General features: G+C 41.3%; 3 protein-coding genes and 1 long non-coding RNA gene across 6 annotated transcripts; 3 read left to right on the top strand and 1 right to left on the bottom strand.

Annotated features, from left to right (window-relative positions):
* Nucleotides 1-22,207: 22,207 nt before the first annotated feature.
* LOC117518235 lies at nt 22,208-46,313 on the top strand. Its single transcript, XM_034179672.1, has 4 exons — nt 22,208-22,374; nt 22,457-22,532; nt 23,919-24,290; nt 46,161-46,313. The coding sequence occupies exons 1-4, from the start codon at nt 22,247-22,249 to the stop codon at nt 46,311-46,313; spliced, it is 729 nt and encodes a 242-aa protein (XP_034035563.1). The 5' UTR covers nt 22,208-22,246.
* Nucleotides 46,314-52,160: 5,847 nt separating this feature from the next.
* On the top strand, nt 52,161-54,856 carry LOC117509028. Its single transcript, XR_004560224.1, has 2 exons — nt 52,161-52,302; nt 54,825-54,856. It is a non-coding gene; the product is annotated as an uncharacterized LOC117509028 (long non-coding RNA).
* A 2,307-nt stretch (nt 54,857-57,163) lies between these two features.
* On the top strand, nt 57,164-89,600 carry LOC117509008 (xin actin-binding repeat-containing protein 1-like). Of its 3 annotated transcripts, none has more exons than XM_034168837.1 (5): nt 57,164-57,341; nt 75,967-76,112; nt 78,642-78,689; nt 79,080-82,092; nt 82,198-83,893. In XM_034168837.1, the coding sequence occupies exons 4-5, from the start codon at nt 79,080-79,082 to the stop codon at nt 83,295-83,297; spliced, it is 4,113 nt and encodes a 1,370-aa protein (XP_034024728.1). In that variant the 5' UTR covers nt 57,164-57,341; nt 75,967-76,112; nt 78,642-78,689; the 3' UTR covers nt 83,298-83,893. The 3 variants fall into 3 exon arrangements, 2 of the variants coding, with proteins under 2 accessions (XP_034024728.1, XP_034024722.1); XR_004560223.1 differs by lacking the exons at nt 79,080-82,092; nt 82,198-83,893 and adding exons at nt 83,900-84,030; nt 88,324-89,600 and having other exon boundaries at nt 57,190-57,341; XM_034168831.1 differs by lacking the exon at nt 57,164-57,341 and adding an exon at nt 59,404-59,478 and having other exon boundaries at nt 79,080-83,893.
* A 14,120-nt stretch (nt 89,601-103,720) lies between these two features.
* Nucleotides 103,721-120,042, bottom strand: LOC117519094 (solute carrier family 22 member 13-like). The gene is made up of 3 exons (XM_034180735.1): nt 119,668-120,042; nt 109,085-109,188; nt 103,721-103,886 (listed from the first exon to the last, which is right to left on the bottom strand). The coding sequence occupies exons 1-3, from the start codon at nt 120,040-120,042 to the stop codon at nt 103,721-103,723; spliced, it is 645 nt and encodes a 214-aa protein (XP_034036626.1).
* Between the last annotated feature and the right edge of the window lie 1,854 nt (nt 120,043-121,896).

A 121,896-nucleotide genomic window follows, 5' to 3' on the forward strand; every position in this document is an offset into this window, starting at 1 on the left:
AATATGCACATAGAGACAGACCTGTCAGCTGCTTATCCAGACATTCAATTTTTTTTTCAAAATTACACTTCTGTATCATACAAGCTCATCTTGTTGTTAAATTAAAGCAAGTAAACATTTTAGCATTTCCTTTCACGTCGTATAGGGCAGGGTCTGATTTCAAGAAAAGTCTGAGGACGAATGCACAAACAGAACCCTTTCAGAAAACTGGATTAGGCATAAAAACAAGCAAAAAATAACTGCTGAAAAACAAATTATGCAACCCAAACCACAATGATAAAAATCACCATTGCTATGGGTGTCCTGCCCCAAAAACACCAACAATAAATATCTAAATGTTTAAAGTGACAAATCATCATTACCTCATATTTACGGAACTGATGATGACAAATGATGTATGAGTATACAAGCCTGCTTTCCTCAAAAGACTGTGATTAAAACACAAAAACATCTGGATTATCTCAATGACATGTTTGGCAGCATCACTGAACAGCAGCATGAGTCACACTGACTCACACAGTGTGTGTCTGCGCTTTGCCACTGTGCATCAACATCATGCATCCCAGACTCTTGATCTCATGCATAACTCATAGACATCTGTGATGCAACAACTAAATGATCACGTGTGTGTGTGTGTGTGTGTGTGTGTGTGTGTGTGTGTGTGTGTGTGTGTGTGTGTGTGTGTGTGTGTGTGTTGTTTAATGTCACTGTGCAGTAAACAGCTCATCATATGTGCAATTTCACAATAGGGAGATGAAGGCAAAGCATCAGGCAAAAAAGGAAAGCGCAGAGAAAATTAACTGATCATGGACTTTTTTGGTCATTGGCATTAAATATTTACTACCACGTTACCTGTGGGGATCCACAGGCTCTAGATTGGGTAGTGTTTATAAAAATGGTAGCTGACATTTTTCAAGGGTGGTAATAAATTTTGCAAAGTTTCTATAATGAGTTGGAATGGCGTGTTATTCCAGAATCTACACTCAACAAAAATATAAACGCAACACTTTTGGTTTTGCTCCCATTTTGTATGAGATGAACTCAAAGATCTAAAACTTTTTCCACATACACAATATCACCATTTCCCTCAAATATTGTTCACAAACCAGTCTAAATCTGTGATGGTGAGCACTTCTCCTTTGCTGAGATAATCCATCCCACCTCACAGGTGTGCCGCATCAAGATACTGATTAGACACCATGATTAGTGCACAGGTGTGCCTTAGACTGTCCACAATAAAAGGCCACTCTGAAAGGTGCAGTTTTATCACACAGCACAATGCCACAGATGTCACAAGATTTGAGGGAGCGTGCAGTTGGCATGCTGACAGCAGGAATGTCAACCAGAGCTGTTGCTCGTGTATTGAATGTTCATTTCTCTACCATAAGCCGTCTCCAAAGTTGTTTCAGAGAATTTGGCAGTACATCCAACCAGCCTCACAACCGCAGACCACGTGTAACCACACCAACCCAGGACCTCCACATCCAGCATGTTCACCTCCAAGATCGTCTGAGACCAGCCACTCGGACAGCTGCTGGAACAATCGGTTTGCATAACCAAAGAATTTCTGCACAAACTGTCAGAAACTGTCTCAGGGAAGCTCATCTGCATGCTCGTCGTCCTCATCGGGGTCTCGACCTGACTCCAGTTCGTCGTCGTAACCAACTTGAGTGGGCAAATGCTCACATTTGCTGGCGTTTGGCACGTTGGAGAGGTGTTCTCTTCACGGATGATGCGAAGGAGATGTGTTGCACTGCATGAGGCATATGGTGGTCACACCAGATACTGACTGGTATCCCCGCCCAATAAAACAAAACTGCACCTTTCAGAGTGGCCTTTTATTGTGGGCAGTCTAAGGCACACCTGTGCACTAATCATGGTGTCTAATCAGCATCTTGATATGGCACACCTGTGAGGTGGGATGGATTATCTCAGCAAAGGAGAAGTGCTCACTATCACAGATTTCGACTGGTTTGTGAACAATATTTGAGGGAAATGGTGATATTGTGTATGTGGAAAAAGTTTTAGATCTTTGACTTCATCTCATACAAAATGGGAGCAAAACCAAAAGTGTTGCGTTTATATTTTTGTTGAGTATAGTTAGCAACGTCCATTGTTCATTGCTGTTGGCTAATCAATCAATCAATCAACATTTATTTATAAAGCGCTTTACAGCACCGACTGGTGTCCAAAGTGCTTAATATTAAAAACACAAATTTACAAAAATAAAACACATATAAAATAAAATTTTAAAACATAAAAAAGAACATAAAAATAACAGAACATGTCACCTCCCCTAATATCCGTAGTTTCTCCAAAAATATTAGTCCTATCAACATTCTGTTTTGGCGCCATTCATCCTTGACCCAAAATACATAACCATACCAAACAGCAAATGTCAGCTCTCCCCAGTTTGTCCGTGATCAAAGTTATATGCACGTATGCGTGTATGCAGAGCTTTTTTGTCTTTTCTGCATTTTGCAAAAGTGCTGTTAATTTTACACACACACACACACAGACAGAGACAGTGCCGGCAGTTATCAAAGGCAGTACAGTTTTCACTCATGGTAACGGCAACGTGACACTTGACTAAACTGACTAAACCAACAACTACAAAAACAGAATAAATCAATATCACTAACAACACTGTTAAATTAACATGAACCACAATACAATAACATTTTAGCCCTCGAACACCCATTGTGCATTGCAGCACAATGTCCATTGTTCACGATTGTTAGCTATTATCGCTAATTTCTACAAAAATATTAGTCCCATCAACTTTCCATTTTTGCAGCGTTCATCCTTTACCCAAAATACAAAAGCATACCAAACAGCAAATGTCAGCTGTCTCCAGTTTCTCCGTGATCAAAGCCATACACACGCAAAGATGCATACACACACACACACAGAGGCCACTTGGCTATTATAATATAGATACACTTTTCATGGCTTAAGACAGCTGTTGGGTTGAACATGCATTCTGGCTTCACTTGTGCACCGACATAATTCATTTTGGGGTTGACTTCAGTGGTGGGCATAGTTTAGTTTATCAACTAACATAGGCTGTATACATACTGGAGAAACCCTGCATGACATCACCTGTAGCTATACTATAGAGACCGGGAACAATCAGTATGAAGGCCATGTCTAGCTGATGTCATGCTGCCCCTCTACTCTGACTGGCTGTCACCGTGTGCTTCCCAGCATCCCCCACACAAGTCGGGGGAAGGCTCCACATGATCTAAGATTGCTATGGTTGCTATCATAGACTGTATAGGTTGGTGTGGTAAGGAGTTCAAGGCAGTCTGTTGTTTTGAATATTTTTCCCTTTGGGGGAACTATCTCTTAATTTTTTCCACACAATGCAAATTTTGATTATATTGGCAATGTCATATTATGAATCCCCTATTAAAAGGCTAGTAACTAAATTTATAGTGATGCCAAAGAAAATTATTTTATGATGTTAATCTTAAAAAAAAAAAAAAATGGTGATAGGCACAGCACTTACAAGGTTAGCTGTGCCTACCACTGTTAGTGCAGCAGATAACAGAATATTTACAGAGGAATCATTCAAATGGTGATGCAAGCACCAAAGTGGGCACAAATACTCCTTAAACATTACTCTATTGAAAAAAAAAAACAAAAAAAGAAACTGAGTATCCACTTGAATTTTCAATAGGCGGACAGGAAGGGGTCAATTTAAGAATTACACAGGGGTCAAAATTTAAAAATGTTCCAGTCATATTGAAAGCCATACTACATTATCTTCCTGAACATAAATATTCAAAAAAAGGTGTAGTTTGGACTATCTATGACTGAATGTCATGGAGTTATGGAGTAAAAACAGCTTTAGTTTGTACAGGGGTCAGAAGTTAAAGTTGCTCCAAACATTGTAAAAAGTAATGCAAATTATTGGTTCAGTTAATAGGGTTTTTAAAAATGAATAGTTTGCACCATATGTCATGCTTAGTTACCACGTTACAGGGTAGCATATATCACATGTCATAGAATCCAATGGATGTCAACATTGTTTGACCTTTACCTTGCAGACCAAGCATTTAACACGGTCAAAACTATTCCATTTATTAATCCTAGTAGTTCAACTAATAATTTGCACCTATTTTTTTTTTTTTTTTTTACCAAATTTGAGCAACTTTAACTTCTGACCCCTGTACAAACTTAAATTGACCTTTTGTCACCATTCTTAATGTTTTAACCCCATAACATTCAATCATAGATAATCCAAACTATACGTTTTGGAATATTTATGTTCAGACAAATAATGTGGTCTAGCGTCCAATATGATTGGAACAATTATAAATTTTTACCCCTGCGTAATTTTTCAATTGACCCCCAACTTGGCTGCCTATTGAAAATTCAAGTGGATACTCAGTTTTTTTCAAAAGAGTAATGTGTGCCAATTTTGGTGCTTGGTTCCAGAAATTAATTGTTACAGCTATCTGCTCCACTATGTTTAAATAGACTGATTTTAATTTTCCTAAACAGTAATCCCAAAGTTGCAAAGTGGAGGTTTGCTTTTATATGGACTTTATCGCCCTCTTCTGGATTCCTGGTGATGATGCCACGTGTAAATGAGATAAAAAAAAAAAAAAGATGGATTATCCTCAGAGTTGTTTCTCCGCATTCCACATGTGTCTTTTTAATCTGCAGCTTTTTAAACCTGATGCCAGCCGTTTTAAACATCTGGCTGGTATGTGTAAAGAGGAGACGAGGCCAATAAACGTCTGTGCAGCTTGCAGTGAAATAAAGAGTGTGTTGCATATTCTTTTTCATCTCTGCAGTGCCGCCGAGACAGAGACAGAGACAGAGTTGGGTTTTGAAGGCAGGGATGAGGGTTGCAGACGGAGGAGGGGCAGAGCAGAGACACATAGGGAGGGTGAAACTCTGACTTTGCCCCAGGGGCGTGCTGCTGCTGCCGCCTTTGTCTGAAGACTGATTAACACAAAGTAAGAGTTAAAGCAGCAAAATATGAACTGTGTGCACTGACAAAAGCCTCCACTGTCTCAGACATCCACTGGATTTTACAACATGTAACACAGAGGGGCATTTATTTAAAAAAGGCACTATGGTGATTATGGGTAAAACTGTAAACCAGCAAAATAACCGTATAAAAATACATACAAGATAGGGCCTGGTGTGCAAGTACTTATGCAAAAATGTCCATTTCATCAATGTTAACTGAATGAACTTTCAAGCATCATTTTTTTAAAGTTGGATTTTATGGTGGTGCTTAATTGTTCAAGTTCCATAATAATGAATGTGTCAGAGCAAAGGCAATGATTTAGTGCATCCGGAAAGTATTCAGTGCTCCACTTTTTTACATTTTGTTATGTTACAGCCTTATTCCAAAATGGAGTAAATTATTTTTTTCTCTCAAAATTCTTCTCACAACACCGCATAATGACAAAATGAAAAAAATAGCTTTTTTTTTTTTTGGCAAATGTATTAAAAAAAAACAACAACAACAACAACAAAGAAATTACGTGTACATATTCACAGCCTTTCCTCAATACTGTGTTGATGCACCTTTGGCAGCAATTACATCCTCCAAGTCTTCTTGAATATGATGCCACAAGCTTGGCGCACCTATCTATGGGCGGTTTTGTCCATTGCTCTTTGCAGCACCTCTCAAGCTCCATCAGGTTGGATGGAGCCTTCCCCAGATTTGTGCCTTGAGACAATCCTGTCTCAAAGTTCTACAGACAATCCTGTTGACTTCATGTTTGGTTTGTGCTCTGACATGCACTGTCAACTGTGGGACCTTATATATAGACAGGAGTGTGCCATTCAGAATTATGTCCAATCAAATTAATTTACACCAGGTGGACTCCAGTTAAGCTGTAGAAACATCTCAAGGATGATCAGTGGAAACAGGATGCACCTGAGCTCAATTCTGAGCTTCATAGCAAAGGCTGTGAATACTTAGGTACATGTGATTTCTTAAGTTTTTTTTTTTAATAAATTTGCAAGAATCTCAAAGAGAATTTTCACATTGTCATTATGGGGTATTGTGAGTAGAATTTTGAGGAAAAAAAAATCCATTTTGGAATAAGCCTATAACATAAAACAATGCGGAAAAAGTGAAGTGCTGTAAATACTTTCCGGAAGCACTGTGTATTAAATGGACAAATGTTCCAGGATGCCACCTGTATGTTTTTTTTGGAAGAGTAGGTTTGAAGCGCAAGTGCACATGGCTCTGTGTGTTGCCTCTTGGCATAATATACAAATGTATGTTTATGAGTTCAATGGTATGAATATTTCTTGAGGTGAAACCTGGAATGCTCCATTCACCAACGTGAAGCCGAGGTAAATGGTATGTTCCAGCTTACACTGAATTAAATATTTGTTCAATTGAAAGAATGTAAAAACATTCATTATTTGTTTTATATAACGGCTAAAATAGATCCTTGTCATTTGATATTTTATTCATATATAAACAAAAAAAGGACTTAGATTTTTGTATGCGTCACTGGCCCTTTGATGTCAGCAGTCAAACATGAAGTTTCAATAGGAGTCCAAAATAGTTGTCAGTCACTTGGAAAAACAGCTAGATCATTCAAAAATAATTCTGACAATGTAGTCCATGATGCTGTAAAAAGAAAACTTCAGTCCAGCGAAAAATCACATCATCCTAACTTCATCCTCTTCATCCTAACAGCTTTTCATGCCTCCAGACGGATGCAGTGTATATACATAAATATGTACCATTTTTGACCATTTTTTTTCTAAATTTGCTCCTGTATCCCTTCACATTAACCATTAGTGATCGGGTCGTGGGGGCAACAGCTCCAGCAGAGGACCCCAAAACTTTCCTTTGCCGAACCACATTAACGACCTCTGACTGGAGGATTCCGAGGAGTTCCCTGGCCAGTGTGGAGATATAACCTCACCACGTAGTCCCGGGTCTTTCCCGGGGTCTCCTCCTAGCTGGACATGCCTGGAACACCTCCCTAGGGGAGGCGCCCAGGAGGCATCCTTACCAAATGCCCGAACCACGTCAGCTGGTTCCTTTCAACATGAAGGAGCAGCGGTTCTCCTCTGAGCTCCTCATGAATGACCAAGCTTCTCACCCTATCTCTAAGAGAGACACCAGCCACCCTCCTGAGGAAACCCATTTCTGCTGCTTGTACCTGTGATCTAGTTCTTACAGTCATGACCCAACCCTCATGACCATATGTGAGAGTAGGAAAGAAGATCGAGAGCTTCATGTTGTGGCTCTGCTCCTTTTTCGTCACAACAGTATGGTAAAGCAAAAGCAATACTGTCCCTGCTGCACTGATTCTCCGGTCAATCTCACGCTCCATTGTCCCCTCACTCGTGAACAAGATCCAGAGGCACTTGAACACCCACACTTGGGGCAAGACAGCATTCCCTATTCGGAGTAGGCAATCCATCTGTTTCCTGCTGAAAACCATGGCTTCAGAGTTAGAGATGCTGAGCCTCATCCCAGCCACTTCACACTCAGCTGGCTGCGAACTGACCCAGTGAGTGCTGGAGCTCACAGGCCATTGATGCCAACATGACCACATCATCTGCAAAAAGCAGTGATGAAAGCCCCCCCAACTACACCGTGATATCCTGTCTATGAATATCACAAATAGGATTGGTGACCAGGTGCTGCCCTGGCGGAGCCCAACCCACGAGTCTGACTAACTGCTGAGGCGTTCCATGGCCAGAATGGAACCCGCATCATTCCTCTTCAATCTGAGGTTCTACTATTGCCCCGAACCCTCCTTTCCAGCACCTGGAGTAGACTTTACCGGGGAGGCTGAGTAGTGTGATGCCCCTGTAATTGCACGCACTCTCTGGTCCCCTTTTTAAATATGGGACTACCACCCCAGTTTTCCACTACTTAAGCACTGTTAAAAACCTCCACATAATGTTGAAGAGGCCGAGGGCGCTCTGGTACCATGTACACTTATGAGCATCTTTATGTTCGTACACGGTGTTCGTTATGGACAGTCCATTACTAGCACAGAAGTCCGACAACAATTGGCCGCTCAGGTTCAGATCAGGGAGGCCGTTCTTCCCAATCACACCTCTCCAGGTGTCTCATTTCTCACGTGTGCGTTGAAGAACCCCCGCCAGAAGAATAATGGAGTCCCCCACTGGAGCCCCATGCAGGACTCCAGTCAGGGCCTCCAAGAAGGCCAAATACTTAGGACTGCTGTTCAGTGCATCGGCACAAACAGCAGTCAGAGGTGTACCCCCCCCCACCTTGCAAGCTAAAGGCACAGGAAGGGGACCTTCTTGTCCACTGGGGTAAACTCCAACATAGCGGTGCTCAGCCGGGGACTCATGAGTTTCCTCACAGCTGCCTGGCGCCTCACATCCTGTGTAACTCCAGAGAATAATAATGCCCAACCCTTATCAAAGAGAATGGTCCTGAGGCTGTTGTTGGAGGTGAAGCCAACCAGATCAAAGTGGTAGTGCTCCACCTACCGTACAGGCTCTGGCTTCTTCCCCCACAGAGAGGTGACCTTCCACGCCCCCACAGCTAGCCTCTGCTGCCCCGGTCCGGTCTGTTGAGACCCCCGACTTTCACTGCCACCCATGGGACAGCGCACCAGACCCCAGCGGTTCTCCCTGCGGGTGGTGAGTCCACAGGGTGGAGATGGAAGGTCCACATTGCCTTTTCGGGTGGGTTCTGTGGCAAGCCCGGCCACCAGGTGCTCGCTGACAGGCCCTTCGTCTAGTCCTTGCTCCAGATGGGGGCCCGGGCTTCCTCCAGACTGGGCTGCATTTCTTCTGCCTCATTTTTGAGTCTGAAATCTAATCTAATCTACATCGTCTTTTTTGTCTAAAAAACTGTTACTATGAGTTATGTAACTTGTGATGGTGTTGTCATCATTTCTATAGTCAGTATGGTATTACAAGATTTTTTTTTTGAAGAGGTTTAAAAGTGAAGGGTTTTTATTTATTTATTTATTTACTTATTTTGTACACGTTGAGCAGATAGTTTTTCAGTAGGATTTGCATTAGTAGCTTTTAAATGAGACATACGAATGTGGCTTGCTAATTAGGCTGCAAAATTATGATACGGTATCATTTGCACATTGCAGAGGATGAAAAATATGACTATTGAAAATCCTAGTTAAAAACAGTCTAAAGGCATATGTTTAATCAATGCCTCCAAATACACTGTGGAAAAAAACTGTTTTAAATGTCTGTTTTATGTCTTATCAACAGAAAAATGCTCAACGATTATTCATGCATAAATTGGCTTGTAAACAAAACACATGCTTGAAACAGCTCCTTTTAGACTTCTGTGACATATGCTGTGAAAATCTATCTTTGGACTCCTGCTTTCACTGTGAGACATGCCCACTGTGCCAGGGTGCGCTCTGTGACACACCCACACAGTCTCTGGGAGAATGGACATGCCCCCTCTCCATAAGGAGGGGAAATGAGGTGGTGCAAGCAACTGTTACATTTAAGAATAACTTCTTTATTACAACTCTGTCATATGAAACAAACTGGTGGTCTTATCGTCTGGAAAACAAAGAAACCTAAAAAGCTGTACCTGCTCCACAAGCCCAGGTATGTCCAGGCCACAGATTGTAATATATTACAGATGTATAAGTGGCCTTGTTGGCAGGTATATGGTAAATTCCAGAAGCAAATCAATCTTGCTTTTTCTACTCAGATGCATGGAAACTGAGCAAATTTTAATCCATTTATCCTCTTTATATCCCCTTTATGAGTAATCATACTGACAAACTAAAGGGCATAGATTCATTTTGCCCAAACATCGGAACAGTCAAACTACTGTTGCTGAGTAATGCCTGTAGCCCAGTTTGCAATCAAGAACATGTTAATGACACAATGCTGTCATGAGGCATGAGGTGTGCTGTTTTCAAATAAGAACATCTGTAATCAACCCTGTATGAATATTAGATGTGAGCTCCTATCAATTATTTTTCATTAAAGATAAAGACCATGGATCTTGCCTTGCGAGTCTTTTGTTATTTATTTAATACTATCATGAACATGTACTATCGCAAAGAATAGAATATAATCAGGACATATATACAAAAGCCATATACCAACAAATCCACCACCCATCCCTGGGTAAAAAATTATGCACAAGATGACCTCATGACCCATATAGTAAGGTCAGCTGATACCTAACAAGTGCCTTGGAGTCATTTGTCGGTTGTGTCAAAATTCTGTGTGTCAACCTCAAGTGAAATTGTCTCTAAGAACCCAAATATGATTTTGCACTCATTGACCCAGTGACCTAATTAATATGCAAATCAAGTCACTGTTGCTATAGTGATTATTCGTCCCACTGGGTCTACCCATGTGCCAAGTTTGGTTACACGGCCCAAGGCGCTTGGATGTATAGTGACAAATTGTCAGATGTCTTGGAAATATATTTCTCTAAGTGGTAGAACTGAGGTCTTCTTTTGGTCTTGTCTTGCCTGTGATATAGTAATATTGTGTCGAATCAGCAATAAATGTCATCATAACCTAGAACACCTGTGGCTACTCACTTGCAACTGTCTTGATAAAACTCCAGGCAGGGTTAAATGAATTTTATGGTACCAGCACCCTGCCTTACTATGAAGTGTTACAGGTGGACAGACAGATGGATGGTGCTCTCAAATACAGTGCATCTGTAAAGTATTCACACGATTCACTTTTCCCACATTTTGTTATGTTACAGCCTTATTTCAAAATGGAGTAAATTATTTTTCCCCCTCAATATTTACTCACAACACCCCATAATGACAATATGAAAAGGTTTTTTGAATTTTTTTGTGACAAGTTTTTTTTTTAATATTTCAGCGTAAATCCACAGCTTCCACATAAAAAAAAAATTCAACGTAACAAAATTCTACATGTCTTTTCCCACAACAGTTCCCTTTTTTGAAAGACTAAAAATTGAAATGTTTTCCAGTCGTTGACAAGGCTCATATTTGAGATATTTGAGAAACTCGCAAAACTTGTGAAACTTGTCTGTGAACAGACATACAGGCATACAGTGCTCCACTCTGCCTGCACTCTTCCCAATTGGAGAAGGTTTGACCTCTAGGATTGGCTACGAGTGAAAGATTGTCTCCGCAGAAATATACACACTCTTGGTGGGAACATGTCATTTCACAAAGTGGTTGAATGAAGTCTCTGTGACATTATGTTGCTGATCTATGAAACATGAGGAAGGTTGACTACAATATGGGGGCGTGTCATTGAGGCTCAGAAGGTTAAAAAAATTGACCTTCTCCTTAAGCTGAGCTTACACGCTGCGGGTTTTGGCCCTTTTTCAGCTGATTTTACACTCGTGCAAGAATTTTTTGGATCACGCCGAGTTTCAGCTTAATCGTGCATCCTGCATCATGTAGTATACATGGAGTAACGAGCTACGTTTAACCTCTCACGACCACCTCCTGATCGGCAATCGTATGCTTGGATGAAAATCAAACCTGTTTGATATTCTGGTCGGCCGTTGTGAGGGTATCCCGCTGCTGAAATGCTACAAGCGTCCAACCTCTGGCACTGTACATGTGCAAACACTGATGAGGAATTGGAGAGAGTATAAACAATGATCATCTCTTTGGGAGAGCAGCCTCTGTTTCTTTTTTCCCCCCTTATTCTTCAACTCATGTAAAGTCTTGTATTATTATTATTATTATTATTATTATTATTTGTTAAAACTTTGTCTCCCATCGAGTTTCTGTAAAAATAATAAATGTAAATGAAGTTTGAAAAAAAAAAGCTTCTGTTTATGTTTTGCTTCTGGAAACACGAGTCCGACGTGTGGTTTTTGAACGTACAATGTGATCAGTCAGATCGCATCAGAGCATCGGGTCATACAGTGTGAAAACATAAATCGTGCGCTCTGAACTTTTACACTGTGCAGTTTTGTTGTACAGTTTGAGCTGGAGCCGAGTACAATGATTGAAAATATCGTACAGTGTCTGCCCAGTTTTAAAGAGACAATGTGCACAAAAACAGCTTGTTTCTTAAAGACATGCAAATGCAGATTATTTTATTTATTTATGTATTTATTTAGCCCTGCAACAGACTGGCGTCCTGTCCAGGGTGTACCCCACCTCACGCCCCATGACTGCTGGGCTAGGCTCCAGCCCCCTGTGACCCTTGATTGGAGTTTGCGGTTGAAGATGAGTGAGTGAGTGTATTTATTTGTTTATTGATCTGTTTCTGTAGCTGCTCCTAAATTGTGGAACAACCTTCCTTTTAATATTAGATCTGCGTCTTCTTTAAATGTTTTAAGTCATCAATGAAGGCGCATCTCTTTGCACAGGTCTTCAATACCTAAGCGGAGTTGCACTTTTGTATTAAAATTTTATTGTGTTTGTTAGTGCTTGGATTCCGCATTTTGTGTTCTTGTATTTTTTTACTCTTTTTATTCTGTAGTTGTGACGCACTTTGGGCAGCTTTGGTTGTTGTCATTGTGCTATATAAATAAACCTGACTTGACTAGAGAAGGCCAGGAATTACATTGTGGCGGTACAGGTATGTGAGGGTAGTGCAGGACATGCACAAGGATAGTGTGACTGCAGTGAGATGCGCAGTAGGAATAACAGACTCATTTAAGGATGGTGAGGATGAAGCCACCAGGCAGGAGGAGAAGAGGGAGGCCAAAGAAGAGGTTTATGGATGTGCTGAGGGAGGACATGCAGGTGGTTGGTGTGACAGAGGAAGATACAGAGGACAGGGTGAGATGGACAGGATTGATCTGCTGCTCCTAACGGGAGCAGCTGATATTATATATATATATATATATATATATATATATATATATATATATATATAATGCACATTATGTGACCCCTTTAAAGAAAGTGATACCAACAGCAAATAAATAAATAAATAAATAGCTGTGATTTATAAAATCTAACTTTTCTGCTGGCAATCATCCATTCGTCTCAAGTGGCCTTGAGCAAGATACTAAATCACTACGGCCTCTAGAGGCCGTGTTCTGCAGTCTGAGCCTGCAGGAGAGCGCAACAAGAGAATTATCACATAAATCTCATCCGGTGTTCCAAATGCATTGAAAACACAGTCACACACCAAAGTGTTCAGCATTTTAACACCACACCAGCTAGTAACTGCTGACTGACAACTTACACTTATTGGAAGTGCCACATATGCATGTGGTATATGCTAGATATATATTTGGATTATTTTGTCATATATACGTACCATTGTTGAGAACAGCCAAATTCATGACAAGGCCAATTTGTGTGTGTGCTTCAGTAATATGGGGCAGCTGTGATAATGCAAGCTGTAATCTGTTAATCATCACCCTTTTGGTGGCATTTTCATCCACTGTAAAGCTTCAAAAACTCCCCACTAAAAATGAAAAGCACAACTGCACGGCTATATTTTAAATGCAATATTGTAAATATACAAACCTGCACAACTGAACTGTGCATATCGTCACACCGTGTTGTAAAGGTGTAAGCCTGCAACTCATCAAACTGAGATAATCAAGATCATAAGCGCACATAAAATGTTGTCAAAGTCCAACAGAATTGTTTGCGATGACAATCCTGCATGTTTAATGATCCATCTGGTGTGAGTTACTCTGACGATCTACAAAAAAAAATGTTTGGAGCTTTAAACTGACATTGCAGTGGTAAATACATTTGTCATTAAGGTAAAAGCAGGTTGTTGGATACATTTTGTCTGAACTGACAGATTCAGAATTTCAGATTTACAGCTTCCGTTGACTTTACAACACTGGACAGCATCGTTCCCGTAGACGTGACAACAAGGAAGAAAAAGGACTTTGCTCGCACACACCTCACACCGTGTGAAAGTCTTGTGATGCAGTGGAAGTGTTTTTGATCGTCTCACAGAACGACGCCGACTGGCACAGGTGAGGTCATGCTACATTTTTAAAATCTTTTAAATGCATGTAGTCAGTTAACATTTTCCCTTTTTATTACTGCTTAATTCTACTGAGTCTCTCCGAATTACTGCACATAGCAGCTTAACTGATTTTTGAAGGTGTAGCTGGTGTTACACCTGTGTGCAGGAATGGTTCTTGACCAAATTTAGACCAATGCTGGTGGAGAGACTGAGGGTTGACGAAGGACAAAATGATTTCACTTTGATAAAAATCTGTTCAGGTCCTAGGCAGAGGTGCACATTTTGTTCCAGGGCTCATATCATTGTTTATGTTAGGGCAGCACAGTTAGTGCACTGGCCTCCCAATAAGAAAAGCTCTGGTTAGAGGACACCTGGGTTCCATTCGTCTTGTACATGTGCAGTTTCATCAGGAAGGACAATCGGGGTAAAACGTGTGCCTCATAAGCACACAGAACCATACTGGACCCACTGCAGCAACCACAAGCAAAAGGGGGAGAATTCAAAAGAAATTAGTTCCTGCAATTGGTTAGTGATAAACCAACCAAACACTAATATGATGTCATATCACCTTTCTATTGCTCATATGATTGTAGACCTTGAATCTGTAAAACTCAAGGTCATAACTGATGAACTCTAGCAGCTTGGAGCCAAAAAAAAGAAAAAAAAAGAAAAAAAATGTTATGCTTCTCTCACACATGTAATAAAAATGCAATATTAGTTCATATGACTTTGAGCCTAACCCAGAAAAAGTAGAGCATGGTTCTCCATCTTTTGCATTTTCAGAAATCAACATTTCTCAACATTGAACTCAAAGAGTCAAAACACTCACACATTCTCGAGAAATGCTGGTCTGCCTTTTGTTTATTTGTTTCTTGCCTGATTTTACTATCAAGTGGCCCCAAGTCAGTTCAGCCGCTGGCACCAGCCTTATGCGTAAATGGTAAATAGGGTGCAGTTTATCCTCTCAATTTTTTTTTTCCAAAAATTTGTGATTGCAATGAGGATGACTACAGGGGGTGATTGAGAAGGTTTGAACCTGACCCAATATAAGTCAGACATGGTTTTCCACCTTTTGTATTCTGAGAAACCAACATTCCTCAGGGCCCCTTCACACATAGCACGATTGTAGCCGATTAATGCACGACGGAGGAACTGCATGCCATTTGTGAAAAATCAGAGCTGCCTCTAACGCCTCGTACACCTGTCACCACAACCATTTGCGCACACCTGCAGCAGAGAGACAGAGAGTGCCCTGTGATTACCCATCGGATCCCTCTCTTGGCAGGTGTCGGCCAAATTCCAGGTGCTACACATGAACATCCAACACCACTCATGGAGCACTTAGGAAATGTGTGACCATTCGCGCAGTCAGCATGAAAATAGTGAGCAGGTGACCATTTTCAAGCTGACTGTGAAATTTGTCTAAGTGCCCCCATGACTGTGGTGTTGCCAAGCAACACACATGTGGCGTACTAGAGTGTCGGCTCCCCCCTCAACACATGTGGCATGTGTGGGTATTGCATGTGTGTTGTGCTACCCCACTCCCCCCTACAACACAAGTGATGTGCGTATATTTCATGCGCTCCCTGCTCCCCCCCACAACATGTGGTGTGTGGAGGGGAGCACACTTGCATGAAATGTGGATATGTATGTACAGATGAGGACTGATCAGCCACGTCTAAGCACAGACAGCACGGCAAGCTGCCTCTCAGCTGATCGCCTGCCAGAAACTCACTGACAGCTGGAAATGACAGCTCAGCACACACAAAGGGTCTGTCAGGCTGCAGGTACAATGTGGTTGGACACAAAAGCAGGACTCCAGAACACAGATGTTGGGGCAATAAGAGGCTTTATCTTAAAACGTAGCAGGGATTCGGTACACAGTATGGCAGGCAGCAAGGCAGAGGTACAAACAATTGAGAGGCTGAGGCGTGGTCTAGGTGAGCAGAGGTCAAAACACAGCATGCCAAAGTACAAGGGCTGAGACTAAGACAAAATCCAAAAATACAAAGCGAGGTCAAACATACCAAGTGGTAACAGGACAAGAAACAAAGGCTGGAATATGGATAACAAGATCACAACAAACTGGCACTGGAGTGAGGGAAATGAGGAGCTTAAATAACAGGTGATCTAATCAGTGTAACAAGAGGCAGGTGTAAGAGAAGGTTCTGGAAGGAGGTGTGGTCTAGTGAAGCAAAGAAGAGTGAAGAGAGTCAAGAGGCTTGAGTGAGTGAAAAACAAAGTGGTGCAAAGCAAAAGGAGTAAGTGACAGAAAACCACTGGTGAAAATATAATGTGCCCAAAGACCAACAAAAGGACATGTGTCCAAGATAAAAGGGGAAAACTAGGAAACCGAGTGACAAACCTAGAGAGAGAACAAGAACAATAATATTCTATAACCAAAACTAGAACAGGATTGAGCATGATTGAAGGATACATGCATGAACAAACTCAGACAATAAAATAGAAAAGGCTAACAAAAACTAAAGCAGAACTGAACATGGCTGAAGCATTAAAGTAGCAGCAAAATGCTGATAATAAAATAATAAATCAAACTAAAGGTTGAACAGGAAATAAATGATAACCAGAAAACCATTAATGCAATAAATAACAAAAGATAAACCCTAACAGAAAACAGGACCACTGATAACAGGAACATAACGAGAACCAAGCTAATATTTAAATGACTAAATTACAATCGTGTGAAAAATAAAACATAAAAATCAGTGAAGACCTGGACGGGGAAAAACCCAGACATAAACCCTGGGCCAGGGTGGAATCTGACAGGGTCACATTAAAACAGAGACCACAGACAGGACAGGTATATAAATAAGTACTACAATAACTACATGTACTACTGAGTCAAATCTTTAAAAATCATCGCTTACAGTATCATTTTTATGCAGATGACTGCCAGATTTACCTGTCACTCAAAAAAACTTGCTTCTGCCCCTTTGGCGCCTCTTCTGAATTGTTTGAGTGATGTCAAGGCTTGGTTGGCCCACAACTTTTTAACTCTGAATGAGGCTAAAACAGAGGTAATTTTATTTGGAAATATTGACCCCCTCTTGGACTTGGGCCCTCTTAAACAGTACGTGAAACAGTCTGTCACCAACCTCGGCATCATTATTGACAAACATTTTAAATTGGACAAGCAGGTAAACGCGGTTGTCAAATCTGGATTTTATAATTTGCGTCTTTTATCTAAAGTTAAACCTTTTTTATCTTTTAATGCTTTTGAACAAGTCATGCACGCTTTTGTCTCCTCTCCTTTAGACTACTGTAATGCACTTTTTATCGGCATCAGCCAAAATGCACTTTCTCACTTACAGTTGGTCCAAAATTCTGCTGAGCATCTCTTAACTGGTAGCAGAAAGCAAGAACACAATACTCCGGTTGGCATCTCTTCACTGGCTCCCAGTTCGTTTCAGAGTTGACTTTAAGATTTTATTGTTTGTTTTTAAAGCTTTGAATGGACTAGCCCCAACGTACATTTCGTACCTCATCCAAATTTATCAACCTCCCCATGCTTTGCAGTCCAAGGGCCAGCTCCAGCTTGTGGTGCCTGTGATGAGACTGAAAACCAGGGGGGAGAGGACTTTCTCTGTGGTGGGCCCTCAGCTGTGGAATGATTTGCCCCTTAACATCTAAACAGCCCCCACTGTAGAGTGTTTTAAGTCTCGTCTAAAGACCCATTTTTATGCTTTGGCTTTTAACACCGCGTGAGTGTGTGGTCCTCTCTTTTTCTTTTTCTTTTTTGTACAGCACTTTGGAAACTATGTTTGTGAAATCTGCTATATAAATGAAGGGTGTGGGTATGGGTATACACAATTACATAACAAATAACTAAAAAAAAAAATCACATAACAGAAACAGAGTTACCCTTTGGTCTGTGCGCTGAACGGACAGGGGGCGTGGCTGCCAACAGCAGCATCTCTTGAGATTTCTGGTCCTGGATGCCACAGCTGTAGAACACGTACCGTGTTTAATTTAGAAGATCTTCACTTAGCCTGGAAAAAGAGTCTGTTGCTCTATAAAAAAGCCCTCCATAAAGCTAGGACATCTTACTACTCATCACTTACTGAAGAAAATAAGAACAACCCCAGGTTTCTTTTCAGCACTGTAGCCAGGCTGACAAAGAGTCAGAGCTCTATTGAGCCAAGTATTCCTTTAACTTTAACTAGTAATGACTTCATGACTTTCTTTGCTAATAAAATTTTAACTATTAGAGAAAAAATTACTCATAACCATCCCAAAGACATATCGTTATCTTTGGCTGCTTTCAGTGATGCCGGTATTTGGTTAGACTCTTTCTCTCCGATTGTTCTGTCTGAGTTATTTTCATTAGTTACTTCCTTCAAACCATCAACATGTCTATTAGACACCATTCCTACCAGGCTGCTCAAGGAAGCCCTACCATTAATTAATGCTTTGATCTTAAATATGATCAAGCTATCTTTATTAGTTGGCTATGTACCACAGGCTTTAAAGGTGGCAGTAATTAAACCATTACTTAAAAAGCCATCACTTGACCCAGCTATCTTAGCTAATTATAGGCCAATCTCCAACCTTCCTTTTCTCACAAAAATTCTTGAAAGGGTAGTTGTAAACAGCTAACTGATCATCTGCAGAGGAATGGTCTATTTGAAGAGTTTCAGTCAGGTTTTAGAATTCATCATAGTACAGAAACAGCATTAGTGAAGGTTACAAATGATCTTCTTTTGGCCTCAGACAGTGGACTCATCTCTGTGCTTGTCCAGTTAGACATCAGTGCTGCTTTTGATACTGTTGACCATAAAATTTTATTACAGAGATTAGCGCATGCCATAGGTATTAAAGGCACTGCGCTGCGGTGGTTTGAATCATATTTATCTAATAGATTACAATTTGTTCATGTAAATGGGGAATCTTCTTCACAGACTAAGGTTAATTATGGAGTTCCACAAGGTTCTGTGCTAGGACCAATTTTATTCACTTTATACATGCTTCCCTTAGGCAGTATTATTAGACAGCATTGCTTAAATTTTCATTGTTACGCAGATGACACCCAGCTTTATCTATCCATGAAGCCAGAGGACACACACCAATTAGCTAAACTGCAGGATTGTCTTACAGACATAAAGACATGGATGACCTCTAATTTCCTGCTTTTAAACTCAGATAAAACTGAAGTTATTGTACTTGGCCCCACAAATCTTAGAAACATGGTGTCTAACCAGATCCTTACTCTGGATGGCATTATCCTGACCTCTAGTAATACTATGAGAAATCTTGGAGTCATTTTTGATCAAGATATGTCCTTCAATGTGCATATTAAGCAAATATGTAGGACTGCTTTTTTGCATTTGTGCAATATCTCTAAAATTAGAAAGGTCTTGTCTCAGAGTGATGCTGAAAAACTAATTCATGCATTTATTTCCTCTAGGCTGGACTATTGTAATTCATTATTATCAGGTTGTCCTAAAAGTTCCCTGAAAAGCCTTCAGTTAATTCAAAATGCTGCAGCTAGAGTACTGACAGGGACTAGAAGGAGAGAGCATATTTCACCCATATTGGCCTCTCTTCATTGGCTTCCTGTTAATTCTAGAATAGAATTTAAAATTCTTCTTCTTACTTATAAGGTTTTGAATAATCAGGTCCCATCTTATCTTAGGGACCTCATAGTACCATATCACCCCAATAGAGCGCTTCGCTCTCAGACTGCAGGCTTACTTGTAGTTCCTAGGGTTTTTAAGAGTAGAATGGGAGGCAGAGCCTTCAGCTTTCAGGCTCCTTTCCTGTGGAACCAGCTCCCAATTCGGATCAGGGAGACAGACACCCTCTCTACTTTTAAGATTAGGCTTAAAACTTTCCTTTTTGCTAAAGCTTATAGTTAGGGCTGGATCAGGTGACCCTGAACCATCCCTTAGTTATGCTGCTATAGAGTTAGACTGCTGGGGGGTTCCCATGATGCACTGAGTGTTTCTTTCTCTTTTTGCTCTGTATGCACCACTCAGCATTTAATCATTAGTGATTGATCTCTCCTCTCTTCCACAGCATGTCTTTTTCCTGGTTCTCTCCCTCAGCCCCAACCAGTCCCAGCAGAAGACTGCCCCTCCCTGAGCCTGGTTCTGCTGGAGGTTTCTTCCTGTTAAAAGGGAGTTTTTCCTTCCCACTGTCGCCAAGTGCTTGCTCACAGGGGGTCGTTTTGACCGTTGGGGTTTTTCCGTAATTATTGTATGGCTTTGCCTTACAATATAAAGCGCCTTGGGGCAACTGTTTGTTGTGATTTGGCGCTATATAAATAAAATTGATTTGATTTGATTTGATTTTGAAGCACATGACTTTACAACTGTCCACCATGATGTGTATGTGTGCTTGCTGTTCTCACATGGTAATACATAAAAACATATATTGGTTTTGTGATGGGCTGCAGTAAGTGAGCATACAGCGCGCACACTGACAGGCTGTCCCAGGTGAAACGGACCGTCAGATCATGTAAACACGCTGCAGGAGATCTGAATGTCATGTCACCCATGTGAGCTGTGTTCTACATGACACAGTGTCTGTCCTGCAGCGTGCCACTCACAGGACACGCATGTCAGGCCAGACACGTGTGCGGGGCTGGCTGGACTCGCCGGGCCAGCAGATGTGGACATAATAAGAGCGCACTGCTTCATTCATGTCATGTCATGACTGTACGTCTGTGACCATGGGTCATCTACAGAGGAACAGAAGGTTCATACTTGCATTGTCCGCTCGATAAGAGCGATTTAATAAATTGCGGTGTTTTTTATGGCGTGTGGTTTTATTTTTTTCTCCACAGCAGAGGCGTGATGTGCTGCAATACATTCCAGTTGCTCGCACTGTGTTCGTGCACACACGAGCATGCATGAAACTGTCACCGGTGTATCATGCACACCTGTCCGACCGTGCATCCCTTCCGACAGCAGGTGGAGTGGTTGGTGGTTGCCCGTTTTTTTTTTTGGTTTGAGGATTTTCTTTCGTTTTCTGCATCTTTTGTGTAATATGTGAAGGGACCCTCAACATTGGACCCAGTGAGTTGAAACTTCAAGATCAAGAAATGTTGGATCAGGCACAAAACATTTGACATGGCCAAAACATGAATGATAAAGTGGCTCAATTATGGAAAAAAAAACAGTCTGTATATATACTATTTCTTGCATATATGTGCAAGAAAAAGTATATATACAGACTGTAAATACCCCCCATGTAATATTCAGTTATCTAGAAGAAAAATCAAGTGTTTTATTTTCATCTAATATATTTATGTGAGAGTAGTTTTTAAACATTCGAGAACTTGGGTATATTGATATACCCATAAAAAGTTAAAAAGTCACAGATCCTTGAGAAAAGGTGGACAAATGATCCTGCACCTTTCCCATCACCGAACAGCCTGCAAATCAAGAGTGCAAAAAGGAACCAAAGAAAACCAAAACTTCCAAAAGAAAAACAAAGCAAATGTTGACCTTGATGCTTTAAACGAAATCAAAATGAAACATTCATGATGACGTGACAGTGGGTATGAGTTCGAGCACAGCCAGCCTCTTCCTCATGTCCGCAGTGCTTGCAGGTGCGGGATTTGGTTGTCTTGACAACAGGTGAGAGATGTCTGTCTTCACAACAATAACGTGTGTGCACACGCAGGCCAGCCACAAACGGTTGGAATGTGAGTAAATAGTTAAAGTAGTTGATAAAACATTTTTACCACTATTGTTTCTGTATGACAACATTGCTTTTCGTCCCACACAAGGACGAGTCATCAGCAATACAAGGATGTTCCGTTCAGCTCGTCGGAGCTTTAATTATTGATCTGTTCGTCAACATTCGATATCGTCAACATTCATGCAAGACGTCAGAGTTGGGAGGTTGGACGAAGTTGGACTAGAGTCAAACGGAACACTGACGTTATAGAGGCTACGCAAACGATAAGGAACCGTCAAGACAGAAAGCAAAACGGAATATGGACGAATTAACGTTGTCATCTGGATTCATTCACATTTTTTAACAGTTTGAAATTTCTGACAAAGTGCCAGCTGCAGGAACGAAGCTGAACGAAGGTTAACGATACCTCCGAAAGTCCAGATTTCTTGTTTTGTTTGGGCTGAATTATCCTTCGTTAGTGCCATGTGACCTGGGATTAAAAGATGTGAACACTGTGCCCTTCGTGAAGATTGAAGAAATTTGTTCAGAAAAGGACCAAATAAGATGATTTCAAGAGGCTCCAGCCCCCTCGTGACCCTCAACTGGAGTAAGCGAGTATGGAAAGTGAATGAATGACTAGTGAAAATACAACAAGCCATATCATATCTTTGATTATCCTTAATTACATGCTAGGTGAGAGAGTTACACACATACTGTGTGCTACTGTGACGTAGTTATGGCGTTGAAGAGTAATCTGAGGCAAACCCAGTCACTGAGGAACATCAGCGCATCATGTGACCTGCCCACCTGTACAGAGGATCGGCTGCTGAACTGGAAAGTATCTGTGTCGCAGCTTGTTGCCAGGTAAAAGATACCGTCTTCTCCAGCTTTTAGTGATTACATACATGTTGAGAGACGACTGATTTTGATTTTGAACGTGTGACAGATATCAAAGCACTGTGGAAGTGAACGCGTCCACTCAGGCAACACCGAGGTACGACAGTGAAGTGAAACTAAAGCAGGCAAGTATGAGTGCATGTGTAAGACATAATTCATTTTTATTAACACATCCATTCATAACACACACATAATACATAATAATTTTCCCGGACACATACATACAAGCTTACACATGGAACATACATTTTCAGACATGAATGTACTGTATGTGAGCATAAATATACTTACATAAAGGAAAAATGTATGTGCCATTTTCCCTTCACATGTGTTTTTATTCACTCTCACATACAGTATATTTATTCTCACTCACATTTTCTCTTCACACATACATATTCACTCTCACGTATGGTACATGTATTCTCATTCACATGCAGTACATACATTTCCTTTTGCCCCTGTATACCACTACAATAGAATTTAAATGTAGACGGTAGACAGTTCAATTCCCAGACAGGATGGTGGACACGGAGAAAATCTACACTCAGAGTTGATCGAGAAACACCTGTGCACGGGTTTGTTTAACGTGGGAATGTTGTTGCACTCCGACAAACACACAGTCCTTGACAGATCCTTAGCCTGGTCCAGTGACTGGAAAATCCCAGTTGATCAGATTCTTAGGACCTGCTGTAGCCTTCACAATCCTTGGGTTACAAGCATCACCTCCTCCACCTGATCAGCCATTGAGGACTTCTTATTTCATCACAGCCCCATTAGTTGTCTCATGATCTGAGTTCCTGCTGTGCCTTCATGGTTACCACAGTGGTTACTGGGCAGAAAAGGCCCCCACTGTATTTCACCCCCAACAGGCAATCGTCATGACAGATGAGAGGTTGCAGATGAGAGGTTGGATTTTTGACATTCAGTGGAGTAGTAGATCAGGGATAGGAAGTGAGGTTACCAATATATAGATCTGGATTTGATTCCCGGGGATGTGTCTGTGTCCTAGGACAGGACAATCTGCATCACCACAGTCCACCCAGCTACAAATAGGTACTGTCTTTGGCTGGGGAAGTAACCTGTGGTGAACTGGTGTCCCATCCAGGGGAGGCACAAGGAACCCCTACCAATGGGCAACATGACCAACAGAAAACTATAAGTAAATGGTAGAGTGGAACAAAGGAGTTTCACACAAGGAAAATGAAGTCCCATCAGTTGCTCCCTTGGGGTCACCACAGCATGTTGGTTTGGCACACGTTTTACACCAGATGCCCTTCATGACACAACTCCCCATTATATGGAGAAATGTGGCAGAGGTGGGATTTGAACCAGGAAACCTCCACACTGATACCAAGTGGACTGACCACTTGGCCACCATGCTAGGAGTTTCACACAAGGAAATTGATTAAATCTAAGCTTGAGTCTCCCATGTGCCTATGTGAAAATTCACAGGTTTGTTGTAATCATAAAACAAACAAAAAATAAACAAGCATTTTTATTTTCACTATTAGGCAACATCACTCTCATCACTGCCATATGTGAGCAGTCTGCTGGACAGCAAAGAGAGTCAGCTGCAGTCTCTGATGAGGAGAAATGAGGAAAGAGAAATGTCTCGAGCTTCGACCAACCTGAAGCACAGTAAGTCAGTGGGAAGCCTTCAGAGCGGCTCTGGAACCATTGATGCTCTGAGGGCGCTGTTTGAGTCTAAAGCTGACATACAGCACAAGGTAAAAAACAGTTTCAGATCTGCCAAGACAGCAGACATGATCCCACAATGGATGAATACAGAGGATGAGGTGTTCGACAGCCCCACAGAGATACCCCACATGGAAAACTCCTATCCTTTTCAAGACAGTGATGACAAGGATGTTGTAACAGCTAAGGTAAACAAAAGAACAGTAATTGACAGAAATTCTTTCCCTAATAATATGATCTGATATTTCATATAGATTCATATGATACAACTGAGGTATGATACTTTTTATTATGGAGTGATTCGCTTTGGAGGGATACGATACAATCCAAGACTATTCTTTGTTTAATGTAGACATTCACTTTGCATGACACAGTATAAAAATCAAAAAGGGGCATTGTTTACCTTCCAATACAATACATAATTCATAAAAATTCAGGGACCTTCTTCAGGTTTTTTTCTACTGTGCTGCAGCACACTGGCACTGCCTCTGCTCGTCTTGTGCTCACCACAAGGGGCAGCACCACATGCAGTAGCAGAAAACAAACCCCAGAAGAAACCAGTTGTTGTTAGCATAGCATAAGTAGCAGAGAATAATGTTTCTGAAAGGGTGTAACAGTATTAAGAAACTGTAAACTGAAAGTAATGTGCCAACTGGTACATTTACCTGTTATAATGACCTAGCGCTGCCACACAGTAGGGCTGTTCATGTTATACAGTGAAAAAATTTAAGTTGTGAGATGCTTCGGGCCACATGTTGTTTTTGTTCCACTTGGGGTTTACAGGTGCAGAGCAAATTTGAACTCAATCAGATAAGATTTAGAGGTCCCCCAGAGTGACACATTTTCTTCTCCCTCCGTTGGCAAGACAGCTTCATCCTAACTGGAGAAGACTCTGATGCCATTATTTTTCTTTTACAGGTACATGTGATGGCTTCTAATTGCAAAAAGTGGTGGTTGATTGGTCACTCAGACGAGAATATTATTGGAAGTCATCTCCACTTTTTGCTTGTTGGGGGAAAATTGTTGCTTTGTGGAAGGACCCTAAACAATGTCTGATTACAATAAAATTTGGAACAGATCTTTATTTTATTAGTGGAACAAGAACAACATGTGGCCCAAAACATTTTGCAACATTTGACATTTTGAACAGGTCCACCACCCAGGCACAGTGATTGTTCTGTGACCAGTGTCATGAAAGCCTTGCACTGACCTTTGAACTATTAAGAGCATTTGAGGATGTAGAGGTAGCAGCAAAACAAGCATAATTCAGTCAATTTATAATGTTAAAAACTGAGCCACGGAGTTTGTTCATAATACCTTTAGATTAATTCAGAGGTCCCTGTATTGATGCAGTCGTGTGATGTGCTTTTAAAATCCAATTCATGTTCATAATGGTGAAATGTTACACCCCCAGGAGATACAGTATGTTGACAAGGAAAACAACCTTGAGTTTTAGTGGTTAATGATGATAATCATTTATCAATGCAAAATTGGCATAGATTTCCAACCTTGACACTGAAAGGCCACAGAGGAGGTTAATACGTATAATTGTCCTGTTCATTCATTTGTGTTGTATGACAAACAACATTCTAGAATTACACACAAAACATTAGGTATCTTGCCATGGCAAAATATATTCCTACAATCCTCACCCTCTCACTCATCTTCAACCACTTACTCCAACTGAGGGTTGCTTATCCCAGCAGTCATAGGGTGTCAGGCAGGGTACACTCTGGACAGAGCACCAGTCTGTCACAGGGCCACATATAGACAAACAAACACAGTCACACACACACCTTCCGACAATTTTAAAGTATCCAATCCACATAACCTGCATGTCTTTGGATGTGGGAGGAAGCCGGAGCACCCGGAGAGAACCCACACAAACACGGGGAAAACACGCAAACTCCACACAAAAAGGCCACAGGTGGGAATCGAACCCATGACCCATTTCATTAAGAGATCCATCCATCCATTCATTTTCTTCCGCTTTATCCGGAGTCGGGTCGCAGGGGCAGCAGCTCAAGCAAAGCCGCCCAGACTGTTGTGTGGGCCGCTGAAGAGGAGGTACTGCTGGCCCACCACCACCAGAGGGCGCCGCCGCCCCACAGGAGCAGCCTCGGTAACAGCTGTCACCCATCACCTGAGACAGCTGACGGCAATTATCACTGGGGTATATCAGCAGGACGGCATCTCCACCTCATCGCCGAGATATCGTTCTACCTGGAAGGTAATAATCTCAGCTGACTGCTTGACAGTAACCTTTGTGATTTTTGTGAGTGATTGCAGACTTTTTTCTCCAACGAGAGGTGGAGGTAGCTTCCCTGCCGTACAGGTTGCTGGGTGCAAACGCGCCCACGTTAATTGTGTTCTTGTTCCTCGCCAGCAGTACCAGGTCCGACACGCGGAGGCAGTGGCCACCTGGGAGTTCGGAACTGGCGGCTCCAGTATTCCCGGGGTCCTGTGGCGGAGGGAACCGTGTGGTTCCGGTTCTACTTTGGAGAGGCGTCTCCTATCTTCGAGCCTGCCCACACGACACCTTTGTGAATTGACCTTTGTCCATTGTTGTAATTTGTTGTGTTTGTTGTGCACGTTCGCAACAGTAAAGTGTTGTTATTTGACCTATTCCATTGTCCGTTCATTTGCGCCCCCTGTTGTGGGTCCGTGTTCCTACACTTTCCCAACAGGATATCTCGGCCAGCGTCATGGATCCCGAGGGGCGTCAACCGGCTGTTGAACGGCCAATGGAAGAACAAGGCGCACAGGCGTCCGCAGGAGGGGTAATCGGTGAGTTGCAGCGGATCCTCACTGCTTTCACGACTCGGTTAGACTTGATGGCCGAGCAGAACGCCCTCCTGAACCGCAGGGTGGAGGCTCTCGCCGCGCAGGTGGAAGCGCGCCCTCCGGGCGCCGCTGCGGCTCTCCCTCCCGTAGACCCTGTGCGTGACAGCGACGTTCCACTGGTTGTCCAACGACCCCCCCCCCACCATCCCCTGAAGCATACATAAGCCCCCCAGAGCCGTACGGAGGCTGTGTGGAGACGTGCGCGGATTTCCTTATGCAGTGTTCGCTCGTCTTCGCACAGCGTCCCGTCATGTACGCGACCGACGCTAGCAAAGCAGCTTATGTGATAAATCTGCTTCGTGGTGAGGCACGCGCTTGGGCTACAGCGCTCTGGGAGCAAAGTTCACGGCTCCTTCTGACATATGATGGGTTTGTGAGGGAGCTCAGAACAGTGTTCGATCACCCTAATAGAGGAGAGACCGCTTCAGCCGTGCTGCTGTCAATGAGACAGGGGCGCCGGAGCGCAGCTGCCTATGCAGTCGACTTCCGCATCGCGGCTGCGAGGTCCGGCTGGAATAGCACTGCCCTCCGCGCTGCCTTCGTAAACGGACTGTCATTGGTCCTCAAGGAGCACCTGGTGGCTAAGGACGAACCGCGGGATTTGGATGGGCTTATCGATCTTGTCATACGATTAGGACAATCGGTTAAATGAGCGCCGTCGGGAACGAGACGAAGGGCGTGGCCAGGCACGCGTCGTTCTCTCTCCCTTCCGGTTCCGACCGCGTTCCGCCCTCCCCACGCTCCACGGCCCCTGCGCTCCGTGCGATCACAGCTCCCCTGCTGACGAAGCTATGGACACGAGTAGGGCAACATTTAGGGCACCGGTCACACAAAGGAGGCTGGCCCGCGGAGCGTGTTTTGTTTGTGGCTTCGATTGAGCATCAGGTACGAGGACTGCCCCGAACGGATTTAAACACCAACGCCCGCCCCTAGACACTGGGCTAGGGGGGGGGGGGCGAGACGTTCACGTGGGACACACCACATCGACACACGACTCCCAGTTACAATCCTTTATGCGGATTTAACCCTGAAGGCCCCAGCCCTGGTGGACACGGGCTCAGAAGGGAATTTGCTTGATAGCAAATGGGCAGGGAGATAGGGTTCCCTCTGGTGGCGCTTACCTCGCCTGTGCAGGTACGGGCACTAGATGGCTCCTACTCCCTCCAATCACCCACAAGACACCACCAGTAACTCTGGTGGTGTCGGGGAATCACCGGGAGGAGATCGAGTTTTTTGTAACTCCGGCCACCTCCCGTGTGATTTTAGGTTTTCCCTGGATGTTGAAGCACAATCCCGGATCGATGGCCGTCCGGGGTAGTGGTCCAGTGGAGCGAGACTGCCATCGGGTATGTTTAGGTTCCTCGGTTCCTCCCGGTTCCCAGGCCAGGGAGGAGGTCAGAGCCCCGCCCAATCTAGGGACGGTGCCGGTGCAGTACCATGACCTTGCGGAGGTGTTCAGCAAGGATCTGGCACTCATCCTTCCCCCGCACCGCCCGTATGATTGTGCCATTGATTTGGTTCCAGGCGTTGAGTTCCCGTCCAGCAGGCTGTACAACCTCTCACGACCTGAACGCGAATCAATGGAGACCTACATCCGGGACTCTTTGGCTGCCGGGTTGATCCGGAATTCCACCTCCCCGATGGGTGTGGGTTTCTTTTTTGTGGGGAAAAAGGATGGCGGATTACGTCCATGCATTGATTACAGGGGGCTGAACGAAATCACGGTTCGTAACCGATACCCCTTACCCTGTTGGATTCGGTGTTCACGCCCCTGCATGGAGCCAAGATATTCACCAAGCTTGATCTTAGGAATGCGTATCACCTGGTTCGGATCCGGAAGGGAGACGAGTGGAAGACGGCATTTAACACCCCGTTAGGTCATTTTGAGTACCTGGTCATGCCGTTCGGGTCTTACAAATGCTCCCGCGAACGTTCCAAGCATGGTTAATGATGTCTTGCGGGACGTCCTGCACCGATTCGTCTTCGTATATTTAGACGACATACTCATCTTTTCTCCGGATCCTGAGACCCATGTCGACATGTACGTCAGGTCGCTGCAGCGGTTATTGGAGAACCGGCTGTTTGGTTAAGGGCGGAGAAGTGTGAGTTTCACCGCACTTCTTTGTCCTTCTGGTGTTCATCATCTCCCCAACTCAGTCGCTCCTGATCCGGCCAAGGTTGCAGCGGTGAGAGACTGGCCCCAAACCCCACAAGCCGTAGGAAGCTGCAACAGTACCTCGGCTTTGCGAATTTCTACAGGAGGTTCATTAAGGGCTACCAGCCAGGTTGCTAGCCCCCCTGACAGCCCTGACCTCACCAAAAGTCCCCTTCACCCTGGTCGGATCGTTGCGATGCCGCGTTTCAAGGAGTTGAAACGGCGCTTCTCGTCTGCAACCGTTTCTGGTGCAGCCCGATCCTAGTCGCCAGTTAGTGGTTGAAGTGGATGCCTCGGACTCAGGGATAGGAGCTGTGCTGTCCCAGAGTGGGAAGACCGATAAGGTCCTTCATCCGTGTGCCTATTTTTCCCGCAGGTTGACCCCGGCTGAACGGAACTATGACGTCGGCAACGAGAACTCCTTGCGGTTGAAAGAGGCTCTTGAAGAGTGGAGACACCTGTTGGAGGGAACGTCTGTGCCATTCACGGTTTTCACTGACCACCGGAACCTGGATATATCAGGACCGCCAAGCGGCTGAATCCCAGGCAAGCCCGTGGTCACTGTTTCTCGGCCCGTTTTGACTTCCGCATCACCTACCGGCCCGGGACCAAGAACAGAAGTCGGCTATGCCTGTCCCGGGTACACGAAGACGAGGTCAAAGCGGAGTTGTCGGATCCACCGGAACCCATCATCCCGGGTCCACTATCGTGGCCACCCTCACCTGGGACGTAGAGAGAACCGTCCGGGAGGCCCTGGCACGAAGCCCGGACCCCGGGACTGGACCAAAGAACGACTTACGTCCCACCAGAGGCAAGGGGCTGCAGTCCTGGACTTCTGTCACGGCTCTAAGCTCTCCTGTCACCCAGGGGTGCGAAGAACCGTGGCAGTTGTCCGGCAGCGCTTCTGGTGGGCGTCCCTGGAGGCCGACGTCCGGGACTATATCCAGGCCTGTACCACCTGTGACCTAGGGGCAAGGCCGACCATCGCAAGGCTCCGGGACTGCTACAGCCGCTGCCCGTGCCTCATCGCCCCTGGTCCACATTCGGCCTGGATTTTGTCACGGGCCCTCCCGCCGTCCCAGGGAAACACCGTGATCCTCACGATAGTGGACCGATTCTCCAAGGCGGCCACTTCGTGGCCCTCCCGAAGCTCCCTACGGCCCAGGAGACGGCGGACCTCCTGGTTCCACCACGTCGTCCGCCTGCATGGGATACCATCAGACATCGTCTCCGATCGCGGTCCCCAGTTCTCCTCGATGTCTGGAGGAGCTTTTGCCGGGAACTGGGGGCCACGGTCAGTCTCTCGTCCGGGTATCACCCCCAGACCAACGGGCAAGCAGAGCGGGCCAATCAAGAAATGGAGCAAACACTGCGTTGTGTGACAGCCGCGCACCCGGCGGCCTGGAGTACTCATCTGGCCTGGATCGAGTACGCCCACAACAGTCAAGTGTCATCAGCCAACGGCCTCTCCCCTTTGAGGTGTGTTTGGGGTATCAGCCCCGTTGTTCCGGTGGTTGAGGGGGAGGTCGGTGTGCCCTCGGTCCAGGCCCACCTGCGGAAGTGCCGTCGGGTGTGGCGCGCCGCCGTTTCTGCTTGTTGAAGGCCCGGATGAGGGCGAAGACCCATGCAGACCGGCGGCGGACCCCGGCCCCTACGTATCGCCCCGGGCAGGAAGTGTGGTTGTCCACAAAGGACATCCCCACTACAAGTGGCCTCCCCTAAACTACAGGACAGGTACATAGGACCGTTTAAAATCCTTAAGGTCATCAATCCCGCCGCAGTGAGGCTCAGCTTCCAGCCTCACTGCGGATCCATCCGGTGTTTCATGTGTCGAAGCTCAAGCCCCATCAACCTCGCCCATCTGTACAACCCGGTCCGGCACCACCTCCTGCCCGGATCATCGATGGCGAGCCGGCTTGGACAGTGCGCCGGTTTGTTGGACGTCCGTCGGATGGGCGGGGCTTTCAATATCTGGTGGACTGGGAGGGGTATGGTCCCGAAGAACGCCCTGGGTGAAGAAGAGCTTCATCCTGGACCCCGGCCCTCCTGGCAGACTTCTACCGTCCGCCACCGGACAAGCCCGGTCGGGCGCCAGGAGGCGCCCGTTGAGGGGGGGGTCTGTGTGTGGGCCGCTGAAGAGGAGGTACTGCTGGCCACCACCACCAGAGGGCGCCGCCGCCCCACAGGAGCAGCCTCGGTAACAGCTGTCACCCATCACCTGAGACAGCTGACGGCAATTATCACTGGGGTATATCAGCAGGACGGCATCTCCACCTCATCGCCGAGATATCGTTCTACCTGGAAGGTAATAATCTCAGCTGACTGCTTGACAGTAACCTTTGTGATTTTTGTGAGTGATTGCAGACTTTTTTCTCCAACGAGAGGTGGAGGTAGCTTCCCTGCCGTACAGGTTGCTGGGTGCAAACGCGCCCACGTTAATTGTGTTCTTGTTCCTCGCCAGCAGTACCAGGTCCGACACGCGGAGGCAGTGGCCACCTGGGAGTTCGGAACTTGGCGGCTCCAGTATTCCCGGGGTCCTGTGGCGGAGGGAACCGTGTGGTTCCGGTTCTACTTTGGAGAGGCATCTCCTATCTTCGAGCCTGCCCACACGACACCTTTGTGAATTGACCTTTGTCCATTGTTGTAATTTGTTGTGTTTGTTGTGCACGTTCGCAACAGTAAAGTGTTGTTATTTGACCTATTCCATTGTCCGTTCATTTGCGCCCCCTGTTGTGGGTCCGTGTTCCTACACTTTCCCAACACAGACCTCCCGATCCACACACACCTCCCCCAGCTCCTCCGGCGGAACCCAAGGCGTTCCCAAGCCAGCCGAGAGATGTAATCCTTCCAGCGTGTCCTGGGTCTTCCCCGGGGCCTCCTCCCAATGGGACGTGCCTGGAACACCTCTCCAGTGAGGCGTCCAGGAGGCATCCGGAAAAGATGCCCGAGCCACCTCAACTGACTCCTTTCTGTGGTTCACCACCTGCAGAGGAGGCCATGGGGGTCAGGTGCAGAGAGGATTGGGTGGCGGTCGAGGGCGGGTGGCCCGGCGGCCCGGTCCATGCTCACAGCCCCTGGCTTTTGGGACGTGGAATGTCACCTTCATTAAGAGATCCCAAACAAAATATGAAATCAGTCATGTTGTCTACACATTTAAAGCGTGAACTACTTTTTTGCAGGTCAAAGGACTCTGCGCTGCAGAGCATCTTTTAGGGCCCCTTCACACATAACACAACATTGAGCAAAAGAAGCAGAAACCAGAATAAAATCTGCGAACAAAAAAATGAAATGGGGAACCGCGAAACATTCCACCTGCTATCGGGAGGGACACACGGTCGGAAAGGCATGCATGATACAACAATGATGGTTTCATGCACACTCATGCACGAACACAGTGCAAGCAGCTGGAATGTGTGGCACCACACTGTGCCACTACTGTGGAGAAAAAAATAAAAACCACACACCATAAAAAAACACTGCAATTTATTGAATCTCTCTTAACCAGAGGACAATACAAGTATGAACCTTCTGTTGCTCTGTAGATGACCCATGGTCATAGAAGTACAGTCATGAAATGACATGAATGAAGCAGTGCATGCTTATCATGTCCACATCTGCTGGTCTAGCGTGTTCAGCACAGCCACACCCATGTGTATTGCTTGGTGACGCCACACTCGTGGGGCACTTAGACAGTTTTCATAAACAGCTAGAATGTGGTCAGCTGCTCTCAACTCTCATACCCGGAGCACGAATAGTCCCGCCTTTTCTAAGTGTCCAGCAAGCAGTGTTGGATGACACCTGGAATTTAGCCGACACCTGCAGAGAGGGGGATCGAATGAGCACACCCAGGGCACTTTCGGCTGCCGGTGTGCGTGAATGGTTGTAGCAACAGCTGTACAGGTGCTTGAGGCAGGTCAGATTTTTCACGAGTGACATTTGACTCCTCTTTTGTGCACCATTCTGCCTCAATTGTGTTATGTGTGAAGGGGCCCTTAAACAGGTGGACAACATGGACCAAAAGGCATGTTTTAGACAGTCCTTGACATGAAAGCACATATTTAGCATTTGACCTTACCATTGACCTTCAAAATACCAAAACACGCAACTCAGGCCCAAACTGAGTGCATCCTCTAAAAAAAAACCCTGCTCCAAAACTATTGAGTTACCAAATAGTAGCAGTTTGGCACTGCTCTAACAGTACTTGTCAATTAATTTGGCATTGATAATAAGACGTTTTCACTCACTCACCCATCTTCAACCGCTTACTCCAATTAAGGGTCATGGTGGGGCTGGAGCCTATCCCAGCAGTCACAGGGCATGAGGCGGGGTACACCCTGTATAATTGTAATCAGACAGGTTTTATCTTTGATGCAAAAAGTACTGAAGTCCATAATTTTACAACAATATTTTTGCAACGCTGACAGTTCATTATTTCATGAGTATTGTGTCTCTGTAGGTGGCAATCTGGTCCAGAAAGAGGCAAGAAAACAACAGGGGACACTGATTTTGAAAAACTGCAGCTTCTCAAGTTGGTGAGCACCAAACAACCTTTTCCTTCAACCACTTCAGAAGCATTAATTGTGTGAGAGCCAGTTGTTGAGATAAACTGCTAAGTCAAACATCTCTTCCTTATGAGCATTGCACTTTGATCAAAAACTTTTATTGATTGATAGACCAATAATGATATCTACATTATTATGAATGTCGATAAAGTAGATGGAACACATACACTCACCGGCTACTTTATTAGGTACACCTTGCTACCAGGTTGGACCGTCTTTTGCCTTCAGAACTGCTTTTAAATTCTTTATGGCACAGATTCAACAAGGTGTTTGAAACAGTCCTCAGAGATGTTGGTCCATATTGACATGATAGCATCACGCAGTCGCCTGTTAAATCAGTCAGCCCATTCTCCCTTAACCTTTAACATCAACAAGGCATTTTTGTCCATAAAACTGCTGCTCATTGGATATCTTCTCTTTTTCAGACCATTCTCTGTAAACCCTAGAGATGGCTGTGTGTGAAAATCCCAGTAGATCAGCAGTTTCTGAAATAAAATACAACTTGCATATAATGGATTCAGGTGGAATAGTGAGTTTTTCTGCATCATAATCTAAATCCCCTTTTATCTATAAACCTGTCAAAATCCACCATATCTGCAACTGGCAGCCACTCGAAATGGAAATTATTGTGTCATGTGACATTATATGATAAAAATATGATGACATTGTGGTATTACACACAAATCAACATATGGCAGTCTGTTTGATGATTCATATGTATTTGAGATCATCCTTCATGCTCTCTTTGGTTCAAAGTATTTCAGAAAATGTGAGATTTTTTTTTATTTTAATGTCACAGTCATATCATCACATCCACCAAGGAGGAAAAGTGTTTATCTGTTTTGTTTTTTTACATTTTAAAGATTCAGTAATATTTCATTCATTAAAAAAAAAGATCAATGATATTGGACTTCAGTGTCTTTGGAATAATTTAATGGAATTTTTGAGTCGGACCAGACCATATTCAGCATCCCAGATCAGAACAATATTAGAAATATAGCACCACTGAACTCAAAAAGTTCTAAATGAATCTTGTGAAATTTTATGAGCATATAGACAAATCTTAGGAAACAAGGTGTAATGCTAAATGCAACTGAAAGTAGGTATTTTGGTGGTGGAGAATATGTGGCCATGACAGACGTATGTGCTCTCTATCTGCCTGCCAGTTTGGTGATGGCATCATGACACACACATATGAATAACAGAGGGTATTCTTATTGCTGATTCATATGCACTTGACATCATCCTTGTAGTCCGTGGATTCATATTCATTGGGGAAAGTGTGTTTTTCTTTTTTTTTAATAACTGAATGTGAAACACCATCATTTGGTGACATTATCATATTGTGATGTAAATCGGCAGATGATATTCTCTTTGCTGATTCATATGCACCTGAATTCATGTTTCTACCTCTCTTAGCTTCAAAGTGACTGCAAAAAATGTGATTTTTCAAAAATATTCAAAGACCTTGATTGACGTTGACCTTTGACCACATTAATGTAATGCAAGGAGTTAGCTTACATTTGCAGTGTGAAAGAAATATGCCAAGCAGTTCCTGGATATTCTTACACACACACACATATAATGGACATGGCACTAGCACATGCTCCAAGACCTGACCTGACTTGACCTGAACATGAGATGATAAATTGCTCCACAGCACAAAACCCCACCCAAGCCCCCCAAAAAGCTCCTCAACCACTCCACTGAGTCTCCCATTCAACAGTGTCATTTAGATTGTTGCAATAACCAAAATCACGTGACTGTGAGCACAACATAAAGCCCCCGAAAAACCTGCAGGTCCTTCCACAGTCTCATGACTAAGGTGTGACTGTGTGAACGGTATGAAACAGTGTCAGAAGGGTATCAGATCTGCAAAGAGCTGTGATTGATTGTGACGGGTGCAGGCGCAGCAGGCCACTCCAGAACACGATGAAAATAACTGACGTGCTCTGAAGGCCAAAATAAGCACATGAGGGTGAAAGGGTCAGCTGTCACTGTCTCACTGAATGGGAGACAGAGCGAGGGAGAAAGCAAAGGAAGCAGATGCTCCTTACCACACAGACAACAAGAGTCACACTTAAAAAATAAGGAGGACCTGGAGACCTCTGTGAGTATAGGTATATTGCATTATATTTTTAATAAGCTTTTTTATCTGTATTCTTACCTACAATGTCTATGCAGTTGCACATGAAAACTAATTTCTTTAAAGCACATTTAACCAACTAAAGCGTCAAACATATAATCCGTAAGGATATGATGGTTTCTCTCTGCTTACACATTACTGTGATTCTTGGTCTGTTGTGACTGTTTTTGAGAATTTCAAAGAAACTGAGGCTGACCTACATGTTACCGTTAATATTCTCAAATCTTTCCAATGATGTTTCAGCTCAAACTAAAACTAAACTAGAGCACCACACATGTAGAGCGCAAACCTCCGCCAACACTAGTTTCCAATTCCACATAATTTTACCTTGGAAAACATTTTGAAGGTCAAAGTCCTGTTACAAGTGACTTTTTATAAGCTAAATTAGATGTGATCAAATGTCAGGAGTATGTATGTAGTTCATGTACTTGAATCAAAGTTTTGTTGTGATGTCAGTTTTTTTTCCAACTTTTTTGGTTTCTGAATTCCTTTACAGATAATTAGAACATTAACAATAACATTGGTATCTCTGCTATACACAATTTGTCATTGCTTATTGGCTCTTGGTTTCTGACTGATAACTGGAAGATAGACAAACAGCCATAACAGAAAAAGGAGACTGACTGAGGCACTTTTGATTGAGATAAAATGTAAAATTTACAACAAATGGGCTTTTCAATATTAAATACAAATGTCCAGAACATCCACAATCCGGATCAGATCAGGATCACAGTACCCCACAGTACGTGTGCCAGTGAAGTCAGATATCTGTTCAGCTCCACCACAAGTGTGACATTTATAACTCTAACACAAAGCAGCTGTCAAAGAACTGCATAGAAACATGTTCATATTTCTGATTTAGATGCACTTAAAGCTACAGTATGTAGGATTTAATGGTGTTTATTAGTGGAAATGTTATTCATTGCCCATTGTAGTGCAGCAGATAAGAGAATATTTAGAGCGGAATCCTGCAAATGGTGATAAAAGCATCAAATTCGGCAGAATAGTCCTCAGACAATCCTCTTTTGAAAAAAAACACTTGGCCACTTGAATTTTCAGTTGGCGTTCAGGTAGAGGTCAATTGAAGAATTACACAGGAGTCAAAATTAAAAGATGCTCCACTCATATTGAAACCTATGCCACATATTTGCCTGATCATAAGAATCTAAAAAGGTATGGTTTGGATGGTCTGTAACTGAATCTATGGAGTTATGGGATTAAAACAGCGGAGAATGGTGACAAAGGTCAGTGTCGGTTTGTACAGGGGTCAAAAGTTAAAATTGCTCCAATGATTGTTTCAGTTATCTGCTGCATTAATGTATACTGCCGACTGGTTGGTAGGCAGGTGAACAAGATTAACAATTCTCATTTTGTTGCAAAATGGAAAATCATACATATCTTTATCACTAGAGAAGGCAAGATAGCATGAATCCCCTTCACCAAAGAAGCTAAAACATGAAGGGAACTAAAATCATGACCATTGACAGCATAATGCAATTTGCAACCTCTCCACTAGATTACACTAATCCTACACACTGTAGCTTTAATTAATACACATTTAGTTATGCATTTGAAAAAGTCACATTAGAAGACTAGATGGCTCTCAAGACACATACCTCTCAAAAATGTGATCATTCTTCTGTTCATCTGCCATCAAGAGACTGTAGGTGGGGGTGCTGTTTGACCCTAAATACAAATAATATTGAAATAAATTCAATTCACTTCAACATTATTTATATAGTGGCCAATGTGTCCATTTCAAGGCACGCACACCCCATGAGCAAGGCCACAGTGCACTCATACTGTTATGATTCATGTCTGTGTCTGTCCTTGTCCTCTGTCTCCCTCTGTGACTGTTCCTGGTTCTGTCTTCCTGTTTTATTTGTGATACTGTCTCTCCTCAGCTGATTCCCATTAGTAAATTTTCCTCACCCTCTCCACAATTTGTGATCACCTCTCAGTTTATTTAAGCCATGTGTTCTTCCCATGTCACCTGAATGCTGTGATTCTAGTGTGCCCTAGTGCTGCCTTGTTATTACTGAAAATTGATTTTCCCTTGTGTGTTTTTGAGATTGCCTGTCATTTATTGGATACTGTTGGCAGCAACCATTGATGCTTTTCATGTTTTGACATTAATATCTGCCACCTGCCAATCCACTCATGGAGATGTTGCATGATCTAACCGACTTTCTGTGTGCCAACCTCTGCCAAAACCCTGATTCTGACAATAAAGACTGTGTCTTATTTATTTATTATTTATTTTTGCCAGCCACCTTCTTCTCTGCATTGGCTTCAACCACATTCTCCTTCGTGACACACAGGAGCATAGTGTGACTTATATATGAACAAAAATATAATCGCAACACTTTTGTTTTTGCTCCCATTTTTCATGAGCTGAACTAAAACATTTCTCAATATTGTTCACAATCTGTGTGAGTGAGCACTTCTTTGCTGAGATAATCCATCCCACTTCACACGTGTGGCTTATCGAGATATGATTAGATGGATGATTATTTACTCTGTGTGCCACTTTGTAAAGTTCTAAGTCAGTTGCTACATTGATATTTGCTCCATTTTTGTGTGAATGCATTACAGCACCATACGCCAGGTAATAATACTGCAGCATTTCAGTGGTTTCACTGGATTTGGAGGAAAGGAGATTCTTGAATGAAACATTTTTTAAAATGACAACAAAAAAGATTGTATAGGGAAAGTTCAGTTTCTGTGGGACAAGGCCTTAAAAACACTGGGATGAAATGAAAATAAGTGTGCCATTATTTCCTTGCGGGGTTATGGCTAATCCAGGGGGAGCTTGAGCACCCCCTGAACTGTGCTTGCCTGAAGGGAAGAAATTAAAGTGCATTAAACCAACTGGATAGATACTTACAGTAATCACTACAGGATCTTATGGTTTGCAACACACTGGAGTATAGACTTAAAGAGCCATTGCAAAGATAGGAATGATGCAGGCAGAGGAGATGCTAAAGTAAGAAATGACATTATTTCTTTCATGGTGTCTGAAATTTCATGACAGGTTTCTTCCAGTCATGATATGATACATATACTGTAATATTTACAATACCGTAACAGGCGCTGAGGTACTCAGGCCTGCTAAAATAATTTCTGTGTAAAATAAATTATGTGCAGCAGAAACAGAAGAAAGCAGTTTTCCTACAATCTGTCATGCTGCTTTTATTCCAGAGAAGCGCTTCAATTCGTGTTTTTTGCCAGTGCATCAGTGATTTCTAGTATGAATGAGCACCTGAGAGTTATGTGCACACATGTACGGTCCACCCGGAAAGTATTCACAGTGCATAACTTTTTCTACATTTTGTTATGTTACAGCCTTATTCCAAAATTAATGTTTTGCCTCAAAATTCCACTCACAAAACCCCATAATGACAACATGAAAAGGGTTTTTTTTTTTTGCAAATTTATGAAATTAAAAATTCACACCCTTTGCTCAGTACTTTGTTGATGCACCTTTGGCAGCAATTACTGCCTCAAGTCTTCTTGAATAAATCAATCAATCAATTTTTTTTTATATAGCGCCAAATCACAACAAACAGTTGCCCCAAGGCGCTTTATATTGTAAGGCAAGGCCATACAATAATGATGTAAAACCCCAACGGTCAAAACGACCCCCTGTGAGCAAGCACTTGGCTACAGTGGGAAGGAAAAACTCCCTTTTAACAGGAAGAAACCTCCAGCAGAACCAGGCTCAGGGAGGGGCAGTCTTCTGCTGGGACTGGTTGGGGCTGAGGGAGAGAACCAAGAAAAAGACATGCTGTGGAGGGGAGCAGAGATCGATCACTAATGATTAAATGCAGAGTGGTGCATACAGAGCAAAAGAGAAAGAAACAGTGCTATCATGGGAACCCCCCAGCAGTCTACGTCTATAGCAGCATAACTAAGGGATGGTCAGGGTCACCTGATCCAGCCCTAACTATAAGCTTTAGCAAAAAAAGGAAAGTTTTAAGCCTAATCTTAAAAGTAGAGAGGGTGTCTGTTCTCCCTGATCTGAATTGGGAGCTGGTTCCACAGGAGAGGAGCCTGAAAGCTGAAGGCTCTGCCTCCCATCCTACTCTTACAAACCCTAGGAACTACAAGTAAGCCTGCAGTCTGAGAGCGAAGCGCTCTATTGGGGTGATATGGTACTATCGAGGTCCCTAAGATAAGATGGGACTGTATATTCAAAACCTTATAAGTAAGCAGAAGAATTTTAAATTCTATTCTAGAATATAACAGGAAGCCAATGAAGAGAGGCCAATATGGGTGAGATATGTCTCTCCTTCTAGTCCCCGTCAGCACTCTAGCTGCAGCATTTTGAATTAACTGAAGGCTTTTTAGGGAACTTTTAGGACAACTGATAATAATGAATTACAATAGTCCAGCCTAGAGGAAATAAATGCATGAATTAGTTTTTCAGCATCACTCTGAGACAAGACCTTTCTGATTTTAGAGATATTGCGTAATGCAAAAAAGCAGTCCTACATATTGTTTAATATGCGCTTTGAATGACATATCCTGATCAAAAATGACTCAAGATTTCTCACAGTATTACTAGAGGTCAGGGTAATGCCATCCAGAGTAAGATCTGGTTAGACACCATGTTCTAAGATTTGTGGGGCCAAGTACAATAACTTCAGTTTTATCTGAGTTTAAAAGCAGGAAATTAGAGGTCATCCATGTCTTTATGTCTGTAAGACAATCCTGCAGTTTAGCTAATTGGTGTGTGTCCTCTGGCTTCAGGATAGATAAAGCTGGGTATCATCTGCGTAACAATGAAAATTTAAGCAATACCGTCTAATAATACTGCCTAAGGGACAGCATATATAAAGTGAATAAAATTGGTCCTAGCACAAGAACCTTGTGGAACTCCATAATTAACTTTAGTCTGTGAAGAAGATTCCCAATTTACATGAACAAATTGTAATCTATTAGACAAATATGATTCAAACCACCGCAGCGCAGTGCCTTTAATACCTATGGCATGCTCTAATCTCTGTAATAAAATTTATGGTCAACAGTATCAAAAGCAAGCACTGAGGTCTAACAGAACAAGCACAGAGATGAGTCCACTGTCGAGGCCATAAGAAGATCATTTGTAACCTTCACTAATGCTGTTTCTGTACTATGATGAATTCTAAACCTGACTGAAACTCTTCAAATAGACCATTCCTCTGCAGATGATCAGTTAGCTGTTTTACAACTACCCTTTCAAGAATTTTTGAGAGAGAAAGGAAGGTTGGAGATTGGCCTATAATTAGCTAAGATAGCTGGGTCAAGTGATGGCTTTTAAGTAATGGTTTAATTACTGCCACCTTAAAAGCCTGTGGTACATAGCCAACTAACAAAGATAGATGATCATATTAAGATCGAAGCATTAAATAATGGTAGGGCTTCCTTGAGCAGCCTGGTAGGAATGGGGTCTAATAAACATGTTGATGGTTTGGATGAAGTAACTAATGAAATAACTCAGACAGAACAATCGGAGAGAAAGAGTCTAACCAAATACCGGCATCACTGAAAGCAGCCAAAGATAACGATACGTCTTTGGGATGGTTATGAGTAATTTTTTCTCTAATAGTTAAAATTTGTTAGCAAAGAAAGTCATGACGTCATTACTAGTTAAAGTTAATGGAATACTCAGCTCAATAGAGCTCTGACTCTTTGTCAGCCTGGCTACAGTGCTGAAAAGAAACCTGGGGTTTTTCTTATTTTCTTCAATTAGTGATGAGTAGTAAGATTGTCCTAGCTTTACGGAGGGCTTTTTTTATAGAGCAACAGACTCTTTTTCCAGGCTAAGTGAAGATCTTCTAAATTAGTGAGACGCCATTTCCTCTCCAACTTACGGGTTATCTGCTTTAAGCTACGGTTTGAGAGTTATACCATGGAGTCAGACACTTCTGATTTTAAAGCTCTCTTTTTCAGAGGAGCTACAGCATCCAAAGTTGTCTTCAATGAGGATGTAAAACTATTGACGAGATACTCTATCTCCCTTACAGAGTTTAGGTAGCTACTCTGCACTGTGTTGTTATATGGCATTAGAGACATAAAGAAGGAATCATATCCTTAAACCTAGTTACAGCGCTTTCTGAAAGACTTCTAGTGTAATGAAACTTATTCCCACTGCTGGGTAGTCCATCAGAGTAAATGTTAAATGTTATTAAAAATGATCAGACAGAAGGGAGTTTTCAGGGAATACTGTTAAGTCTTCTATTTCCATACCATAAGTCAGAACAAGATCTAAGATATGATTAAAGTGGTGGGTGGACTCATTTACTTTTTGAGCAAAGCCAACTAGAGTCTAATAATAGATTAAATGCAGTGTTGAGGCTGTCATTCTCAGCATCTGGTGGATGTTAAAATCGCCCACTATAATTATCTTATCTGAGCTAAGCACTAAGTCAGACAAAAGGTCTGAAATTCACAGAGAACCACAGTAACGACCAGGTGACGATAGATAATAACAAATAAACTGTTTTTGGGACTTCCAATTTGGATGGGACAAGACTAAGAGACAAGCTTTCAATGAATTAAAGCTCTGTCGGGTTTGGATTAATTAATCAGCTGGAATGGAAGATTGCGCTAATCCACCGCCCGGCCAGTGCTACGAGCATTCTGACAGTTAGTGTGACTCGGGGGTGTTTGACTCATTAAACTAACATATTCATCCTGCTGTAACCAGGTTTCTGTTATGGCAGAATAAATCAATATGTTGATCAATTATTATATCATTTACCACAGGGACTTAGAAGAAGAAACCTAATGTTTAATAGACCACATTTAACTGTTTTAGTCTGTGGTGCAGTTGAAGGTGCTATATTATTTTTCTTTTTGAATTTTTATGCTTAAATAGATTTTTGCTGGTTATTGGTAGTCTGGGAGCAGGCACCGTCTCTACGGGGATGGGGTAATGAGGGGATGGCAGGGGGAGAGAAGCTGCAGAGAGGTGTGTAAGACTACAACTCTGCTTCCTGGTCCCAACCCTGGATAGTCACGGTTTGGAGGATTTAAGAAAATTAGCCAGATTTCTAGAAATGAGAGCTGCTCCATCCAAAGTGGGATGGATGCCGTCTCTCCTAACAAGACCAGGTTTTCCCCAGAAGCTTTGCCAATTATCTATGAAGCCCACCTCATTTTTTGGACACCACTCAGACAGCCAGCAATTCAAGGAGAACATGCGGTTAAACATGTCACTCCCGGTCTGATTGGGGAGGGGCCCAGAGAAAACTACAGAGTCCGACATTGTTTTTGCAAAGTTACACACCGATTTAATGTTAATTTTAGTGACCTCCGATTGGCGTAACCGGGTGTCATTACTGCCGACGTGAATTACAATCTTACCAAATTTACGCTTAGCCTTAGCCAGCAGTTTCAAATTTCCTTCAATGTCGCCTGCTCTGGCCCCCGGAAGACAATTGACTATGGTTGCTGGTGTCGCTAACTTCACATTTCTCAAAACAGAGTCGCCAATAACCAGAGTTTGATCCTCGGCGGGTGTGTGTCGAGTGGGGAAAAACGGTTAGAAATGTGAAGGGTTGGCGGTGTACACGGGGCTTCTGTTTAGGGCTACGCTTCCTCCTCACAGTCACCCAGTCAGCCTGCTTTCCCGGCTGCTCGGGATCTGCCAGGGGGGAACTAACGGCGGCTAAGCTACCTTGGTCCGCACCGACTACAGGGGCCTGGCTAGCTGTAGAATTTTCCACGGTGCGGAGCCGAGTCTCCAATTCGCCCAGCCTGGCCTCCAAAGCTACGAATAAGCTACACTTATTACAAGTACCATTACTGCTAAAGGAGGCCGAGGAGAACTAAAACATTTCACACCCAGAGCAGAAAAGTGCGGGAGAGACAGGAGAAGCCGCCATGCTAAATCGGCTAAGAGCTAGTAGCTACGCTAAGCTAGCGGATTCCTAAAAACACGCAAAGTGAATAATGTGTAAATAATTTAGAGGTGATTCAGCAGAATGAGTGCTTTAGTTAAGGCACGTAAAGATTACACTGGGAAACAAATCGTAATCTAGATAACTAGATCAATCTAACTGCGCAGATTAAACAGCTAACAGATACAGAAAAACACCGCTGTGCTCCGGAACAGGAAGTGATACAATACCGCAGTGAGAGCAACCACCAGTAGAGGCAAGCAAGAGTGCTAATGCACAGATGTGGAATATGATGCCACAAGCTTGGCGCACTTATCTTTGGGCAGTTTTCCTCATTGCCACACCTCCCAAGCTCCATCAGGTTGGATGGGGAGCATCGGTGCACAGCCATTTTCAGATCTCTCCAGAGTTGTTCAGCTGGATTCATTTCTGGCTCTACCTGTGTCACTGAAGGGCATTCACAGGGTTGTGCTGAAGCCACTCCTTTGATATCTTGGCTGTGTGTTTAGAGTCATTGTCCTGCTGTAAGATGAACCTTGCCCAGTCTGAGGTCAAGAGCGACTGGAGCAGGTTTTTATCCAGGATGTCTCTGTACATTGTTGCATTCATTTTCAATCCTGACTAGTCTTCCAGTTTCTGCCACTGAAAAACATCCCCACAGCATGATGCTGCCACCACCATGCTTCACTGTCGGGATAGTGCCTGGTTTCTTTCAAACATGACACCTGGCATTCATGCCAAAGAGTTCTGTCTCATCAGACCAGAGAATTTTGTTTCTCATGGCTGGAAAGTCCTTCAAGTGCCTTTTGGCAAACTCTAGGCAGCCTGTTATGTTCCGTTTTACAAAGGAGTTCCGTCTGGCCACTCTACCACACAGACCTGATTGTTGGGTTGCTATAGAGATGGTTGTCCTTCTGGAAGGTTCTCCTCTTTCCACAGAGGAATGCTGGAGCTCTGAAAGAGTGATCATTAGGTTCTTGGTCACCTCCCTGACTAAAGGCCCTTCTCCCCCCATTGCTCAGTTTTATTTGGTCAGCCAGCTCTAGGAGGAGTCCTGGTGGATCCAAACTTCTTCCACTTACAGATGATGGAGGCCACTGTGCTCACTGGGACCTTCAAAGCAGCCCAAATGTTTCTGTACCTTCTCTAGATTTGTGCTTCGACACAATCCTGTCTCAGAGGTCTACAGACAATTCCTTTGATTTCATGTTTTGTTTGTGCTCTGACATGCACTGTCAACTGTGGGACCTTATATGTAGACAGGTGTGTGCCTTTACAAATCATGTCCAATAAACTGAATTTGCCCCAGGGGGCTTCATGTCAGAGGTTGTGAATACTTAAGTACATGTGATTTCTTAGTTTGTTGTTGTTCTTTGTAAATTTGCAAAAATAAAAAAAAAAACCCTTACATTCTCATTATGGGGTATTGTGTGCAGAATTCTGAGGAAAGAAAAAGTGCAGCACTGTGAAAACTTTCTGGATGCATCGTATACTGTTTCGAGCACCAAACTGTTGTTTTTACCTCTTCCACAGACATAAAAACGAACTGCTTGTTACTTCTGTGAAGGAGGTTTTCTTGTTGCCTTCATGTGCTTGTCATTTTGATTGCAGAACTCTTCAAACCCAGAGAGCCCAATTTTAATTAGAATCCAATGACAGCATGCTGTGTCACTGTGGCACCCACATTCATCAATACATTGTGGAGATTTTCTGTGCCAAAATGCATTGTTTCTGCCTAACATTTTAAACCTAACGTTACATAATGATGTGCATCAGGGTTTGTTCCTGACAGTACTATGGAGAAAATTTATACTGTCCACCACACTAGGAGGCAGCATGGGATTATAAACAGCATGTTACATACAACTCATTTGGTTTGAGGTTCAGAAATACTGAGCTGAAGGTTAAGGAGTTTTTGTTATTTTTGTTTGGTTTATTTATTGTTGACATTTCATATTGTAAAGGACTAGACTGGAGTACACCAAAATACTCTCTGTTACAACATCAAAAAGATGATGGGCATCACGTGATGATGGCTGACTAGAGACGTGTTCACACTGAGCTCATTTATTTACATTTTGTACAAGTTATTGTATAAAATGTATGTGAAACCTGACAACCAGGTTAGAGGGGAGACTTGCTGAAGCAGAGAAATAAATCAAGGTAATGGCTGCTAAATGGAGACCCAGAGCAGACGGGTAACATCTGGGTTCTTAAGGCACGGAGGAAAACACCTTATCCACTTCTTTGAAACCTGGCTGTCCACTGCACTGTGCTTGGCTTACAAACGAGCCCTGGCACTAATTGTTGTGTTAAAATCGACCAGGTGCACTGGAGCCGTGAGGTGGATGTCCTCGGCCGGTGATTATTAAAACGTTACAACTCCCAGGGACAAACCGAGGATAATGGCAACGAGAGCAACACGTGATCTAGAATATGAATGTTAGTGGATCTTCATACATCAGGATTTATCTGCTTCAGTCCGAGAGAGGCGGCAAGGTTTCAACGAGGCGTGTCGGGCTCTAATTAACAAGGGTATCCGCTTCAGTATGCACTTTCCAATCACTCTGACGGTGTACCACAATGGCACCGAGCACAAGCTTGAAACAAAGATGTAGACGACTTATCAACAAACTGGAATAAAGTCAGACAGGAGTTCCTTTCAATCTATAACTTTTCTGTTACGTTTTCAGGGATGACGTTAAGTACTATGTCAGTTTACCTCTATCAGCAGCTCTATCTTGAGAGAGCACCTCAAAATAATACTTTTAAAGATATAATGGTACCTGGCGCTACAATCTCTCTTTCTTTTATTTACAGTAGTGTTCAGAATAATAGTAGTACTATGTGACTAAAAAGATTAATCCAGGTTTTGAGTATATTCTTATTGTTACATGGGAAACAAGGTACCAGTAGATTCAGTAGATTCTCACAAATCCAACAAGACCAAGCATTCATGATATGCACACTCCTAAGGCTAAGAAATTGGGCTATTAGTAAAAAAAGTAGAAAAGGGGGTGTTCACAATAATAGTAGTGTGGCATTCAGTCCGTGGGTTCGTCAATTTTGTGGACAAACAGGTGTGAATCAGGTGTCCCCTATTAAGGATGAAGCCAGCAGCACCTGTTGAACTTGCTTTTCTCTTTGAAAGCCTGAGGAAAATGGGACGTTCAAGACATTGTTCAGAAGAACAGCGTAGTTTGATTAAAGAGTTGATTGAGAGGGGAAACCTTATATGCAGATGCAAAAATTATAGGCTGTTCATCTACAATGATCGCCAATGCTTTAAAATGGACCAAAAAAAAAAAATAAATAACAGAGACACGTGGAAGAAAATGGAAAACAACCATCAAAATGGATAGAAGAATAACCAGAATGGCAAAGGCTCACCCACTGATCAGCTCCAGGATGATCAAAGAAAGTCTGGAGTTACCTGTAAGTGCTGTGACAGTTAGAAGACACCTGTGTGAAGCTAATTTATTTGCAAGAATCCCATGCAAACACCCTCTGTTAAATAAAAGATATGTGCAGAAGAGGTTACAATTTGCCAAAGAACACATCAACTGGCCTAAAGAGAAATGGAGGAATATTTGTGGACTGATGAGAGTAAAATTGTTCTTTTTGGGTCCAAGGGCCACAGGCAGTTTGTGAGATGACCCCCAAACTCTGAATTCAAGCCACAGTTCACAGTGAAGACAGTGAAGCATGGTGGTGCAAGCATCATGATATGGCATGTTTCTCCTACTATGGTGTTGGGCCTATATATCGCATACCAGGTATCATGGATCAGTTTGGATATGTCAAAATACTTGAAGAGGTCATGTTGCCTTATGCTGAAGAGGACATGCCCTTGAAATGGGTGTTTCAACAAGACAATGACCCCAAGCACACTAGTAAACGAGCAAAATCTTGGTTCCAAACCAACAAAATTAATGCCTCGCAGATGTGAAGAAATCATGAAAAACTGTGGTTATACAACTAAATACTAGTTTACTGATTCACAGGATTGCTAAAAAAGCAGTTTGAACATAATAGTTTTGAGTTTGTAGCATCAACAGCAGATGCTACTATGATTGTGAACACCCCCTTTTCTACTTTTTTTTACTAATAGCCCAATTTCTTAGCCTTAAGAGTATGCATATCATGAATGCTTGGTCTTGTTGGATTTGTGAGAATCTACTGAATCTACTGGTACCTTGTTTCCCATGTAACAATAAGAAATATACTCAAAACCTGCATTAATTTTAGTCACATAGCACTACTATTATTCTGAACACTACTGTATGCCGTACTTTCTTCTCTCAAGAGTTGTCATGTAATATAGTCACTTGTTTTTGGATACTCACTCTGATATCCTAAGTTAATGATGCATAGTTTGTGGTTGATTGATATGGTTGATACAAAATTAATCATAACCAATCACTCCATGTGGGGTAATTTGTTATCATATTTGTTATCATATTAATAATTGGGTGACTCTGGGGACTGTGTTTTTTTTCTACAAATTTCCAGTGGTGGGCACAGCTAACCAAAAAGTTAGCTTCAATAACCGTTAACTGAAAAGTTAACTTTTATAACAATAAACTGATAAAAACATTTTGCAGAAGCTACAGCTGACTGATAACCGCTAACTATTAGTTGACTCTGGTACACTGTCAGCTACTGACAAGCCAGTTTTGAGTTTAATCACCGCCAATGCTTCTGAGGAGAAACAAAGACAATCACAAACCCAACACAAACAATGAATCAGAGCTCCTGTCTTTGTACACCCTGTCCAATGCTGTAAGGAAGTCATTTACACTCACAGCATACAGTGCTCCAGACGTGAGGCAGAGGTGGAAAGCAGATTTGACTTATGATTTTGATTTAAAAACCAAACTAATTTCAGACGGTTTATTGATAGTAGCGTTAACTGTCATTTTTACAAAGTGAAAATATCACAAATATCTTTTAGTTTTAAAGTAATGCACTAATTCTGAATGTTTTGAGCATTAAAACTCACAGATGCCCAAAGGCATTATGGGAAATTGAGCCTCCTCATCACTGGTTGGTTGGTTGTAAAAAACAAACAAAAAAAAAACCATGCAAGTTACTGTAACGTGTGTGTGTGTGTTGGTTTTTACAAATAATTCTCTATTTGTAAATATGTATTTTTTATTTGTAAAAAAAAAAGGCATTTGCAAAACTGAAAATTCTGTTTAAGTGTGATACAGGAGCACACCGAATGGAGAGCGTATGACAGTCTATGCATTTTCCAAGTCATAGGATGTTAAATGTTTTCCTTTGACAGGATTTTAATACGAATGCAGCAACACACAAGCTTGCTCATGGTACAGGGAGGCCCAAACATGAAATGCCAAATTTTGAGTCCACCGTGAAACAATCTTGATGTGTTCAAATCTTGGACACTTCCTGGATTGACAATACAGGAGATCTTGCAGGAATTCAGTGGAAAGTTGACACTGAAAATGTAAATGCCAAATGTTGAGTCGGCACTGACACCGGAAATGTCAAATGTTGAATACTTCCTGGAGTGCAGCACAGGGGATTAACCTGTGTTTCAGTATGTTGTTTTTGCTGTGGTATGTTTAATCTCTGTAAGGTTTTGTCGAACTTTGTTTGTCTCAATTAAAAAAAAAAAAAGACAGAAGAGCTTTTGCGGAATGGAGATCTTGCGGGAATTCAGTAAACAGTCAACACTGAAACCTGGAACGCTAAAGTGAAAGGCAGGGTGCACCTTGACAACTCATGTTGTCAGTTAGTGACTATTTAGCATGTAAATTACATGAAGACTTTTAGCCATGATAATGCATCACTGAACCATTTACTGAAAAAAGTCTGAAGGACCTAATGAGATAGTGTAACAAATATTTGCTAGCCCTCACACGGAAGCACCATAAGGATCTGACAAAATTGGTTAAGTCTAGATTGGCAACAAAATTGGTTAATTCTACAATGGCTCACACGCTGACACCAAAATAAATATAATGAATACGTAGTTAAACTCCCAAATTGAATTAGATTGGCCTAGGCCTAATTTAATGGGTCACCAAAATAGTTAACAATTTTAGGATTTAATAATTATTATTTAATTAGGATAATTAATCCACTACCTATTTGCAGCATAGGTACTTTAATTTAAACATTCAACCAAAGGTTTCCTTCTGAACAAAGTGAACCACCCCAGAAATATTTGCAGTTTATTTACAGTTATACAAGAAATGAACAGTTTACTGGCATTTTGTGGACAGTGATTAAATAAGTTCATTTATGGACACAATTCTTACTAACTCATGAGACGTTGAAAGAGAGAATCTGATTAGAATTTAGTGATGAAATTTGAAGCCAATTCATTTTAAGAAAATTATTAAACAAAAAACTTGACGCACCTTAAAGTCGGGTTAAAATTCTCAAAAATTGAGACAAGAATAAAACAACAAGTGAATGCCACATGGTAGCTTCAGCTAGGTTAGCTTAGAATGGGGCCTTATTGACCCCAAAATAAATAAGTGTTTTAGAAAGGAAGAGAGCGAGTCGAGAGGAGCAAAGAGAGGCAAGAGAGAGGGAGCAGCACTCTGTTCTAACTTTTTAAGGGGGACTGACGTCACCAAACTCCACCCATTTAGGGTGTGTAACTTCACAGAAAACTTCTGCTCAGAGGGCAGACCAAAAATGATTCAGTTATTTAAACACATTAACTATTTTGATATACTATTGTTCTACGACACTCGAATGGATACACATTATTAATAGTCACTCAAACACTCCATTTTGTTAAAAAAGAATATTTCACCATCAACACTGATAATGCAGAAAGATCACACTTAAACACACATCAGTTGCAAGGAACACATATCAGTTAAATAGAATACATGCAAAGCATTGCTTGATTAATCAATACAGACAACATTAGAAGTTATTATATAATATATATATATATATATATATATATATATATATATATATGAATAAAAACATACTGATGCAATTCTTTGATTTTAAAAGAATGTCTTTCTTCACTTAGACCTAAAGATAATAGCTGTTATCAAGACACAAAGTTTTATGGTCACTCTTATCGTGGAAGGGATATCGTCATGCAGTCTTCAGAGGGTCTGGCCTTGGTGTGAGGCCAAAAGTGGGTTCTTTGGGCCTGGGAAATTTCAAACTCTGATGTGAAGCCATTATAATGTCATGTAATTCATAGTAACTGAAAATTCAACCGTTAACCAGGCAAGGGTTCCCTTTGAAGAACTTTGAGTTACAGTTCTGTTTTGCTGTGAGCACAGTGTTGGCCCATGGGGGATGTCTTCAAGCTTATCTTCAGATCACCAAATGACTTAGGAATTTCCCAAATGAGAGTGAAGACACCATCTCTGCAGTTCAAAACTCAGGTTTTTGTTGAGACAGCATTAATGTACTTATTTAATTAGGGCGAATCGAGGCCATGCACTACAATGGTGAGGACTTTCCAGGCATGTGAGAGGTAAATAAAGAAAAATGTGTAAAATAGCAGGAAGTTAAGAGGGCTATAATTGGTGGGGTTTGGGGGGCGAAGGATAGATAGGGTTTTTAGCTATGCTAATGCTCCCCAGAACCATTTATTGAAAAAAGTGTGAAGGCCCTAAATGACATGTTGAGATGGTGATTAGCCTCACTCATTCATGTTAGCCACAGATGCATATTGCAAATTAAAATGTATATTAAGTGTATTTGTCATGAGTGTGTGATGGGTTCAGACCTCTACACAGAGATAACACCAGCAAGTTCAAAAACAGTCTTTAATGACTCACTCAGATGGAGGTTATAGGTCAGTACATGGGAGAGCAGTCCTAAACTGGCGACAGTGTCTGTGAGGGAATTAGGAGGTAAGAGGTCAGGGAGGCAGAGAACTGTCCAAAAACACAAGAAACTGCCACAAGTAAAGTGTCCAATATGGCAGGCAACAACTAAACAAGCAGTAGGAAGCAAGATGCAGCAACCACAAATCATACACAAGAAAACACTAGAAATTATGGTAAGAAAGAGGGTAGACGCACTCAAATTCAGACACTGCACAGGAGGAACAGAGGGGTATAAATACACACTGAGGGTAATCACACAGATGAGGCACAGGTGAGGGTAAACACCAATTGACCACAGCCAGCTATAGACACAGGAAGAAAACTAACATTTAAATCAACACAAAAGACATACAAGAATAAACCCAGTACACAGACATGAAAAACCCACAGGGACCCCAAACAATATAAACACTAGGAACAATCACAAGGGGAGCCAGAGGACAAGTACAGACACAGACGGGGATCATGACAGCATTACTGTAATCCATGTACTTTATTTTGTATGATCTGTGCATTGATTGTTTATTCTGTTAATGCAAAATTCAGCACAATTGGTCATAACCCTTAAAAGGTTACAAACCAAATGTTACAACTTAGAATTTTTCTTTGATGTCTGCATGATGATAAAAAAAGGCCGGCTGCAGATTTCAGAGATAGCTCCTACATCCAGGACAAGGAGAACCTGTGCGTCTCTGTCAAAGCCATCTCTGCTCTTTACCTGTCAAAGGTGGCACATCAGGAGAAAGAAAGCAGCCTTTTCAAACTGGTAAATATCTCCCCTGTGTATGAAAACATGGCCTATATCAAAATTACATGTCAAGTGCATAAATATTTGGACAGTGACAATTTTTGAGTGTTTTTTTTCCTCTGTCCACCACCACAGTGCAGTTGAAATGAAACTGTCAATTTAGTTGTGGTGTAGACTATCAGCTTTAATGCAAGCAGGCCAACAAAACTATCACATTAACTATTCAGCAATGCTTATTTGCAAACCCAACATTTTCAGAGGCCATACGTAATTGGGCAAAACATATATGATGATTTTTGTTACAATAAATAATCAGTTTTACAACCCCAATTCCAATGAAGTTGGGATGTTGTGTAAATTGTAAATAAAAACAGAATACAGTGATTTACAAATCATCTTCCACCTATATTCAATTGAATACACCACAAAGACAAGATATTTAATGTTCAAACTGATAAAATTTGTTGTTTTTGTGCAAATATTTGCTCATATTGAAATTGTTGCCAATTGTTGTCAACATTCAATTGCAAGGAATTTAGGGATTCCATCATCTACAGTCCATAATATAATCAGAAGATTCAGAGAATCTGGAGAACTTTCTACATGAGAGGCAGGCCGAAAACCAACATTAAATGCCCGTGACCTTCGATCCCTGAGGCGGCACTGCATTAAAAACCAACATCACTGTGTAAAGGATCTTACCGCGTGGGTTCAGAAACACTCCAGAAAACCACTGTCAGTTAACACAGTTCGTTGGTACATCTACAAGTGCAAGTTAAAACTCTACCATGCAAACTGAAAGCCATACATCAACAACACTCAGAAACACTGCCACCTTCTCTGGGCCCGAGCTCATTTGAAATGGACAGCTGCAAAGTGGGAAAGTGTGCTGTGGTCTGATGAGTCCACATTTCAAATTGTTTTTGTAAATCATGTTCAAAAGAGGAAAAAAAACATCCAGATTGTTACCAGCGCAAAGTTCAAAAGCCAGCGTCTGTGATGGTATGGGGGTGTGTTAGTGCCCATGGCATGGGAAACTTACACATCTGTGATGGCACCATCAATGCTGAAAGGTACATCCAGGTTTTGGAGCAACACATGCTGCCATCCAAGCAACGTCTTTTTCAGGGACGTCCCTGCTTATTTCAGCAAGACAATGCCAAGCCACATTCTGCACGTCTTACAACAGTGTGGCTTTGTAATAAAAGAGTGCAGGTACTAGACTGGTCTGCCTGCAGTCCAGACCTGTCGCCCATTGAAATTTTGTGGTGCATTATGAAGCACAAAATACGACAACAGAGACCCCGGACTGTTGAACAACTGAAGTCGTACATCAAGCAAGAATGGGAAAGAATTCCACCTACAAAGCTTCAACAATTAGTGTCCTCAGTTCCCAAACGCTTATTGAGTGTTGTTAGAAGGAAAGGTGATGTAACACAGTGGTAAACATACCACTGTCCCAGCTTTTTTAAAACGTGTTGCAGGCATCCATTTCAAAATGAGCAAATATTTGCACAAAAACAAAGTTTATCAGTTTGAACATTACATATCTTGTCTTTGTGGTGTATTCAATTGAATATAGGTTGAAGAGGACTTACAAATCATTGTATTCTGTTTTTATTTACATTTTACACAAGTCCCAACTTCATTGAAATTGGGGTTGTACAGAAGGTTTTATTTAGACAAGTCAGGAGATGGTTACATAAACATTCGTGAGTCAGTTGACGTGATTTGGACTTAATTTACATTTAATCATTAACAATTCCAAACAATATGGTCCTGTAAAGTAAATCTGCTTGTAGTAAGCAGTTCTGAAGAAGACTAGTGAGGGAAGCCACCAAGATATGCACAAAGCAACTTTTGTTTGTGGCTGACCAGTTGTACTACAGCTACATGGCAACAATTTTCTTATCCAGATGTGAAATTTATTTTTAGTTTAGTTTGCTAGAAAAACTCATGGGAAACTAGAGCTTAGATCTGATATGTTTTCTTGTGTGAAAATACTTCTCTGTTCCACTCCAACCATTAAATGGTCACTGGTGGTGCAACTGACAAGTTGTAGTACGCACAGTTTATTTGTATTGGCAATCATTTTTAATTCTTAGTTTATCCAATTATGATGTATAAAAATGGCTGTTACCAAAGTGGTTAATGTGATATTGTTATTAAATCTCTTGATTTAAGGGTGAAAGTCTACACTATCATGCCTTTTGCCTGGACACAGTATAACACTTAATTATATCACAAAGTGATTATTGATTATCTAAAACCTGCCAGCAGGCCACTTCAATTCAGTTTAATTCATTTCAGTTTTCATTTCAGCACCAAATTAAAACATAAGTCACCCCAAGCTGCTATACATAAGTAAGATCTAAATCTTACCCACCCAACGAGGAAGCACACTGGTCAGGAAAAACTCTCTGATTATATGAAGAAACCTCAAGCAGACCAGACTCAGTGTGGTGGCCATCTGCTGTGGCCATACTAACAAAGCAGTACTTCCTTAAAGTTAGCAATAACTTAAATGTTGTTTCCCCCAGGGACAAGCTCAATCATCTCACCCTGGAAAAAATTAAAGCGAACTAAGGTAATGTAGAAGTTCATGTCATTTTGTTTTTTGACTTTGTGAGAAAATCTTGCATGTGCTTGAGTTGCACATTAATGATAGTGTCATTACATACTACATATCATTGCTTGAGTAACAGGTATGCATACATTTTTTTCTTTCATTTTTGTGAGAAAATGGATTTCATTGTTTGTTAGCTTGTTTCTTTCATTGACCACTTTTGTTACGTTATGTATGTTTTCACATGGTGTTGTGGAATTACACTAACCCACTGACACCTTGAACCTGGACCGAGTAACACCTGGCTGCCCTTCTTGTAAGCACATTGTAAAATCTGAGCCATAATTTAACTTCCCTGCCGTACAGGTTGCGGGTGCAAACGCGCCCACGTTAATTGTGTTCTGTTCCTCGCCAGCAGTACCAGGTCCGACACGCGGAGGCAGTGGCCACCTGGGAGTTCGGAACTTGGCGGCTCCAGTATTCCCGGGGTCCTGTGGCGGAGGGAACCGTGTGGTTCCGGTTCTATTGGAGAGGCATCTCCTATCTTCGAGCCTGCCCACACGACACCTTTGTGAATTGACCTTTGTCCATTGTTGTAATTTGTTGTGTTTGTTGTGCACGTTCGCAACAGTAAAGTGTTGTTATTTGACCTATTCCATTGTCCGTTCATTTGCGCCCCCTGTTGTGGGTCCGTGTTCCTACACTTTCCCAACACAGACCTCCCGATCCACACACACCTCCCCCAGCTCCTCCGGCGGAACCCCAAGGCGTTCCCAAGCCAGCCGAGAGATGTAATCCTTCCAGCGTGTCCTGGGTCTTCCCCGGGGCCTCCTCCCAATGGGACGTGCCTGGAACACCTCTCCAGTGAGGCGTCCAGGAGGCATCCGGAAAAGATGCCCGAGCCACCTCAACTGACTCCTTTCTGTGGGTTCACCACCTGCAGAGGAGGCCATGGGGGTCAGGTGCAGAGAGGATTGGGTGGCGGTCGAGGGCGGGTGGCCCGGCGGCCCGGTCCATGCTCACAGCCCCTGGCTTTTGGGACGTGGAATGTCACCTTCATTAAGAGATCCCAAACAAAATATGAAATCAGTCATGTTGTCTACACATTTAAAGCGTGAACTACTTTTTGCAGGTCAAAGGACTCTGCGCTGCAGAGCATCTTTTAGGGCCCCTTCACACATAACACAACATTGAGCAAAAGAAGCAGAAACCAGAATAAAATCTGCGAACAAAAAAATGAAATGGGGAACCGCGAAACATTCACCTGCTATCGGGAGGGACAACCACGGTCGGAAAGGCATGCATGATACAACAATGATGGTTTCATGCACACTCATGCACGAACACAGTGCAAGCAGCTGGAATGTGTGGCACCACACTGTGCCACTACTGTGGAGAAAAAAATAAAAACCACACACCATAAAAAAACACTGCAATTTATTGAATCTCTCTTAACCAGAGGACAATACAAGTATGAACCTTCTGTTGCTCTGTAGATGACCCATGGTCATAGAAGTACAGTCATGAAATGACATGAATGAAGCAGTGCATGCTTATCATGTCCACATCTGCTGGTCTAGCGTGTTCAGCACAGCCACACCCATGTGTATTGCTTGGTGACGCCACACTCGTGGGGCACTTAGACAGTTTTCATAAACAGCTAGAATGTGGTCAGCTGCTCTCAACTCTCATACCCGGAGCACGAATAGTCCCGCCTTTTCTAAGTGTCCAGCAAGCAGTGTTGGATGACACTGAAATTTAGCCGACACCTGCAGAGAGGGGGATCGAATGAGCACACCCAGGGCACTTTCGGCTGCCGGTGTGCGTGAATGGTTGTAGCAACAGCTGTACAGGTGCTTGAGGCAGGTCAGATTTTTCACGAGTGACATTTGACTCCTCTTTTGTGCACCATTCTGCCTCAATTGTGTTATGTGTGAAGGGGCCCTTAAACAGGTGGACAACATGGACCAAAAGGCATGTTTTAGACAGTCCTTGACATGAAAGCACATATTTAGCATTTGACCTTACCATTGACCTTCAAAATACCAAAACACACAACTCAGGCCCAAACTGAGTGCATCCTCTAAAAAAAAAACCCTGCTCCAAAACTATTGAGTTACCAAATAGTAGCAGTTTGGCACTGCTCTAACAGTACTTGTCAATTAATTTGGCATTGATAATAAGACGTTTTCACTCACTCACCCATCTTCAACCGCTTACTCCAATTAAGGGTCATGGTGGGGCTGGAGCCTATCCCAGCAGTCACAGGGCATGAGGCGGGGTACACCCTGTATAATTGTAATCAGACAGGTTTTATCTTTGATGCAAAAAGTTACTGAAGTCCATAATTTTACAACAAATATTTTTGCAACGCTGACAGTTCATTATTTCATGAGTATTGTGTCTCTGTAGGTGGCAAATCTGGTCCAGAAAGAGGCAAGAAAAACAACAGGGGACACTGATTTTGAAAAAACTGCAGCTTCTCAAGTTGGTGAGCACCAAACAACCTTTTCCTTCAACCACTTCAGAAGCATTAATTGTGTGAGAGCCAGTTGTTGAGATAAACTGCTAAGTCAAACATCTCTTCCTTATGAGCATTGCACTTTGATCAAAAACTTTTATTGATTGATAGACCAATAATGATTATCTACATTTATTATGAATGTCGATAAAGTAGATGGAACACATACACTCACCGGCTACTTTATTAGGTACACCTTGCTACCAGGTTGGACCGTCTTTTGCCTTCAGAACTGCTTTTAAATTCTTTATGGCACAGATTCAACAAGGTGTTTGAAACAGTCCTCAGAGATGTTGGTCCATATTGACATGATAGCATCACGCAGTCGCCTGTTAAATCAGTCAGCCCATTCTCCCTTAACCTTTAACATCAACAAGGCATTTTTGTCCATAAAACTGCTGCTCATTGGATATCTTCTCTTTTTCAGACCATTCTCTGTAAACCCTAGAGATGGCTGTGTGTGAAAATCCCAGTAGATCAGCAGTTCTGAAATAAAATACAACTTGCATATAATGGATTCAGGTGAATAGTGAGTTTTTGCTGCATCATAATCTAAATCCCCTTTTATCTATAAACCTGTCAAAATCCACCATATCTGCAACTGGCAGCCACTCGAACTGGAAATTATTGTGTCATGGACATATATGATAAAAATATGATGGACATTGTGGTATTACACACAAATCAACATATGGCAGTCTGTGTGATGATTCATATGTATTGAGATCATCCTTCATGCTCTCCTTTGGTTCAAAGTATTCAGAAATGTGAGATTTTTTTTATTTAATGTCACAGTCATATCATCACATCCACCAAGGAGGAAAAGTGTTTATCTGTTTTGTTTTTTTACATTTTAAGCATTCAGTAATATTTCATTCATTAAAAAAAAAGATCAATGATATTGGACTTCAGTGTCTTTGGAAATAATTTAATGGAATTTTTGAGTCGGACCAGACCATATTCAGCATCCCAGATCAGAACAATATTAGAATATAGCACCACTGAACTCAAAAAGTTCTAAATGAATCTTGTTGAAATTTTATGAGCATATAGACAAATCTTAGGAAACAAGGTGTAATGCTAAATGCAATGAAAGTAGGTATTTTGGTGGTGGAGAATATGTGGCCATGACAGACGTATGTGCTCTCTATCTGCCTGCCAGTTTGGTGATGGCATCATGACACACACATATGAATAAACAGAGGGTATTCTTATTGCTGATTCATATGCACTTGACATCATCCTTGTAGTTCCGTTGGATTCATATTCATTGGGGAAAGTGTGTTTTTCTTTTTTTAATAACTGAATGTGAAACACCATCATTTGGTGACATATCATATGTGATGTAATCGGCAGATGATATCTCTTTGCTGATTCATATGCACCTGATTCATGTTTCTACCTCTCTTAGCTTCAAAGTGACTGCAAAAAATGTGATTTTCAAAAATATTCAAAGACCTTGATTGACGTTGACCTTTGACCACATTAATGTAATGCCAAGGAGTTAGCTTACATTTGCAGTGTGAAAGAAATATGCCAAGCAGTTCCTTGGATATTCTTACACACACACACATATAATGGACATGGCACTAGCACATGCTCCAAGACCTGACCTGACTTGACCTGAACATGAGATGATAAATTGCTCCACAGCACAAAACCCCACCCAAGCCCCCCAAAAGCTCCTCAACCACTCCACTGAGTCTCCCATTCAACAGTGTCATTTAGATTGTTGCAATAACCAAAATCACGTGACTGTGAGCACAACATAAAGCCCCCGAAAAACCTGCAGGTCCTTCCACAGTCTCATGGACTAAGGTGTGACTGTGTGACACGGGTATGAAACAGTGTCAGAAGGGTATCAGATCTGCAAAGAGCTGTGATTGATTGTGACGGTGTGCAGCGCAGCAAGGCCACTCCAGAACACGATGAAATAACCTGACGTGCTCTGAAGGCCAAAATAAGCACATGAGGGTGAAAGGGTCAGCTGTCACTGTCTCACTGAATGGGAAGGACAGAGCGAGGGAGAAAGCAAAGGAAGCAGATGCTCCTTACCACACAGACAACAAGAGTCACACTTAAAAATAAGGAGGACCTGGAGACCTCTGTGAGTATAGGTATATTGCATTATATTTTTAATAAGCTTTTTATCTGTATTCTTACCTACAATGTCTATGCAGTTGCACATGAAAACTAATTTCTTTAAAGCACATTTAACCAACTAAAGCGTCAAACATATAATCCGTAGGATATGATGGTTTCTCTCTGCTTACACATTACTGTGATTCTTGGTCTGTTGTGACTGTTTATGAGAATTTCAAAGAAACTGAGGCTGACCTACATGTTACCGTTAATATTCTCAAATCTTTCCAATGATGTTTCAGCTCAAACTAAAACTAAACTAGAGCACCACACATGTAGAGCGCAAACCTCCGCCAACACTAGTTTCCAATTCACATAATTTTACCTTGGAAAACATTTTGAAGGTCAAAGTCCTGTACAAGTGACTTTTTATAAGCTAAATTAGATGTGATCAAATGTCAGGAGTATGTATGTAGTTCATGTACTTGAATCAAAGTTTTGTTGTGATGTCAGTTTTTTTTCCAACTTTTTTGGTTTCTGAATTCCTTTACAGATAATTAGAACATTAACAATAACATTGGTTATCTCTGCTATACACAATTTGTCATTGCTTATTGGCTCTTGGTTTCTGACTGATAACTGGAAGATAGACAAACAGCCATAACAGAAAAAGGAGACTGACTGAGGCACTTTTGATTGAGATAAATGTAAAATTTACAACAAATGGGCTTTTCAATATTAAATACAATGTCCAGAACATCCACAATCCGGATCAGATCAGGATCACAGTACCCCACAGTACGTGTGCCAGTGAAGTCAGATATCTGTTCAGCTCCACCACAAGTGTGACATTTATAACTCTAACACAAAGCAGCTGTCAAAGAACTGCATAGAAACATGTTCATATTTCTGATTTAGATGCACTTAAGCTACAGTATGTAGGATTTAATGGTGTTTATTAGTGGAAATGTTATTCATTGCTCCATTGTAGTGCAGCAGATAAGAGAATATTTTAGAGCGGAATCCTGCAAATGGTGATAAAAGCATCAAATTCGGCAGAAATAGTCCTCAGACAACCTCTTTTGAAAAAACAATTGGCCACTTGAATTTTCAGTTGGCGTTCAGGTAGAGGTCAATTGAAGAATTACACAGGAGTCAAAATTAAAAGATGCTCCAATCATATTGAAACCTATGCCACATTATTTGCCTGATCATAAGAATCTAAAAAGGTATGGTTTGGATGGTCTGTAACTGAATTCTATGGAGTTATGGGATTAAAAACAGCGAGAATGGTGACAAAGGTCAGTGTCGGTTTGTACAGGGGTCAAAAGTTAAAATTGCTCCAATGATTGTTTCAGTTATCTGCTGCATTAATGTATACTGCCGACTGGTTGGTAGTGCAGGTGAACAAGATTACAATTCTCATTTTGTTGCAAAATGGAAAAATCATACATATCTTTATCACTAGAGAAGGCAAGATAGCATGAATCCCCTTCACCAAAGAAGCTAAAACATGAAGGGAACTAAAATCATGACCATTGACAGCATAATGCAATTTGCAACCTCTCCACTAGATTACACTAAATCCTACACACTGTAGCTTTAATTAATACACATTTTAGTTATGCATTTGAAAAAAGTCACATTAGAAGACTAGATGGCTCTCAAGACACATACCTCTCAAAAATGTGATCATTCTTCTGTTCATCTGCCATCAAGAGACTGTAGGTGGGGGTGCTGTTTGACCTAAATACAAATAATATTGAAATAAATTCAATTCACTCTTCAACATTATTATATAGTGGCCAATGTGTCATTTCAAGGCACGACACACCCCATGAGCAAGGCACAGTGCCATCATACTGTTATGATTCATGTCTGTGTCTGTCCTTGTCCTCTGTCTCCCTCTTGTGACTGTTCCTGGTTCTGTCCTTCCTGTTTTATTTGTGATACTGTCCTCTCCTCAGCTGATTCCCATTAGTAAATTTTCCTCACCCTCTCCACAATTTGTGATCACCTCTCAGTTTATTTAAAGCCATGTGTTCTTCTCCATGTCACCTGAATGCTGTGATTCTAGTGTGCCCTAGTGCTGCCTTGTTATTACTGAAATTGATTTTTCCCTTGTGTGTTTTTGAGATTGCCTGTCATTTATTGGATACTGTTGGCAGCAACCATTGATTGCTTTTCATGTTTTGACATTAATATCTGCCACCTGCCAATCCACTCATGGAGACTGTTGCATGATCTAACCGACTTTCTGTGTGCCAACCTCTGCCAAAACCCTGATTCTGACAATAAAGACTGTGTTCTTATTTATTTATTTATTTATTTTTTGCCAGTCCACCTTCTTCTCTGCATTGGGCTTCAACCACATTCTCCTTCGTGACACACAGGAGCATAGTGTGACTTATATACTGAACAAAAATATAATCGCAACACTTTTGTTTTTGCTCCCATTTTTCATGAGCTGAACTAAAACATTTTCTCAAATATTGTTCACAAATCTGTGTGAGTGAGCACTTCTTTGCTGAGATAATCCATCCCACTTCACACGTGTGGCTTATCGAGATACTGATTAGATGGCATGATTATTTACTCTGTGTGCCACTTTGTAAAGTTCTAACTTCAGTTGCTACATTGATCTATTTGCTCCATTTTTTGTGTGAATGCATTACAGCACCACATACAGGCCAGGTAATAGATACTGCAGCATTTCAGTGGTTTCACTGGATCTTGGAAAAGGGAGATATTTCTTGAATGAAACACTTTTTTAAAATGACAACAAAAAAGATTGTATAGGGAAAGTTCAGTTTCTGTGTGGACAAGGCCTTAAAAACATGGGATGAAATGAAAATAAGTGTGCCATTATTTCCTTGCGGGTGTTATGGCTAATCCAGGGGGAGCTTGAGCACCCCCTGAACTGTGCTTGCCCTGAAGGGAAGAAATTAAAGTGCATTAAACCAACTGGATAGATACTTACAGTAACTACTACAGGATCTTATGGCTTATGCAACACACTGGAGTATAGACTTAAATGAGCCATTGCAAAGATAGGAATGATGCAGGCAGAGGAGATGCTAATAGTAAGAAATGACATTATCTTCTTTCATGGTGTCTGAAATTTCATGACAGGTTTCTTCCAGTCATGAATATGATACATATACTGTAATATTTACAATAACAGGTAACAGGCGCTGAGGTACTCAGGCCTGCTAAAAATAATTTCTGTGTAAAAATAAATTATGTGCAGCAGAAAACAGAAGAAAGCAGTTTTCCTACAATCTGTCATTGCTGCTTTTATTCCAGAGAAGCGCTTCAATTCGTGTTTTTTTGCCAGTGCATCAGTGATTTCTAGTATGAATGAGCACCTGAGAGTTATGTGCACACATGTACGGTCCACCCGGAAAGTATTCACAGTGCATAACTTTTTCTACATTTTGTTATGTTACAGCCTTATTCCAAAATTAATGTTTTGCCTCAAAATTCCACTCACAAAACCCCATAATGACAACATGAAAAGGGTTTTTTTTTTTGCAAATTTATGAAAATTAAAAATTCACACCCTTTGCTCAGTACTTTGTTGATGCACCTTTGGCAGCAATTACTGCCTCAAGTCTTCTTGAATATCAATCAATCAATCAATTTTTTTTTTATATAGCGCCAAATCACAACAAACAGTTGCCCCAAGGCGCTTTATATTGTAAGGCAAGGCCATACAATAATGATGTAAAACCCCAACGGTCAAAACGACCCCCTGTGAGCAAGCACTTGGCTACAGTGGGAAGGAAAAACTCCCTTTTAACAGGAAGAAACCTCCAGCAGAACCAGGCTCAGGGAGGGGCAGTCTTCTGCTGGGACTGGTTGGGGCTGAGGGAGAGAACCAGGAAAAAAGACATGCTGTGGAGGGGAGCAGAGATCGATCACTAATGATTAATGCAGAGTGGTGCATACAGAGCAAAAAGAGAAAGAAACAGTGCATCATGGGAACCCCCCAGCAGTCTACGTCTATAGCAGCATAACTAAGGGATGGTTCAGGGTCACCTGATCCAGCCCTAACTATAAGCTTTAGCAAAAAGGAAAGTTTTAAGCCTAATCTTAAAAGTAGAGAGGGTGTCTGTCTCCCTGATCTGAATTGGGAGCTGGTTCCACAGGAGAGGAGCCTGAAAGCTGAAGGCTCTGCCTCCCATTCTACTCTTACAAACCCTAGGAACTACAAGTAAGCCTGCAGTCTGAGAGCGAAGCGCTCTATTGGGGTGATATGGTACTACGAGGTCCCTAAGATAAGATGGGACCTGATTATTCAAAACCTTATAAGTAAGAAGAAGAATTTTAAATTCTATTCTAGAATTAACAGGAAGCCAATGAAGAGAGGCCAATATGGGTGAGATATGCTCTCTCCTTCTAGTCCCCGTCAGCACTCTAGCTGCAGCATTTTGAATTAACTGAAGGCTTTTTAGGGAACTTTTAGGACAACCTGATAATAATGAATTACAATAGTCCAGCCTAGAGGAAATAAATGCATGAATTAGTTTTTCAGCATCACTCTGAGACAAGACCTTTCTGATTTTAGAGATATTGCGTAAATGCAAAAAAGCAGTCCTACATATTTGTTTAATATGCGCTTTGAATGACATATCCTGATCAAAATGACTCCAAGATTTCTCACAGTATTACTAGAGGTCAGGGTAATGCCATCCAGAGTAAGGATCTGGTTAGACACCATGTTTCTAAGATTTGTGGGGCCAAGTACAATAACTTCAGTTTTATCTGAGTTTAAAAGCAGGAAATTAGAGGTCATCCATGTCTTTATGTCTGTAAGACAATCCTGCAGTTTAGCTAATTGGTGTGTGTCCTCTGGCTTCATGGATAGATAAAGCTGGGTATCATCTGCGTAACAATGAAAATTTAAGCAATACCGTCTAATAATACTGCCTAAGGGAAGCAAATATAAAGTGAATAAAATTGGTCCTAGCACAGAACCTTGTGGAACTCCATAATTAACTTTAGTCTGTGAAGAAGATTCCCCATTTACATGAACAAATTGTAATCTATTAGACAAATATGATTCAAACCACCGCAGCGCAGTGCCTTTAATACCTATGGCATGCTCTAATCTCTGTAATAAAATTTTATGGTCAACAGTATCAAAAGCAGCACTGAGGTCTAACAGAACAAGCACAGAGATGAGTCCACTGTCCGAGGCCATAAGAGGATAATTTGTAACCTTCACTAATGCTGTTTCTGTACTATGATGAATTCTAAAACCTGACTGAAACTCTTCAAATAGACCATTCCTCTGCAGATGATCAGTTAGCTGTTTTACAACTACCCTTTCAAGAATTTTTGAGAGAAAAGGAAGGTTGGAGATTGGCCTATAATTAGCTAAGATAGCTGGGTCAAGTGATGGCTTTTTAAGTAATGGTTTAATTACTGCCACCTTAAAAGCCTGTGGTACATAGCCAACTAACAAAGATAGATTGATCATATTTAAGATCGAAGCATTAAATAATGGTAGGGCTTCCTTGAGCAGCCTGGTAGGAATGGGGTCTAATAAACATGTTGATGGTTTGGATGAAGTAACTAATGAAAATAACTCAGACAGAACAATCGGAGAGAAAGAGTCTAACCAAATACCGGCATCACTGAAAGCAGCCAAAGATAACGATACGTCTTTGGGATGGTTATGAGTAATTTTTTCTCTAATAGTTAAAATTTTGTTAGCAAAGAAAGTCATGAAGTCATTACTAGTTAAAGTTAATGGAATACTCAGCTCAATAGAGCTCTGACTCTTTGTCAGCCTGGCTACAGTGCTGAAAAGAAACCTGGGGTTGTTCTTATTTTCTTCAATTAGTGATGAGTAGAAAGATGTCCTAGCTTTACGGAGGGCTTTTTTATAGAGCAACAGACTCTTTTTCCAGGCTAAGTGAAGATCTTCTAAATTAGTGAGACGCCATTTCCTCTCCAACTTACGGGTTATCTGCTTTAAGCTACGAGTTTGAGAGTTATACCATGGAGTCAGACACTTCTGATTTAAAGCTCTCTTTTTCAGAGGAGCTACAGCATCCAAAGTTGTCTTCAATGAGGATGTAAAACTATTGACGAGATACTCTATCTCCCTTACAGAGTTTAGGTAGCTACTCTGCACTGTGTTGTTATATGGCATTAGAGAACATAAAGAAGGAATCATATCCTTAAACCTAGTTACAGCGCTTTCTGAAAGACTTCTAGTGTAATGAAACTTATTCCCTACTGCTGGGTAGTCCATCAGAGTAAATGTAAATGTTATTAAAAAATGATCAGACAGAAGGGAGTTTTCAGGGAATACTGTTAAGTCTTCTATTTCCATACCATAAGTCAGAACAAGATCTAAGATATGATTAAAGTGGTGGGTGGACTCATTTACTTTTTGAGCAAAGCCAATAGAGTCTAATAATAGATTAAATGCAGTGTTGAGGCTGTCATTCTCAGCATCTGTGTGGATGTTAAAATCGCCCACTATAATTATCTTATCTGAGCTAAGCACTAAGTCAGACAAAAGGTCTGAAAATTCACAGAGAAACTCACAGTAACGACCAGGTGGACGATAGATAATAACAAATAAAACTGGTTTTTGGGACTTCCAATTTGGATGGACAAGACTAAGAGACAAGCTTTCAAATGAATTAAAGCTCTGTCTGGGTTTTTGATTAATTAATAAGCTGGAATGGAAGATTGCTGCTAATCCACCGCCCCGGCCCGTGCTACGAGCGTTCTGACAGTTAATGTGACTCGGGAGTGTTGACTCATTTAAACTAACATATTCATCCTGCTGTAACCAGGTTTCTGTTAGGCAGAATAAATCAATATGTTGATCAATTATTATATCATTTACCAACAGGGACTTAGAAGAGAGAAACCTAATGTTTAATAGACCACATTTAACTGTTTTAGTCTGTGGTGCAGTTGAAGGTGCTATATTATTTTTTCTTTTTGAATTTTTATGCTTAAATAGATTTTTGCTGGTTATTGGTAGTCTGGGAGCAGGCACCGTCTCTACGGGGATGGGGTAATGAGGGGATGGCAGGGGGAGAGAAGCTGCAGAGAGGTGTGTAAGACTACAACTCTGCTTCCTGGTCCCAACCCTGGATAGTCACGGTTTGGAGGATTTAAGAAAATTAGCCAGATTTCTAGAAATGAGAGCTGCTCCATCCAAAGTGGGATGGATGCCGTCTCTCCTAACAAGACCAGGTTTTCCCCAGAAGCTTTGCCAATTATCTATGAAGCCCACCTCATTTTTTGGACACCACTCAGACAGCCAGCAATTCAAGGAGAACATGCGGTTAAACATGTCACTCCCGGTCTGATTGGGGAGGGGCCCAGAGAAAACTACAGAGTCCGACATTGTTTTTGCAAAGTTACACACCGATTTAATGTTAATTTTAGTGACCTCCGATTGGCGTAACCGGGTGTCATTACTGCCGACGTGAATTACAATCTTACCAAATTTACGCTTAGCCTTAGCCAGCAGTTTCAAATTTCCTTCAATGTCGCCTGCTCTGGCCCCCGGAAGACAATTGACTATGGTTGCTGGTGTCGCTAACTTCACATTTCTCAAAACAGAGTCGCCAATAACCAGAGTTTGATCCTCGGCGGGTGTGTCGTCGAGTGGGGAAAAACGGTTAGAAATGTGAACGGGTTGGCGGTGTACACGGGGCTTCTGTTTAGGGCTACGCTTCCTCCTCACAGTCACCCAGTCAGCCTGCTTTCCCGGCTGCTCGGGATCTGCCAGGGGGGAACTAACGGCGGCTAAGCTACCTTGGTCCGCACCGACTACAGGGGCCTGGCTAGCTGTAGAATTTTCCACGGTGCGGAGCCGAGTCTCCAATTCGCCCAGCCTGGCCTCCAAAGCTACGAATAAGCTACACTTATTACAAGTACCATTACTGCTAAAGGAGGCCGAGGAATAACTAAACATTTCACACCCAGAGCAGAAAAGTGCGGGAGAGACAGGAGAAGCCGCCATGCTAAATCGGCTAAGAGCTAGTAGCTACGCTAAGCTAGCGGATTCCTAAAAACACGCAAAGTGAATAATGTGTAAATAATTTAGAGGTGATTCAGCAGAAGGAGTGCTTTAGTTAAGGCACGTAAAGATTACACTGGGAAACAAATCGTAATCTAGATAACTAGATCAATCTAACTGCGCAGATTAAACAGCTAACAGATACAGAAAAACACCGCTGTGCTCCGGAACAGGAAGTGATACAATACCGCAGTGAGAGCCAACCACCAGTAGAGGCAAGCAAGAGTGCTAATGCACAGATGTGGAATATGATGCCACAAGCTTGGCGCACTTATCTTTGGGCAGTTTTCCTCATTGCCACACCTCCCAAGCTCCATCAGGTTGGATGGGGAGCATCGGTGCACAGCCATTTTCAGATCTCTCCAGAGTTGTTCAGCTGGATTCATTTCTGGCTCTACCTGTGTCACTGAAGGGCATTCACAGGGTTGTGCTGAAGCCACTCCTTTGATATCTTGGCTGTGTGTTTAGAGTCATTGTCCTGCTGTAAGATGAACCTTGCCCAGTCTGAGGTCAAGAGCGACTGGAGCAGGTTTTTATCCAGGATGTCTCTGTACATTGTTGCATTCATTTTCAATCCTGACTAGTCTTCCAGTTTCTGCCACTGAAAAACATCCCCACAGCATGATGCTGCCACCACCATGCTTCACTGTCGGGATAGTGCCTGGTTTCTTTCAAACATGACACCTGGCATTCATGCCAAAGAGTTCTGTCTCATCAGACCAGAGAATTTTGTTTCTCATGGCTGGAAAGTCCTTCAAGTGCCTTTTGGCAAACTCTAGGCAGCCTGTTATGTTCCGTTTTACAAAGGAGTTCCGTCTGGCCACTCTACCACACAGACCTGATTGTTGGGTTGCTATAGAGATGGTTGTCCTTCTGGAAGGTTCTCCTCTTTCCACAGAGGAATGCTGGAGCTCTGAAAGAGTGATCATTAGGTTCTTGGTCACCTCCCTGACTAAAGGCCCTTCTCCCCCCATTGCTCAGTTTTATTTGGTCAGCCAGCTCTAGGAGGAGTCCTGGTGGATCCAAACTTCTTCCACTTACAGATGATGGAGGCCACTGTGCTCACTGGGACCTTCAAAGCAGCCCAAATGTTTCTGTACCTTCTCTAGATTTGTGCTTCGACACAATCCTGTCTCAGAGGTCTACAGACAATTCCTTTGATTTCATGTTTTGTTTGTGCTCTGACATGCACTGTCAACTGTGGGACCTTATATGTAGACAGGTGTGTGCCTTTACAAATCATGTCCAATAAACTGAATTTGCCCCAGGTGGGCTTCATGTCAGAGGTTGTGAATACTTAAGTACATGTGATTTCTTAGTTTGTTGTTGTTCTTTGTAAATTTGCAAAAATAATAAAAAAAAACCCTTACATTCTCATTATGGGGTATTGTGTGCAGAATTCTGAGGAAAGAAAAAGTGCAGCACTGTGAAAACTTTCTGGATGCATCGTATACTGTTTCGAGCACCAAACTGTTGTTTTTACCTCTTCCACAGACATAAAAACGAACTGCTTGTTACTTCTGTGAAGGAGGTTTTCTTGTTGCCTTCATGTGCTTGTCATTTTGATTGCAGAACTCTTCAAACCCAGAGAGCCCAATTTTAATTAGAATCCAATGACAGCATGCTGTGTCACTGTGGCACCCACATTCATCAATACATTGTGGAGATTTTCTGTGCCAAAATGCATTGTTTCTGCCTAACATTTTAAACCTAACGTTACATAATGATGTGCATCAGGGTTTGTTCCTGACAGTACTATGGAGAAATATTTATACTGTCCACCACTAGGAGGCAGCATGGGATTATAAACAGCATGTTACATACAACTCATTTGGTTTGAGGTTCAGAAATACTGAGCTGAAGGTTAAGGAGTTTTTGTTATTTTTTGTTTGGTTTATTTATTGTTGACATTTCATATTGTAAAGGACTAGACTGGAGTACACCAAAATACTCTCTGTTACAACATCAAAAAGATGATGGGCATCACGTGATGATGGCTGACTAGAGACGTGTTCACACTGAGCTCATTTATTTACATTTTGTACAAGTTATTGTATAAAATGTATGTGAAACCTGACAACCAGGTTAGAGGGGAGACTTGCTGAAGCAGAGAAATAAATCAAGGTAATGGCTGCTAAATGGAGACCCAGAGCAGACGGGTAACATCTGGGTTCTTAAGGCACGGAGGAAAACACCTTATCCACTTCTTTGAAACCTGGCTGTCCACTGCACTGTGCTTGGCTTACAAACGAGCCCTGGCACTAATTGTTGTGTTAAAATCGACCAGGTGCACTGGAGCCGTGAGGTGGATGTCCTCGGCCGGTGATTATTAAAACGTTACAACTCCCAGGGACAAACCGAGGATAATGGCAACGAGAGCAACACGTGATCTAGAATATGAATGTTAGTGGATCTTCATACATCAGGATTTATCTGCTTCAGTCCGAGAGAGGCGGCAAGGTTTCAACGAGGCGTGTCGGGCTCTAATTAACAAGGGTATCCGCTTCAGTATGCACTTTCCAATCACTCTGACGGTGTACCACAATGGCACCGAGCACAAGCTTGAAACAAAGATGTAGACGACTTTATCAACAAACTGGAATAAAGTCAGACAGGAGTTCCTTTCAATCTATAACTTTTCTGTTACGTTTTCAGGGATGACGTTAAGTACTATGTCAGTTTACCTCTATCAGCAGCTCTATCTTGAGAGAGCACCTCAAAATAATACTTTTAAAGATATAAATGGTACCTGGCGCTACAATCTCTCTTTCTTTTATTTACAGTAGTGTTCAGAATAATAGTAGTACTATGTGACTAAAAAGATTAATCCAGGTTTTGAGTATATTTCTTATTGTTACATGGGAAACAAGGTACCAGTAGATTCAGTAGATTCTCACAAATCCAACAAGACCAAGCATTCATGATATGCACACTCCTAAGGCTAAGAAATTGGGCTATTAGTAAAAAAAGTAGAAAAGGGGGTGTTCACAATAATAGTAGTGTGGCATTCAGTCCGTGGGTTCGTCAATTTTGTGGACAAACAGGTGTGAATCAGGTGTCCCCTATTTAAGGATGAAGCCAGCACCTGTTGAACTTGCTTTTCTCTTTGAAAGCCTGAGGAAAATGGGACGTTCAAGACATTGTTCAGAAGAACAGCGTAGTTTGATTAAAGAGTTGATTGGAGAGGGGAAACCTTATATGCAGATGCAAAAATTATAGGCTGTTCATCTACAATGATCGCCAATGCTTTAAAATGGACCAAAAAAATAAAAAATAAATAACAGAGACACGTGGAAGAAAATGGAAAACAACCATCAAAATGGATAGAAGAATAACCAGAATGGCAAAGGCTCACCCACTGATCAGCTCCAGGATGATCAAAGAAAGTCTGGAGTTACCTGTAAGTGCTGTGACAGTTAGAAGACACCTGTGTGAAGCTAATTTATTTGCAAGAATCCCATGCAAACACCCTCTGTTAAATAAAAGATATGTGCAGAAGAGGTTACAATTTGCCAAAGAACACATCAACTGGCCTAAAGAGAAATGGAGGAATATTTGTGGACTGATGAGAGTAAAATTGTTCTTTTTGGGTCCAAGGGCCACAGGCAGTTTGTGAGATGACCCCCAAACTCTGAATTCAAGCCACAGTTCACAGTGAAGACAGTGAAGCATGGTGGTGCAAGCATCATGATATGGACATGTTTCTCCTACTATGGTGTTGGGCCTATATATCGCATACCAGGTATCATGGATCAGTTTGGATATGTCAAAATACTTGAAGAGGTCATGTTGCCTTATGCTGAAGAGGACATGCCCTTGAAATGGGTGTTTCAACAAGACAATGACCCCAAGCACACTAGTAAACGAGCAAAATCTTGGTTCCAAACCAACAAAATTAATGCCTCGCAGATGTGAAGAAATCATGAAAAACTGTGGTTATACAACTAAATACTAGTTTACTGATTCACAGGATTGCTAAAAAAGCAGTTTGAACATAATAGTTTTGAGTTTGTAGCATCAACAGCAGATGCTACTATGATTGTGAACACCCCCTTTTCTACTTTTTTTTACTAATAGCCCAATTTCTTAGCCTTAAGAGTATGCATATCATGAATGCTTGGTCTTGTTGGATTTGTGAGAATCTACTGAATCTACTGGTACCTTGTTTCCCATGTAACAATAAGAAATATACTCAAAACCTGCATTAATCTTTTTAGTCACATAGCACTACTATTATTCTGAACACTACTGTATGCCGTACTTTCTTCTCTCAAGAGTTGTCATGTAATATAGTCACTTGTTTTTGGATACTCACTCTGATATCCTAAGTTAATGATGCATAGTTTGTGGTTGATTGATATGGTTGATACAAAATTAATCATAACCAATCACTCCATGTGGGGTAATTTGTTATCATATATTTGTTATCATATTAATAATTGGGTGACTCTGGGGACTGTGTTTTTTTTCTACAAATTTCCAGTGGTGGGCACAGCTAACCAAAAAGTTAGCTTCAATAACCGTTAACTGAAAAGTTAACTTTTATAACAATAAACTGATAAAAACATTTTGCAGAAGCTACAGCTGACTGATAACCGCTAACTATTAGTATTGACTCTGGTACACTGTCAGCTACTGACAAGCCAGTTTTGAGTTTAATCACCGCCAATGCTTCTGAGGAGAAACAAAGACAATCACAAACCCAACACAAACAATGAATCAGAGCTCCTGTCTTTGTACACCCTGTCCAATGCTGTAAGGAAGTCATTTACACTCACAGCATACAGTGCTCCAGACGTGAGGCAGAGGTGGAAAGCAGATTTGACTTATGATTTTGATTTAAAAACCAAACTAATTTCAGACGGTTTATTGATAGTAGCGTTAACTGTCATTTTTACAAAGTGAAAATATCACAAATATCTTTTAGTTTTAAAGTAATGCACTAATTCTGAATGTTTTGAGCATTAAAACTCACAGATGCCCAAAGGCATTATGGGAAATTGAGCCTCCTCATCACTGGTTGGTTGGTTGTAAAAAACAAAACAAAACAAAAAACCATGCAAGTTACTGTAACGTGTGTGTGTGTGTGTTGGTTTTTACAAATAATTCTCTATTTGTAAATATGTATTTTTTTATTTGTAAAAAAAAAAGGCATTTGCAAAACTGAAAATTCTGTTTAAGTGTGATACAGGAGCACACCGAATGGAGAGCGTATGACAGTCTATGCATTTTCCAAGTCATAGGATGTTAAATGTTTTCCTTTGACAGGATTTTAATACGAATGCAGCAACACACAAGCTTGCTCATGGTACAGGGAGGCCCAAACATGAAATGCCAAATTTTGAGTCCACCGTGAAACAATCTTGATGTGTTCAAATCTTGGACACTTCCTGGATTGACAATACAGGAGATCTTGCAGGAATTCAGTGGAAAGTTGACACTGAAAATGTAAATGCCAAATGTTGAGTCGGCACTGACACCGGAAATGTCAAATGTTGAATACTTCCTGGAGTGCAGCACAGGGGATTAACCTGTGTTTCAGTATGTTGTTTTTGCTGTGGTATGTTTAATCTCTGTAAGGTTTTGTCGAACTTTGTTTGTCTCAATTAAAAAAAAAAAAAAGACAGAAGAGCTTTTGCGGAATGGAGATCTTGCGGGAATTCAGTAAACAGTCAACACTGAAACCTGGAACGCTAAAGTGAAAGGCAGGGTGCACCTTGACAACTCATGTTGTCAGTTAGTGACTATTTAGCATGTAAATTACATGAAGACTTTTAGCCATGATAATGCATCACTGAACCATTTACTGAAAAAAGTCTGAAGGACCTAATGAGATAGTGTAACAAATATTTGCTAGCCCTCACACGGAAGCACCATAAGGATCTGACAAAATTGGTTAAGTCTAGATTGGCAACAAAATTGGTTAATTCTACAATGGCTCACACGCTGACACCAAAATAAATATAATGAATACGTAGTTAAACTCCCAAATTGAATTAGATTGGCCTAGGCCTAATTTAATGGGTCACCAAAATAGTTAACAATTTTAGGATTTAATAATTATTATTTAATTAGGATAATTAATCCACTACCTATTTGCAGCATAGGTACTTTAATTTAAACATTCAACCAAAGGTTTCCTTCTGAACACAAAGTGAACCACCCCAGAAATATTTGCAGTTTATTTACAGTTATACAAGAAATGAACAGTTTACTGGCATTTTTGTGGACAGTGATTAAATAAGTTCATTTATGGACACAATTCTTACTAACTCATGAGACGTTGAAAGAGAGAATCTGATTAGAATTTAGTGATGAAATTTGAAGCCAATTCATTTTAAGAAAATTATTAAACAAAAAACTTGACGCACCTTAAAGCGTCGGGTTAAAATTCTCAAAAATTGAGACAAGAATAAAACAACAAGTGAATGCCACATGGTAGCTTCAGCTAGGTTAGCTTAGAATGGGGCCTTATTGACCCCAAAATAAATAAGTGTTTTAGAAAGGAAGAGAGCGAGTCGAGAGGAGCAAAGAGAGGCAAGAGAGAGGGAGCAGCACTCTGTTCTAACTTTTTAAGGGGGACTGACGTCACCAAACTCCACCCATTTAGGGTGTGTAACTTCACAGAAAACTTCTGCTCAGAGGGCAGACCAAAAATGATTCAGTTATTTAAACACATTAACTATTTTGATATACTATTGTTCTACGACACTCGAATGGATACACATTATTAATAGTCACTCAAACACTCCATTTTGTTAAAAAAGAATATTTCACCATCAACACTGATAATGCAGAAAGATCACACTTAAACACACATCAGTTGCAAGGAACACATATCAGTTAAATAGAATACATGCAAAGCATTGCTTGATTAATCAATACAGACAACATTAGAAGTTTATATATATATATATATATATATATATATATATATATATATATATATATATGAATAAAAACATACTGATGCAATTCTTTGATTTTAAAAGAATGTCTTTCTTCACTTAGACCTAAAGATAATAGCTGTTATCAAGACACAAAGTTTTATGGTCACTCTTATCGTGGAAGGGATATCGTCATGCAGTCTTCAGAGGGTCTGGCCTTGGTGTGAGGCCATAAAAGTGGGTTCTTTGGGCCTGGGAAATTTCAAACTCTGATGTGAAGCCATTATAATGTCATGTAATTCATAGTAACTGAAAATTCAACCGTTAACCAGGCAAGGGTTCCCTTTGAAGAACTTTGAGTTACAGTTCTGTTTTGCTGTGAGCACAGTGTTGGCCCATGGGGGATGTCTTCAAGCTTATCTTCAGATCACCAAATGACTTAGGAATTTCCCAAATGAGAGTGAAGACACCATCTCTGCAGTTCAAAACTCAGGTTTTTGTTGAGACAGCATTAATGTACTTATTTAATTAGGGCGAATCGAGGCCATGCACTACAATGGTGAGGACTTTCCAGGCATGTGAGAGGTAAATAAAGAAAAATGTGTAAAATAGCAGGAAGTTAAGAGGGCTATAATTGGTGGGGTTTGGGGGGCGAAGGATAGATAGGGTTTTTAGCTATGCTAATGCTCCCCAGAACCATTTATTGAAAAAAGTGTGAAGGCCCTAAATGACATGTTGAGATGGTGATTAGCCTCACTCATTCATGTTAGCCACAGATGCATATTGCAAATTAAAATGTATATTAAGTGTATTTGTCATGAGTGTGTGATGGGTTCAGACCTCTACACAGAGATAACACCAGCAAGTTCAAAAACAGTCTTTAATGACTCACTCAGATGGAGGTTATAGGTCAGTACATGGGAGAGCAGTCCTAAACTGGCGACAGTGTCTGTGAGGGAATTAGGAGGTAAGAGGTCAGGGAGGCAGAGAACTGTCCAAAAACACAAGAAACTGCCACAAGTAAAGTGTCCAATATGGCAGGCAACAACTAAACAAGCAGTAGGAAGCAAGATGCAGCAACCACAAATCATACACAAGAAAACACTAGAAATTATGGTAAGAAAGAGGGTAGACGCACTCAAAATTCAGACACTGCACAGGAGGAACAGAGGGGTATAAATACACACTGAGGGTAATCACACAGATGAGGCACAGGTGAGGGTAAACACCAATTGACCACAGCCAGCTATAGACACAGGAAGAAAACTAACATTTAAATCAACACAAAAGACATACAAGAATAAACCCAGTACACAGACATGAAAAACCCACAGGGACCCCAAACAATATAAACACTAGGAACAATCACAAGGGGAGCCAGAGGACAAGTACAGACACAGACGGGGATCATGACAGCATTACTGTAATCCATGTACTTTATTTTGTATGATCTGTGCATTGATTGTTTATTCTGTTAATGCAAAATTCAGCACACAATTGGTCATAACCCTTAAAAGGTTACAAACCAAATGTTACAACTTAGAATTTTTCTTTGATGTGTCTGCAGATGATAAAAAAAGGCCGGCTGCAGATTTCAGAGATAGCTCCTACATCCAGGACAAGGAGAACCTGTGCGTCTCTGTCAAAGCCATCTCTGCTCTTTACCTGTCAAAGGTGGCACATCAGGAGAAAGAAAGCAGCCTTTTCAAACTGGTAAATATCTCCCCTGTGTATGAAAACATGGCCTATATCAAAATCATTACATGTCAAGTGCATAAATATTTGGACAGTGACAATTTTTGAGTGTTTTTTTTCCTCTGTCCACCACCACAGTGCAGTTGAAATGAAACTGTCAATTTAGTTGTGGTGTAGACTATCAGCTTTAATGCAAGCAGGCCAACAAAACTATCACATTAACTATTCAGCAATGCTTATTTGCAAACCCAACATTTTCAGAGGCCATACGTAATTGGGCAAACAATATATGATGATTTTTGTTACAATATAAATAATCAGTTTTACAACCCCAATTCCAATGAAGTTGGGATGTTGTGTAAATTGTAAATAAAAACAGAATACAGTGATTTACAAATCATCTTCCACCTATATTCAATTGAATACACCACAAAGACAAGATATTTAATGTTCAAACTGATAAAATTTGTTGTTTTTGTGCAAATATTTGCTCATATTGAAATTGTTGCCAATTGTTGTCAACATTCAATTGCAAGGAATTTAGGGATTCCATCATCTACAGTCCATAATATAATCAGAAGATTCAGAGAATCTGGAGAACTTTCTACATGAGAGGCAGGCCGAAAACCAACATTAAATGCCCGTGACCTTCGATCCCTGAGGCGGCACTGCATTAAAAACCAACATCACTGTGTAAAGGATCTTACCGCGTGGGTTCAGAAACACTCCAGAAAACCACTGTCAGTTAACACAGTTCGTTGGTACATCTACAAGTGCAAGTTAAAACTCTACCATGCAAACTGAAAGCCATACATCAACAACACTCAGAAACACTGCCACCTTCTCTGGGCCCGAGCTCATTTGAAATGGACAGCTGCAAAGTGGGAAAGTGTGCTGTGGTCTGATGAGTCCACATTTCAAATTGTTTTTGTAAATCATGTTCAAAAGAGGAAAAAAAACATCCAGATTGTTACCAGCGCAAAGTTCAAAAGCCAGCGTCTGTGATGGTATGGGGGTGTGTTAGTGCCCATGGCATGGGAAACTTACACATCTGTGATGGCACCATCAATGCTGAAAGGTACATCCAGGTTTTGGAGCAACACATGCTGCCATCCAAGCAACGTCTTTTTCAGGGACGTCCCTGCTTATTTCAGCAAGACAATGCCAAGCCACATTCTGCACGTCTTACAACAGTGTGGCTTTGTAATAAAAGAGTGCAGGTACTAGACTGGTCTGCCTGCAGTCCAGACCTGTCGCCCATTGAAATTTTGTGGTGCATTATGAAGCACAAAATACGACAACAGAGACCCCGGACTGTTGAACAACTGAAGTCGTACATCAAGCAAGAATGGGAAAGAATTCCACCTACAAAGCTTCAACAATTAGTGTCCTCAGTTCCCAAACGCTTATTGAGTGTTGTTAGAAGGAAAGGTGATGTAACACAGTGGTAAACATACCACTGTCCCAGCTTTTTTAAAACGTGTTGCAGGCATCCATTTCAAAATGAGCAAATATTTGCACAAAAACAAAGTTTATCAGTTTGAACATTACATATCTTGTCTTTGTGGTGTATTCAATTGAATATAGGTTGAAGAGGACTTACAAATCATTGTATTCTGTTTTTATTTACATTTTACACAAGTCCCAACTTCATTGAAATTGGGGTTGTACAGAAGGTTTTATTTAGACAAGTCAGGAGATGGTTACATAAACATTCGTGAGTCAGTTGACGTGATTTGGACTTAATTTACATTTAATCATTAACAATTCCAAACAATATGGTCCTGTAAAGTAAATCTGCTTGTAGTAAGCAGTTCTGAAGAAGACTAGTGAGGGAAGCCACCAAGATATGCACAAAGCAACTTTTGTTTGTGGCTGACCAGTTGTACTACAGCTACATGGCAACAATTTTCTTATCCAGATGTGAAATTTATTTTTAGTTTAGTTTGCTAGAAAAACTCATGGGAAACTAGAGCTTAGATCTGATATGTTTTCTTGTGTGAAAATACTTCTCTGTTCCACTCCAACCATTAAATGGTCACTGGTGGTGCAACTGACAAGTTGTAGTACGCACAGTTTATTTGTATTGGCAATCATTTTTAATTCTTAGTTTATCCAATTATGATGTATAAAAATGGCTCTGTTACCAAAGTGGTTAATGTGATATTGTTATTAAATCTCTTGATTTAAGGGTGAAAGTCTACACTATCATGCCTTTTGCCTGGACACAGTATAACACTTAATTATATCACAAAGTGATTATTGATTATCTAAAACCTGCCAGCAGGCCACTTCAATTCAGTTTAATTCATTTCAGTTTTCATTTCAGCACCAAATTAAAACATAAGTCACCCCAAGCTGCTATACATAAGTAAGATCTAAATCTTACCCACCCAACGAGGAAGCACACTGGTCAGGAAAAACTCTCTGATTATATGAAGAAACCTCAAGCAGACCAGACTCAGTGTGGTGGCCATCTGCTGTGGCCATACTAACAAAGCAGTACTTCCTTAAAGTTAGCAATAACTTAAATGTTGTTTCCCCCAGGGACAAGCTCAATCATCTCACCCTGGAAAAAAATTAAAGCGAACTAAGGTAATGTAGAAGTTCATGTCATTTTGTTTTTTGACTTTGTGAGAAAATCTTGCATGTGCTTGAGTTGCACATTAATGATAGTGTCATTACATACTACATATCATTGCTTGAGTAACAGGTATGCATACATTTTTTTCTTTCATTTTTGTGAGAAAATGGATTTCATTGTTTTTGTTAGCTTGTTTCTTTCATTGACCACTTTTGTTACGTTATGTATGTTTTCACATGGTGTTGTGGAATTACACTAACCCACTGACACCTTGAACCTGGACCGAGTAACACCTGGCTGCCCTTCTTGTAAGCACATTGTAAAATCTGAGCCATAATTTAATGGGATACCTCACTAACAAAGGAGTTAGTGATCAAACCATGTCGCTTTGTTCCTCTAAGATGGCAGAAGACCTCCAACAACCGGAAAACGACCTCCTTCTGCTTCCTTCCATGAGACATCAAGGATCAGATGATGGAGCACACACTAAGCAGTCCACACCAACACAACTCTCCAAAGAAAAGTTATACCAACAGCGGCAGAGAAGTGAGCTGAAGAGGTTGCTTAAACATACACATCCAGAGTTGAAGATGCTGGATGATGTTGTGGATGAGGAGCTTACTGAGGTTTTGAGCTTAGAGAGTGGAGTTACACCTGTGGATAGCACATACGAGGGAGAGGTCCTCTTAAGGCGCTTAATATTTGAGAAGTGTTCTCTGAGTGACAAAGTTTCTTCTTACACACCTATGGTGCATTTAGCGGGGGGAGCAGTGGGACCAAGTGACAACAGCAAATCAACTGTGTTTGAGGAGCCTTATGAAGAAAATGTTAACAGAATGTTGGATCTTAATCCAGATCATAAAACAGAAGGTGTGGATGAAGTGCATGGAACTGATGTCAAATCTAGTCGGCGAATATTTGAGAGACAGCCTGTGACTACATCTAGTCCAAGTCCAAATACCATGTTACAAGAAGATTTTATTCCCGCAGATAAGACAGGTCCAGTTCAAAAACAAAAACAGGAGGTTGAAATCAGTGCCAAAGATAATCTGGGTTTCCCTACAAATGGCCAAAGTGTTGACCATGAATACTCTGAAGATCAGGAATGTATAAAAGTCACTTCTACTGGTCAAACAGTCTTTGGGGGTGCATCTGCGAATGTTCCTGATCCAGAAAGTACTGGGGAATTCATCAAAACAAGCACAGCTCTTTTTCAAAACAACCCTTTTATTTCAGCAAACATAGAGCAAGAAAATTCCTGCGCATATCGACTAAAATGTCAGGACAGTGTGGCTGTCAAGGACTGTCTGACAGCTAATGTCAAGAACAGAGCCCACCTGTTTGACTCAATGCCATTTGACAAAATTAGGCAGCAAAACAAGGAAGAAATTCAAACAATGGTAGAGAACATTAAGGAAACACTGAATTCCCTCTACTGCTCCAATGTCATACATTCAGGTGGAACAATCATTGAGGTGAATGAGACAATGATAGCAAGAAAAGCTAAATTCATCCTATCTGAGAATGGGCCAAAGGTAAAACATGACGAACTGGCTGAAGGTGGTGCACAAAACTTTATACACCATGAGCTCCCACGGGCAAACCTAAAGCCTCAGGTCACATACCTAAAGGAGAATAGTACAGGAAATATGGAAGCTACAGTGGTGAAGGTGCCAGTCCATCACCATCACATCACTGCCAACCATGGTGCAGAGTTCAAAACTGCCAATGTGGTGCAACTCATTGAGAATATTCTCAATCAAGATAATTCTTTGAGAAAAGGAGTGATTATTCAGGAGGATGTCAATAAGAGGGTGGAAGTGATTGTTTACTCCATCTACAATTATGTAGATGAAGCAGATGTGAAAAGTTACTCTCCTCCGCAAGACCATGCAGCAGAGATCAATGTCCCCGAGTTGGAAAGAGGTGAAGAGACTAAAGGTGATACTACAGGAATAAGTAATGGGCATGTTAGATCAACCATAAGTTGCCTTCTAGAAACATCACAAGAACAAAGCTGCTCAGGATCAGTTAGTCCTGAAGTCATGCTAAAGGGAAATGTAAAACTATTCAAGGCCTGCATTGAAAGGGGAGATTTACAGTGTATGAAATCTCTTTGGGCTGAGCCACCAATGCAAGAACAAGAACTTTCTCCAATTCAACATGCAAAGATCCACTCAGCAGAGCTTTGTCATGAGCATGGAGTGGATAAGGCACAGGGGGATTTAGAATTCCATTTAGAGTGCCCACCGGTGGATGTAAAGAGATTGAAAAACATCTTTTCTGCAAGTCAAAGCCAACCAAAGCATACAGCTTTTGAGGACCATGTTAAATCTCCTGTAAATTCTCATCCATTCACTGATCACAGTGCACCACTTGCAAAATATGAGTCCTCACATGAGCAAGAAAATAATATTTTCAGGAGCTGTGGTAACAAAGCACATGAAGAAGCACTGTGGTTTTCACATCCGGAGACACTTGATGAAAACAGGATCCACCAAGATGGATTATTAGAGGCTGGAGATAATGATGATGATGAAAGGCGTAACTGCCAAAGTACAATCCAAAGCTACTCTCGCAATCCAACAGAAACCAAAGCCTACCAAAATTCAGTGCAAGAAAAAATGAAATTGTCAAGTGTTCAATCATCCAGGGAATCTGTTTCAGTTGTAGTGTGTGAACCTGTACAGAAAGACAAGGTATGCGATGAGTTAATACAGGATGAGCACTCATTAGTACCCAAGATCACTTCAGGAAATAAATCAGAAAGTCAACACCTCTGTACAGAGAGAAGCTGCCCATATGGTCAAAAAGCGGTTGATGGGTTTTTTGGTGAAAAGGACAAAAGTGGTACACAGATTGCCCAGAAACCAGATTCAGACACTGCTGGATTGTCCAGTTCAGTAGCATTAGTTTCACAGCAGAAAGACATGGAACTTATACACGGTAAACGCCAAGCAGCCTTGGATGCTCTTGAGAGATGCAGTGTTAATGTCAGCAGAGGAGACTTCACAGCAGCTATGATATACAGAAACTCTTCCCAGTCTCTCAAACAAACATCACAAAATGTGGCTGGAGATGCAACCCCAAAGCTCACAAGAGAAGCATTTAACCCTGTTGCTAAACAAAAACCATCAACACCATTAAAGCAAGAAGTAGCCACACAGGAAGCAACTGTAGCAAATACAGAGCACCCAAACAATCGTCAAACCCAAGCTAAACCAACTATCTCCAAGACAAGCAGAAGACCTCTTGGTCCAAAACCAACAATCCCCCCTAAACCTCAGCATTTAACGGTGAAACATAAGGATGACCAATCAAACATAGAAAACCCAAAGAAAATCCAAACCAGTACAATGACACATGAAATAAAGCAAGAAGATAAACCTCCTGAAACATCAATAGGTTATCAAGGTGAGCTAAAGCAACATTTGTCCAAAACAAACCGTGGTGCAGAAACAGAACCAGATCATGGAAGAAACAAGCTACCTGGTAATGAGATTCCATTATCTCCACAAGTTCAAATAAACCCTCAGATCCAAGGTTCATTTGCTATCATTGGAAGGCAAATAAAAGATATTGCTACAGCAGAAGTGAGGTGCCTCGAAGGGAAAAACGAGAATGAAACAAGTGATACTCTGCTAGATTGCCATGAAGCCTGTCAGAAATTTCAAGGTGAAAGGGCATGTTCAGTCAGAAATGTCCCACTGAAGCCAAAACGATTAAAAATGAACATTCAAACCACAGAACATGCATCTGCAGATTATAATTCACGTATTAGCACACATCCAGAACAAACTCCAATAACAGTCCCATTATGTGATCATTCAAACATCTCTGGAGAAAATGCTCAAAGCAACAGTAAAGAAAGGGAAGGTGGAATGAGGGAAAAGAAAGGGGAGAATGAGACAGAGGATGAACATCAACTGCAGCTGTCAGTTCACATGGAAGAGTTCATACAAGGCAACAGACCGGCTGCCGTGGAAATTTTTGACAACCTACAGAAGCAAGAGGAACTGCAGAGCATTCTCACTCGAGGTAAAGAAACCGAACAAGATGCAACCCGAGCTGATATAAGGTCACTGAGAGCAGTCTTTGAGAACGCCCCCGCCTGTGTTGTCAACAATAAGAAAGAAACGCAGGTAAAGTTGGAAAAGAGAGATGATATTTCACCATCATGGAAAGACTACGCTGAAAACAAAGTCTCCATGGCGCATGTCTTTGGAGATCTTGAAAAAGCCACTATGGAAATTATGAATCTCAAAGAGCAGACTGTAGCCAGACTTGTGGACATAGAAGAAGCCATTAAAAATGCTCTGTATACTGTCTCAACTTTAAGATCAGACTCAGACATTGCTGGTTTATCATATTTGGTCGAGTCATTAAGAACAACGCAAGGATCCTCATCCTTGGGTAGCCAAAGTAGAATTGGCTCAAGCACGACAAAAACAGTTCAGGCACAGGAAAGTCAGAGCTTACAGGAATCTGTTCCAAGAGGTAAGAGCGCAAGTGCTGAAAGAATCTCCATAAACCCACCAGTGAGTCCTCCATCTTCACCTTCCTTCATCTCTATCCAGTCTGCTGCTAGAAAGCCTGATCAAACAGACCAAACAGGATAATCCATTGCCATGGCCCACCAGACACAACAGCACAGTCCATAGATGGAGGAAAAAACATAGACCTTAAAATGCACCAGCGCTTCACAGAATCAACATGACTCCAGAGAAGTACATCATAAACAATCCTCCATCAGGCCACTTAACCACAAATGAGAGCTCAGTCAACTCAAATTGCAGAGAACTCTGGTGGGAACAGCATTGTGGGAACCAAAACTACCACCGCCAAAACTTCTAAAATTGTCACGACTCAGTCAGAAACCTTGGCATCTCCAAACATAGACATACATCTCTGTGTCAGGTCAAGACACACACGAAGGTTCAACTGAACATTGAACAGAATCCATAAAACAGGCATAGCAAGGAGACGCTTACAGTTAGTCACGATAGCTGAGTGCTATCATTGTTTTTCATGTGTCTTATGACAGATGCCAAATTCAGCTTCTGTGGAATTAAATGTATTGATGAATATAGTTTATTTGTTGTTTTTTTATGGTTTTACAATTCTCTCAAATAATGTTGGACTTCATTTGAATCTAAATACAGAATGGTTTGGTTTTCCTTCATGCTTTCGTGTTTAAGATGTGTCTCACTTTTCCCATCAGTTTCTACCAAAGCACCAGGAGATGTGTTCAAGCTGTCTGAAGCCAGTTTATCCGATGGAAAAAATTACTGCAGACAAATACATTTTTCACAAAACTTGCTTCTGCTGTAAACAGTGCAAGAAAAAACTGAGGTGAGATAATTCCTTGTTTAACATAAAAAACACTTTTCTGGTTATTTTATATGATAATTGTCTGTATTAAAATGTTCAATTTTTAAAAAATCTAAAAAGTTAAGATTAATTTGGTTTAAAATTAATTTATTTCATAATATTATGCCCTGGTATTTACAGTCATAGTCTTTTCAAAAGATATTTAAAAAGCCAAACATCATCAGTCAGGTCCAGAAATATCTGCATAATGACACACTTTAGTGGTCATGGTTGTCTTGGTGGCTTCCCTCATTCATTTCCTCCTTGCACTCTCTTAGTTTTTCAGAACTGCCAACTCTAGACAGATTTGACATGCAGTACCACACTCTTTATACAAGGTCTATTAGAAAAGAAACGGACCGTTTTATTTTTTTAAAAAACTATATGGATTTGATTCATATGTTTTTACATCAGCCATGCTTGAACCTTCGTGCGCATGCGTGAGTTTTTCCACGCCTGTCGGTGACGTCATTCGCCTGTGAGCACGCCTTGTGGGAGGAGTGGTCCAGCCCTCTTGTCGGATTTTCATTGTCTGAGAAGTTGCTGAGAGACTGGCGCTGTGCTTCATCAAAATTTTTTCGAAAACGGTGAGGCACATCCGAGTGGACACCATTCGAGAAATTAAGCTGGTTTTCGGTGAAAATTTTAACGGCTGATGAGAGATTTTGGATTGTTTCTATCGCTGTAAGGACTTCCCACGGAGCGGGACATCGCGCAGCGCTCCGAGGCGACGTCCTCATCCTGTTTCAAGCTGAAAACCTCCAAATTTAACCCTCTGTTGACCCAGGACGTCGTGAGAGAACAGAGAACTTTCAGAAGAGGTTGGAATTAGCAGTTTATCCGGACATTCCACTGTTAAAGGAGATTTTTTTAATGAAAGACGTGTGGACGGATTGGCGCGGCGCAGCCGTTAAAATTTTCACTGAAAACCAGCTTAATTTGTCCAATGGTGTCCACTCGGATGTGCCTCACAGTTTTCGAAAAAATTTTGATGAAGCACAGTGCCAGTCTCTCAGCAACTTCTCAGACAAAGGAATTCCAACAAGGGAGGTGGACCACTCCTTCCACAAGGCGTGCTCACAGGCGAATGACATCACCGACAGGTGTGAAAAAACTCTTGCATGCCCACGAGGGTTCAAGCTTGGCTGATGTAATCACATGTGATTCAAATCCATATGGTTTTTTAAAAAAATAATAAGGTCGGATACTTTTCTAATAGACCTCGTATTTCTTAATGATTGATGTAAATAAAGACCAAGACCAATTCGGTCACTTGGAAATGTTCATGTATCAATCCCTTTAAGAAATCTCACTGTAAAAGTGATGATTTGTGTTAACATTTTTGTTTGTTCATCCAGTTATGCATATCCTCTGAAAATGGAGGCATAATATATATATATATATACATATATATCTCATGGATATGGCTGTAATTTCTAAATGGTTAATGTGATAATTTTTGTTTAAAGTACTTATTTCATGCAATAAAAATGCTAATTAATTATTTAAAAATCATACAATGTGATTTTCTGAATTATTTATTTATTTTTAGATTCTGACTCTCACAGTTGAAGTGTACCTATGATAAAAATTGCAGACCTCTCCATTCTTTTATATATATATATATATATATATATATATATATATATATATATATATATATATATATATACAGTGGTCCCTCGTTTATCACAGGAGTTACGTTCTAAAAATAGCCCGCGACAGGTGAATTCCGCAAAGTAGCCAGTGTTATTTTTTTTACAATTATTATAGATGTTTTAAGGCTGTAAAACCCCTCACTACACACATTTTCTCACTTTTCTCTCCTGTGTAAACACTCTCAAAGTTCAAACCTTAGTAGAAAAATAAGTCCAGTATTATAGAATGAAACCAAAGATCAAAACCTGTTTTCAGGACCAAACATTTGTTTGAGAAATAAAAATAGAACGTTTTCCTATAAATAATTATGATGGCTTTTAGAACTAACAAATTTAATTTTAACAATCAACCTACGAGGTTGGACACATAAGACATTATTAATAGTACCTGACCAGTATGTCACAGTTCCTCTGATCGCGCCTCTTCGTCGTGGCGCCGCTCCGCAGCGTGTTTTTCCACCTCGGTGCAGGTGTCTTTTTCCAAGTGATATGGGTAGTTGTTGGCGCTCTTTTTTTCTTCTGATCGAGAAGATTCTTATAAACAGACACGCAGAACACAATGCGCGTGCTTTTTCTTCGTTGCATGCAAAACTGCACAAAAAAATCTGCGAACTGGCGAGACTGCGAAAGGTGAACAGCGATATAGCGAGGGAACGCAACACTTTTGGTTTTGCTCCCATTTTGTACGAGATGAACTCAAAGATCTAAAACTTTTTCCACATACACAATATCACCATTTCCCTCAAATATTGTTCACAAACCAGTCTAAATCTGTGATAGTGAGCAGTTCTCCTTTGCTGAGATAATCCATCCCACCTCACAGGTGTGCCATATCAAGATGATGATTAGACACCATGATTAGTGCACAGGTGTGCCTTAGACTGCCCACAATAAAAGGCCACTCTGAAAGGTGCAGTTTTGTTTTATTGGGGGGGGATACCAGTCAGTATCTGGTGTGACCACCATTTGCCTCATGCAGTGCAACACATCTCCTTCGCATAGAGTTGATCAGGTTGTCAATTGTGGCCTGTGGAATGTTGGTCCACTCCTCTTCAATGGCTGTGCGAAGTTGCGACAACGAACTGGAGTCAGGCCGAGACCCCGATGAGGACGACAAGCATGCAGATGAGCTTTCCTGAGACGGTTTCTGACAGTTTGTGCAGAAATTCTTTGGTTATGCAAACCGATTCTTTCAGCAGCTGTCCGAGTGGCTGGTCTCAGACGATCTTGGAGGTGAACATGCTGGATGTGGAGGTCCTGGGCTGGTGTGGTTACACGTGGTCTGCGGTTGTGAGGCTGGTTGGATGTACTGCCAAATTCTCTGAAACGCCTTTGGAGACGGCTTATGGTAGAGAAATGAACATTCAATACACGAGCAACAGCTCTGGTTGACATTCCTGCTGTCAGCATGCCAATTGCACGCTCCCTAAAATCTTGCGACATCTGTGGCATTGTGCTGTGTGATAAAACTGCACCTTTCAGAGTGGCCTTTTATTGTGGGCAGTCTAAGGCACACCTGTGCACTAATCATGGTGTCTAATCAGCATCTTGGTATGGCACACCTGTGAGGTGGGGTGGATTATCTCAGCAAAGGAGAAGTGCTCACTATCACAGATTTAGACTGGTTTGTGAACAATATTTGAGGGAAATGGTGATATTGTGTATGTGGAAAAAGTTTTAGATCTTTGAGTTCATCTCATATAAAATGGGAGCAAAACCAAAAGTGTTGCGTTTATATTTTTGTTGAGTGATAAATGAAATAAGAACCAATCAGAGTTGAGCGCTGTGCTCGTAGAGCGGACCCACTAGTTTCAAATTCCACAATATTTGCCTTGGAAAAATTTTTAAAGGTCAAAGTCTTGTTAGAAGTGAGTTTTCATAAGCTAAAATGTAATGCAAATTATAGATCAAAAGGGCTTTTCAAAGATAAAAAGAACCAAATATCCACACTTTGGGGGAACTTTTGATTGAGATATATTGCAAAATGTACACCAAATGGGCTTTTTAATATTGAATTCACGTCCACAAAATCCACAATCCGCATCAGATCCAGCTAAACTTTGTCAGCTAAACTTTGTCAGGCGATAGTGAGTGTCAGTTGGCACCTCACTTTCAGATATGAGAATGACTGGGGCACGTTTGATTAAGTTATAATGTAAAAATACTTAAAAATGGAGTTTTCGATGTTAAATTTAAATGGCCACAAAATTTGTAATCTGGATCAGATCTGGATCAAACTTTGTCAATCGATAAATGATACTGTCCTACATAATGCTGTCAAATATGAAAGAGATTAGACATTTTTTGACAGTTATGAATTTTTCAAGATTTGTTTAATGTTAAAGATGGGGATTTTTCCAAACGTTTCCTGACTTTGCCCTTTGACCTATGAACTTGAAAACCGAGTCACTTCTTGCCAATCAGGATATTAGTCTTCAGTAAAAATCTCATAAATTCTGGGCTCCAGGCTGTTCACAAACAGATAAACAGGGGTGATAACATAACCTCCTCTAACTTTGTTGGCGGAGGTAATTTCAAGTAAATATTCAGTCATGCAACACAAGTTATTATTTTCATTAATTTCAAAAAGTGTCTGATAAATTCTGCTCATTTGTAGCATGTACAATTACGCACCTTTGTATGGGGAGTTCTACTGCATCTTTCACTACCAACAACTGTTCAAAAGAAAAGGGAATTACGATGAAGGCTTTGGACACGCTCAGCACAAGGACCGATGGCTTTTGAAGAAAACTGGCAATGTAGCATCCGGTCAAAACGAGGCATAGAAATTCTGGCAGTGATGCTGTGAGTAACAACTGGCAAGGAAACAGTTTTGTATTATGTCACACTTTCTGTTTAAGACAATGTAGATTTAATAAGAGCACTTATCACTGAATTTCAAGAAGTAAAAATTAAACTTTTAGTTAATTTAAATAGTTTATCTTTTAAACATTGTTTTTGTTTATTTTTGTTCCCAGTTCGTGACTGTTGCTGCACAACCCAATGATCAAATGCTATAAGCAGCTTGCTGGTTGACTGAAACAACTACAAATACTGCATACACTCATATCATACATAGATTATTTGTTTAATTAACACAACAGGGGGAAAAAAAAAATCAATGTATTACAATGAAGCCTTTCACTAAAAATTTTCAGTTCTTTGTTCGAACCACATGAAATTGCATGTCCTTCTGTTAGCATAGCTTCTGCCCTGTCACTGCTCATGGTATTTTATGCCACATCACAAAATGCATTGTCATGACTTTCCTTCCTGTCATAATAATACTGTAAATAATTTATACTGTGTATATGATAAAACTGTAATAGTATAGTTCATATGTAAAAATGACTACAAGCGTTATCTGAATTAGCATTAGCTTGATGTGTGTTTTCTGTCTTTTATGCTCCTAGAATGTCTTTTTGAATGTATTACTTTCTTATTTTAGTTTGTGACTAGCCACAGTATGTGAGAGAAACATTGTGGAACGATACATGCCATGATATCAGAGTGAATTAATACAAAGTCATTGCTTTTGATAGATTTTCTGTGTCTGTGGACAGAAAACCTATTACAACTGGTAATGTAGAGATGAAAGTCCATAATCATTTAAATGAAATGTTATTCTTAATTTGTTGTAATTTGGATATTTGTAATCCTTACCAATATGTCTGAGAAAGAAAATGTGTACTAATATTAATTTATAAAATGTGTTATTTTATTTTTAAATTTCTTGCCACTGTAAATGAATCAGATACGAGAATGATGTACTGACCAAAACCAGCTTCATTAAACATGAGTCTAACCCATATCTGCCTGAGGTCCATTTGGGCATCAAGTGTCAACAGAGCTGATGCCTACAACATTATTCCATGCTTGCTAGCTCACCAGCAACACAGTGACATTGTTACATTTCAAAAACGCATATACACTCTGCTTCGCTTCAGATATTCATGTGATATATTTTAGAGGGATGCCACTTCACTCCTTGAAGTTTCGATGTATGTTTGTCCAGTTTTCTTCTACTATACTGCCTCCTTTTCTGCTTCTATGAAAGTTTATTGGCATTTGGCGACCTGTGTAGACATTACTGCCCCTAAGTGGTCAGGAGTGTGTACTACTATCTTCTCTTCCATCTTACCACACATTTCATTACAGAACAGAGTGGTCAGACATAAAACACCATAATTATCACATTCCCCTTTCCATCCCACCGCAAGGCTGCACTAACAGAGATTATCAGAGCATATTAAAAATGTTTTTGTTTTTAAAAATCATTAAGAAGCAGCAAATGGCAAGTACTTTTTTTGCAGTGCATTGCATACCAAGCCCACACACACTAGGCTTTAATGTACTTGCAATATAAGATGAGATAAACTTTACTGATCTCACAGAGGAGAAATTCACATGTTACGTCAGCTCTTAAAAAACACACAAGATGGGTGCAAGTAGAGGAAAATGGTCTGCGCAAGTGTATTGTTCCAGAAAATACAAGTATCAAATGTGCCCTATATTCATAAACCAACCCTCATGAGATACAAGAAAAAATAGTGCTGATAAAGCATATATTTTTCCTATCAATTTTACTGCCCTGGAAACTGTGGCAATAAAATCAGGGTGATAAAAAGAGACATTTAAAATACCAGGATTTGTATTGCCCCGCTTTTCATCCAGTCAGGAAGAACCCCCATTTTGTTACCCTGGTGACAAGTGCAGGATCCAGATTATTTCATTCAACCAAGATGTCTGAACAAGGTGAGCGTTTTAGCCTCCCTAGCAGGGAGAATTCAACTTGAGTCTCATACTGAAGTTGTGAGACAGTGAAGAAGACACTCATGACTTTATAGAGAGACATAAAAACATTACATAATTTACATATTTACATGATTTATCTGCATTATTTGTTCTACATGATGTGTATGATTGTTCTTTATTTTTGTTGTAATATGTAATAAATCTTATTACATGTCTGTGTATCACACCCTGCATCATGCCCCGATGTATCTGGATCAGCACAAGCCTGAAGTCAGGCATGTGATATGGTAAATGGACTGCATTTATATAGCACTTTTCCATCTGCATTAGACGCTCAAAGCGCTTTACTGACGCCTCACATTCACCCCGACGTGAGGGTGCTGCCATACAAGGTACTCACTACACACCGGGAGCAACGAGAGGATTAAGGACCTTGCCCAAGGGCCCTTTAGTGATTTTCTGGTCAGGCTGGGATTTGAACCGAGGATCCTCTGGTCTCAAGGCCAACGCTTAACCACTAGATCATTACCGCCCCTACTGGACCGAGAAAGGTATGCGTATCAGCTGATACAAAACAAAATGGCATAGCTTGGAATCAGTCCCCCCCCCCCCCCCCCCCAAAAAAAAAAAAACATTTTCAGAACATCTCTAATGAACAGTTTAAGAACTCACCAGGCCTAGTAAAAACAACAAAATAATATTTGTTTATGTGAAACACACTGCCCTTTTTGTTTGCACTATCTTTAAGATATTCTCCTATTCTATTTGAGCAGTTGAAATTATGTAAAATTAAATTATGATGTCCATATCAATTAAAATTTCATATGTCTGTCCATCCGTCCAGCCCAAGACCAGTATAAGCATTCCAAAATCAACTCCTCTCACATTTGTAGGAGGAATTTTGTGAAACTTGGTACAAGTCCTTGTAATAAGATGGTAATAGGCATATTATCCTTTCATTTCAGTTGGGCCCATTTTACCAGAGTTATAGCCCTTGATTAACAAATCTAGACTCCGCTTCATGAGTGTGTACATGCAGTCTGAAATCAACTCCTGATTGGTGGATTGCTGCAGAGATGGTTGTTCTTCTGGAAGGTTCTCCTCACTCCATAGAGGAATGCTGGAGCTCTGACAAAGTGACCATCAGATTCTTGGTCACCTCCCGGACTAAGGCCCTTCTCCCCTAATCGCTCAGTTTACACAGGAGGCCAGCTCGAGGAAGAGTCTTGGTGGATCCGAGAATGTTTAGGAATGGCTCCGCCATTCCTAAACAATAAACAATAAAAATCCGACGAGGGGGGTGGACCAGTGCTCACTCAAAGCCTGCCCACAGGCGAATGACGCAACCGACAGGCGTGAAAAAAGCACGAAGGTTCAAGCTTGTCTGATGCAAGCTCACATGATTCAAATCCATATAGTTTTTTTTTTTAAATAAAAAGGTCGGATAGTTTTCTCACAGACCTCGTACGTCGGACTCGTCTTTCCAGAAGCAAAACCTAAGCTTTTTTTTCAAACTTAATTTATAAAAACTCTCGGTGGGAGACATCAAAGTTGAAAAACAAAACAAACAAAAAAAAACATAACAAGATAGGTCTGCGGTGTTTGCACATGCACAGTGCGAGCGGTTGGATGCTTGTAGCTCTTCAGCAGCAGGATACCCTCACAATGGCTGACCAGAATAATATCAAACAGGTTTGATTTTCGATCGGCAATCAGGAGGTGGTCGTGAGATGTTAAACGCAACTTGTTACTCCATGTACACTACACGATGCAGGATGCGCGATTAACCTGAAAGTCGGTCCAAAAAAATTCACGCACGAATGAAAAATCATCTGAAAAATGGCCAAAACTCGCACAGTGACAAGCCAACATTTATGTGTCAATATTGAGTGCATGTTTTACAATACGACATCATAAAACATGCACACAATATAATAAAATGAGCGCACATTCTCTCCACATGCAAAACATTTTGCGATGACACTTCCAGGGCTCCATAAAAATGCCTGTTTTTACAAAAAAAAAGGAATATTTTACAAAAGCACTTTTATCTGTAAACACCAACATATGACACGTCACATTAATGTGTTGGTTTACATAATGAATGACTGAACCAATCAGTGTTTAGCAGAGACACATTTTACCCAGAATCCTTTGCGATCTGTTTGTTTGTTACAAAACCTCAGAAATAGTGCATTATTCAACATTAAAAGATATGTTATATTTTAACTTTGTACAAATGACAGAATTGACATTAATGGAGTTATTCTATCGGTGTTAATGTTATTTATAAATCAAAACCATAAGTCAGCACTGCTTTATTTTCCAAGACCTCTGCCTGACCGGAGCATTGTGATTGGGTAAAGAGCTGGGCTTTGTGGCTGTTCTCAGCTTGCTTCTGTGCTGGAAGCCATGTAGTAAATAAGAGCTTCCAGCAGGGGGCAACATGTTCAAAGACAGAAGTGTTGGCTCATTGTTTGGGTCTGTGATTAAACTTGCATTAAACCTGGTCCGTGGGCAGCAGCTTGTGGGCATCGGTGGTAGTGCCCTGGACTGGTTCAGGTCCTACTTAACTGGTAGGACTATGTGCGTTGGCCTCGGGGTTTGTGAGTCCTTCTCCGCTCCACTTTTATATGCGGTCCCACAGGGTTCAATTCTTGGACCCCTACTCTTCTCCCTGTATTTGCTTCCCCTGGGGTCCATTCTCAGAAAGCATGGCATCAGCTTCCACTGCTATGCTGATGACAGCCAGCTATATGTCCCCCTAAAGAAAAATGATGCCTCTTCTCTTCAGCCCCTTTTGTCCTGTCTTGAGGATGTTAAAGCCTGGATGGCATTGAATTTTCTTAATTTTAATTAAAAGAAAACAGAGGTGATTGTTTTTGGCCCTAGCAGCTCCTGTTCTTCCTCACCTGTCGATCTGGGGCCTTTGTCAGCTTTTTCAAAATCTACTGTCACAAACTTGGGTTTTAAGATGGACAACAATTTTAAACTGGACCACCAAATCAGTGCAGTAGTCAGATCAATTTTCTTTCACTTAAAAGTTAAAGGTAAAGTTTCTGACTGGCAATCAGAGCTTTTGGAAGGTGCAGGTTTGATTCCTGTGGGTGGCATGTAATAGGTACGGTCGGACATCCGGGTCCCTGATGCATGCGCACATAGCACGTGCATAGTAACCAGCGAATTTGATGTCCATCGCGCTCGCATCGTTCCACCATGTTTTTTTTTTTTATACTTAATGTTGCTTATTCAGCTGCTCCCAGTTTTGTTCAGAGTCGCAACAGTGGATACAGCCAGATCCACATTGGTAATTGGCACATGTTTTATGCCGGATGCCCTTCCTGATGCAACTCCAGTGTTACCTGGAGAAACACACACAGCCGCTGGTATGCCCAGGCGAATTCTCTTCCAAGTCCTTATCCTGTGCTCAAACGGCCAATGGCGGAGCAAAGCTGACCAAAGCTGAGCACTCAACAGCCAATCATCTCAGCATCTCGTCCTCAAGAAGACCAATCCTGAGACGCAACTCTAACAGCCAACGTGTTCCCATTCTAGTAGACCAAAAAGGCGTTATATTTGGCAGCAGTCGCCAGCGCGAGTTTCGTCTGTCGGATGAGAGAATGCACATTCACTGAAGTAAGTCATTTCTCCTTCATGATCTCTCGCTGTTAGCAAAACAGGAATTTTGGCATGTATTAAAGCCATACGATAAATGCTATATTTTGACTGGAAACTGTCGACTAGCTGCTGCTATTGTTTACTTGCTTGTTCATCTGTAATAACCTGCCTGGGGTAGTTAGCATAGCAGTTGGTGAAAATGAGATGAAAACAAACAAACTGTTGGGGAAAGTGTAGTGACACGAACCCACAACAGGGGGCGCAAATGAACGGTCAATAGATGAGCCAAAAGGTAACAATTTAATGTTGTGAATGTGCACAACGAGTATACAGACAATCACAGAATCTGATAGCAGTCAATACACCAAGGTGACGTGTGGGCAGGCTCGAGGATAGAAGACGTCTGTCCTGAGAAGAGCCGGGACCACACGATTTCCACCGCCACAGAACCCGGTGAATACTGGAGCCGCCAAGTCCCGAATTCCCAGGTGATCACCGTCCCCGACTGTCGGATCTGGTACTGCTGGCGAGGAGCACAAACAGTGAGATGTGGGTGTGTGCACACCCAGTAACAAAAACAGTCAGAAGGTGGAAAGTCACCTTCACCTCTAATCACACACTCGTGCAGCTCCTGTTACACCACTTATCTGGTTTGGGTGTGAAGCGAAGCCGTCCCTGTTCACACCAAACGCCAATCCAGCAGATAAGGCACACCACAGGAAAGTGGCTGCAAAAAGAGTTCAGACTATGACAGTTTTAGATACAGCAGAGAATATTACCTTCACAGGTAGATGATATCTCGGCAACGAGGTGGAGATGACGTCCGGTCTTTATGGAGTGAGATGATGTAGTGTAGATGGGTGACAGCTGTCAAGAGATAATGAGTGACAGCTGTCACCCCAGGCTGTGTCCGCGGCAGCGCCCTCTCATGCCTGAAGCCCGCACGTCAGGCAGGGCGCCCTCTGGTGGTGGGCCAGCAGTACCTCCTCTTCTGGCCCATAAATTGTGTGCCCAGGCACTTGGGACAAGATTGTCAGAGAGAAACCATCCATCATATGTCGAAATAATTTCAGTTGAGGGCAATCAACTATGATTTTAGCCTTGCAGTAGCCGTGTTATTGTTTACTAGCTTCTTCATCTGTAATAACCTGCCTGGGCTAGTTAGCATAGCGATCGGTGAAAACGAGATGAAAACAAACATTATAAAATTAAACGCTATAGCTGGTGTTATAATTGTTATCCCGTCGTTATGATCAAAAATGCATCATCTGTTAGACGATTATTGTAGTAGCAGCTACGTCTCTTTCAGAAAATTAAACGCTAAAGCTGGTGTTATAATTGTTATTCCGTCGTTATGATCAAAAATGCATCTGTCTCTGACTGCTTAGGTGAGTGTCATCTTGAAATCACAAATTAGAAACAGTATTTGTGTGTTGGTGCCTATGGTGTAGATGAATTGTCAGTGTTATGTTTAGGCTGTCTGATGTTTATGTAAAAGCAATTTTTAAAAACCTGGTATCGTCATTTCTGACAAAAAAATTTGCTCTGTCTTGTATGATGGTGTGTGTGTGTGTGTGTGCGTGTGTAATCATGTGTACATGCATGCATTTGTTAGGGGAGAGGATGACTATCTGCTTCACTCCAATGACTCACATCATGTTTTGTTGTACCAGATAACCAACATTAATTTTCAATATGGACCACAAGACCTTTCAATGCAATGTGTGCGATAAAAAGTTCACTGAGAAGTCAAACCTCACTCGCCACATGAAGATCCATGATCCAAAGGCGCATGACTGTGACATCTGTGGGAAGAGTTTCACCACGAAACCCCAACTGCACTTACATCAAAAGCAGCACCAGTATCCGACTCAACTCTGTACCAGACTCTGCTCCCACACAGCTGGATCTTTTGCATCGTAAACTTCATCAACATCTCAGAGGGGCATCCTGTCCATGGTAAAACCTGCTGGCACCTACACCCCACCCATTTCCCAGTCTCCCCTTCCATCTGCTCGCTTGCTGAGGCGTGCTCACCTAATCCTGGAGATGGAAATGATGCCTGTCTACTGCAACCAAATCCTCAGTGTGACCAGTGAAATCCTGAGCATTGATGGCACAAGAAAGGCATGTATATATATATATATATATATATATGTGTGTGTATATATATATATATATATATATATATATATATATATATATATATATATATATGTATATATGCATGTATATCACATTGTACATCATAGAAAAAAAAATATTGTTAATTAAGACCACCTAATGAATTTTGATTTTCTAATGACATTTTGATTTTGTCTTTCACTAAAGCTTCTCAAGAAGCTCTACGGTGATGGCCAGGGCACCACTCAGTACATCGTGGAGAGAACCGGCGGCGGTGACAGGCGTGGTGAGAAGCAGCAGTAAGCTGTTTAAGCACTTCATTTGTGTTTTGTGTGGAGCGCAAAGGTTTAGTGCACCCACATATATACTCATCTCCTGTGTGTTTTATACATTTGTAGGTTGAACGTTGAAGAGCCAGGACAGATCCAGGGACTTCGCACCGGCCCATCCAGCCAAAGCCAGCTGCTGCCACCGCTGCCTCCCACATTCCACCCGCCATTTCAGCAGCACCGATTCTCCCGGTGGTTCCAGCCCAGCGACAGGCTCCATCCATCAGCTTTACCACCTCCTGCACTCACTGTCAAACCCATAATGCCCAAGAAATCTGAGAGGCCCTGTGTGTCTTGCCAAGTACCTCAATGTGGTGACCAACGAAAGAGATATGCGCCTTCAAAGGAGAAAGCACCTGGAAGCAGCCAGAAAATGTTCACATTTTGCCCTGCTCCCAACAAATCAATTATGCCTGGTTTTGAAGGTGTAGTATATAACTGTTATGAGCACTTTAAAAGTGTGGTGGACAAGGAACTGGAGAAGAGGAAAAACAATTGACTGTGACTCTAATACTTATCCTGTTCCTTGCCTCATCTCATGCCTGGATACTTTGCGCACTTTAGGTGTGAGATGCTAAAATAAGTGAACTATTGTTACTTTAATTCATATGCTCTTCCTGCTTTTAAAAATTATATTAGATTATATTTATATATTTATAATACTGTTGTTTTTATAAATTGTATTTATAAGTTGCTTTTTTATTAATATGTGATATTGGCATATACTGTACCTCTAATACTTGTTCCTGTTCCTTGCCTCATCTCATGCCTGGATACTTTGTGCACTTTAGGTGTGAAATGCTAAAAAAAAAGTGCACTATTGTTACTGTGTTCAAAAGCTATTCCTGCTTTTAAAAATAATAGATATTTTTTATATTTATAATACTGTTGTTATTTATAAAATATATTTATAAATTGCTTCATTTATAAATGTTATTGACATAGTTTAGTTACTATAATCAATTAAAATAATTATACCTTAAATGATAATACCTTAAAATTGCATAAATGCTGTAAATAAATTGTTATTCATATAATTGAATGAATGTATTATTTATATTATTTAGAAATTACATGTTGATACATTTACAATATACGAGGTCGGTCCAAAAAGTATCGGACCTTTTTATTTTTTACAAAAACCATATGGATTTGAATCACGTGTGATTGCATCAGCCAAGCTTGAACCTTTGTGCGCATGCGTGAGTTTTTTCACGCCTGTCGGTTGCATCATTCGCCTGTGAGCAGGCTTTGTGTGAGCACTGGTCCACCCGGCTCGTTGGATTTTTATTGCGAATAAATGTCTGAACGATTTGGAGCTTTGCTGCATCAAATTTTTCCAGAAACTGTGAGATACCTCCAGCTGGACACCATTCGGAAAATTTAGATGGCTTTCAGCTATGATTTTATGGGGATTACACAGATTAAGGAGTGCTCCAGCCGGTTTAAAGACCACCCACAGCATCTGAGAGCGCGGCGCGCTCTGAGCGCCAATCGACAGGCTCACACCCTGCTCAAACAACCAGATCATTTCCAGTGTGAAGGCTTTGTTGATCCGGGATGTCGTCTAACTTTCACAAAAAGGCAGAAGGCGTGGACATCAGCACTTTTTCGGCACATTCTACTGTTACAGGAGTTTTTTTCATGGAAAGAGAAGCGGAGGATTGCACCACCATGCCGCTCATGGCGCGGGACAAAACCACCTCCGTTTTGGTCTCACAGGATGGCTTTCAGGTGGCTTTCAGACGGCTTCCGGCTGCTTTTCAGTCGTGTGAGTATCCGAGAAATTGTGCATGAGCTGGACATGCCCCAACATGTCCTGTGAGGCTTCATCACGGCGGTGCTTTGCGCCATGTCTGTCTCAATGTGCCGAAAAAGTGCTGATGTCCACGTCTTCCACAATTCCTGTGCTAGTCAGATGACATACCGGATCAAGACAGCATCCAGTTTAGAAATGAACAGCACATTCCACTGTTACAGGAGTTTTTGTCATGGAAAGTGGAGCGGAGGAACTCCGCGCGTCGCAGCGGAGCCGCATGGCGCAAAGCAATGCCGTGATGAAGCCTCACACGACATGTTGGGGCATGTCCAGCTCATGCACAATTTCTCGGATACTCACACGACTGAAAAGCCTGGAAGCTGTCTGAAAGCCATCTGAAAGCCGTCCTGTGAGACCAACACGGAGGTGGTTTTGTGCCGTGCCATGAACGGCATGGTGGCGCAATCCTCCGCTTCTCTTTCCATGAAAAAAACTCCTGTAACAGTAGAATGTGCCAAAAAAAGTGCTGATGTCCACGCCTTCTGCCTTTTTGTGAAAGTTAGAGGACGTCCCGGATCAACAAAGCCTTCACGTTGGAAATGATCTGGTTGTTTGAGCGGGGTGTCAGCCTGTCGATCGGCGCTCAGAGCGCGCTGTGCTCTCAGACACTGTGGGCAGTCTTTAAACCGGCTGGAGCACTCCTTAATCTGTGTAATCCCCATAAAATTGTCGCTGAAAACCATCTAAATTTTCCGAATGGTGTCCAGCTGGAGGTCTCTCACAGTTTCTGGAAAAAGTTGATGCAGCAAAGCTCCAAATCGTTCAGACATTTATTCGCAATAAAAATCCGACGAGAGGGGTGGACCACTGCTCACACAAAGCCTGCTCACAGGTGAATGACGCAACCGACAGGCGTGAAAAAACTCACGCATGCGCATGAAGGTTCAAGCTTGGCTGATGCAATCACACGTGATTCAAATCCATATGGTTTTTGCAAAAAATAAAAAGGTACGATACTTTTTGGACAGACCATAATTTTACACTATTAATAAAAACTCTTAGTAGTATTTGAAAGTGTCTGTGCTTCTTACCTGGCATTTGCATAACTTTATTAAAAGTGATAAAGTGATGGTGCAATGTTAAACTTTGGCTATGATACCTCAATGCCTCCAAATTTATCAAGAAAGCTCCTTGGTGCCAACCTGGCAAACCTGGTAACAAGATCACCAGTAAAAACCTGTAAATAACTATGAATACTTACCTGAGTTATTGGAATAAATCCACTTGTAACCTGTATAAAACCACTATATGGGGGCAAGAGTGGGACATAGCAAGCAATGCATCAAAGTACTTAGAAGTCTTTGTATCTTCTCCCATATGAAAAGGGGTGTCCATACACAGTGCACGGTCTCCACCCCCTGGGTGGTCACTACAAGAGCTCAGACCATCTTCCACACACAGTGAGAGTGTACTGAATAGATTTGTACTGCCTTAAAAGTTAATGCCAAAAATGCAATGATTGTACACCTTTCTGCTTGACTATGTGAATCTCATCAGTCTACATAAACTCAAACTATGCAAATAATGAAAAAATGCTGATAAGTGGATTTCAAAGTGGGCCTTATACATGCCATTTCTGTAAATAAGACTTCAGTACTTTCAACACCAGAGGACGTCCTTGCATTTGATCATTTTTCGATCAATCCCAGGATCAGCGATAGGGACTTGAGGGGGTCATGAGCCATGCCCAAGAGGCCTCCCATCCAAGTACTAACCAGATCCTGCTTTGCTTAGCTTCTGAGATCTGACGGGATCAGGCTAACACAGAGCAGACCGCCTGCTTTTTTAATACTTAATATACACCAGTTTTCACAGAGAATGCCACGATCGTGTGTTGCAGTTGGCTGTACCAACCATGATAAGTTAAAAGATCGAAACATGCATTTTTTCAAGCTCCCAAAGTGTCACAAAAGTCCAGACAGAAGGGAAACGAGGATGGTCATGGAATAACGCTGCTGGATCGTTAGTTGGCATCGGTCAGAAGTACGACGGTATCTGATCGTTTTCGAACCTCTGACTTTCGTTCTTGATTAATGAAAACATTCTTGGCAAATGCTTTCATTTTCGTCCATCTTGCGCTGGTTCAAGAATTTCACCTCTAGCGGCACAATGCGATTTCCCCAGCCATCCCTCTTAATCATCACCCCAGTTCAGAGAAAGAAAACTCACAACATCCAACTCCATTTTCCTAGCTGGGGTATTCAGGTGACCGGGCCTGTTTTTGAACACTCAAATTTTTTCAAATTAAATGCTTCAGACCCCGCGGGACACTCAGCTAAGAGCATCAAGGGGGCACCGAGAGGCAGGGGCTGGGACAGACGGCAGCTCACCTCGCAGTGGGCCATCAGCTCGATCCCGAGATCCAACTACGAGCTTTTTAACTGCAGCAACTTTTGCACACCTATCAAGGCTCTCCACATACGCCATTTGGCATGACCAAATCACCAGGCCTTTGCGAATAAACAGCGGTAATGATGACTCTATCAGCAATGGTTGTGAGTGTGCGTACAGTTTGTTTTCAGCAGCAATCCAAAATAGTGGCCATAACTAAGCAGAAGTGACGTAGGCCTGACAGCTGTGCGATGTGTAACTGTGAAAAGCTGCTGTGAAAAGCTGCTGTGTTCCTGCATGTACGGAACCATCACAGCTTACATTTTTTTAAATTTATTACACTATGTAACACAATTTTTGTTCCTGGCTTCTAAGTGTTATATTTCAACTGCTTATGTCTAACGTCTATGGAAAAATGACTACATTCAGCACAAACTTTGATTTTTTTTTTTTTTTTTTAACGTTATAGAAAGTTCTAAAAGTTTCTTGAAATTTCTAGATAATTCTGGAAACTTTTAGAAAATTCTGGACAGTTCTAGCAGTTAAAGAATATTCTAGAAGACTACTCAGTAGTAGTGAAGGCGAATAGAGAATATTGTTGAAAACAGACAAATTTCAAAATATCATTGTCCTGATCACAGAAGCAAAGTTTCTGTGGAATAACAGCTATTTTCTAATTATTTAAGGCATAACAGGTTAGGAAAACACACTGTGTACCCAGGAACAAAACAAAAATAATAATTTGTTACATAGTGTTATTTATTTTTTCTTCACAGCAGCTGTGCAATGTGGTTACACATCGAGCAGCTGCTGGCACTGTGTTCCCGCATGCACGAAATGTCACACCGGCATCGTGCATGCCTGACTGTCGGTGCGATGTTTCGTGGTGCGCTCATATGAGATCTACCGCCGTGAGTCGCCCTGGAGTTGTACGTATTCCCACTATGTGTGAAGGGGCCCTTAAGGTGCTCACCTTTGTCATATCATCAGCCACAGTCTGAAAATAACAAAAATAAAACTACTTATTCTTCTTTGTGTTTATAAGTGGACTGCAAACCAAATGAAAAGGTACATATCACCACCTACTGTAATGGAGTGTGTGGAATAATGGCATTAATTATTTTAACTCTATACAACACAGAATGTCAAACAATAAAATGAAAAATAAAATAACTTACGTGTACAATCAATATCTTAACACTTATGAAACAGCACAATTTTGACCATTTTAGCACATACAGCGGTTATAAAAGACTGAACAAGAGCAGTTTTTATTTTAAATGAACACTGACAATTTTGAAACTACCCTTAACCCAGGCAAAAATGGGTACCGCTGCACGAAAAACAAAATCAGTTTATCCATGAGTTTATTGTCAGTATTTACAAATCATTTATCACAATTTATGGATACAAAGAATAGGACAAACTTAATCAAGGCAATACACTCTAAAGACAAACCAATTCTGATTATAAGATTTAAAAAAAACCTGCATCCATGATATATTATTTTTTCATTCGTAAAAATTCCACTTACACTATCTACATTGTGCCTGCCTGTCAATATAGTTACAACTCAGAGCACACTTAAACAAGGTAATACACACTAAAGCCTAACTAGTTCTTATTTTAAAATGAAAAAACCTGCTACCTTGATATATTTTAACTATGATTTAAATTTTAAAAGCTACATGTACACAATCCTTATTGAGCCTGCCTGTCAATCAACAAATACTGTAAAGCATTTACACTACATAGAAGCAATTATTACTTATAATTTTTAATGGAACGCAGCACAGAATCAGTCCTTGGTATGATTATTTCTGTTTAGCACTCTTCTGGTTATTAATTGTATCTGCTGGAGAACACGTACGGTGTTTTGAAGGACATGACCTTACAACTGTCCACTGTGATGTGTGTGTGTGTGCCTGCACCATCAGATCATGTGTACACTCAGTTGGTGATATGAATGTCAAGCTCACACGTGGGTGACGTGACATTCATATCGCCAGCTGAGTGAACACACAACCTGACGGTCTGTTTCACCTGGCACAGCATGTCGAGGTGCGCACTATGTAGCCACTGCAGCCCGTGGGAAAGACAATATATGTTATGTATTTCCACGTGTTGGCTGCGCTAATGGCACATTTACTAAGTGCTCTGCAAGTGGTGTTAGATGTTCGTGTGTGGCACCTGGAATTTGGCCGACACCTGCCGAGAGAGGGATCGAATGGGCACTCACAGGGCACTCTCTGTCTTTCGGCTGCTGGTGTGTATGAATGGTTGTGGCGACAGGTGTATGAGGCGTTATGGGCCTTTCAGACCGGAATCATCAGCCATGGCAGAAGCGTCGCGGATCACTCTAAAAAGCATTATTTTCAATGAGACGCTTTGCGTTTTTGATGTCAAAAACTGAACTAAAAGCAACGCTACGCCGAAAGCGTACATTGCCACTTGTCGTCAAGCTGCCGTGGTCAAAGTTCAATCCAATCCAACTTTCGCTGCTGTGCGCTGTGACGTAGCTTCACGCTGTGCAATAGAAAACAGGCAAAAACATGGAAGACTACAGTGGCATAAACCATTGATCTGCATATAACACTGTTATTTAATTTAAATTGTATTTTATTTTATTATAGTCAGAAACATGAAGAACTTCACTGATTTCACCTGCTGCTGATAAACACTTGGAAACATGAACCTCTTATAAAACTGGACTTTGATGACATCATATACAGTAATGCCACCTCAAGGGCCTCTATTGAAGTGAATGGGGGGGGGGGAAAAAATTTTTACAGGGTGAAATCAGTGTTTCTTGTAGAATTTGACGGTGAGTACGTCAAAATGGCTAAAACCTGTGTTTTATTAGGATCCCAATACAAATTAATTTTATTAGTAAACAGAACGGGCCATGGCAGGTGTATAAGCAGGTGTAAAAAATGGATGAATGTATGTCACAGTACTACTTCCCCTTTTGAAGCTAGATGTTACTATAACAAATGATTAGATGATGTACTCATAAAGGAAAACCAAAATGTGATTAATCAGTACCTACCCATTATAGATATGTTCATTAAAGCAACACCTCCTGTAAAGCCAGCAAAAAATTTGATCTTCATATAAAAGTAGATGTGGGGAGAAAAAGCAGTAATAGCACCAAACACTGAATAGCCAAGCAGTGAAAGCAGGATGGCAACGCGACGACCAAATCTGCAAACAGAAGAAAAAATATTATGAGCGACAAGAAGGGCTTGGTAAGCCCATACTTCCATTTGCTATTATTACTTACTAGTGTGTTGGCTGTGGGGATCCCCGGGCTCTAGACAGGGTAGTGTTTATAAAAAAAAAAAAAAAAGGTACCTGACCTTTTTCAAGGGTGGTAATACATTAAGCAATGATTTGGAATGGTGTGTGAGTTCAGAATGTTTTTAGAACCTTACACCTCAACAATTTCTAGAAGAGGAACTTGGCCCTTTTACTTCCTGTTAATTATGTATTTTTTGTTAATTTACTGTCTTAATGTATTTAGAAATTGTTTAAGTTGTTGTTATCATATGCACATTATTATTATTATTATTATTATTATTATTATTATTATTATTACTTCTATTTTGTCATTTGATTTTTAAATGGACCACAATGGTCCATTGGTGGATTGCTGCAGAGGTGCTTGTCCTTCTGGAAGGTTCTCCTCTCTCCACAGAGGAATGCTAGAACTCTGACAGAGTGAATATTGGGTTCTTGCTCACCTCCATGACTAAGGCCCTCTTCCTAAACTTAGTCCTTGACTAAGTTTAGATGGGCGTCAAGCTCTAGGAAGAGTCCTGTTGGATTTGAACTTCTTCCATTTATGGATGATTTAATTTTAATTTAACCTTTATTTAACCAGGTTAGTCCCATTGAGATCAAGATCTCTTTTGAAAGGCAAACCTGGTTAATTATAAAGTTTCCAATTCACCTCACCTGCATGTGTTTAAATGTGGGAGGAAACCGGAGCACCCAGAGGGAACCCACGCAAACATGGGGAGAACATGCAAACTCCACACAGAATGGCCACAGGTGGGAATCGATCCCATAGCCTTCTTGCTGTGAGCCAGTAGTGCTAACCACTAAGCGACCGTGATGGAGGCCACTGTGCTCATTGAGATCTTCAAAGCAACAGAAATGTTTCTGTACCAGGTTTTGGCCTCTAGATAATCCTTTCTTGGAGGTCTACATACGATTCCTTTGACTTCATATTTGGTTTGTGCTCTGATATGCTGTGGGACTTTCAAAGTAGACAGTTGTGTGCCTTTCCAAATCATGTCTAATCAACTAAATTTACCCCTAGTGGACTCCAATTAAGCTGTAGAAACATCTCAAGGACAATCAGTGGAAACAGGATGGACCTGAGCTCAATTTTTAGCTTGATGGCAAGGCTGTGTACATCATCATCATCATCAATTTTATTTATATAGCGCCAAATCACAACAAACAGTTGCCCCAAGGCGCTTTATATTGTAAGGCAAGGCCATACAATAATTACGTAAAAACCCCAACGGTCAAAACGACCCCCTGTGAGCAAGCACTTGGCAACAGTGGGAAGGAAAAACTCCCTTTTAACAGGAAGAAACCTCCAGCAGAACCAGGCTCAGGGAGGGGCAGTCTTCTGCTGGGACTGGTTGGGGCTGAGGGAGAGAACCAAGAAAAAGACATGCTGTGGAGGGGAGCAGAGATCAATCACTAATGATTAAATGCAGAGTGGTGCATACAGAGCAAAAAGAGAAAGAAACAGTGCATCATGGGAACCCCCCAGCAGTCTAAGTCTATAGCAGCATAACTAAGGGATGGTTCAGGGTCACCTGATCCAGCCCTAACTATAAGCTTTAGCAAAAAGGAAAGTTTTAAGCCTAATCTTAAAAGTAGAGAGGGTGTCTGTCTCCCTGATCCGAATTGGGAGCTGGTTCCACAGGAGAGGAGCCTGAAAGCTGAAGGCTCTGCCTCCCATTCTACTCTTACAAACCCTAGGAACTACAAGTAAGCCTGCAGTCTGAGAGCGAAGCGCCCTATTGGGGTGATATGGTACTATGAGGTCCCTAAGATAAGATGGGACCTGATTATTCAGAACCTTATAAGTAAGAAGAAGAATTTTAAATTCTATTCTAGAATTAACAGGAAGCCAATGAAGAGAGGCCAATATGGGTGAGATATGCTCTCTCCTTCTAGTCCCCGTCAGTACTCTAGCTGCAGCATTTTGAATTAACTGAAGGCTTTTCAGGGAACTTTTAGGACAACCTGATAATAATGAATTACAATAGTCCAGCCTAGAGGAAATAAATGCATGAATTAGTTTTTCAGCATCACTCTGAGACAAGACCTTTCTAATTTTAGAGATATTGCGTAAATGCAAAAAAGCAGTCCTACATATTTGTTTAATATGCGCTTTGAATGACATATCCTGATCAAAAATGACTCCAAGATTTCTCACAGTATTACTAGAGGTCAGGGTAATGCCATCCAGAGTAAGGATCTGGTTAGACACCATGTTTCTAAGATTTGTGGGGCCAAGTACAATAACTTCAGTTTTATCTGAGTTTAAAAGCAGGAAATTAGAGGTCATCCATGTCTTTATGTCTGTAAGACAATCCTGCAGTTTAGCTAATTGGTGTGTGTCCTCTGGCTTCATGGATAGATAAGCTGGTATCATCTGCGTAACAATGAAAATTTAAGCAATGCCGTCTAATAATACTGCCTAAGGGAAGCATGTATAAAGTGAATAAAATTGGTCCTAGCACAGAACCTTGTGGAACTCCATAATTAACCTTAGTCTGTGAAGAAGATTCCCCATTTACATGAACAAATTGTAATCTATTAGATAAATATGATTCAAACCACCGCAGCACAGTGCCTTTAATACCTATGGCATGCTCTAATCTCTGTAATAAAATTTTATGGTCAACAGTATCAAAAGCAGCACTGAGGTCTAACAGAACAAGCACAGAGATGAGTCCACTGTCTGAGGCCATAAGAAGATCATTTGTAACCTTCACTAATGCTGTTTCTGTACTATGATGAATTCTAAAACCTGACTGAAACTCTTCAAATAGACCATTCCTCTGCAGATGATCAGTTAGCTGTTTTACAACTACCCTTTCAAGAATTTTTGAGAGAAAAGGAAGGTTGGAGATTGGCCTATAATTAGCTAAGATAGCTGGGTCAAGTGATGGCTTTTTAAGTAATGGTTTAATTACTGCCACCTTAAAAGCCTGTGGTACATAGCCAACTAATAAAGATAGATTGATCATATTTAAGATTGAAGCATTAAATAATGGTAGGGCTTCCTTGAGCAGCCTGGTAGGAATGGGGTCTAATAGACATGTTGATGGTTTGGATGAAGTAACTAATGAAAATAACTCAGACAGAACAATCTGAGAGAAAGAGACTAACCAAATACTGGCATCACTGAAAGCAGCCAAAGATAATGATACATCTTTGGGATGGTTATGAGTAATTTTTTCTCTAATAGTTAAAATTTTATTAGCAAGAAAGTCATGAAGTCATTACTAGTTAAACTTAAAGGAATACTCGGCTCAATAGAGCTCTGACTCTTTGTCAGCCTGGCTACAGTGCTGAAAAGAAACCTGGGGTTGTTCTTATTTTCTTCAATTAGTGATGAGTAGTAAGATGTCCTAGCTTTACGGAGGGCTTTTTTATAGAGCAACAGACTCTTTTTCCAGGCTAAGTGAAGATCTTCTAAATTAGTGAGATGCTATTTCCTCTCCAATTTACGGGTTATCTGCTTTAAGCTGTTAGTTTGTGAGTTATACCACGGAGTCAGGCACTTCTGATTTAAAGCTCTCTTTTTCAGAGGAGCTACAGCATCCAAAGTTGTCTTCAATGAGGATGTAAAACTATTGACGAGATACTCTATCTCACTTACAGAGTTTAGGTAGCTACATGTGATTTTATTATTATTATTATTATTATTATTATTATTATTATTCTCTCCCTCTAGCTGCCTGTTGGGGAAAGTGTAGTGACACGAACCCACAACAGGGGGCGCAAATGAACGGTCAATAGATGAGCCAAAAGGTAACAATTTAATGTTGTGAATGTGCACAACGATTATACAGACAATCACAGAATCTGATAGCAGTCAATACACAAAGGTGACGTGTGGGCAGGCTCGAGGATAGAAGACGTCTGTCCTGAGAAGAGCCGGAACCACACGATTTCCACCGCCACAGAACCCGGTGAATACTGGAGCCGCCAAGTCCCGAATTCCCAGGTGATCACCATCCCCGACTGTCGGATCTAGTACTGCTGGCGAGGACCACAAACAGTGAGATGTGGGTGTGTGCACACCCATTAACAAAAACAGTCAGAAGGTGGAAAGTCACCTCCACCTCTAATCACACACTCGTGCAGCTCCTGTTAAACCACTTATCTGGATTGGGTGTGAAGTGTAGCCGTCGCTGTTCACACCAAACGCCAATCCAGCTGATAAGGCACACCACAGGAAAACGGCTGCAAAAGAGTTCAGACTATTATTCAAGTTTTTGTTCAGCAGAGAAAATTACCTTCACAGGTAGATGATATCTCGGCAGCGAGGTGGAGATGACGTCCAGCTTTTATGGAGTGGATTGATGAAGTGGAGATGGGTGACATGAGTTGATGAGTGACAGCTGTCAACCCCGGCTGTGTCCATGGCGGCAGCGCCCTCTCGTGCCTGAAGCCCGCACTTCAGGCAGGGCGCCCTCTGGTGGTGGGCCAGCAGTACCTCCTCTTCTGGCGGCCCACACAACAGCTGCCATCTTATCGTGGTGGGGGAGTTTGCGTACCCGGATGATCCTAGGAGCTATGTTGTCGGGGGCTTTGTGCTCCCTGTAGGGTCTCCCAAGGCAAACAGGTCCTAGGTGACGGGTCAGACTAAGGGCAGTTCATTCTAACATTCTAGGCCATTCATAACCTCCCCCCCCCCCCCCATATCTGTCTGACCTCCTCCATGTTCTCGCTCCCTCAGATCTTCCTCCATACACCTGTCTGTCCTCTCTGCCCATCTCACTACCACAAGGAGCAGAGTATTTAGCCGCTCTGCTCCCTGTCTCTGGAATTCATTACCATCCCATCTCAGAAACATCAAATCACTTCCCCAATTAAAATCACAACTCAAAACACATTTATTTATGACTGCTTATTCCATTTGATCCCTATTGCTCTGTCTATTTTAGTGATTTTATAGCTTTTATTGTTGTTCTTTTTATGGACTTTGTGTATTATTGTACAGTGTCCTTCCATGCTGAGAAAGGCACCTTCAAATTAAACGTGTTATTATTATTATCACATAGACCAAAAGTTTCAAAGTTTTAAACTGAGTTTCTGTTGAGGTCCTTGCACATACTGACAGAGGGGTAAATGTGTGTTCCTACCTGTCAGAAATTGCCCCAAATGCCAAAGTTCCAAACAGATATCCTGCCATGTAGGAGGACTCTGATGCTGAAATCCAAATACTCCGGTCACACACGAGATCAAACTGGAAAAAGGAGGATTATGAAAGATGACCAGATAAGAGCAGATTATTTGTATAAAAATCATTGACTTGTTCCCCTGAAATAAGTATTTGAACACCTGTGAAAATCAATGTTAATATTTGGTACAGTAGCCTTTGTTTGCAATTACAGAGGTCAAATGTTTCCTGTAGTTTTTCACCAGGTTTGCACATACGGCAGCAGAGATTTTGGTCCACTCCTCCATACAGATCTTCCCTAGATCTTTCAGGTTTGGAGTTTCAGCTCCCTCCAAAGATTTTCTATTGAGTTCAGGTCTGGATTTTGGCCAGGCCACTCCAGGACCTTGAAATGCTTCTTACGGAACCCCTCCTTAGTTGCCCTGGCTGTGTGTTTGAGGTCATTGTCATGCTGGAAGACCCAGCCATGACCCATCTTCAATGCTCTTACTGACGGAAGGAGATTGTTTGCCAAAATCTCGCAATACATGACCTCATCCATCCTCCCTTCAATATGGTGCAGTCGTTCTGTCCCCTTTGCAGAAGAGCACCCCCAGAGTATGATGTTTCCACCCCCATGCTTCACTGTTGGGATGGTTTTCTTGGGGTTGTTCTCATCCTCTAAACATGGTAAGAGGAGTTGATTCCAAAAAGCTCTATTCTGGTCTCATCTGACCACATAACCTTCTCCCATGCCTCCTCTGGATCATCCAGATGGTCACTGGTGAACTTCAAATGGGCCTGGACATGTGCTGGCTTGAGCAGGGGGACCTTGCTGCCCTGCATGATTTTAAACCATGACAGCATCATGTGTTACTAATGTAACCTTTGTGACTGTGGTCCCAGCTCTCTTCAGGTCATTGACCAGGTCCTCCTGTGTAGTTCTGAGCTTTCTCAGAATCATCCTTACTCCACAAAGTGAGACCGAGGGAGATTGACTGTCATCTTGTGTTTCTTCCAGTTTCTAATAAATAATCACAACAGTTGTTGTCTTCTACCAAGCTGCTTTCCTGTTGTCCTGTAGTCCATCCCAGCCATGTGCAGGTCTACAGTTTTGTCCCTGTTGTCCTTAGACAGCTCTTTGGTCTTGGCTATGGTGGACAGGTTGGAGTGTGATTGACTGAGTGTGTGAACAGGTGTCTTTTATACAGGTTCAAACAGGTGCAGTTAATACAGGTAAAGAGTGCAGAATAAGAGGGCTTCTTAAAGAAAAATTAACAGGTCTGTGAGAGCCAGAATTCTTGCTGGTTTGTAGGTGTTCAAATACTTATTTGCAGCAGTAACATACAAATAAATTATTAAAAAAATCATACATTGTGATTTCCGGATTTTCTTTTTTAGATTATGTCTCTCACAGTGGACATGCACTCAGACCCCTTCAGACCCCTCCATGATTTCTAAGTGGGAGAACTTGCAAAACTGCAGGGTGTTCAAATACTTATTTTCCTCACTGTATGTGTCTTTACACTTGGAAAATCCTTCTGGTAAATGCAGCTGGTAAGTGCTGCTGTAGACGTGATGTCATCTGTTCATCAGAGCCAAGGAGACTGATGAATTTAGCAATAGACAAAATATGTACAGGGTGGGCCAATAACATGTTACCACTTTTTGATCATACACAAGTTTTTGAAATGAGAACTTATTCGAAAATTGTATTTACAGACTGGTAACAGAAGGATCAAATTAACATTTGATACCAAAGGTTTCAGACTTTGTCTCATGTTTTCCGCACAGATCAATAATTGATGACATGTACAATCCACACTCCTCTTCTTTGGATTACAGCTGCAACATGCACATTGCAGTTTGTGATGACATTACCACACATCTCAAGAGCGATTCTCCGAATTTATTTTTCATTTTCAGGAATTGATATTCCCGAAAATAAAAAAAGAAATCTTTGTTATTTTGGACAAATTAAATTTAAAAATTAATTAAATTTGTACAAATTAAAAAGGTTGTAACATTTTATTGGCCCATCCTGTAAATATATTCTCCAGAATATAAGTCATGCTTTTTTTTTTTTACTTGTTTTGGAGGCCCTGCGACCCTTCGGTGTGACATATACCTAAAATTCACAAATTTGTTTTGATAATATTAATTATAATGACTATTTATATAGAACTTTTTGCTGATTCATACAACTTTATTTGTTCATATTCATGTAATTTAATTCATTGCTTACTTACATAAACATTTATCATGAACAAAATGGAACAGAAGGAAGCTAAATTTTGTATTCTCTGTTCCTTGTAGCAAAAAAAAAAATTATTTATAAAAAAATAAATAAATATATTTGTTACCTCAATTCCAACCCCAACGCCGTTTCCTCGTCAAGTCACCAAACATCAAATAAACATCATTTATCATAACATTGTTGTCTTACATTTCAGCAGTTACATTCACTTTTCTTCTAACCTACAATATTCTCTCATACATTTATCCTTATACATCCTTTTGAATCCATAAGCATTTGTACAACATTTCTCCTGTTTCACAGTTGTCCCAGCAAACAGTCTGAAAAATATATTTTCTTTTATGGCAAACGGCCTGTGAATGGCCTGTGTAACAAGACCTAAATACATTTTGGACATCATCTGGCAAAGTTCCTTGCTTAACCTTTCACATATTAAGTGTAGTTTTTAAGTCAACAAGATCCTTACATTTTAGTTAACTAGTTGCATTAAACAAATTTTTGGTATGCTCTCTGTGACCTTTTTTTTTGGATAATTGTAATGGCTCTTTTTTGTAAGAAATACAAGGACTTAGTGGTACTGCTATATGTGGTACCCCAGAGTTCACTGCAATAACTGAAGTATGGCAGAACTGAGCACTACAGCATATGCAACGAATTACAGTCAAACAAATCTGTTACTTTAAATAAAATGCCAATACTGTTGCTAACATTCCTTTTTATATAATGTATGTGGGCTTTCCAATGTAATTTTTCATCTAAAACAACACCAAGAAACTTAACTTCATTAACTATTTCAATAATAGCTCTATCAATGGTCATTCTCACATCATCACTCTTTCTTTGATTATCAAAAATCACAGTTTTGTTTTGTCCCAATTTAAATACATCTTATTTTCATTAAATCAGTTCCTCGCTTTTATCATTTCTTCTCATATTCTTCCTGTAATTTTCAACAAATTACTTCCTGAGTGATATATATATATATATATATATATATATATATATATATATATATATATATATATATATATATATATATATACTGGCATCATCAGCAAACAACAAAAAATGTTAACATTTTCGATAATTCACAAATGTCATTAATAAACAAAAGAAAAAGCAAAGGCCCTAAAATGGACACTTGCGGGACTCCACATATGAGCTCTCTACAATCACAATGTAACGCATTAATATGTCATATGTACTGTTGATGGTTTGTAATATAACTTCAAAGCAACTGGTGTGCTGTGCCCTTATTCCCATACTTATATAATTTTGATAATATGATTTATGGTGTTGAATAGTTTGCATAAATCGATAACCACTCCAACTTTATACTCCTTTCTTTGAATTGCAGCTAAAATTGTTTCTACCAATTCTATAAGCGCTAAACTTGTGGATTGTTGAGATCTAAATCCATACTGTTTTTCACTAATTAAATTATGTTTCAGGAAAAATTGTTCAGTTTTTGAGTGAACCATTTCTCAAGAACTTCAAAAAACTGTGAGAGTAGCGACACTGGTCTGTAGTTGTTAAATTTGTGTTCGTCCCCACTGTTGAAGATAGGGATTACTTTAGCAGCTTTCATTTGTTCTGTAAAAAGTAGTTTGTATGGAAAGATTACAATTGAAGGTCAACAGTTTAACAATACAATCAATGATGCTAATAATTGTCCTATCTAGTCCCTCACTATCTGTAGATGTTTTACTTTTACCTTTCCTTACAACAGATAAAAGTTCCTGTTCACTGATCTCTCCAACAAACATTTGGAGCATGGTGGCTTAGTGGTTATCACTGTTGTCTCAAGGCAAGAAGGTCATGGGATTGATTCCCACTTGTGGCCTTTCTGTGTGGGTTTGCATGTTCTCCCCATGTTTGCATGGGTGTGCTCCGGTTTCCTCCCACATCCAAAGACATGCAGGTTAGGTGAATTGGAAACTTTATAATTGCCCAGGTTTCCCTTGTAAAGGAGATCTCAATCTCAATGGGACTAACCTGGTTAAATTTAAATAGACTGTATTATTCAGCTTTCCATTTCAGATGTTTTCTTTTGGTTGGTTATATTCATGGATTTTGCAATATTAGCTCCAAAATTTGTAAAAAAAAAAAAAAAAAAAAAAAAAGCAAGTTAAGTTCATTAGCACTGTTTTTGCTATTGATATACACAACATCAATCTCAATAAAATAATGTGGTTGCTGTTTTTGTTTTGAGTTTAGTCTCATTGCTTTATTTAATACATTCCATGTTGCTTTCATGTTTGTGTGATTTTCCTTCAATTTTCCATTATAACAACCTTTCTGAGCAGTTCTCATAATAGTTGTAAGTTTATTGTTACATGTTTTGTATTTTATCTCACTGTTGAGTTTTTCACTTTTGGAGATTTTCTAATATGGTTTTAGTGGTCGCCATTTATGGTAAAGTAATAAGTGTTTATAACGGATTTGTAAGCTTCATTCACATCAGCCACATAAACTCCAGACCAGTCTTGCTTTGAAGGGGGCCTTCACACTAGAGGCTGAGTTAAGCCGAATGGGAACCCCACCCCCGTTCGTAGGGGTGTCAAGGTGCATTCCGAAACGTCGGATAGCAGTCTAAGAGCAGTTGGCACGGTTGTATGGCCAAAGCACATACACACAACACTCGTGTGGAGCGTCTGAAGTGGAAAACATATTAAATGGCAGTCTAAGTGCAGTCTGTCCACAAATTGAGTGCAGTCATTCCACAAAGCAGGTGCACGATAAGAGAAAGCTCTGTGATCTGCAGACTTTTTATTCACCTTAGGGACACAAAGTAGTCCTGCACCCTGAGAACGCAGAACCCGGGCCAGTACATAGGGTTTAATTAGGTCAGCTAAGTAGAGAGGTGCTAGTCCGTGAATAATTTCATAGGTTAGTAACAGAACCTTAAAATTTGATCTCACAGGGATAGGAAGCCAGTGAAGAGGTAGCATCATTTTGAACCAATTAGAGACATTGCAGTAGTCCAATCTAGAAGAAACAAATGCATGAATCATGGTCCCAGCATCAGCGATAGACAGGATGGGAGGAATCTTCGCTATATTTCGCAGGTGGAAGAAAGCAGTCCTCATAATATCTCCAATATGGAGGTCAAACGACAATGTAGGATCAAAAATTACCCCAAGGATCCTCACTTTGTTAGTGTGATATATGACACATGAGCATAGGCTAAGTGTTAGCTGGTCAAATTGATGCCAATGTCTCACTGGACCAAGAACCATCATTTCAGTCTTGTCAGAGTTTAAAAGTAGGAAATTGCTAGACATCCAGCTTCTAACTGATGAACGACAATCTTCTAAGGATTTTACGTGGATGAGATTACCAGCCGTTATCGGGATGAATAAATGAGTATCATCATAGCAATGAAAGGAATCCCAAAACATTGCAATATGTGCCCAATGGGGGCTATATAAAGGGAGAAAAGCAGGGGGCCTAAGATGGACCCCTGTGGATGCCCAAATTTAATGTCACTAAGGTTAGAGGTAGCGTTATTGTGCAAAACAGTGAAAACAACTGGTCAGGTATGATGTCAACCATGCAAGGGCACTCCCAGTAATTCCAGTATGATTCTCCAGCCTGTCGAGTAGAATATGATGATCCATGGTATGAAGCACAGCACTAAGATCTAACAGCACCAGAACCATAGTGGTGTCTGAATCAAGTGCAAGCAGAAGATCATTCACTACTTTAGTGAGAGCTGTCTCTGTGATATTTTCTAAACACAGACTGCAGTGGCGCAAAAAGATTTTTCTCAGTAAGGTGAACCACGAGCTGCCGTGTAACCACCTTTTCCAGAATTTTAGAGCAAAATGATAGATTTGATATCCGCCTATAGTTTTTCAATATACTAGGGTCAAGATTAGATTTCTTAAGGGCCCCTTCACCCATAGTATGAATTTGTTCGAATTACGGCGAAACAGAGCGAAACACTTTGATTTAGCGAGCCACAAAAACATTGCACGGACGGACAGGTGTGTACGATCCTGCTGCTAAGGTGTCGTGCATGCTCGTGCACAAACACAGTGCGAGCAACTGGAGCATGTGTAACCACATCACGCAGCTGCTGTGGAAAAAATAAAAACCAGCTGGTACCTGTGTAACCACATCACACCGCTCCTGTGGAATAAATAAAAAATAAAAACCAGCTGGTACCTGTGGATCCACATTGCACCGCTGCTGTGGAAAACAAAAAACGCACATGCCACCCACAGGATTCGTAGCTGGACTTTACTGATTGCCAGCCTGAAAATTTCTCACTGAGTTACTGTCACTGGCCTGTAAATGTTGCAGGAAAATGTCTGAAATCAAAAAGAGATGCACGTATTTGAAAAAAAGAAACCACACACCATAAAAAACAGCCTCTTATCAAGTATGAACCATCTGTTCCTCTGTAGATGACCCATGGTCACAGATCTACAGTCATGAAATGACATTATTAAAGCAGTGTGCTGTTATTATGTCCACATCTACTGGTCCAGTGTATCCAGCCGGCCCCGCACGCGTGTCCATGTGGAACAGAGCTTTTGTGGGTGATGTGACAGTCAGATCGCCCACTGCATGTTATGATCCAGCTCAGTCTCACGTTTTGTTTTGTTTTTGAGCTCCCGTGACGAAATGAGTCAAATTTTCATGACGTTTTTTTTTTTAAACTCACTATTCCTAACGCTACTCCTACCCCTGACCCTAACCTTAACCATAACCTAATCTTACTCTTTTCCCCCACCCTAACCATAACCACCCCCAACACCCCCACTTCACTTTTAATTTCGTGCAGCCATCACGGAATGAATTAGAATGAATTTGTGCTGCCTTGACGAAAATGATGCGCTTTTCGTCACAATATCACAAACCAGTAGATTAATGTATATTCCGTGCTGCTGAATCACGACTTGCCGTGAGACCAGGTTGTATGATCTGATGGTCCACTGTCACCTGGGGCAGTCTGTCAATGTGCGCGCTGTGGCGGACACACCCCCTATCAGTTCAGCGCACACACCAACACACCATCTCTACATCCATATATCAGCAGCGCTCCCACCTCCGGTACCGCTACGGATGGAGAGGAGCACAACACATGCGCAATTCACATGCATGGCAAATGTCTGTGCAGGGGGTGCCGACACTCTGGCACCTGACATGTGTTGCTGTTTTGCAAAGCCACACTCGTGGGGCATTTATACAAATTTCACATCCAGCTCAAATACAAATAAAAAATATAATCGTCACAGAACATCACTTCCAGTTCCCTTCTGCATCAGGTTAGTGTCCACCTCATCTACCTAAAGCACCTCTAAAACCGAAGGTCACATGATGTGATCTAAAATAGTGTAAGGGAAGAATTGATTTAGCAGTGGCAAAAAAAAACAAACAAAAAAAACAAAAACAAAAAACGATTTGTTTGCAACGTCAATTCCGGTTTGCTTCAGTATCTACTTTAAAAAAAAATTAAGATACTTTATTGATAATACAAGTGAAGCGCCGCGCAGTGGCATGAAGGCTCACTCATGGTACAGGGAGTCGCAAACAGGAAGTGCCAAATTTTGAGTCTACAGTGAAACAGGAAATGTCAAATGTTGAACATTTCCTGGTATGGGTGGAGCTAGAGCAGAGGCCAGGGTTGCGCCACACTCTCACCAGCGCCACTAGTTTACCTTATGACAAACTAAAAGTGGACGCTCTCGTTATGGCCGAACAATTGTCCAGTTTCTGGGTATTCTGTGTTAGTACGCGCCCGCGGCCAACGAACGTGATGAATTCCTGTGCAAAAAGTAGTTCCCAGATCAATTCTAAAATTTACCAGTAATACAATTATAAAGATAACTGAAGTTTTAAGAGGCCGTAATAAAACATTAAGTTTATGAGCAACTTCACCTGTTATTGCTGAAGCACATTGTGAACAGTGTTTGATGTGGAAGAGTTCAGAAATATACGATTGGAATGTTTTGATTACCATTTACAGTTGCCGATGAAAGACTTGGATGTTAACTTCGTGTTAAAGTCAGAACAAGAAGCTGCACTGAAAGAGATCTATCTGGGAAGAGACACATTCTGCATGTTGTCGCAGAAAATGAGAGCAACACGCTGAGCAGTAGTCCAGCGAGCTCAATCTGTGGGCGAGCTATCCCACAATGCCAAAATAGCAGACATGTCAGTCCAATGAGAGTGGCACTCTGAGCAGGGTGGGGTTGCAATGGACTCCCTTGAAATCTGATTGGACACAGATGATTGACATGTCACTGCACCACACGTCCGGTTGAAAAGAGCAACATTTTGAAATTGCTGTCCCATATTGACTGCTAGTTTTTGTTTTTATGTGCTGTTTTAACTTTATTGTATGTGTGTTTTATTTTTGTGAATCTTTGATTTTACTGTAAACCATTTTGGACACTCGCTGGCTGCTGTAAAGCACTTTATTAATAAATTAGGGCTGTAGCTATTGAATCTTTTTGAAATAGAGTATTCTTGCAATTGTTTAATTGATTAATCGAGTAATCAGATGAAAAGTACTTTTGAGTTTTTAACCCTCTGGCGTCCGACGGCATTTTTTGTACAATTCACTCGCCTGGCATAAATGTTTTATTATTGCTATTAACAGCTCTCCCTGCATCCCCCAATCAAGTTTTATGTCCTTTTTTCAGAACAACCTGTTCTTTCAGAATATATATGCTTTTGTTGTGTTTTATAAGTGTTATAAAGGTTTACAATCAGAAATAACAAAGGAAAAAGTAAAGCGGAAAATAATTTTCCACACACATTTATTCAAAACACATAGCAAACTATAATAAACAACTGTTTTGACACTTTAGGGAGAGAGCCACAGAGTAATGCAGTAACATTCAAATGCAAACTAGTGGAGCAATCCTGATAGTTGCACAATCTTTGTTTGAGCACGTGAGGTTGCCATGCGAGGCTCTCCCTCTGCTCCGTCTGCTTTAACTTTCGCAGTGTGTAATGGCGCAGGGCACATTGGAGGAGTTAGAGGGCTATTCAAACAGGCCAACTAGTACGATATCACTCCTGAAAACGATCTTTGGTTTATCACGTGAGGTAAATCTGCCCTATGATTGGATTTTGGAAAACCATGTGATGGTGAACCAGTTCCAATTGGACACTCACATTGCGCACGTCATCACACAGCTTCTATGAGGAGTACAAAGATGGCCGATGGCTGGCTCAAAGTCTGGGGAGTTAACGTTTCAGCAAAAAGTAAGTTTCAATGTCATATCATTAAAAGTTATTTATAATTTAGTAAAGCTTGGTCAGTGTCAGCTCCAAAGGGTTAAACAACTTCTGTTTTTGTTTTTTTGTTTTTTTTTTCTGGGGGCAATACAGCATCACATACAGGCCTGGCATATGTACTACAATGTTAAACAGAGCTTCGAGGCACAGAATTTGCCTCAAACATTTTTGTAATAGAATTATTTGAGTTACTTGACTAACCATTTTCAGCCCTAAAATTTATGTTGATTGACTGTTTGATGTGAAAAAGTGTGAAAAAAGCATACAGAATTAAGAATATTTTATTCTTGGTCATGTTCAGTTGCCGGTATCCCCACCCATTCCAATACAGAAGCATGCTCATGCTCCCATGAACCATTTCTCTGAGGAAAAAGTCTGAAGGACCAAAATGACATGGTGAGGAGCTTCCAGTCATGTGAGGCAAACAAAGAAAAATGCTTGAAAAGAACACATTATTTTCATGAATACCTTTAATGTGTGTATCAATGAAGCCTACAATAGTTCAAATTGTGTCACTCTATTTAAAATACCTTCATCAACCCAAGCAATTTTGAACTATGTGTATCGCATATCATCGACATGATATATTTGCATAAACCTACGTTGTTCGAGCCAAGGCTTTACCTTAGTTATATTATTGTCTATGCTCGAGCATCAGTCTTTCGGGTAGAATTTTGCGTGGAGTGACCTGGGCGCTCTGACAAGTGAATGCGGTAATAGCAGGATGACAACAGCTGAACACTTTGTGCACAAATGTGCCATTATTTCAGCCATCCTTGCATCCGGCAAGGCTGAGCTCGACATTCGTGAGAGTGCCGCACAACATTTGTGCAAAACTGATACGAAATGTATGCATGACATGAGTCCATGGGAAATACGGGTGACATAAGGACGACACATGCTAACGTGCCCTTTATATCACTTCAGTTGTACAAATTTGCTAATTTGTCGCTCATTTGCATGTTTAGTCGCTAATTCGCATCTCCAACTACTCTCCAACAGTCGCAGCCCAGTGAGATAGGACCCTAAAGAATGGCTTTGCATCTTCTTACCTCTGTTACAGTGCTGGAGGCACCTGGGGGTGTCTCATAGTTCCATCCAGTCATACATTCTGTTGTAGTGTTAATTCCAAAAGCTTCAATGGTTTCCAAACTCAAATTTACAGGTCTGAACATTTTACAGCTTTCAAATTTTCCATCCTCGCCCACTGGCAGCGTGAGATTTTTTTGTCTTTCATAGGTCAAGTTTGGGCCACGGTCCAAGATCCAGTCAGTGTTACAGTGTTGTGGAAACTTCAAGCCAACAAACATCTGACTGAACACATCAAAACCTTTAAATACACTCACGATGCACAATGCAATCAGCAAGTATTTCTGAAATAAACCAAACTCTCCAATCTCCTGTAGGATCTGTCCAAAGCTACTCATTTTGGCTTCTGGATGACTCTGCAGTGGTTCTTCTTCAGACTGTGGTATAAAGTCTGGGCGTACCAGATAAATGGTATCAGTCCAGCATAGATAAACAGAACATGTATGAAAAGAGTAGTATTATGACTACCTTTTAATCTTTAACTCAACATAAATCTGGAGGTCACCATGAAATGAACAAAAACACTTTACAGTACATAGCTGACTGCTTAAGGAAGCCGCTTCTTGCTGTTAAGGGTGCTTTATCTTTTCAGTCTCTATCCATCTGATTAAATCTTCAAAAACGTAAATAAAGTAAAAACATAAACACTTCAGTGAGGTGGTGCCACATGCCCTCAGTAATGCTTCTTACTGTTTTAAGCCTGATGTTTGTCTCTGTTCTGTGTCCCTCTGGTGTCCTGGATTGTGTTTCAATTGTTGCTCATGTGCTCTCAGCTTTGACTAATTTTCAGTGTTTTCTATTCTTGGATCAGATCAGAATCTTCATTATCATTATGCAAAAATTATAACAAAATTGCATGCAGTCCCATTCAGTGCAATAGATCAATCTATGTACAAAGGTTAAACAAATTTATATAACCAGTATGTGCGAGGTCTGTTAGAAAAGTATCAGACCTTTTTATTTTTTGCAAAAACCTGATGGATTTGAATCACGTGTGCTTGCATGAGCCAACCTTGAACCTTCGTGCGCATGCGTGAACTTTTTCACGCCTGTCATTTCATGGTAAGCAGCCTTTGTGTGGGACGTGTGCTGTGTGCTCGGCGGATTTTCATTTCAAGGAAAAAGACGGAATGACTGGAGCAGTGCCGCATCAAATTTTGCCAGAAACTGGGCGACAGCCAGGTGGAAACTGTAGTAGCTTAGGGTATAAATTTAAATGCCAGCCCACCGTTTAGGGTTCCTCTCTGCTGTTAGCTTGCTGGGACAGCTCCTGGGACCCTCAGAACGTCTGGGTATGTTTTTGTTTATCTCACTCATTCTGTAAAACTTACATTCTGTCAAAATTTGTGACAGTTAAATCCTGTTTAATAAATCTCTGTGTTGTGTGTTGGGGGGTTTGGCTGGGCATTGTTTTACCGTAGTTCAACGATTGCTGAGCCTCCGACAGGGGCGGCGAAGCGCAGCTGCTTATTCTGTGGATTTTCGAATCTTTTCTGCACAATCCAGTTGGAACGCTGCCGCTTTGAGGGGGGTGTTTGTAGACGGGTTGAATGATTCCCTGAAAGACGAGCTAGTAGTCCGTGATGAACCGAAGGATTTAAACGAGTTGATATCCTTGGTTATTCGTCTAGATGATCGGATTAAGGAGCGTGGACGGGAGAGAGGGCGAACGTCCGAGCGGGGTTTTGTGTCTTGGGGCTTTCCCCAACACAGGTCGGGACCGCCTCTTCTTTGCTCCACTGAGACTCCTCCGACAGGACCTCTAGCTCCTCTAGTGGATGAGCCAATGCAACTCGGAAGGGTTAGAACAGCCCATATTGCCCCGGTCAAACGAGTGTCAGGAGACAGGACAGTAATATGGCTCCAGGTGTTTTTTGGGAATTATTTGGGATATAATTGGGGAGTTTTTTGTGAACTGATTTTTGTGTACAGCACTTGAGGCAGTTCTGGTGGAGTGAACAGGCTGCCTGATCGGAGTTCGCTTGGGCTCAGGTAAGCGTGGGTTTTTATTATTTATATTTGTTTAATTTTTGTTAGTGGTGTGGGTCGTTTTGTTTTGTTGGTTTTTATTTCCCTGTCCCCTAACCCCAACCTCACACACTTCTGACCGTTCGTCTTTAGTGTTGTGGGGTGGTGCAGGTTGGTTATGCTGGGCATCCCCAAGAAAACCTCTGCACCTGGGGGGGGGGGGG

Source organism: Thalassophryne amazonica, chromosome 1 (assembly GCF_902500255.1).
Source record: "Thalassophryne amazonica chromosome 1, fThaAma1.1, whole genome shotgun sequence".
Classification (NCBI taxonomy): domain Eukaryota; kingdom Metazoa; phylum Chordata; class Actinopteri; order Batrachoidiformes; family Batrachoididae; genus Thalassophryne; species Thalassophryne amazonica.

Coding starts and splice junctions, on each gene's coding strand:
- LOC117518235 (XM_034179672.1), top strand. CDS start 22,247: ATGGCGTTGAAGAGTAATCTGAGGCAAACCCAGTCACTGAGGAACATC. Junction 22,375..22,456: donor GTGTCGCAGCTTGTTGCCAG/GTAAAAGATACC, acceptor AACGTGTGACAG/ATATCAAAGCACTGTGGAAG. Junction 22,533..23,918: donor GTGAAGTGAAACTAAAGCAG/GCAAGTATGAGT, acceptor TTTCACTATTAG/GCAACATCACTCTCATCACT.
- LOC117509008 (XM_034168831.1), top strand. CDS start 79,080: ATGGCAGAAGACCTCCAACAACCGGAAAACGACCTCCTTCTGCTTCCT.
- LOC117519094 (XM_034180735.1), bottom strand. CDS start 120,042: ATGAGTAGCTTTGGACAGATCCTACAGGAGATTGGAGAGTTTGGTTTA. Junction 109,189..119,667: donor CCTCCAGCACTGTAACAGAG/GTAAGAAGATGC, acceptor TCCTTTTTCCAG/TTTGATCTCGTGTGTGACCG. Junction 103,887..109,084: donor TTTGGGGCAATTTCTGACAG/GTAGGAACACAC, acceptor TTCTGTTTGCAG/ATTTGGTCGTCGCGTTGCCA.